At 47.1% G+C, this 110,699-nt stretch overlaps 10 protein-coding genes across 10 annotated transcripts; 7 read left to right on the forward strand and 3 right to left on the reverse strand.

Annotated features, from left to right (window-relative positions):
- Positions 1-1,502: 1,502 nt before the first annotated feature.
- On the forward strand, positions 1,503-1,673 carry PtA15_13A1 (uncharacterized protein; the record flags this gene model as incomplete). Its single annotated transcript, XM_053162374.1, has 1 exon — positions 1,503-1,673. A coding segment is annotated over one exon (171 nt), but the record flags the coding sequence as incomplete, so codon positions are not given.
- Positions 1,674-17,509: 15,836 nt separating this feature from the next.
- PtA15_13A2 (uncharacterized protein) lies at positions 17,510-18,929 on the forward strand (the record flags this gene model as incomplete). Its single annotated transcript, XM_053162484.1, has 4 exons — positions 17,510-17,560; positions 17,659-17,723; positions 17,795-18,537; positions 18,631-18,929. 4 exons carry the CDS (start codon positions 17,510-17,512, stop codon positions 18,927-18,929), a joined length of 1,158 nt encoding a protein of 385 aa, XP_053026159.1.
- A 4,703-nt stretch (positions 18,930-23,632) lies between these two features.
- On the forward strand, positions 23,633-52,147 carry PtA15_13A3 (uncharacterized protein; the record flags this gene model as incomplete). The annotated part of the gene is made up of 6 exons (XM_053162594.1): positions 23,633-23,796; positions 49,447-49,462; positions 49,529-49,612; positions 49,673-49,741; positions 49,805-50,106; positions 50,545-52,147. The coding sequence occupies 6 exons, from the start codon at positions 23,633-23,635 to the stop codon at positions 52,145-52,147; spliced, it is 2,238 nt and encodes a 745-aa protein (XP_053026160.1).
- Positions 52,148-54,166: 2,019 nt separating this feature from the next.
- Positions 54,167-54,796, forward strand: PtA15_13A4 (uncharacterized protein; the record flags this gene model as incomplete). Its single annotated transcript, XM_053162704.1, has 3 exons — positions 54,167-54,398; positions 54,472-54,560; positions 54,641-54,796. 3 exons carry the CDS (start codon positions 54,167-54,169, stop codon positions 54,794-54,796), a joined length of 477 nt encoding a protein of 158 aa, XP_053026161.1.
- Positions 54,797-65,107: 10,311 nt separating this feature from the next.
- PtA15_13A5 (uncharacterized protein) lies at positions 65,108-66,293 on the reverse strand (the record flags this gene model as incomplete). The annotated part of the gene is made up of 4 exons (XM_053162737.1): positions 65,108-65,476; positions 65,548-65,709; positions 65,815-65,927; positions 66,086-66,293. The coding sequence occupies 4 exons, from the start codon at positions 66,291-66,293 to the stop codon at positions 65,108-65,110; spliced, it is 852 nt and encodes a 283-aa protein (XP_053026162.1).
- A 9,319-nt stretch (positions 66,294-75,612) lies between these two features.
- On the forward strand, positions 75,613-79,956 carry PtA15_13A6 (uncharacterized protein; the record flags this gene model as incomplete). Its single annotated transcript, XM_053162748.1, has 22 exons — positions 75,613-75,650; positions 75,759-75,834; positions 75,961-76,143; positions 76,227-76,292; positions 76,373-76,467; positions 76,537-76,689; positions 76,774-77,092; positions 77,176-77,414; positions 77,494-77,635; positions 77,715-77,743; positions 77,815-78,082; positions 78,153-78,244; positions 78,313-78,330; positions 78,416-78,489; positions 78,576-78,730; positions 78,808-78,969; positions 79,035-79,163; positions 79,242-79,370; positions 79,449-79,462; positions 79,545-79,612; positions 79,687-79,832; positions 79,918-79,956. 22 exons carry the CDS (start codon positions 75,613-75,615, stop codon positions 79,954-79,956), a joined length of 2,634 nt encoding a protein of 877 aa, XP_053026163.1.
- Positions 79,957-80,917: 961 nt separating this feature from the next.
- On the reverse strand, positions 80,918-83,194 carry PtA15_13A7 (uncharacterized protein; the record flags this gene model as incomplete). Its single annotated transcript, XM_053162759.1, has 2 exons — positions 80,918-81,581; positions 81,663-83,194. The coding sequence occupies 2 exons, from the start codon at positions 83,192-83,194 to the stop codon at positions 80,918-80,920; spliced, it is 2,196 nt and encodes a 731-aa protein (XP_053026164.1).
- Positions 83,195-95,152: 11,958 nt separating this feature from the next.
- Positions 95,153-96,192, reverse strand: PtA15_13A8 (uncharacterized protein; the record flags this gene model as incomplete). The annotated part of the gene is made up of 2 exons (XM_053162770.1): positions 95,153-95,656; positions 95,761-96,192. 2 exons carry the CDS (start codon positions 96,190-96,192, stop codon positions 95,153-95,155), a joined length of 936 nt encoding a protein of 311 aa, XP_053026165.1.
- A 733-nt stretch (positions 96,193-96,925) lies between these two features.
- Positions 96,926-98,704, forward strand: PtA15_13A9 (uncharacterized protein; the record flags this gene model as incomplete). Its single annotated transcript, XM_053162781.1, has 4 exons — positions 96,926-97,101; positions 97,227-97,336; positions 97,415-97,510; positions 97,605-98,704. 4 exons carry the CDS (start codon positions 96,926-96,928, stop codon positions 98,702-98,704), a joined length of 1,482 nt encoding a protein of 493 aa, XP_053026166.1.
- Positions 98,705-100,182: 1,478 nt separating this feature from the next.
- On the forward strand, positions 100,183-102,434 carry PtA15_13A10 (uncharacterized protein; the record flags this gene model as incomplete). Its single annotated transcript, XM_053162274.1, has 5 exons — positions 100,183-100,201; positions 100,478-100,573; positions 100,648-102,117; positions 102,192-102,253; positions 102,372-102,434. 5 exons carry the CDS (start codon positions 100,183-100,185, stop codon positions 102,432-102,434), a joined length of 1,710 nt encoding a protein of 569 aa, XP_053026167.1.
- Between the last annotated feature and the right edge of the window lie 8,265 nt (positions 102,435-110,699).

Genomic DNA, 110,699 nt, shown 5'->3' on the forward strand with positions numbered 1-110,699 from the left:
CCTAACCCTAACCCTAACCCTAACCCTAACCCTAACCCTAACCCTAACCCTAACCCTAACCCTAACCCTAACCCTAACCCTAACCCTAACCCTAACCCTAACCCTAACCCTAACCCTAACCCTAACCCTAACCCTAACCCTAACCCTAACCCTAACCCTAACCCTAACCCTAACCCTAACCCTAACCCTAACCCTAACCCTAACCCTAACCCTAACCCTAACCCTAACCCTAACCCTAACCCTAACCCTAACCCTAACCCTAACCCTAACCCTAACCCTAACCCTAACCCTAACCCTATTTAAGTATTTAATCTATTTCTTTCCCAACATGATGCAGTACTTCAAAATAGTTTATCAAAACAAGTATTCAAAGGAGGAAGTCGTTGAATCCCTCTTGAAGCTTTCAATCAACGAAGTGGATAACCTGCACACAAAAATCAATCAAACGTTAGGTTCAGCGCGCAACCTCCTTGCTCAACAAGATCGAACTTCAATCGTCTTTCATCAAGAAATTTGCTTTCTTCAAGGAGGGGGATATCATCACGGTCTATTGAAGTTTTGGGGCGATAAGAAGGTCAAAACGGATGCAACCTTGACATTTCTCAATGAACACAGAAGTATGCTTAAGCGGAGTTGGTTTCTATTGGAATGGCAGAGGTGCCAGTTAGTTTTATTCTTGGAAAAGATCACACAAATGCAGGCAAGTTTTTTATCTGATCAAAAACCATCATTTACGTAATCAGTCCTGGCAGCAGCTAATTGTATCTTTCCCAGGGTTATCTTTTGCAAGTAAAAGGCAAAACGACCGGCTTGGAATTAATATTGGAAGACTTCTTGGAAAGTTCTCGGCAGGCCAATCAATCTAATTGAATAGTTTTGCCTCAAATTTCCAGTTCCTGCTTTTTCTGTCTGTGCAAGAATCTTCTGTATCTTTTCCGTTTTGCTTGGCTCCGCTCCTGGCAGAAACTACTCATGCGCTTCTGCTCTTCATCATCAAACCAAAAATATTTGCATGTAGCGCACACATAGCTGGAAAAAAGTGTAGAAAGTGAGTGCTGATAGTTGGCCAAGGGCACTGCGAGCTGGCGGCTCTCGGCGAACTAGCAGCTCTCCGAGGTTGCCCCTTGGCGATCCAGCAGTTCTCCAAAGTTGCCCCTCGGCAAACTACATCAGGCAACGATGGTGATGGCTTTTCCAAGCAGATTCTTGATCCGGCATTGCTGGAGGGTGGGGAACAGGGTTGTCCAGACTGTGAGTGCAACAACTATCCACCCTTGCCTGTGCCTGTCTTCTGTCAGTAGACGTGTGTCGGGCTTGTAGGCGCGGGCCGACGATTCAGGCAGCGCAAGGACCTTGTGGCGGGCGGAGATGATGGGGATGGAGGGCAGCGGGGCCGTGGGCGGAGTGGCGGGTGGCGGGGAAGGGCCAGGGCTGGGTGCAGGAGACGATGGCGCCCTGGCTCTGGGTGAGACGATGGTGGAGACGCGCACTCTTTCCTCCAGGACCACAAACTTGGTCTTCCTGCGGGGATGGTCCGAATCGGCGCGGGCGGGGAAGGGCATCCTGATGCTGGTGGCGCGCGGCCAATGGGCTTGGCCGGGCGAGGGCTGGCCCCGCCGGAGTCCTGGGCGAGCGAGTTCACCACGTTCGCGGCCGTGTTGGGAACGTGGTGAACTCGCTCGCCCAGGACTCCGGCGGGGCCAGCCCCCCGGGCAATCCAGAGCTGGGCGTGCTGGGAGCAGGATTGGAGGAGGACAGCAGCAACGTAATGCGATTTCCTCGGGCTGGCAAGCCGATGATACTAATTCATTGGTAGGCAGCCTCCCGATCTATATTTGCCTCGGGTGGCCTTGGGCCGAGGGTTTTTTCCCTTGGTTGGCATCCACCAAACATATGAATACTCGGTGAAATGTCCAACCAAGGGTCAGTTCATCGGTGGGAAGTGCACGACCTACCCTCGCATCACCCCACCCCGATGAAATGATTTCATCGGTTTGAAGACCAACCGATGGCAGCTCGGCGGTTGAGCAGCCGACTTCAGATCGGGGGGCAAATGCATCGCACAAGCTGGGACCAAGTTCAACTCGGATGCATATTGCATCGGTCGTGCCCAACCAATTTGGAATCAGTTGAGTGCACCCAATGAGGAGGGGCATTGTGCTATGCCAGGCAAATATGCTGGCAGTGACGGTTGGAGGCATTGGCATACCTAGGCCAATAGAGATCGGCTAGTCGTTTAGCTTGAACTTGAAACTGGGACATGGGGGGAGGGGCTCAAGGGTTGGAATTTCCGGGCACGGTCTGTTGAGGCGGTTGGGTGTAGAGAGAACCTACAAATGTGGCTTGTGTTAGCTGTGTTGGGAGGGGAAAAGGCGAGACTCCCGGACCTCTCAGTCTTTTGTTGATTTGATTTGACTTCGCTCGTTGCGGACAGTTGCGAAGATAGTGGTCTGCAGCCCCACACTGCCAACAGCGGTGTGCTGTTGCAGCGTAAAAATCTAACGCATCAGGCCAATTCTCTTCTGGCACATCCGCCAGAAAAGCTTCGAAATCGAAGTCACTTGCTTTGTTTGCCACTAAGAGGACCGAAGGCGCCGCCACAGAGGTGAGAGATGTTTCAGACAAGGTGGAGTCTTCGTGCTGTTTCTTGCAGACGTCAAAAGTATTGACAAGGGTGTCGAACTTTGGGACGCTCTTTGATTTGTTGTTCTGCATGGCGTTCTCGATGCGTTGTTCGAAATCTTTCTTGAAGGGAACCGAGGAACGCATCACGGCTCTTTGAAAGATGAAACCAAAATAGGCGTCCGAGTGAATCCGTACATTGAGATTGTTCCATTCAGTGTACAGATTCCGCATTGCCAATGACATCCCAACACCATCCGAGTCGTTGACCGAAAAGTTGAGGAACCTGTTCCAAACGTTGTACTGCGCCGCACGAGATACCACTGAGAACTTCTTCTTCAGGTAAGACAGCATCTCGAGAGTTGTCTTCAGCCGTTGTAGATTGGGAACCAACGATTGGTGCACACCGTCCAAAACAACCATTTGCGCAATCTTTTTGAAGACAAGGTTCTTGATTGGTTTGAAGAAGAAATCCCCGCTCGACATGTGCGCATTTCCGATTTCTTGCAATTGGTGAAGCAATTGCGTCATGTTGTTTCCGTTGGCCGCCAGACGTTTGTTGTCGTTCCATCTGTCGTTGATAAGCTTCGCCGTTTGACTGACCAGCTTTGCTTGTTCAAGTTGGAGCTTGGCCGCGAGAAAATCTTGTTGTGCTTGGCTCAAATCGCTCCCATTCCCCGGAAGTGGTTGATTGGTCGCACCGGCCGTCTGCGCTTGGCCCAGGTGAGGGGCCGCATTCCTGCCCACATTGATTGCCAAGCCAGGCGTCGGTGGGCCCAAAGGTGGTCGAGGTCCCGATGTCAAGGCCCGAATCGTCTTGTCCGCTCCTCTGTTTCCAGATGTGGAACCAGCAACCGAGTCAAAGAGATTGCTCATCCTAAGGCCGCCGTCGGGAACAAAATCGTCCAAGTCGTGGTCGGATGCAGACATAATCGCGGGTCAAAAAAAAAAAAAAAAAGGATAGGACGTAATCCGCAGAGTAAGTCGAGATCAGGAAGAAAAGAGCTACTCACCGCAACACCGTAAGGTGCTCAAAGTATAAGAGAGAAGGAAAATTAGGAGAGGGAGTAGAACGGCAAAACAAGCTTCGCTTTTCTGCACAGGTTAGTGGGGCCACCACACCCTAATCAGCAGGATGGCTAATCCGCTTAGCGTAATTGGTTAGGCCGATTGTACCGTTCAGAGAGTAGAAAGGGGAAAAGCAAGGTCTACTTATCCCAGAGCACCTCACAGCGTTACGGCAAAGTAACGCAGATCCTCCCGATGGCGGTCGATTACGCTCTAGTCTGAGCTACCGGTCAAGAAGATATAGCCGTCAGGTCGAATTGGCGGCCGGTGAGGTGAATCAAATGAGATTGGAAGATTGTAGATCACGTCTTAAGTTTGAGATAAAAGGCTCATAACCTATTCAGGTATGACCGGCTCACTAACTATATATTCCACACAGTCCGCTCCTCAACCCGGGATTGTCCCGGATGAGGAGTACTGGTCATGCTGCGGCGAGTCCAGGAGATGCATGTGACATCTGTGTCACAACACTTTTTTTTATCTACTTTTGTTATCAACCACAGATTGATGAGGAATATTTCCTCAGAAAATTTCATTGGGAAATTATTCTGCATATAAAACCCAGAAATATTATATTTGGGGTCACATCCCTTATGCAGCAGCTATAATCTGATCAGTTGCCAAATAGCACTACTTTGGTCGTTTCTTGGTGTTTCTGCGACTATATCTCATCCCAGCCTGGTAATTCTTCCAAAATATTGGTACCAAAATGTTGACAAGCACACAAAGTTTCATAATGTACCTTTGCTGACCACAAAACCCCCAAATGTAGCACCTACAGTCTGATCAGTTTCCAAATATCACTACTTTGGTAGTTTCTGGGTGTTTCTGCCATTATATCTCATCCCAGCGTGGGTATTCTTCTGCCATATGGTTACAAAAATGTTAACAAGCGGCCAAAGTTTCATTATGTTCCTTTGCTCACCACAAAACCCCCAAATGTAGCAGCTACAGTCTGATCAGTTTCCAAATATCACTACTTTGGCAGTTTCTGGCTGTTTCTGCCACTGTATCTCATCCCAGCGTGGGAATTCTCCGCCATATGGTTGCCAAAATTTATACAAGCGTCGGAAATTTCATTACGTTCCTTTGTTCACCACAAAACCCCCAAATGTAGCACCTACAGTCTGATCAGTTTCCAAATGTCACTACTTTGGTAGTTTCTTGGTGTTTCTGCCACTATATCTCATCCCAGCTTGAGGATCCTTCTGCCATATGGTTACAAAAACGTTAACAAGCGGCCAAAGTTTCATTATGTACCTTTGCTGACCACAAAAACCCCAAATGTAGCAGCTACAGTCTGATCAGTTTCCAAATATCACTACTTTGGTAGTTTCTGGGTGTTTCTGCCACTATATCTCATCACAGCGTGGGAATTATTCTGCCATGTGGTTACCACAATGTTTAAAAGCCCTTAAAGTTTCATTATGTACCTTTGCTGACCACAAAACCCCCAACCGTTGTGGTAGACAGAAAAGTGAAAAATCAAAAGTTTTTTCTATACTACATATGCACTCACAATACGCCTCAAGATAACATCAAATGGACCCCAGAAATGGATTCTACGGCCAATTTTACCCCTAGTCACCACTGGAAGTGTCACTGGAGCCCCTCTGGATTGGAACCTACACTTCTTTGGACACTGGACACCCATCACACGTTCAACATACCAAATCACCAACCTGTCACAAGCCTCAAGTCAAAGATCACAGCATTATGCTTATACACATCACAGGATACAAGCATACATCTCCCCATCAGACTACAGTCATTACATATTATCGAGTACCCTTCTATTTCCATATTATGATGTCATCACGCACTGACTCTGCAGCCTCAGACACATTTATGCACTCCCTGCATCCACCTGTCAACTCATGCAGTCTACTGTCACTTTAAGCAGCCTTCATGTGGCCCTACTGCATTCTTATGACATCATTTATGTACTCCTGACACATTATGACATCATTTGTATCTACTCCAACCAGCTAAAATCCCTCACACTGTTGTCTAGATTAGTTGAAATCCTAACCCACAAGCCCTCTGGGGCTCCACTTTTGTCTATATAAGGAGCTCTCTCCTCCCCAGTTGTCAGCTCCTCAGCTCAGTACTCACCAGTTATTTACATACCACCCTTCATACTTACCATCACCACCACACATCACTACAACCCTTATATTTGCAAATAACTACTGAACTCACTCTCAAATCTCACATACTTGTCATCAAACAACTTCATCTGGAACTAGACCAGATCTATCATTTGATTAAAACTTGCCAAGCATAGCTTGGTGGGTCTTGTTGACTGATAGTATAGAAGGGCAGAGTTTGCACCTCCATCATCCCCTTCTCAATTCAGCAAAAGGTTCTCAGGAACACTTTTGAGTCTTACACCATAGCAGCTACAGTCTGATCAGTTTCCAAATATCACTACTTTGGCAGTTTCTGGGTGTTTCTGCCACTATATCTCATCCCAGTGTGGGTATTCTTCTGCCATATGGTTAAAAAAATGTTTACAAGCGTCCAAAATTTCACTACATACCTCTTTATGGTTAAAATTGCTATATGGTTAAAAAAATGTTTACAAGTGTCCAAGATTTCACTATGTACCTTTTTTCACCGCAAAATCCCCAAATGTAGCAGCTACAGTCTGATCACTTTCCAAATATCACTACTTTGGCAGTTTCTGGTTGTTTCTGCCACTATATCTCATCCCAGTGTGGGTATTCTTCTGCCATATGGTTAAAAAAATGTTTACAAGCGTCCAAAATTTTACTACATACCTTTTTTCACCACAAAACGCCCAAATGTAGCAGCTACAGTCTGATCAGTTTCCAAATATCACTACTTTGGCAGTTTCTGGATGTTTCTGCCACTATATCTCATCCCAGCGTGGGAATCCTTCGGCCATCACCAGGGGAGATATGTTCCCACTCCCCAGGGAGTGCCAGAGCTGAATTTTATGTGAGTTTTGGTAGGATGTGAGCCTGATGTGGATTAGTGACTCATCCCCAAAATAGTAAATTGGATGGAGAAGTTAGTGAAAAGTCAGTCACAATTGATTTGGAAGTCAACACAATGTTGTGTAGAATTCTTTTGTTTTCTATGTACAACTGTAGGAAGAAATATGATGAAATGATATTTCACCAAAGTCCAACTCATCAATTGCTCCTGTCTACTGATTTTCAAGGATAGCAAAGCAAAATTCCCATTCTCAAAAGTAATTCCTCCAAAAAAATGGGTTTCTTGTAATTCACATTATATGCCCTGATGTACAAAATTAAACCAAAAGTCAACTTGGTATTATTGGGTTTAGATTTTTGGAATGTGGTAATGTTGCAGTCATTGAAATTGAAACCCATTTTCTTGGAAATGCGGGAATTAATTTGAATTTGGCTGATAAAAATGACAAAAAACTGTTTTAATAGGGTGAAAGTCTGAGTTAAGTCAAGGTTGGATTGCGGTGCCAATTCACTTTGGCCATATATCCTGTCCTCCTCACAAAAATGATCTAGTGAATTTTGTATTTTTTTGCTTTTCAAAATTCACATGTGCACATGCAAGTTAATTACCTTTTTGCACTTTGCTAATAGTCACCCTGATGTACGCGCGTACATTGAGGTGGAAATATCACAGGATGGGCCTTTCACAGCCACATGAAAAGTAAAAAATTTGTTTTGAGACACCAATTGTCCCCCTGATGTACGCGAGTACATGAGGGGGAGAAAATCACAGGCTGGGCCTTTCACATCTCCATGGAAAGGACACACTGGTCATGGAGCCAAGAAAGGACTATATTCTGGATGAGTTCTGGATGAATTATAGATGAGTTCTGGATGATTTTTTGGCAAGTTATGGTTTATTTCAGGATGATTTCCAACTAATTTCCACGCTGACTTCAAGTCTTGTTCATACCTATTCACTATTGCTTTACCAAAGGCCTCCAGCACAGTTATGGAAAAAATTTACGGTAAGGCACTCCCTGTGGAGTGGGAACATATCTCCCCTGGTGCATATGGTTACCAAAATGTTGACAAGCCCCCAAAGTTTCATTATGTACCTTTGCTGACCACAAAACCCCCAAATGTAGCAGCTACAGTCTGATCAGTTTCCAAATATCACTACTTTGGTAGTTTCTGGGTGTTTCTGCCACTATATCTCATCCCAGCGTGGGAATTGTTCTACCAGAGTGTTAGTAAAGGTACTTAAAGAAGCTTTGAGGGCTTGTAAACATTTTGGTAACCATATGGCAGTAGAATTCCCACGCTGGGATGAGATATAGTGGCAGAAACACCCAGAAACTACCAAAGTGGTGATATTTGGAAACTGATCATACTGTAGCTGCTACATTTGGGTGTTTTGTGGTGAACAAAGGTACATAATGAAATTTTGACCGCTTTTAAACATTTTGGTAACCACATGGCAGAAGAATTCCCACGCTTTGATGAGATATAGTGGCAGAAACACCCAGAAACTACCAAAGTAGTGATATTTGGAAACTTATCAGACCGTAGCTGCTACCCTTGGGGGTTTTGTGGTCAGCAAAGGTACGTAATGAAATTTTGGACGCTTTTAAACATTTGGAACCATATGGCAGAATAATTCCCACTCAGGGATGAGATATAGCAACAGAAACACCCAGAAACTACCAAAGTAGTGATATTTGGAAACTGATCAGACTGTAGCTGCTACATTTGGGGGGTTTGTGGTCAGCAAAGGTACATAATGAAACTTTGGCCGCTTGTTAACGTTTTTGTAACCATATGGCAGAAGGATCCTCAAGCTGGGATGAGATATAGTGGCAGAAACACCCAGAAACTACCAAAGTAGTGATATTTGGAAACTGATCAGACCGTAGCTGCTACATTTGGGGGTTTTGTGGTCAGCAAAGGTACATAATGAAATTTCGGACGCTTTTAAACATTTTGGTAACCATATGGCAGAAGAATTTCTACTCAGGGATGAGATATAGCAACAGAAACACCCAGAAACTACCAAAGTAGTGATATTTGGAAACTGATCAGACTGTAGCTGCTACATTTGGGGGTTTTGTGGTCAGCAAAGGTACATAATGAAACTTTGGCCGCTTGTAAACATTTTTTTAACCATATGGCAGAAGAATTCACACGCTGGGATGAGATATAGTGGCAGAAACACCCAGAAACTACCAAAGTAGTGATATTTGGAAACTGATCAGACCGTAGCTGCTACATTTGGGGATTTTGTGGTCAGCAAAGGTACATAATGAAACATTGGCCGCTTGTAAACATTTTGGTAACCACATGGCAGAAGAATACCCACACTGGCATGAGATATAGTGGCAGGAACACCCAGAAACTGCCAAAGTAGTGATATTTGGAAACTGATCAGACTGTAGTTGCTACATTTGGGGGTTTTGTGGTCAGCAATGGTACATAATGAAACTTTATGGGCTTGTAAAAATTTTGGTAACCATATGGCAGAAGAATTCCCACGCTGGGATGAGATATAGCAACAGAAACACCCAGAAACTACCAAAGTAGTGATATTTCAAAACTGATCAGACTATAGCTGCTAAATTTGGGGGTTTTGTGGTCAGAAAAGGTAAATAATGAAACTTTTTAAGCTTGTAGATATTTTTTTCACAATATGACAGAAGAATTCCCAAGCTGGGATGAGATATAGTGGCAGAAAAACCAAGAAGCTACCAAAGCAGTGATATTTGGAAACTGATCAGACTGTAGGTGCTACTTTTTGGGGTTTTGTGGTCAGCAAAGGTACATTATGAAACTTTGCGTGCTTGTAAACATTTTGGTACCAATATTTTGGAAGAATTACCAGGCTGGGATGAGATATAGTCGCAGAAACACCAAGAAACAACCAAAGTAGTGCTATTTGGCAACTGATCAGATTATAGCTGCTGCATAAGGGATGTGACCCCAAATATAATATTTCTGGGTTTTATATGCAGAATAATTTCCCAATGAAATTTTCTGAGGAAATATTCCTCATCAATCTGTGGTTGATAACAAAAGTAGATAAAAAAAAGAACCTGACAAAAATATGCTAAACCATGGTAAACTAATTTCAAAAAGGCCTTCTATGCATGTAGTACTCCCAGTATGATATGCAATATCTTCAGGAAGTTCAACCAACCAAGTTAAGAATGAGTTCAGGATGGTATCATGAGAGAGGTCAGGGGTCAATGTTTTTCCCTTTTTGAAAAAAAGTTGATTTGGAGACTTCTGATAACATCAATTGTTGATGTAAAAAAAAGAAAAAAATTGAGACCCCTCAGCTGCCCTGGATTAATCCTAAAACTTGCATTTTCAGGAAGAATTGAATGGTGTATGTAGAAATTCATGAATTTTATCAAAAAAAAAAAAAAAAAGATTCCTGCGGCTTGAAGCTAACACAGGGGGAAGGAGAGAGATTATAGAAGAGTATTAAGGAGACATGGAACACAGACAAAGGTATCAACAGGAATAAAAAAAAATGATCAATATAAATTGATCAATATACGCTATATTGATCAATATACGACATCGCAAATTCATCCACCTTGGTAGTGCCACCACCACCTCCGCCCGCCGCCACCCGCCACCACCACCACTACCGCGACTACAACACGACTACAACCATGATCAGGGATGCAACATTGGTGAGTTTCTCTCTCCTTTTCCCACTCCGCACTCCTCCTCTCCACGCAACCCTGTCAGCCGTCACCCTACAGCAATCTTGCAGGGACAGCTGCTTGCTGTAAGGTGGTCCCCCCCCCCCCCCCCCCAAACATCTTCCATGCACAGTGACGCTGATAACTTTGATTCCCTCCTCCAATAGTTTGCACATCCAGGTAGGCACACCACTGTGACTACAACCGCAATCAGGGATGCAATATTGGTGAGTTTCTCTCTCCTTTTCCCACTCCGCACTCCTCCTCTCCACGGAACCCTTTCAGCTGCCACCTTACAGTAATCTTGGTGGGACAGCTGCTTGCTGTAAGGTGGTCCCCCCCCCCCCCCCCAAACATCTTCCATGCACAGTGACATTGATAACTGTGATTCCCTCCTCTGATAGTTTGCACATCCAGGTAAGCATATTAGTTGTGTCATAGTCTGGTTGTAGCCAGCAGCAACGGAAAAACTGCTGGGCTCCACTTTTAGCACAGCCCAGCAGTCTACTGCTTTCAGCCCAATCAGCGTTAGTGCAGCAGTTGGAGCACTGTGCTCACGCTGAATTCAGCGGTTTGCCACAGACACTGCTGTTGATTTGCATCAGTACAGCATAACTCAAGGGTGCTGCCACTCAAAATCAGTGCAGTGCAGCTGAGTGACCGCAGACAGCTGCTGACCACTTTTTTGTAGTCAGCGCACTCACATGACATGAAAATAGTGAATGTGTCAACTGCGTACAGAATTGCTCCGGAGACTGACAAGCCAACCGTAGCAACTATGTCCAATCAAGAAATTGAAGGCAATGATGAAATCATGATTCAGGACTATCTTTGATGAGGGAGAGCTACACAGCAATTGCAAGTGATTGCTAGGCCATGAATAACATAGGTACCTGAAAATTCTGTGGGCAGCAGTCACTACTGAGACATCTCAGCCCCTTGGATTGCAATGCAATGAGCGGTGATTGAAAAGTCTGTGAGGTGACAAATTGAAACCCAGGTTGGTTTTGGAGATTGATAGAACAGAGGCACATAGAAGGAAAGGCTTAACCCTTCACAGCTGGTGTTCTGTGTTACCAGTATGCTGCAAATGCTCTCAATCTTGAAATGCAATATTTGTTATCAAAACAAGCTTTGCCATACACTCAAGCTCTAGAGTTTGGTGGGGAATATGTCACATGTGTGGGGCTGGAGAGCTCCAGAGACAGGATCAATCTGTAGGACTGGTGTTTCACATGTGGAGCTTAAGATACAGGATAATGTGCTTGGCTTTGGGTGAACCTTCCTCAAACAAGTGGGGAAGATTTCAGGGCTGGGGAGCTCAAGATATGGGATAATTTCATTGTGGGTAATTGTTTCTCCTGTTGAAACAGTTGGGGAAAAACAGAACTGGTGTATTTTGTGTGTGGGATGGGGAGCTTGAGATATGGGATAAGGTTCATGGCATTGGGTCATTGTTTGAGGAACAGAACAGCTGTGTCTTGTGTGTGGGTTAATGTTCCTGGAATTGGGTAATTGTTTCTCAAACAATTGGGGAAGATGTCATGGGCTGGGGAGCTTGAGATACAGGATATTTTGCTTGGCATTGGGTCATTGTCTGAGAAACAGGACATTTCTTGGCATTAAGTATATGTTTCTCAAACGAGTGGGGAAGATGTCATGGGCTAGGGAGCTCGAGATATGGGATTTCATTGCATTGGGTCATTGTTTGAGGAACAGAACAGCTGTGTCTTGTGTGTGGGATAATTTGCTTGGCATTGGGTAATTGTTTCTCAAACAAGTGGGGAAGATGTCGTGGGCTGGGGAGCTTGAGATACAGGATAATTTGCTTGGCAGTGGGTCATTGTTTGAGAAACAGAACATTTCTTGGCATTGGGTACATTTTCTCAAACAAGTGGGGAAGATGTCATTGGCTGGGGAGCTCAAGATATGGGAGTTCATGGCGTTGGGTAATTGTTTGTTGTTTTGAAACAGGTGGGGATGAGGGCTGGAGAGCTCCGGATACAGGATTGATCTGTTTCTAGGGCTGGAAACTTCAGTGTTGTTATGATACCTGTACAAGGCCTGCAAAGACCCAATTGAAACCTGTAACAAGGAGCCAAATGGAGGTATCCATGGCTAAAACACAACATGCCATGACTACCCATGCATCATGTTTCATCTATCACTGGGAGCTGCTCAATAACTGGTTAAAATTGTAACAGGGAGTTCTGGGTAGTCATGAGGTTACCCATGCAACCAGCCATGACAACCCATCCAGACATCTGTTTGAACCCCAGACCATAACCGCTTCAGGTGACCCTCACCAATATATAAACCCCCCCAAGCTCTGGTGCTTTCCCCCACCACTCTCACACCACAATAGCCCACCATGTTGTACTATTTTCCACATGATCCAAACAATACTTCCAACCGGCGCAGATCAGCTTCAAGGCCCAAACAAGGCCCTCCTTCTACACCTAGCTATGACCCCAACACTGCTATTCAATACAGTAACCAATTTTATGGCCGGCCCTCATACAACCCCAATGCTGATATTCTACACAACAGCCAATTTTACGCCCATCCATCAGCAAACATTCATTGCTATCCTACCCGCTCAGAGGTTAGCTATGATCAAAGCCACTACTCACATGAACTGCCTTCAAGGCCCTTAATTATATAACCCCCACCCTACCCACTCAGAGGTGAACTATGATGGACTGACTTTGAGACACTACTCACATGGACTGCCTTCAAGGCCCTACAACCCCCACCCTAACCCATCAGAGATTAACTATGAGGAATTTGGACTGCCTTCAAGACCATTAGTTCAATACTCACATGGACTGCCATCAAGGCCACATGACCTGCCATCAAGGCCACATGACCTGCCATCAAGGCCACATGACCTGCCTTCAAGACCAGGCCCATCACACCAGCTACCCCCCAGGCCTGAACCTGCCCCAGTGGCTGAAGATACCCCACCTGCATACACTTCACGCAACCAGAGAAAGATGGCCATGGGCCAAAGAAACTTGGACTTGGATGAGCCTGTATACCTCTTTGATGTTCATGTGGACCATGTTTGTCCTTCCCTTTTGCAAGGAAAGAACTATGAACCTCTGTGGAATCCAGCCAATGAACGTTTGCATCACCTTCCAGTTGCTGGCCCCACAACACGTCAGGCCTGTGTAGACAGGAGATTTGTTCCCCAGTTCATTCTGGAAAACCACCCTTTCAGTAGACCAACTGAAACATCAGAAAAACTCAGGGAAATCATCCAAATACTCTATAGAATGACCTCACACCGCCTGGTGAACTCAGCAAACAGAAATATCCTTGGAGGACAAATGAGTTTATTGCGGTTTTGTCCAGCATCTGATCAGGGATTTTGGGGAGCTAATGAATCTTTCTCTCTGTGTTTTGCTTCATTTGAATGTTGACCCTAAACCCTCATTCCAGGTACCTATGCCCGTGATTCTATGATTCCAGAAGAAGTTGCAGCAGGCAATGAGCTCTGGGACAATCTAGGACCATATAACGACTTTCTGGGCAGCCAAATGCAGTCCCTCTCCGAAAGTGCATACAAACAGAACCAGGACTTAATGGATCAGTATGGCATCCCCAATTGGCACAAAGCAGAGTGGCGGGATAAGTTGTCAGATTTGTTGGAAATGTTTCCTGCACATTTGATCCATTAAGTCCTGGTTCTGTTTGTATGCACTTGCAGAGAGGGACTTAACTTGGCTGCCCAGAAAGTCGTTATATGGTCCTAGATTGTCCCAGAGCTCATTGTCTGCTGCAACTTCTTCTGGAATCATAGAATCACGGGCATAGGTACCTGGAAAGAGGGTTTAGGGTTAGCATTCAAATGAAGCAAAACACAGAGAGAAAGATTCATTAGCTCCCCAAAATCCCTGATCAGATGCTGGACAAAACCGCAATAAACTCATTTGTCCTCCAAGGATATTTCTATTTGCTGAGTTCACCAGGCGGTGTGAGGTCATTCTATAGAGTATTCAGATGATTTCCCTGAGTTTTTCTGATGTTTCAGTTGGTCTACTGAAAGGGTGGTTTTCCAGAATGAACTGGGGAACAAATCTCCTTTCTACACAGGCCTGACGTGTTGTGGGGCCAGCAACTGGAAGGTGATGCAAACGTTCATTGGCTGGATTCCACAGAGGTTCAAAGTTCTTTCCTTGCAAAAGGGAAGGACAAACATGGTCCACATGAACATCAAAGAGGTATACAGGCTCATCCGAGTCCAAGTTTCTTTGGCCCATGGCCATCTTTCTCTGGTTGCGTGAAGTGTATGTAGGTGGGGTATCTTCAGCCACTGGGGCAGGTTCAGGCCTGGGGGGTAGCTGGTGTGATGGGCCTGGTCTTGGAGGCAGGTCATGTGGCCTTTAAGGTAGGTCATGTGGCCTTGATGGCAGGTCATGTGGCCTTGATGGCAGTCCATGTGAGTATTGGACTGATGGTCTTGAAGGCAGTCCAATTGCCTCATGGTTAACCTCTGACAGGGTAGGGTGGGGGTTGTAGGGCCTTGAAGGCAGTCCATGTGAGTTTTGGGCTGATTGTTGTGAAGGCAGTCCATCATAGTTCATCTCTGAGTGGGTAGGGTGGGGGTTATAGGGTCTTGAAGGCAGTCCATGTGAGTAGTGGACTGATGCTCTTGAAGGCAGTCCATGATAGTTCACCTGTGAGCAGGTAGGATAGCTAGGAAGATTGCAATGCCAACAAAAGTAATATTATAAGACAACAGGAGGATTTAAACAAAGGATCTTACACAAGATCAAGATCAGTCTTAAGGTAGCCTTTAGCCATTGGGTTGCATGACTTGTAATTATCATTGTAGACACATGGACAGTTGTCTCAGTAGCTGACAGCTGCAAACAGCGGTAGCGGCAGCGCAAGCTGCTGCTGCTGCTTCTGTTTGGGATTTCCTCACAGCGGGGGTGCACTTTTTGTGCTGCACTGACCGCTTTTCACAGCGTTTCACCCTTGCTAGTGGACATTTCTACCCACTGACCTATCCTTTATTCTCACATTGGACAAGGTACGCCAAGAGAAGCATCAATTTTGATGGGACCGTTCCAGACAGAAGAGTCAAAGAGATTCCTAAAAGGCAGAGGGAGGCAGGGGGGTTTACAGAAAAAAAAAATCGGGGGGAAATGAGTGTATGTATTGAAAAAATTATGAAAGGGTGCAACAGGCGGAGCACATGGGTCTCATAACCTGTTGAGGGTAATTGGTGACACAAGACTAAGAGAGGTTTGACGGAGTGTTGAGGACAGAGTCTGAGCACGGAGAGTCAAAGCATAATTATCATTCAGTGTAGAAGGATAACAGTAAGAAGAACAACTAAACTATATACATGTATAATATAGGCTAAGTTGCGGGTGTATAGGTTAGAAGCATACTACATAGGGAGATGCTAACACACTATCTCAACATTTTTGACAGGTCATGGCACGCGCAGGTCTGCTATGACTTGTACAGGACTGTGTAACCTGTAACTTAGTCATGACATATTTTTGCACACAGTGATTAAAAAACAATGATGCCCCAAATGTTTTAGCCAGCGTGAGGGCTTTTTTTACATGTGCCTTCTATCTTGAGTTTGGGAGGGAGAAAAATCCACATGAAGCTCACTGCCAGCATAATTGGCTGGGTTGAGGTTATCCCAGTTAAACTGGGATGAACTCAACCAATTTAAACTTAGTTGATCTCAACTGATGAAATATAAATCCAAGGTACCCCCCTTGATTTTGTATTTCATTGGATGAGATCAACCCATTTTTATAAATTGGCTGAGTGCATCCCAGTTAAACTGGGATGACATCATCCCAGCCAAACATGCTGGCAGTGTTAAGGTGGCAGGAGATAGCCAAGTATAAATGTAGAGGGTGATTACCCAAAGACGGCACCGTGCAGGGGCCTTCACATAATAAAGGAAGGATTATCAGCATTTCTCTCAGGCAAATTTCACCAAGAAGGCATAAGTCCCTCCCAGAGGGAGACCTTTGGCCGCCCTTGGGACTTGGGAGGTACTTAGTTAAGTTAGGTGGGAAGTCCTCCAATAGGGGGGTTCACAATTGAAATATGTATGTAAAACTTTAAGCCTATCTTAAGGTGTTTATGAGCAATTTGGTTATAAGTTTTACTCAAAGTGGAAATCATGTATTTTATTAAATTTACCTGCAAAGTTTTGTAAATTTCAATCATAATGGCAACCCCGTGCCACATGACCTGGCAGGGGCAAATCTCCCAATGAACAGCGGCTGGGTAAGTGGCTCTGTTTGTGGTTTTTGAGCAGCTCACCCAGTATAAATCACCTGTGGGTGACTTCCTGTGCGCTCTGGGACCCTCCCAGATGCTGCTTCTCTAGATTTTCGCAGCCAAATCTAGCTTTTCGGGCTCCAAGCTGCCGTTTCTGGGTTGAAGTCCTCGAGTGAGCCAAGTCGTCGCTCTTCCGCCATCCATCCCTCCGGAGACCATCCGATGGCCGCCTCCAGAGTCCTCCTCCTCCTCCTCCTGCCCTCCGCCTTCCTTCTTCAGCAGCCCGCCGCCCTCGCCAACCAACCCCCGCCGCCGCCAGCCTCCATCGCCTCTCCCGAGCAAGCCGCCGCTGCAGCTGGCACCTCCCCCTCCCGCGCCGCACTCAGCTCGCTCCTGTTCTCCGTGCCCACGACGATCCTCGGCCTGATCCTCCTCCTGCTCGGACGCGCCCTCCCGCGTTTTTTCAACTCCTTTGGTTTTGCTGCCGCCTGCGCCTTCCCAACCTGGGCCTTATCCGTCAATCTGGCCGGCCCCGGCGGAATCGCCGGTCGATCATACAGCCAAGCCAGCCAGAATATCATCATCTGGGGTCTAGTCACCGCTACTTTCCTCTTCGGATTCACCCTCAGCCTCTTGATCGGCCACTATGGCTATCCGATCGGCCGATATCTATTATCCATCGAAGCCGGCCTCGCCCTCGGAATCTCGCTCTTGATCTTCTCCGCTCAACTCACCATCCATCACACCAGCATCCAATACATCTTCCTCGCCCTGGCCGCTGCCATCTTTGGCCTGATCGCCATCATCTGCCGGCCTTCGATCGGCATCTCCACTGCCTGCGCCTCCTCGGGCGCCTTCTTGTTTTTCCTCGGAGTCGACCTCCTTGCTAAGGAAAACGATGGGATGAGCCGCGGTATACGGTTCCTCTTCGATCACAACCCTCACCATGCCAAGGTTCCTTCCCATCTTCCTCCTCCCCCCAGCTTGCATCCTCGTCGCGTGCCTCTCACAGCTATATGACTGATCCGGATATCAATCCCCGATATACCCAGGATTTAGCCAATTATAACCCACCCACAGTTACCCGGATCCTCCTGCCGCTTAGCTGGGCCTGTATGTGAGCAATCCTCAACCGACTCTGTTCATGTTCATCATCAATTTTCAACTGAACCCAACTCTCATTAACAGGCTTTTTGGTGCGTGGTATCAGTACACATTCCTAGATAGACCTTACGATACGGCCTGGCTACCAGCTCTGCACCGGAAAAAACCAGCCGAATCCTCAGTCCAATCAACCGTGCTGATCGATCAGGATACTGAGAAGAATGGGTTTGGTGAAAAAGTCCAAGCCGTCACCGGTCTCTCTGCGTCATCACAAGAAGAAGAAGAACAATCATCATCACCATCTAACTACCACTATGAGGATCCGCCCTTCCCAGCCTCCCCTCAACCTCACGAATTCGAATCTCCATCTCAATCCGAACAGCGATACACGACCGACTCGTATGATACTGGACTCAGTGCCATACCTGAACTCACAGAGCATAGCACCAGCGGCCGAGGAGGCAGTCGAAGTGGAAGCGGAAGCGGCCGGGGAATCGGTCTTGCATTCCCTCACTCCCACAGACATCCCTCGAATGCAACCTCCAACTCGATACGTCGCAGTACTCGGTCGTCCGAATTTCAAATTGCTCCCGCTGCACTTCCCTCCACCTCTGAGGGTGCCGATCCATCCCATATATCTGTATCTCCGCCCCGTACTCTCCTGAGCGAGACGACCGTGTTTCCGGATGATTCAATCAGCCAAACTACTCGTCAGAGACTTGGCTTGACGATCTACAACAACTCCGGCTTGATCGAAGAGGAAACTGAAGCAATGCTCACCCTGGCCACAGATGCGATAAGCCCCGTCCGGGAAGATCAATCACCTGGTAGGTGTCAAGCTTATTTCGTTGTTCGTTTTTCTTCTTCTTGAGAAATCGTCTTCCTCTGGGTCTTAACACTTACCCCATCGGATGATGCAGGCAATAGTATTTCTCAAACGAGTCCCAGTCCGCTCATAGCGCATCCACCCACACCGGGCTCGAGCGGTGTCTTGACCCGACTAGCACGTGCCTTTGGAGAAGACTCCACGTCAGGCAGCCGGCCAGATCTACGGCGGACTCCCCAGACTGTCACTCGCGGGGAGGAGGCCAGCGAGGAACAGGCGCTTCAATTCGATGCCGAGCGCTGGGCCAGTCTTTCGGATGGCCAGTCACCTTACGAACACACCGCCCGACTACGCCGAGACCTACATTCCTGGACGAGTGATGAGCCTACTTGAAAATAATCACCACTCATCAGCATCTCAATCATAATATTCAAATTCCTTATCACCCCGTCCCTATCAATCATTTCATACCCGTTTCTTTTTAAAAAGTGAAAAACAATCTTGGTTACAGTATTGTTTGGTGAATTCCGCACGGTCGAGTTTTGGTGCTCAAATAGAAAAACATAGTCGAAGATAACGCCGGCCCATACTCCACTGCCGCCATCACCCCTCGAAACAAACAAAAAGATACAAATTCCTGGATAGCATCAATATCCGCTCAACTCTTAGACAGAGTTTTGGGCCTTGGCAATTCAAATTTCATTCAGATCGTTTAATTGTAAACTGAGCTGCAGACTAGGTTATCCGCGTAATGTATCTGAAGATTCTGATCTTTGCTGCAACATTATTTTTGGTTGGTCCATGTTCCATCGTGCCGACTTCTATACATATATTGATGCTAATCATATTCCATCAGTCCAACCTCACCATCGTAGCATCTTGAATTGTTGTCCATCTATTTGTCTATTCTTTTACTTTTTGTCTACGCAACCCCACTGCCAGTTTATACCCGTTGTCAATCTTAACCCAAGGCCCTTGCTGCTGCGGGCGTGCGTCTTGCGAAGCAAGCCTCCAACAGCCCTCGGCAGGATGACTTGCACCTTATTGCCCCTGTTTGCGGGGGCTAGATTCTAAATTTAGGTGCCAGGAATTTTCAAATGTCTATCCACACCTTGAGCTTCCACGGCACATTGCCTGGAAGATTTCAATCCCTTGAATATGCTCAACTGCAAGGTGTCCTTAAATCCATCCAGTGTGAAGCTGCACTTGTCATAGAGACACAAATTTTCTTAACCAAATGTCTTGTTTGGATGATAAAGTCCTGTATCTTTTGGAATATGTTGGGAAATGCTTTCATCAAACAAGATTTGCAGATGTTACATGTGGGGAAGTTTCTATGGATTGCAGGATATATTGCATCTTGAGATCACAATGTCATAAAGGTTAAGGTTAGGATAAGTAGCACATAAGTGCAGTCTTCTCCCATGTTGCTGTGTCATGTTGATTTGATCATGCAGGTTAAAATTAAAATGTTCACATTGGTGTTTCTAAGGGTCAGCAAAAACCACTTTGAGCATTCAAATTGTCACAGGTCCTCTCAAAGCCAAAGAGGTGAGCATCCAAAAAATAAATCTCTTACACAAGGTTGATCCATATGTCAATTAAGTATGATTCATAGGCATTTCTGATGGAATTAGTGTTTTTGTTATGACCATAAATAAACGCCAGGGTGAAAGCATGCAGTGTGTGGGATTGGTTCTCAGGATTGAGGTTTTTGGCCATGGTCAGTTGTATGTAGGACTTTCTCTCATGTGTGAGATAAAGTACCACTATCTGAAAAATATCAAATGGAGGTTTTAAATGTTGTGAAGAAGGGTTAGTTGCATCTTTTATGCCAATTTCTATAATTATGTGTTGTAGTCTGGACTCTAGTCAATTCATAAAGTGAGGAAAGTGAGACTATGTATTTGCAAAGCCTGTGAAATGGTTGAGATGTAAGACAGTGTCACATGTCTGTCCAACTCCCCCCGGTGATAGCCCAAATTTGATACCCCTCTGGTCTGCTGTATGTATTCTGCCAGCAGGATGTTTGAGTGGCTGATTGATCTTCAGCAGCTGAGCCATCTGGTCCATCTACTCTTGTCAGTCCTCCTGGGTTATTGGCTCTACAGGCTGCTGGCTTTGTTCCAACTAGAGACCAAGGCGGCTGCGCCACTGTGATTTCAAGGGGAGAACCTCCCACAATCTCCAAGATAAATCATTATCTGTCTTTCTTTTTTCAGATGATAAAGAACCTTGGTGTGTTTGATTTGTGTTTATGTTACATCCCAGGTTATTGAAATAACCAATTTGGCCTAACAAAGATCAAGTGTTTCCTCTTACAAGAACCTCTTCCTTTTATTTTTCAAAAAAATCACAGGTTTGCCCAATCAACAAAAAATGAAGCAAAATTGTGGGGTTTGATTAAAGCACAAAGAAGATCTAATTTATAAACCCAACCCAAAAATTAACAGAGCTCTACTTCTCAGAAATCAATTTTCTCTGGGAAAAGGTTGAGATTTAGGCCCCTTTTGGCACCAATACAATTGGTGAAATAATCACAAGCAATATAATCTGTGACATGTTGATTATTACACCTGAAATAAAAATTAAATGAATATATTGCTAGCCTTTTTCAGTACATGCAGAATAATTATTATTTATTTACAATTCACCCAGGTCATGTAGGCTTTGATAGTCTCAAGACAATTTGGATCATCAAGCCAGGAAAAAATGGGTTTTCAAAAGATTACATCATGTTGGGCAACAGAAAGTTCAATCCAATGCTGTTGATGTCATCAACAGAGGAGTTCATCTGATTGGTATGAGAAAACTTTGGGAATTTCATGGGCAGTTGAGGATGAGGTATATGGCGAGTAGACTGGCAAGTGCACCCTTGGTGCTTCTACTTCTAGCCCGGAAGTGGCTGGCGGCTGATCCAGATGGCCTTGGGGGCGAATCTGCCGCCAATGCGCTGTGCCTCTGCAAGGAGGTCGATGTGTGGGCCAAAGTCAAAGCGGGCAAGGAGTGCGTAGGCACGTTTGGGCTGGTTACACCTGAGCAGGTTTCTGATGTATGCCTTGATGATTCTGGTCTGTAGAGGGCTGGGGGAGAGTCTGGCGACTTTGCGCATGTTTCCCATCCCCCGGCCAATCTGTCCGCACACGGCAAAGAGGCAAGGGTAGAAGTCGTGGGTTGGCTGGTCAAGCCGGATGAGATGCGCGAGGGCGTGTCTGTGGTTGTCGCGGCTGTGGGCGTGGAGGAGCAGGGCTTTGGTGCTGTCTGGGGTGGTGTTGCTGAGTGTGCTGAGTGCTGCTCCAGTGATCAATCAAAATGGACCCTCAACACTACTGCGCTCGCCATGCCAAATCAAGAAGACCCGGCCTGAGAGCCCCCTGGAGCCAATTTGTAGCATCCATACCCAGCAGCAGCCGGGGCCACGGCCTGTCTTAAGGAGCTCATTGCAGGCCAATCCAGGAGGTATCAAGTTCCTTACAAAAGAGCGGATCGTTTTGACAAGTTTCATGCTTCTGCTTTTGTAGGGGTGATTGTGGTTTGTGGCAGTGAGGGGGAAGAAGCTAGCCTAACTAAGCCTCTCAAACGGAGGGGGGGGGGACCCCCACGTCCCAAAGGGACTCTCCGTAGGGGAGGCTTATGACTTATGTCATACTTTTTGCCTGAGAGTTTGGGGCTTTTGTGGCTTTCTGTGCCCTTTTTTCCTTTTGTCCTCCACACAGCAAAAACTGACAAGCCTCTGCTGAAGCCCTGAAGGGTCAATATAGCTGACCATCTTGGCTTCATATCCATCTCCTCATAATGAGGATTGGATGCATGAGCTGGATTGGCCAAGGCATATTGACCAGAGCTTGGAGAGCTTGGATCCTGTGGAATTGAATTGAATGAGCATACTGTTTTCCAAGGTCAGTTCAATCAACACATGTCATACAGCCCAGAATACCCCAAAGACCATAAGTTTGGAGGGTCATGGGAGGAGAACACTTGGACTTCCAGAGACTTGTGTAGCGGCAAAAGATAGGGAAGAGTGAGACAAGTTTCATGATCCAAAGGGCATGCCTGGGGCCCTTTGGGAACAGGGTCAAAATTTGAATGGCACAAAACACCCACCAAAAGTCCTCAAACCCTCAGGCCAAAAAGTGGAAAGTAGTCCCAAGTCCTTCCTTCGGAGGTCGCGCTTCGCGCAAGGGCGCTTCGCGCCAGCCCAGGCTGTACCAGGGCCCTCCGAAGTGGGGGACTTGTGTTAAGTTAGGGGAAGAAGTGTCAGCGGGGATGGGGGATGGCTAGCCAAAGAGGAGGAGAGACAGGCAGCATACAGGCCAGAACAACATCGAGTGTTATGGTGATAGGGCATTGAGGCTATGTCAAGGGATTTGACTGGATACAAGGGACCTCGGATGTTTTTTTTGAACAACCACCCCCATATGTCAGCATCCCCCGGAGTCACTTGGGCTCAAGTAACAGTCATGCCTGATCGGAAAGCCACATTCAATGTGTTAAAGGCAATCATTCTTGATTTCAATTCTCAACAAAAAATAAATAAAAATACAATCCCAACCATCCCAGCCATCACTAACCTCCACCTCAACCCAGCGACCATCATCGGCCGGCTGGGTGACCATTTGCTCGGCGCCAAGATGATGAGAGGAAGGAGACCAACGGGGTCCAACAGGCTTGATCTCAACACCCTCACTCCCTCGTCTGACAAACAACCTCCTGGTCATGACCCTTGGCTGATGACCAGCAACGACGCCGGATGGCTGGTTTTGACAGGCAACAAGTGTACTCAATGGTGCTTCATCATCAGAGGCCAAGAACTCAAACACATGCCTGTTTACAATTCGGCCCCAGTCCGACTCTTCCAACTCCCACTCCTCATGGTTCTCCAGCTTGTAGTTGGCATGGTAGGGCCAAACTGTCTGGCGGGGAACACCCGGGCCCGGTGGGACTGTCTTTGACTGGCTTGGAACAAGCTCCAGATTCAGCCACTCTTCCCCATACGTTAACACTCTCCTCTTCAGCTGAGGCGCTCGGCGAGTGAAAAGGTCCCGCGGAGGCGACAAGTACTGCTCCAGCGGATCTGTGAAAATTCCAGCCCTCAAATGAGTCTCTCCAACTCTCATAGTACAAAGAAAAATTGTCTACCTAGCCTCTCGCTGAATCAGTTGGGTATTGGAGATCATCGCCTGACATCCGCTGAGGCAGCCACAATAACAGCAGATTACGACTTAGTACGGCTTGAGAAGGCCGAAAAGGATGTTGAAGGGTATGAGTAGGCCCAGACAGACTGTATTGGTTGACGAGTGGGATCATTATGAAGATCTGTGTATTTGAACGACCACCATGGCATGTGCAAACTGGTGGTTCCATGGCGGTGGTGTTGTTGCCATGGTACATACTGTTGGTCGTGTTGTTGCCATGGCTTTGGGGTTGTGAAAGCTCAAGACCTGCGGGTGGGAATTGGATATATAAGCTGAGCTCTGGCTGGTCTGTTTGTCCCCCAGGCACATCAGTTTTTGCTGTAATTCCAGCTGGTGGTGTGTCTCACGCTTCCCCACTGCTGCATATGCATTTGCACAGTCTGGGGGGTTAAAAATCTGGCCCCCCATTATGCATTCTGCCATTGGCGCTGCAGGGGGCCTTCAACACATACTGTTTGACCCATCCGGTGAGTTGGGCGGCAGTATGGGGGCCTGGGTGCAGCAGCTTTGGCTGGTGTTGGGCTACGTTTCTGGTTGAGATTTTTGCCCATTTTAAATGCAATTTAGCCTGTCACATTATATGTAATTCCTGTATTTAGTTAGTGGGCAAACCCATTCTATTTTTTTGTACTTTATTGCCTTGTGGGGAAAACCCTGTCATTTTTTTGTAAATTTTTTCTATTGTAGGGGGAACCCTTGGATTTTTTTTTCCACAAAACTGTGGTTTTAATAGACTTGGATTTGCTGAGTTGAAGGTGGAGGAGACAGGTGGAAGGGGTGCTGGACTACTAGATGAAGTGAGTGAATACCATAGGAAGCCAAGTAAGTTTCTGGAGAGTGTGGTGTGGAGGAGGTATACGCCCTTGGAACTACAGCAGTTTGATGGGAAGGATGGGAGGAAGATTGTGAGTGATTGTAGTCAAGCAATAATTTGGTGTGGGTTGGTTTGCTGTACTGATCAATTCTCTAATTTATTCGTTGAGGGTAGTTGTTTGCGGTGAATGGAGTGATTTATGATGTGTCATCCGGACAAGACTTCTATGGTCCAGATGGGTTCATCCGCCCAGCAGGCATCATTCAAGAGTCTTGGAGGTGAATTCATTTATATGGGAACTTTGCTGGTAGGGATGGATCTTGTGGGCTGGCTAAGCAATGGTTTGATGAAAGTGTCAGGGAGGGTCTCTAAAGTGGCTACGCTCTGAATGCAGCGGATAGCTATCCACAACTACTCAGTCGGAAGCTCTACTCAACCGCCTCTGCAGGAGGATAAAACCACGCCTCCAGGAGGAGGGGCTGTTGACAAGGGTCAACCGGAGGCTTGCAGCGCTCCTGGGGGGAATAGGAAATGAGGGATACTAGAGCTTGAACTTACCTAATGGGTGAGGTCAAGCGCTTATATCAAAAGAGAATTGGAGAGAGAAAAGAAAAGAGATGTCAAAGGCCCCAATTGCAGTAGTCAAAGTTGTCAAGAACTGCAATGTTGGCGGGCTTGGTAAATCAAATCTGAGGGAAAACTCCAATAAGGATGGTTCCCTCATAATTATACTAGTAGATCTGTTGATCTGTGACAGTCTTACTTGACAAGCGTCTTTCTCTTTTCAAGGATTGCTTTGCTGCGCGCAGTCTCCGCGCGCTCCTTTGCGCTCCTTGGCTTAGGGCCAAGTGACTATAAGCCGCTAGTAGTCGCGGCGTTGTCAGTTGCTGCGCTGTCTAGACTAGCATCTGGCTGACAGAAAGCATGCTTGCTTGGGTGGATTCTGGGATCAATAGGCTGGCTTATCTAAGTGAGGAGGAGCGGGAGAACTTGATTGGCTGGTCAGATCTGTTTAAGGGCCTCTTGTGGGTAAGTGTATTGGTTGTACAGTGCCTCACACAACTTCTCAACTAACCCGTGCCTGAAGAAAAAATGGAACTTTTGTTGAGAGCTGAGACACAATTACACACTATACACTTATCACTTACACACATACATCCATACATATGCATATAGTCAGTAGAACCCTAACCTAGTGATACCAGATCTTCAAACCTATTCTTGTACCTAGTCTATATCTATCCACCCACCCCCGCTCCCCTACTCTCTCTTCATTGAGATAGGAGAATTGGACCTCGGCGTGTGGAGAGCTCACATTGTATCGGACTATCATCATATAGCTTCCTTGAGTTCCTTACACTACAAACATTTATTATTTTGCCCCCAAAAAAAAAAAAAAAGTCAACATGAAAAAAATAAAACCAAATTTTCACTCAGGGGAACAAACTGAGCATGCTGAGCCAAAAAAATAAAATGTCCCAAACTGAGCAAAAATCATTGGACAATGTTTTGGGATGGTTTTTTTTCACAGGCCTGGTGGGCCTGGAGCTGGCTTGAGCGGGCCTTGAGCGGGCCTGCCCCAAAAGCACATTGGGTCAGTATTAAAGGAGTTTTGCCTTGCCCTGGGAGCTTCTGGGGCTTTTGATGGGACCAAAATCTCAACATGGGCTTTTGGTGGTCTAGAAGTATCAACCCGGGCCACTGAATAGCCCATGGGCCTTTAAATTCCCAGAAAGCCCACCAGAGCCCCCACATAGCTAATGGGCTCTTGGTGGCCCATGAAGATCCCTATGGGCCAACAGATACTTTCATCATGGGATCCCATGGGCTTTTTGCTTCCTTTCTGGGCCACAAAAAGCCCATGGGGAGCTTTTTGGACCACCAAAAGCCCATGAGGATATCTGTTGGCCCATGGAGATCTTCATGGGCCACCAAAAGCCCATGAGGGTATCTGTTGGCCCATGGAGATCTTCATGGGCTACCAAGAGCCCATTAGCTATTTGGGGGCTCTGGTTGGCTTTCTGGGAATTCAAAGGCCCATGGGCTATTCAGTGGCCCGGTTTGATACTTCTAGACCACCAAAAGCCAGGCGGTCATCACCAGCTTAACAAAAGCATGGGCAAAAGGTGGATTCCACAAAATTTCCGGCCATTCTTTGTGGGTAGGAGGGGCGTCCTTGCACACGGCCCTTGGCGTCAGCGCAGAAGAGATCTGCTCCCTTGGCTGATGGCAGTCAAATTGCTACAAAAGATACATCAGGCAGTATTCCCCAGTAGAGATGGCCAAACGGGTCCGGGTACCCGCGACGGGTGCGGGTACTTGCTGTGAATTTCTCCAATTTTGGACACCCGGACCCGGACACGGCACCCGCCGACGGGTACCGGCGGTACTTGAGGCGGGTACCGTGGGTACCGCACTGGTGACCGATTGAGTGGGGTATGTACACACCCCTCTTGATGACCGCACATTGAGCGGGGTGCACATCCCACTTGATGACCGGCCATCGAGTGGGATGCGCACTCAACCCGATGACCGGCCATTGAGTGGGGGTGTAGGCCGGTCATCGAGCAGAGTACACACCCCGCTCCGTGGCCGGCCATCGTGATCACCCCACTCGATGTCCGGTCATTGCGTGGGATGTGGAGGTGTGTACTCCGCTCAACGATGGCCGGTCATTGAGGGTGTGTACTCCACTCGATGACCGTTCATCGAGCGGGGTGTGTACTCGGTGACCGGTCAATGGTCATCGAGTGCGCATCCCACTCGATGGCTGGTCATGGAGTGCACCGGCCATCGAGTGAGATGTATATCCCGCTTGATGTCCGGTCATCAAGCGGGGTGTGTACTCCGCTTGATGTCCCATCAAGCGGGGCGTGTACTCCGCTTGATGTCCGGTCATCAAGCGGGGTGTGTACCCCACTCGATGGCCGGCCATCCACTGCTGAAATTGGCGGGTACCTGTTTGGTACCCGGGTACCCGGTGATTTTCCGGCCCAAATTGCATACCCGGACCCGTACACGGCACCCGCGGACGGGTACTCAAAGGGCAGTGGCGGGTACCCGCCAACGGGTGCGGGTACCGCCAAACGGGTACCCACTGGCAATCTCTATTCCCCAGCCCAACTAGATCAATCTCTCTCTTTACTGTCTACATTAGAGGACAGGTGGGTGAACAGAAATTGATGACATGCGGAACTAAGTTAGTCAACTCAGTCAAACTCAACCAAAGTAAGTGGGTGATTGTGCAAGGCTCAGGCTTCTGGTCCTCTTTGCCAGAGTCAATGGGTCTAGCACTGATCCCCCACTCGCGTGCTCTCTTTTTTCTTCTGCTCCGGTGAGCTTTTCCCTCCTCTTGAGCCTCCAAGACCCAGGATGAATTCTGGAGCGTCTCCAGAGACTCGGGGGACACGGGGTGGAAAGCTCCCCCCCCGACCCACACACTGCCGGCTTGAGGCAACCCTAGTGGGCTCCTAGGCCGGCCTAGAGCAAACTTAACACAAGTCCCTCCCTGTGCTTGCAGGGCGCAAGCACCCTCCCGCTTGCGGGAGGGACTTGTGCCTAATGTCCAACATTTGGCCTGAGGCTACCCAGCCAAATGGCCAAAAAATCCTTCTAATCCACATATCCCCGCATACCCCTTGGATTTCTTCACAGCCTCTAGTACCATTAGAATCAGCTCCTTGTTGTACATGTTACCATGTATCCCATCAAAGTTGTATCCTCATCCCTTGGAAGTAATTTTGATGTAAAAAAACTGCCTTGGGAGGTCTGGTGAGCCAAAATCGTGAGAACCTTTCCAATCTTGACCAGCGAGTGGCCCAATGGGTCCATTACATTGCTCAGAAAAAGCCCTGGCAAGAATGGCTGCTGAGCAGCCAATGTTTGTTGAGAATACTTGAAAAAATATGTACAAGATAGCTGAGATCAAGGGCTACAACATGGTCAGCTGGGATTTGGAGTAAAACCGTAGAGCTAATCATAAAATAAATGTAAATACAAAATTGCTCATTTTCTTCAAAAAACCTTGTCAGCCTCAGGCCAAGAATCTGACTTTAGTCCTAAGCCTCTCCTTTGGAGACGCTTTGCGCCTCCTTGGAGAGGCTTAGTTAAGCTCTGGCCTAGAGCGGGCGTGGAAGTCTTAGCGCTAACGCGCTTGCTTGAAAATTTAAGACCATCTGCACCAGGCGCTAAGTTAGCCCGGATTAGGGCACTTAGTTTGACCCCGCACCCGCATCGGGTTGGATCAACCGGGGATCAACTTAGCCCAGAGCTCCGTTTGGAGCTAGTGGGGTCTAAATGTAGACCCCACTAATCCTGGGACTAATCCCAAAATGAATATGCATCATGCTTGTTAGCATGAACTTTATGTGTTTAGGTGCCAAACACATAACATATAGGCACCTAAACACATAACCTTCAACAGCCTCGGACCTGCTCATCCCCACCCATGCGGATGGCCGATTGGATTATCCTATTCCAATTGTAATCCGAGCTAGTTAGCCCAAGAGATGCTCTTAGAGCATCCGCATCTGTGGCTAGATTAGCCTGGGCTAACTAGCTCGGATTACAATCAGAATAGGATAATCCGATCAGCCATCCACATGGGTGGGGATTAGCGGGTCCAAGGCTGTCAGAGGTTATGTGTTTAGGTGCCTATATGTTATGTGTTTGGCACCTAAACACATAAAGTTCATGCTAACAAGCATGATGCATATTCACTTTGGGATTAGTCCCAGGATTAGTGGGGTCTACATTTAGACCCCACTAGCTCCAAACGGAGCTCCGGGCTAAGTTGATCCAACCCGATGCGGGTGCAGGGTCAAACTAAGTGCCCTAATCCGGGCTAACTTAGCGCCCGGTGTGGATGGTCTAAAGAAGAGAATCAAGACTAGGGAGTGTCTCTTAAGAGCATTTGCACACCTTGGGTTAAGTTGATGATTTTGGGCAACTTAATCCAAGCGGCAATTGCATTGGTCCGGGCTAACCCTGGGTCAACAAGCCTCAGGTTTGATTTCAGGCTTGTGAGATTACTAGCCAAGGTGAACAACACCGTCCTCATAAATTGAGGAGGGTGTTGGGAGCTCAACAAGCTGCGGAAAAAGGTAAGCAAAGCAAACCAGAGTCCACAGTCCAAAGCTGTGCTGTGGAGGAATGAAAATACTGATTGCATCTAAATGATGAATACAGTTTCTGCATCCGCGAGCCGCAAAAATCAACACGTGGAGATTCCCGGTCAGATACCTCTAGCAGAGAGAATCTCAGCTAACACCAAAGGTGAGTAGCGAGTTCAATCACTAGATGGTAGAGATGTTCAGCTAAAGGCTTCATCCCCTCCTGCAGTCAAAGACGCACAGGAAAAGACCAAACGAACCACCGAATCCTCTCGAAGAGAAGAAACGGAAAAAGGTGAGTTAGCGAGTGTAAACACTTCGTCCATAAGAAACGAAAGGCCGTAGGAGCTGAACATAAGGTGTTCTTGATTAGACGCCGTTGCGCAACTCCTACGCCGTTTTGCCGAAGCTAAATAAGCTGGACAATAAGAGATAAACTCTTAATCCAAGTAAGAGATTGGATTTATCCTTATCCTTGCGCAGGAAGAGTTAATGCATGATACAGTTTGCCACCAGCAAACAGGAAGATCATTAAGATCATCTTAAGCCTGAATTCCATAAAGGAATCCACTTTTTAGTTCTACAAAAAGTAGACAGCGGCTTCTTGTTCCGCTCTTAGGTAATTTTACTTTCCCATATTTTGTGACACTTGTAATTAGATTGTATACATGAACATCTAATTATAAGCTCTTAGTCCTTTGAGTTCTTTCAAGGCTAAGGTCAGCTAAATTAGCACTGTTCACGTAAGAAATCTATGACCATGTGAGAGATATACATCAGCATACTTTCCCAGCAAAATTGGCTGGCACAATGGGATAAACTTTATTTCAATCTTGCTGATATTTAGCTTACGTGAAGAGTGCTATTTAGCGGGCCTTAACCTGAAATCTAGCCTCAGGCTAAGGCGGTCTGCGGCTCATTTCAGCGCATTTTAGCCTGAAACTAACCAAAAAAATGTGTTTGCCCACTTGAAGGCAACCTTGTCAGCTAACCTGCCCACAAACCCGGGCTTATTTAACTCAAAAACTTAGCAAACGAATGCAAATGCTCTAAGCCCCTTTTCAGGGGCTCAAAAAGCTCCCCTCTTCAACTCACCACTTAGAACCCTGAGGGGTTCAGTCAAGGCAGTTGAAACACCAGGGGGGGATTTGTGGCACTCTCTAGAGAGTGCCAGACTGTATTTTTATCATTCAAATGGTCTGATGTGAGTTCAATGTCAACTGCAACTCTTTGTTCATTTTTTTTGCCAATGCAAGGCTAACTATAGGTGAAGTTGTTGTGGAATAATCTGTGACTCAATTTCAACACATGAACATCTCTGTGTTGAAATCATCCATTTGGTTCATCATGGCCACAATTCTGGATGTGAACTTCAATTTACAACATGTTTTGGAAAAATACAAGTATCCTTGTTCTGAAACATATCCTTGACCAAGTGACAAGGAATTTTTTGCAGAGCTGAGTTTTTTTTTCATTAGATAAACACATAAAATCATATAATGAAGCAGACTATGGAAATGTAACAAACACAAAGGCTAAGCCAAATGGTAGATGAATCATTGTGGCATATTTATTCCATGGCTATTCCAATATTAAATTGGGAGGAGATTGGTTTGAAATCAAATTTTTATTCTTTAAATAGCAAGCAGTGCCAAAGCTGGGAAAACTGGTGTAACCTGCCATTTTCCTCCCTGCAATACAAAATGTGAAAGCTACTGGAGCCAGTTCTGCCTACCATTTTACCAAAGAATGAATTTTGAAACATTTAAGAAGGGTGAAGTTTGAAGTGCCATCTGCTGTTCATTTGGTACCAATCCATGCAGCTGACATACTTGAATAGACATTGCACAATTTTCATCAGTTCACCTCCACCTGACTGAAAAATGCAGAGGCTAGAGGCAAGAATAACCAAGCTTCTATAGGCAATGGCAGCTAGATTGGTAGATATCAACAGGTGCATAAATATTTCAGTGATCCTGCAAGTAGCAAGAGAAAGAACTGAAAACCTGGTCTGAGAAATCTGAGGTGAGAAGTCAATTCTGAAATGCCCATGGACATCCCAGCATAAGTCACACCTTTTTTACTTGTAGTTTTATCATCTTCAAATCTTTTCCCTGACCGTTCCCGTCATTTTTTCCCTACAGCTAGCATTCCTTCATCATATTTATAATTGTGTCCATGTGTATTCTGCAACAACATCATGTTGATTTTTCTTATCAAATCGTACTTAGACCCTGTTTGGACGCACTGGTATACATCATAAATAGTGCAAATTCATGACGCACAAACTAAATTTTACCCCACATTGCCACCAAATTTTTAAAGCCCCCTGGGGGCCGGGCCACATCATAAATTCACCCATTTATGATGTATAATGGTGCATCCAAACAATCCTTAAGCAGCACCAGGTGTTGAATAATGCTGATGCATTATGGACATGCTGTTTCCAAACCAATCAACGTCATTTGCATTGGATTGGCAGGAGTTTCATGCATATGCAATGAAAATAATAATAATAACTTGTGTGCAGGAATTTTCAAGCTGGGCACAAGTCAACTACGGCTGCAGGGGGGAAACAGGGATCAGCTTGGTCTCCCCGTGTGTCCCCAGGGGGGTTTTGTTTTGTTCATGATGTCCACCCCCATGTTTGGCCAAACATGAGGGGAGACATTTGCAAGTGGCTGCACTGCCCAACTTACTACTCGGACAGTCTTGCCCAAGTAGTTTTCGGACCGAGTTCGTCCAAGAATTCCAAAATAAAGACCCAATAGATTGCTAAAGTAGTCGGACGACATCTGTCCAAGAACTGCTCGGACAAGACTGTCCGAGCAGTTGATTGCTGCAGTGATGATCATGTACACAGACTCAACAAACAACATGTGCTTTCGTCGAGCTGCTAAAGCCCCCACCAAAAGAACATTCCAGCACATACTGACCATCCAGATGCTCTTTGCTTTGGCACACTCCTATAACGGAGTGTGCTTTGGCACACTCCTATAACGGAGTGTGCTTTGGCACACTCCTATAACGGAGTGTGCTTTGGCACACTCCTATGACGGAGTGTGCTTTGACCGAGCTCGGAAGGGCTGGCCCAATGACCAGCATGTGCTGGTCATCAGGCTAAGGCTTCTCCAACTCAATGGCCAGCATAAGAGCATCCGCATCGGTGGCTAAGTTAGCTCGAGCTAAGACACTTAGCCACATATCTCATCCGCATCGGGTCCGGCTAAGACCCGGCTATCTTAGCAAAAAACTAGAATCCTGGCTAGCAGCAGCTAAATATAGCCGCCGCTAGCTCGTGGCTAGGGAGCTCTTGATCCCCCCAGGCTAGCAGAAGCCATCCTCCGTATTCCAACAACCTACGTCAAGTATTGACGGTACAACACAACCCAACAGAATATGGCGAAACCAAAACCAAAGAAGACCGCTCCAAACACCCCCTCAGGGCCACCTGAAGAATTGCCAAATGAACAACCAGCGGCGAAAAAAAGAGAGCTCCGAATTGGCTCCCCAAAGAGGACTTGCAACTCTCAAAGAGCTGGATACTCATCTCAACCGATCCAATCAAAGGAAACTCTCAAACTTGCGACTAATTCTGGGAGCGTGTGCTTGCTGACTTCAACCAATATTCACCGGGACCGCCGCGAAGCCCCTGGGATAGTTTAATGCACAGAAACTGAGAGTAAAACATTGAGTAAAGAACAATAAGAACAATAAAAAACAAGCAGATAGCAAGAGCAGAAATCAAGAGAAAAATATAACAACTATTCATCATCATCTGTTCTAGAGCCTTTTTTGCTCCAGAGGTGCTTGATAAGATCTTGTGTGAGTTTTTTGTGTACCGGTGGTGACTCGAGCTCAACCTTTTGCATGCGTTGTTGAAGAAGACTGTATGGCTGAGTTCTTGTTGGAATGAGCCGAGTTGTTGCGGGCAACAAAGGATATTTGACTATGGGGTGGACGTCTTCCACTATCATGTTGTGAAGAATCACACATGTAGCCATGTGTCAGACACTGAGACCCTAAGTCCATGTGTCTACAATGCACAGTTCATGTCTTATAGCCTAATGGTTAAAGACTGCTTTAATGATTGACTCATGTACAGAAAGTCAAGAGTTCAATTCCCCGCTTTACATTAATTGTGTACCTTTTATTTCAATGTACTGTTATTATGTACTTACTACATATTTCACACTCTTTTAAGTATGTAATTAAACTTTTACATATGTGTTTATACAGAGAGAGATAATCTTATCTCTCTATGTATTTGTCCTGATTAAGCCTAATATATGTACAAATAGGGTGATTACATCCATATTTATGTAAATCCCCTTCTGAATTCTGTGTTCATTCCTCTCCTTGGAGTTAAGGATCCCTCAGGTCCTTGACTGGAAGGAGGGAGCTGATCCTGTAATATAAAAGGGGGGATCTTTCCCCTGGAGAGATCTCCCCCCAAAGATTATTACACATAAAAAACCCGCCAACCTTACTGAGTGGGGTTTATAATAATCAAACTAACCTTATTTCTCTCTACAGTCTTCTTCTCCTTCAACTCGTGTATTTTCTAGTTACAGGTGATTGTTATCACACCTGTAACTTAGAAAATAATCCTTCTTTGTTCTAAAGCTACGGCGCCGGCTCGAGTCATTGCCGCGTCCCCTTACTTTTGTAAGGGAGCTAGCCCCTCCGCTACCTAGCGTCAAGGTGTGGTTTATTCCCACTGGCTCTTTGAGCTATAGTGCGGCCCCATCTCCGCTGGCCGCTGCCCAAGCCGCTACAGCGTGAACTTAAAATCCATCAGAGCCACGTCACATAAGAGACAAGCCCTGACACCATGATTGATGCGAGGTCGCCAGGGTACCAATGTTGAGCAGGAATTGAGGGGATCGCAAATTGAATCTGCAGAGCTGCAAAGGCTCGCTTGATGTCTTTTCTGAGGGATTCTTGAGCCTTGGTGAAGTGTTTTGTTGCTGCATCTTGTGCTTCAAGCCCCTTTGAAGCAATCAATGTCGACCACTTTGGATAGATCCCGTCAACGAGATAATAACATTTATTTTACTTATTTCCAGAAACTTCAAATTCCACCAACCATCCTGTCCCACCTAGAACAGATCCAAAGAGTGGGGATTGTTCAACTACATTGATATCGTTCAGAGAGCCGGGTGTACCAAAAAACGTATGCCAGATCCACGTGTTTTTGGTTGCAACTGCCTCCAAGACTATCGTTGGTGAATCTTCTTTACCCTTGAACTGCCCTGCCATGGATTGCGGGCATTTCTCCCAAGCCCAGTGCATACAGTCAAGGCTACCAATCATGCCTGGAAATCCTCTCCGTGTATTTTCTTTGAGAATATATTGCAAGTCTTCTTTGTTTGGTGATTGCAGGTAATAAGGTCCGTAGATCTCTTGGATAGCTCCGCAGAATATCTCTAGGTTTTGGCGAGCTGTTGTTTCTGCTAAGCAACAGTATTTTTCCGTGGAGTCTAGTGGCAGTCCATATGCAAGCTGATGGAGAGCGGCCGTGACTTTCTGATGAGGGCTTAGTCCCAACTTCCCAGTACAATCAGGTTTCCGTACATAGTAGGGGAACCGTTTGGTGAGATCATCAATAATCCTCACAACCAAATGCTGCTCCATTCAATATTGCCGACAGAAGTCTTCATCGTCGTATGCTGTTTCGAGGTTGAAGTAGTCTTCCATGAGCTTTTTGTGAAACAAGACATGGTTTCTTTCCTTGTTGGGACATCAATTGCGTTCGGATTTGATGGGAGTTTCATCTTCAGAATCCGAGTCACAGAAACGCTGGACAATGTCAGCTGGCTCTTCGAGGATATCTTGGATCAGAGCACTTCCACGGTTGATGTGATTTCGGAAGTCCAGCTGGTTGATGTCCAAAGGGTCTTCTTCCATGGTGTCTACCGATGTGGTTGGTTGGTCTAGCTGGCAGCTACCAGCGGCTACCGATGCACTTGCACTGGCTAAGGAAAAGTTTCCCCACTGTAGCCAGCGGATAGCTTCAACTGGTGCGGTTGCGGGGGTCTGGCTAGTGCTAGCCGGGTATTGGGTGACTAAGTTAGCTCAAGCTAACTTAGCCACCAATGCGGATGCTCTAAGCTGGTCATTGAGTTGGAAGAGGCCGCGCTTGACAGCCATAATGCCCTGGTCATCTACCCGCGGCCTCTCCAAACTCAAATACAATGACCAGTGCACACTGGTCATCAAGAAAAGGAAGCCCTAGCCGGATTACCAGCACATGCTGGTCATTGATCTGGCCTTTCCAAGCTTGGGAGGCCATATATGTTGGCCACCCAGCTTGCAAAAGAAGAGCTGAATGGTCAGTATGTAATGTTCATTGCGCCAGTACTTTCCCAGCGCAATGTCCAGTACATACTGGTACTTGAAGCTAGGAAAGGTTGGTCTCAATGAAAAATATGTATTACTAGTCATCAAACTGGCTTTTTCCCAGAAAAGTGACCTGTACTCAAGTGGATGGTGTCCCCACTTGATGGCCTATACACACCAGTTACCAAATGGAGAACCCCTCTGCTCAATGGCAGGTACACACCAGTCACTGATTGGAGAATCCTTCAGCTCAATGACCATAAAACCAGGATCATTTATGGGAGGATGTCTCCACTTGATGGCTGGCAATCTACATATGGCCATGAATTGGACACACCCTCCACTCAATAGTTGTCCAACATTCATCACATGAAGGGTATCTCCACTCAATTGCTGTACAACCAGGTCATTTAGTGGAGAGTGTCTCATCTTGATGGCTGATACACACCAGTAAGTGTAAAACTCCACGGTGTACCAGGCATCAAGTGAAGGTACCCTCCATTGAATTAACAGTTTTCACACCCTTGATTGGATCAAATATCAGTCTTAGTTGCACATAAGATCAAACTCCTTGAAGCCTGCTCCTTGCATGCTCACACATATGACATCAGCTAGTGTTACCAAAGAAACATATGGTTTGGCACTCCCTAGAGAGTGCCACATATTCCTCCCTGGTGAAAGGAATTGTGTGGTTTGTAAATTGTTGATATGTTGTTGAACTTTTTCAAAGCCCAAAACAGTCTCAGAAACGTTTCTAAACCAGAAACGTTTCAAATTGGTTGCAAGAGATGTTTCTTTCAGGAACCCTTCAAACAAAGCACAAAAAAGAACGACATCTTCTCAACCATGTTTTACATAACATTTCTCAAGAAGAAACAAGATGAACTAGGGAGAAAGTTAAACCGCGGCTCCTATATTTGGTCCCTGGCCCGCCGGCTATGGTGAAACCCCAGACACTAAGGCCCCGTTTGGCACCAATATAATTATAGGTGATATAATCGCTGATTAATTCAATAAAAAATACAAAATTCAACATAAAGCCTCCAATTTTTTTTGTAGGCAACCTACAGTGCTGGTCTCTTCAACTGTGAACCCAGAATCAACTTATCCAGCCATCTTCAGCACCATAATACCATTATATCACTTCATATTGGTTAAAAGTGATATAATGGTATTATGGTGCTAAAGATGGCTGAATCAGTTGAATCTGATTTCAAAGTTGAAGAGACCAGCACTGTAGGTTGCCTACAAAAAAAATTTGGAGGCTTTATGTTGAATTTTCCATTTTTTATTGAATTAATCAGCAATTATATCACCTATAATTATATTGGTGCCAAACAGGGCCTAAGGCTGCTTCTGGATCATAAAAATACAAGAGGGCGACAAACTCTTCAATTGCTCCAGGCAGAGACCAAACGGGTTGGATTTCACTTCACGCTTTCTTTGCTTCCCCGTCAATGCACGACATGTTTTCAAAGCGCCGACTATTGGCCTCTCTTGTTTTGTGCTGCTTTCAAGCAGCTCACTACATAGCCCGGCCTACCCCATCATTGCAAATCAGTCGTGAGGCAGATCAAGCAGCAGAAGGTATTTTCCTCCGTTTCCTCTTCTCCCCCATCGTCTGCATGAAATGCGCAAACCATGTGATTCACTGATCCCTCGAAACACGGAAACCACTTTCTTTCTGTGTCTAGTTGCCGTGGATAGTCGAAACCCTTCGAGCTCCGAGATCATTTTGTCGCTCTTAAATGGATCTCCAGACCTCCGACCAGCCACGCTTCCAGTCGCTCATGATAAACGTCAGCTGCCTGCCTCACTGCGTAACCAACTAAGCTAAAATGAAGCCTTTTCGTGATTAAAATCTGTCAGGTATAGGGGTTACGGTCTGGCCGGAGTGGAAAAAAAGTACTTACTACATTCCATGGCATCGCTTTCTTTTCAGCACTTCCACGATTTTGGGAACTAATGCTAGAAAACTTTGAATCATCAATAGGGCAAGAAGCAGTGGATGAGGAATTCAGTCTTTTGGGTACACACTTCTCAATTTTCAAGCAGCAAGTTGCGAGAGACAATACAATCATCGGCTATCATCATAAGTACAGGAGGCCAAAGAGTGAACCCGTAAGCGGCGCGACTCTGCTAACGCGGAATAAGGAGTTACAGAAACCCATCCAAGAGCTACAAGAGATTTTCAAGTTAATAGAAGCTTGTACGCAACATTGGTTGTTCAAGCTTACTGATAGGGAGGAGCAGATGGTTCTTGGTTCTCAATACGGTGCTATGTGGCGATTGGTCAAAAAAATCTTCAAAGGAATGAAGTTTGTATTATATTCAGATTAATTTAAACATTGTTCGGAAGATTGGGATCTCTAATCAATGGCCACCTCCTTCCAGATTAACTGAGCTTAACAAATCCGAGGGCCCAAGCTACACAAATACAATCGAAAAATTATGGATGAAAGCGAAAGAACTAGACGCCGCATCAGATAAATACAAACTTCTCGCGGGGACCGGGACCGCTCCTGAGCCAGAAAAAATGCCGGAGGGGGTTCATTTGGATTTGGTCATGAATACGATTACATGGGCATGGCTCAAAAGATTGAATAATCTGTTACATACAATTGGGCCGATTACACCGTCGAAGTCCAGTCACCCACACAGAGTACTGTATCTTTTTGATCTCCTTTTCCTCCAGCAATTGGTGTTCAGAACCGTTGAATTGCTTTACAACAGAGAAATTATCCCCATAGAACATCTTCAAAAATTCTTTACCTTGAAGCGTACACAAGAAATCGCACAAACAAATTTACGTGCAACTAGAGATATTCCCGTGTCTCAACTGCCAAACGCAGTACAACTTGTGACTCCTAGAATGTATTCCTCCTTGTGGCTCCTTGCACCTCAACTGGGCGGCCTCTGAAATTCAGTTATTCAATTTTTTTTGGTTGATTTGGCTACAAAATGGTTTCCCTGCTTTTCTTCAAAAATGGCCATGTAGTCACAAGTATCCCATCAGTTATACTCTGAATTGCCATTCACACCAATTAAGTTACAAAACGGTACATGGGTTAGTGTTATCAGTCTCAAAGTAGGAGTGCCTGCTTGGAGCTTGTTGTGAAAGACAAAAGTGAAAAACCCTTGATGTGTATTACATGCTTGGAAACTAGAGATATATATATATAATTGGGCAGAAAGTACTACATAGTTCCATAACCTTCTATGCAAGGTTTGCTCAACTAACTCCATACTTCTCCAACACTCCTCAACACCCCCCCTCAAACCTTGCATCCTGCATCCCCTCCACTGATAACAATAAAGAAAGTAAACCAATAAAAAGAATAGACACAAAGTCAAACAGAAAAGAAATGATTTCGAGCCTTTGTCTGATTTACTGGACCCAATCTTTTGGTGAATACATCCGCCAGCTGTTCCGCAGTTTTGACCCAGTTAATTGTGAGATTGTGCCGTCTAATCATATCATTGGAGTAGAAAAATTGTTGGTCCAAATGCTTGAGGAGTCCCCGGGAAGCATTATCCTCCATGACCAGTATCGCGGTTTTGTTATTGCACAGGACAGTACCATCAACCTTCTTCCAACAATTTTCAATCAGATTCTTTAAGAAAATTAGGAATTCAATTCCCATCCCCATTGATATATATTCCGCCGCACAAGTAGACATTGCCACAGTTTTCTGTCTCCTTGAACCCCAAGCTACCACCGCTCCCCCTAACTGAACCACAAACCCAGAAGTTGACTGCAAAAATTCTCCCCCCCAACCCGCATCAACCCAAAGTTTGAGTTCCAATCCTTTTGGAGAAATCAAAAGCCTATTGTTAGCCGTTTGCTTGATGTAACCAATAAGATGTCCCAGTGCCCGCCAATGTGATTTTTGAGGATTCTTTGAGTATTGAGCCAAGTAGTTTACTGCATAGGAAATATCAGGTCGAGTGCCTAGTGCAAGATAATTGGCACAGCCAATAAAATGTTGATATTGAGTAACCTCCACCGGATCATTTGTGAAGCCGGTGAACAAATTTTTGTCAGGCAAAGGTGTTGTAGTCGGTGTGTTAAGCCAATCCTGATCTACCCAGAAATCCAGCAACCATCAATCACAAGGCTGTCACACCTCAAGACTAAATCCCATACCTCTTGCCCCCTTGTCAGCAAAGCCCAAGGCCCTCAACATCCCCACTCAATGGTCATACCCTGGATAATAGTATTCCCTCTTACCACACTCTTCCTCTCTTGGATAAACCCTTTCCCTAGTCTCAAACATCTAACCAGATCACATGTTACCCCCTTCTTCTAGTTTTTCCTTAGAACCATGTGCTCAAATATGTATAAGCACCCTTGAAACCCTTCACCCTCCAAACTCAAAATGATACACATTATACTAGACATAGCCCTAAACCCCACATAGATTATTACTTCCTGAAACACCTTACTCCTCCTATCTTAGATCCCTATATTACTTCTTCCTGAAACACTTCCTGAAACTCCTAACTCCTCCTATCTTAGAGGATCCTTACCGGTCGAGCCATGTTGGCGCAAGTTTTGACTCGCAGCTGTTGCAAACTAACTTAGCGACAGCGATTCAGCCGTATCGGTTTGGCTTTCGCGGGGTGGAGCTGAGTGGTGGGCGCGGGAAATGGCAGTTAGCTTCGAGCTAACCGTCACTGAATGTAGTGACGGTTAGCTGAAATTCAAGCTTCTCACTAATTTAGCTTGGGCTTAGCTACACCCGGTGTGGTTGAGATTGGTGGCTAAACTAGCTAATTTTGAGCTAAACTAGTCACCAGTAAGGATGCTCTTAGATCATAGAATATTCTACCCCTGTTATGTCTCACATATCCCCTCCTCCAACTAGGAAGATTGCACCATAGCCCCCAGAAGATGGCATCATCCCCACCCACTATTACACCATCATGTGACTCCTTGAACCACTACTCTGACCACATGGCTGTCTCATCCTATAGAAGTAGAATGTTCTATTCTTCCCTGCAGGTTATCCTTGTTTCCTCATGTCTCCTCTTTCTTGTGTATATAAACTGGGTTGTTTTCCTCTTCATTTGTTCCCCATCAGATCCCATCAGAAATTACAGAAATTACTGGTCAGCCTTCATTAGCCTAGTTTATGCCAATAAATCAGATTGGACAAACTTGTTACCTGTGAATTAAAGATATTAGATTAGAGAAAATTCCCCAGACATACCTCAAGAAATCTCCATTGCCACACCTTTCCATAAGATTCCACACTCTTATATTCTTTTTCTTGTTCCCCTGAGAGGCAGCCCTTCAAGCACCAATTCCCTCTCAAGCTCTATTCATCCCAAGAGAAGTTCCACATCGGGAGAATAGATTTCTTGAAGTACCGTTCTGTGCCGTCCCCAATTTGTTTTGCAAATTGTGATTGGGAGAGCTGAATTACATTTTTCCTTTCCACATCAATACCAACTACCCTTGAAATTCCATATTCCCATTTTATCTTCAGATGTTCTTCCATACCCTTTTTAACTTCATCCTGCAACTCCTTGCTGTTGGTGAACACAACACCATCATCCACATGCATCCAAACCAACAACAAGCCATCACCTTTTTTACACCAATAGATTGACTGTTCAATTTCCTCTACTACAAACCCCAGTTTCTCCATTACCGACCAAAAGAATTTCCACCAACATTGAGGCGCCTGCTTTGTACCATACAGTGCCTTTTTCAGCTTCAGCACTTTGCCTTTGAGTTCAGGGCACAATTCCACCGGTGGTCTAACATATATTTCCTCATCAATGGGGCTATGAAGATATGCTGTCAACACATCAAATGTATTGATTTCCCAGTTGTTGATTTCTGCCAATGCAAAGAGCACTCGAAGAGACGATAAAGAAGCCGTTGGCGCAAATTTTGCAAAGCAGTCAACACCAATGACTTGAGTAAAACCCTGCACCACAAATCGTGCCTTGAATCGAATAATCAAGTTATCGGGATTTTGTTTCAGAGCAAGAACCCATCAAGAGCCAGCAATCTTCATGTTCGGATCCTCATCCATAACATCCCAGACACCAAACTCATTAAGCACGTTGAGTTCATCTAGACATGCTTTTTTCCACGAGTCCCACAGATCCGATCTTTTTGCATGCTTTAGATTCTTTGGTATTTCCAGATCAGGAATTTGAGGAATTTGGTTGATCATTTGGTCCTGTTCATCACAAATTACATCCACTGGTACCTTGCCAAGCTGAAGTTCCAGCTGGTTCAGCATAAAATCCACGCTTGCCTTGTTTGACGTCTTTGGAGGGATAGGTTTTCCAGCATAGTCCACAAAAACCGCTGCTGACGAGGATATAAGATTTTTTGATTGAGCATCCCAAAAATACCAGCCCTGACCATCTTCTGAGTAACAGACAAGAAAACAGAGCTGTCCCCGATAAGGTTCCAATCCGGTGCCCCGGGTTTGGGTATTGCCTTCCCAAGATCCGAACCCGGCGTATCCGGACCCGACACCGGGTACCCGGCGGATATCCCCAAAAATTGTGATTTCGAGGCTCTGAGGTGTGTTTGGTGGGAATCTGAGCTCTTCTGCGTGAATTAACGCTTGACCATCGCTTCCACGACCCAGAAATGGCCCCCAAACGCGCCGCTAGTGACTCTGCACCCATTGAGATCGATTCAGCCTCGGAAGACGAACCAACAACGCGGCCAGTTGATTCTGAACCCAAAGCTTCCATCAAGAAAAGCTGGGTTTGGCAATATTTCAAGATGACTACCACGAACAATGCGTCTTTCAACGTGTGCCAGGTCAACAAGACTCCCGGAGGTAGAGACTTATGCCTTAAAAAGCTTGCCGTCGACGGGAAGGGATCAACCAAAAGTATGATCAATCACTTGGACCGCTGCCATAAAATACACGAAGGAAAATTGGATACCGGTGCAATCACGAAGTTCTTGAAAAAAGGGAAATTACCAACGAAACTCAACCGCGACTCCTTGACTGCCACAGTTGCCCGCTTTTTCATCAACTGTAACATTCCTTATATTGTTATCAAAGACAAGGAATTTCGCGAGCTCCTTCGACTCTGCAACCCAGAAACAAAAAATCTTATTTGTACTGCAGACACATTGGCTTCGTTCATTCAGCTAACCTTTCAACAGGGACAACAAGTCCTCTGCAAACAGCTCCGCGGAATCAAGTCCCAAATCAGCCTAACCTGCAACACCTGGACGTCCCCTAGCAACCAATCAATCCTAGGAGTAACAGCACACTGGATTGACAAGAATTTTTCTCTTTGGTCGATTGTCTTAGCTGCTCGGATTGCTGATGGAACTCACACTGGAGTTAATCTAGGAAAGCACTTAATAGAGGTGCTGAAGTCTTTCGACATTACCAATAAGGTATTCTGTATCACAGCCGACAATGCAACAAACAACAGCACAATGAGCTCCTATATATTGACTCAAATTCAGTTCAATAGTCAAAATTGTATGCTTGGTTGTATGGCGCATGTGATCAACCTCGCCGCGCAAGCAGGAATAAAATCTCTCTTCCAACCACCGCCACCACCACCCGAAGTTCCGCAGGGACTATCAATCATCCTCAATGATGAACCAGTGGCAGATCCAATAGAATTCAAAAGCGTTGTTTCTCAAATCAGCAGCCTCACAACCTTCTTAAAGCGCTCCCCTCAAAAAAAAGCTGCATTCTTAGACATCACTATTCGCTTGATGGGGAAAAAATTATCAATGATTTATGATGTAGCGACCCAATGGAATTCGACGTTTCACATGCTCAGGAGGGCATATAGTCTTTGAGCTTGTATTGCGGAATTTTGCGAAGCCCACAACTTGAGTGAGAAGTACGACCTTACACCAGGGGAATGGGATAAAGTCAAGCTACTCTGTAATTTCTTGGAGCCTCTTGAAGAAGCAACAGATACGATCTCGCCCGAAAAAACTCCGACTTTGGTCCTTGCAGCACCGGTATACATTTGTTTGATGGAAAAGCTTACAGAGGTACAAATCTTTTCAATCTCGTCTAAGCTTGTATCAGTATTAATAATCATTGTACTTGTCAAACTTTTCCTAACGTATAGGCTTCTAAGAAATATGGCGCTCAGGGACTGATTCCGGCCGCACAAGATATGCTCAACAAGCTGAAGGGATATTTCAATTCAGCAATCAACAAACCTGTTTATCTATGCTCAACTTTGCTTGACCCACGCATCAAGATTGACATCCTTTCTCCAGAAGTCCTTGCAATGATGACTCGCAGCAGGAAATCAATTATCGACGACTTTCGGAGTGAAGCCAAGAAGTACATGAATAACAGATACAACAAAGACCACATAACAGACGAACCTTCCGAAACAGCGCCTAAGAACACATTGAAGTCTAGCCTTTTCAAAAAAAAGAAACAAAAGATGTCGTTGCTGGATGAAGAGGTCAATTACTATCTGAGCTCTGAATGCAAAGAGGAATCTTGTGATCCTCTAGTCTTCTGGAAAACGCACTCCGAACAGTTTCCAACCCTTGCGACAATGGCTCGAACATACCTCTTGGTACCTGCATCCAGTGCTCCAACCGAGAGAGCTTTCTCTGCCGGTCGATACATCCAGGACTATACACAAAATCGGATGAAAGTCGAAACTCTTGAGTCCCTGATCTGTCTAAAAGACTGGCTAGCTGAAGCCATCATCAATGTCAATAACATCAAATTACCAACTTTGTAGCTTTTTTTCTTTCATATATCAGTTGTCTTTGCAAACAAAGTAGTCAAAAAGTCCTCTCTTTTGAGAGGTTCCGCTGCCATGTTGCAGCAGAGGATTGAAGGTGAAAAATGTCTCTCCTCTGCCCCTCTCCTATACAGAAATACCCGACCGGATACCGGGTATCTCTGGACCCATCCCGTGACCCGACCCGACCCGGTATCCGGTCGGGTATCACCGGATCATCGGGGTCCGGATCGGAACCTTAGTCCCCAATCATCCAGCTTGACTCGGTTGTCCTGAGGAATGTGCACATATGCCTTCGCGCCAAAAGGGTACATGTTCTCCACCTGCGGGGTCACTCCAGCCCAGAGTTCTAATGGTGTTTCACCCTTTGTACGGGAATTTGGTAGTCAATTGTGTAGAAATACCACAGCTCGATAGGCAAAAGTCCACATTGTTTTTGGAAGTCCCGACTGTTTCAGCATTGCACGTGCCATGTTGCCCAGGGCTCTATTCAAACGTTCCGCTTCACCATTTTGTTCAGGAGTATACGCAGCCGTCAAAGCCATGGTAGTTCCTAATGAGTTGAGATACACAACAAAGGATTTTTTTGTGTATTCCTTGGCATTGTCGCATCTAAAGTATTTTGGAGATTTTTGTTGAACCAATATAATCTTCAGAGCATGTTGCAATTTAGATTCCACCTCTGACCATGACTTAATGACAAAGCAGTAGGAAAAGGTAGTTGCATGGTCCTGCAGCGTAAGAATATATTTGTTACCAAAAATATCAGGAGGGTTCACCGGCCCAAGAACATTGGATACAACAACATCTAGTTTCTTGTTCGAAGGTATTTCACTTGACAAGTTGACTTGCCGTCTCTCACTCTTAACCGCAGCACAAGTTTCGCAGAAGAAAGGTACCCATGATCAAAGATTAAACAATGGTACATAATTTTTTAGAAAGAGCTTAATGACGTTGTCCGAGACATGTCCCAAGCAACAGTGCCACTCCAGGGAAGACCCCCAGTCACTCAAAAGTTGCATTACATGATGAGGAGTGACAGAAAAAGTGGAGACAGGATGATAATTAATCTGTAAAGGGATCCGCCAAGCCCTGCTGCTGAATGATCCAACCACCGTGTCCCCAGATACCCAATCCAAGATGGTCAAAGAGTGGTTTGTTAAGTCCACCTGAAAGCCTTTGTCCACTAGTTGTCCAAGCGAGATAAGAGTTCCACGGACCGCCGGCAAGTATAAGACGTTATCAAGCTTTATTGTTGAGAGTTTTGAGCGCAGTCTGGTACCAACATGCGTTGCAGTAACCGATATGGACTCCTGTCAGGGCTGAGCTGAGGCAGTCGGGTGAGGGGGAGTTGCTTGAGTGCTGCCCTTGGTGGTGGTCCGGCAAAAAGTATTGGGAAAAGTCGAACAAAAGTGATAGCGGTTGGGGGGGGGGGGGGGATTTGTTGAGAAGGAACAAGGGGATGGAATACCCTTGGCGGTTTGGTTGGATGGAAGAGCTCAGAAAGCAGTACCTCAGAGGGAAACCGGCGCGGTCGTCAGAAAAGGCGGGACGTGATCAAAAAGAAAGAAAACTCAGGAAGCTCGGGTACTCAGAACTCAAAACAGATGCGGGGATGAATCAACACGATCCAGATCAATAAGCTCAGAACTCAAAAAAAAAACTGATGATATTCCTCGTGGTTCGGAGGTGGATACCATGCGGATCCCTCCTCCAAGTTCGGCTGAACTTGGAGTCAGGCCCGCGACATGCCGCGCAACAAGCCCTCGTGCCCGCCGCGCCTCTACAACTAAGATGAGAAGATGAAACAAAAGAACAACCAAAGAGAAACAACCTCCACACCAAAACCAAAGAGACAAACAAACAAACATCACAAAACAAAAACCAACCCTCCTCTGTCTCATCCTCTCCAAAGCGCGCCAAGAAGAAACAGAAAAGAAAAGACATGTATAAAAAGAAAAATCAATGGGGGAATCAAAACAAAACCAAACAAACAAAAGAAAAGAAAGAAAGAAGAGAAAGGGAATGAAAGGAAAAGAAAGGAAAGAGGGGAGAAATGAGAGCAGGAGCCTGAAAAAAAAGTCTTGAGAGTGTCGTGCGCGCCGCGCCGTCAAGATTGAAGGTCTTGATGGTCTTGAGGCCTTTTTCCTAGTGTCTTGACCCTGAGTACGCGCCAGAACTCCACACCAACCCATCAAACAAAGCCAGATTCAGCAGTATATTCTGCTGTAGAGGACAAAGATTTGTGAGAAGCTCAATGTTGCCACTCACATGATTAGTGGCGCCGGTGTCAACAATGCCTTGCGCATCTGCTGCAGCAACCCGTATTGCTGGTGCATAAGGGCCTACAGGGTTCTTCTGCAAACCAGGACCCCCGCTGGTCTGCCCCTGCTGAGACTGACGCACAGGACACTCATTCTTCCAGTGACCACACTCCTTACAGTATCCACACTGGTCGTTTGCCAAAACAGGAAAGGGAGGTCATCTTGAGGCATTGGGCCGATTTGGCAAGTTACTCACCACTGAGTTCGGACGTGTCATTGGTCGTCGGCCATGAGCCAACTGATTGATTTGAAAGGGGTTCTTCTCGGATCCAGTTCCCTCCATCGATTTGGTCTTGAGAGAGTTATAGACAATCTGAACATCTCGTGGGCCCATTTGTTCAGTCTTCTCCGCCGCGGCCAAGATCATGTTGTTGAGAGTTGTACGGGTCGTCCCAGTCGGTGGATCAGTTAACACCTGAAGAAGTAGACCTTGAAACTCAAGTGGAAGATCAAGACCAAGTCCGCCAAGCTCTCTGAAGATGAAAAAGAACTTATTGATATCTCCAGGCGTAGGATCCGCATCCAGTTTGACCAACGAGTCAACAAGCTCCAACTCCCGAGACCAAACAGACTTATGAAAGTTCTTCTTGATAGTTTCAATTGAATCCCACGCAGACGCCGAATCCTTGATGATTGGTTTGAGTTCCACAGCCATTGAATTCTTCACCACATGTTCTAAGGATTGATCCATCGTCGGGGTAAGTAGGCCAAAATTAGATTTTTCCAAGCAGAATTTCTGAATACCAAAAACCAACAGCGCCAAGTCCTCCAGCAAGTCGAGCCATTGCGAGATGTTGGAACCATCTGAGAGCAGTTGAGGATTGACATACAAGACATAGGAATTTGGGTTTGCCAGAAATTTGGAAAGCGCCGGGGATTCTTCATCAATTTTGACCGCAGACACTTGATCCTCAGTTTTTGTTTTCTTTGGTGGCATCGTTGAATTTGTATTGAGAGGAGGATCCAGACCAGAACCAGGAGTTATAACCAGGCCAGACGCAATCTCAGTGTTTCCGGAATCAGATGATATGTTTGAATCAGACAGAGCACCAGGTAGATTTTCAGAACCAGACATATAACAGAGCCTTGCACAAAGGCTAGACCAGGGAGTTAGAGTTATTCGACTCTTAATCTGTTGTGAAAGACAAAAGTGAAAAACCCTTGATGTGTATTACATGCTCGGAAACTAGAGATATATATATACAATTGGGCAGAAAGTACTACAGTGACCCCGCCATGTAAGCATAAGGATGGTGGACAAAAATCCTATGCTTACATTGCGGTATGCTTCTTATCAAGGTAAAATCCCAGCAAAACCAAGAGAATGGTTGCGGGAAATCTACATTTATGCTATGCTTACATTGTGAATGCTTACATGGCGGGGTCACTGCACATAGTTCCATAAGCTTCTATGCAAGTTTTGCTCAACTAACTCCATACTTCTCCGACACTCCTCAACAGAGCTCTACACGCTTTCAAGCTGCCCAATAGGAACCACGTTTGAGATGGAATGGCCCCCTTGTTCAAATTGTGCCAACAACTTACAAGTTATTAATCTCCCGGGTGAGGTTGAGTGGATTCTAGGGTGCTTGTTTCCCTGCCAGTTATAAGCCATGCTGGGGTACCTTGTCCTTAGATGGATCAACCAAATCGGTAGCCGCCACATAGGACAACAACTTCAAAAATGATCCTCTTTAACATCTGACATCACATCAATGGGAAATTATAACTTTGAATGATGTGTTCAAAGTCACCAGACATGTATCACATGTAAACTATAAGGAGAACTCGAAAATATAACTTTGAAGTCTGTGTAATGCCTCCAAAAGAAGTCTCATTTTTTTCAGATGCCAAATTTGGACTAGACCATAGTATGTGGATACAGGTGTGTACTATGGACTTGTAGACTATCTATTATGTGTTTAGAGACTAGATGATCTATTTATTTACATAGGTACTGTAAATATGGATGAACCTCCTTATAATTAAGTTATTGATGAGCGGACTGTTTGGAATGTGTTGCTCTCTGGGCGGTCAGTGAGTTTTCAATAACTTTGGACCCAAGAAGTGGACTTTGTTTTTTGTTCATATGACATACATACTTACATACTATGGTTGGTGAAATGGGACATTTGCATCAACAAAAGCTCAGCATTGGCCCACTCCGAATTTTTTGTCAGAATCTCCATTTGGGTGTTGTTTTTCCAGCGGGTTGATCTGTTGGTCTTGATGATTGGCAGCTGTTAAGGATGGGAGCAGTGCACTAGTGTGTACATACATAGTTGGGTGTGAGTGGCTGTGCAGCTGCCCGCCTGCTCTCCATCACCCAAAAACACAGACCAGCCAGAACCAACTAGCCATGGCCACCACCACCACCGACAGCAACACCGAATTCAGCCAGCTCAACCTCAAGGTCAGTACATAGCACCCCCATCCCAGAACGAACGAAAGAAAGAAACAAACTGACTCCTTCACACAGCTCGTCAGATCATTCGAACGCATCTCGACCCTCGAAGACGAACTGCACGCAGCCAGAGAAGCAAACAGCAAACTCACAAAACGGGTCAGTCCCCCTCTCTGCATCACAGCACAGCAAGCAAAACAACTGACCATCCCCCTCCAGAACGCTCTGCTCGAACTCGAAGCCGCTCAGCACAAAGAAGCACTCAAGGGCGGCATCCTAGTCGAACGCGTGCGTATATCCATCCCACCACCCAAACAACCGAACTCACTCACTCAATGGCCCATACCCCAGGCAAACGTCCAGCTCGAACTCCAGAGACTCACCCAGCGGGTCACCCTCGAATCCGAGCGCCGCTCCCAATCAGAAGCATCCCTGAGCACGATCAACCAAGAACTCGATGACCTGTCCGCCAGTCTGTTCACCGAGGCCAACAGGCTCGTCGCCGCCGAGAAGCTCCAGCGGATCCAAGCAGAGCGCAAAGTGAGCCAGGTCGAAGAGGCCATGAAACGCGTCGAAGAACTCATCCAAGCACGCAGAGACCAGACCAACCAGCTCAGGCTATCCCTCGAAGCCGCCGAAGCAGAACGCGACCAGTACAGGAACGAATGCGAAGCCCTCAGAAGAAACTCAAAACCATCCGCCTCAGAGACCAGCACAGGCTCGATCATCAATCACTCCGGAGACTCCCTCCCCAGCCATCCCTCCTCAACCATCATCAACCACCACCACCACCACCACCCCTCCACCCCTCTACTCAAACTATCCCAAGAGATCATACCCTTCACCGAATTCCTCCAGTTCATCCACCACCTGCGCCGCATCCGCCAGGATGCCCTGCCTCGCCCCTTTACCCCAGCCCACACCCTCTCCGAATCATACTTCTCTCCAGCCACCCCCACCACCACACCCACACCCACACCCCACTCTCATCCCATCTCATCATCCTCATCCTCAGCATCCTCATTTCCATCATCCAAAGATCCACCCCCTCTCGATCCCAAAGATTCAATCACACCCTTCCTGCCCCTAAGCCAGCACCTCTCTCAGCCCTTCCTCAAACGATGCTTGGAAGAAGACTCAGATCCAGCCCTCAGGCTAGACCTCGCCCCCGGACTCAACTTCCTATCCCGCAGGGCCACGCTCACCGCCTTGCTCGAGGGCAACCTGGTCATCGAGCCCGTCTGGTCCGAGTCCGGCCAGGCCTCGGAATTCCAGAGCTGTACCCTATGTGGCTGCTCACTCGACCCCTGGCTGTCTGCTCGTGCTTCCTCGACCGGATCAACCCACCACACCCCTAGCAACTCGGCCTCAACCACCGCCTCCGCCATGCGCAAGATGCTGCGAGGCGGAGCCTGGAGCTTTGGCGCCGCTATCGGCAAGCCCAAACGTTCTTCCCATCCCGTTCATTCCACCCAACCCGCTCCCGAAAAGTCCGCACTCGCGCCCTCTGTCAGCCTCAAACTCCCGAGCAGCGGCCGTAATACTCCCAACAGCGATCACAGCGACTCCCTGCATATTCACACCTTCAAGACCGTTGACGGCTCATCTACGAGATATCCGATCTGTCCCACCTACTGTTTGGCCCGGCTGAGGGCAGTATGCCACTTTTGGACCTTTGTCCGCTCACTCGAACGTGGCCTCCTACTCGACGAAACCTTCTGGTTCACACATTACATCAACCAGCCTCCTCCAAGCAGTCGGTTCACCGAAACACACTCTCTGGGCCTTGCCTACGACCATGCACTCAAAAGGATCCGAGGGCAAAACCATCAGAGTATTGACTCCTTCGAAGGCTCGCCCCCCTTGACTCATTCCCTCCAATCCGCCGTCTTCAACACAGCCGGCAATACTCCCGAGCCTCCTCCAGAAAACGCCTTCCTCGACACCACTGACAAAACTCCAAATCTTGAGCAAAGCAGCACGTCATCGGCCAAAGAATCTGTGGACGATCACGCTCCCTGCGAGGAAGCCTTACAACCCAATCCTGAGTTACACCCCCCTCAAACCCCAGACCCGATCCGGCCCCCACAGCCGTCCCCATCGCCCAGCCCCACTTCGACCACCGCACACGACCTCACCCCAGAGGCCATTCAGGTCGGCCATCCAGATCAACCAGAGCCAGCTGGAATATCCCTGGCCATCCGACCAGCCATCCTCAGCACCGAGGTGCCGATCTTGTCGCCTGCCCCCTCGCCTGCCGTCCTCAGACGCTCCCCCGGCCGCTCTCTCTCCCAAACCATCAGCACTTTTCCATCCTTGATATCCAAAGCTCGCGGCACCACCGACGACTCATCGCCATCATCCAACCTCAAGCCATCCGATGGAGCCACTGATGCTACCGAGCAGCTGGAGGAAGCCCGCGACACGCTCGATCTCGCCCGATCGGTGCACACCCACCCGGGAGGAGACTCGCACGGAGCCCCCTCGACGCGTCTCCCCCACCCACTCCGCTCCGCGCCCATGCCGAGCCTCCAGCACTCCCTCCACCATCATCTCCACAACCCTTCATCCTCCCAGTCCAGTAGCATCGAGATGATGGAGCCCGGCTGGGAAGAGAAATGCTGGCACCAAGTCATCAAATTGAAAGAGGAAATGTTCTTCAAACGCGTCGGACTTACTCTTGTTTCTAATTAATCGATCATCATCATCCATACTCCCCTAGTGCTCCTTTCTGTGCTTTTGTTATTTTCCCCCAGATCTCCATCATCCATAATGTTTCCAGTCTTTGTTGTTGTACAATAATTCAACCCCATTTGTGCCCCCAAGGACTTACATATCATCACTCCCAATAAGTCATCCCCTGTTTTTTTTCTTCTTTTTTTGAAACATCAACAACGCTCATCTTGTCCTTTCCTCATCCCTTTGCATTTACACATATTTAATTGTGGTTGTCAAAAATTTGAGTCAGGGGATCCTATTACACTAGAGAACAAAAACTGGTACCTGTTGGGGGGTATCCTACCCCGCCCCGCTGGGCGGATACTGCTCGGACCCGCCGGGCACCCCTGCGGCAGTGCCGGGTGCGGTGTGAGCTATGTACCAGCTTTCGGCCAAAAAGCGGTGCGGTACTACCAGCTTGTGGCCAAAAGGCGGAGGGGTACTATGCACCAGCTTTTCACCGGGTATATACGAAGTATGTACTGCCCCGGCCATCAAGAATGCACAGTCTCAACGGCTGGAACCTCTTGGCCATGAGGAGTCAACAGCCTCAATGGCCAAGGGGATTCCTCGCCGGCCATCGAGATGGGGCAGTCTCGATCGTGGGAAGATCGTGGCCATCAAGACAACCGGGGAGGAATCATCTCGGCCATGATCAAGACTATCTAGTCTTGATGGCGGAGAATGTTTTTCCTGTTCATCCATCCCCAAGCTCATCACGCTCTGGCCATCAAGACTGCGCAGTCTCAATGACTGGAACCTCTTGGCCATGGAAAATTTACGTCAGTCTCAATGGCTGACAGAATGTCTTCCCGGCCATTGAGACCGTACTGCAGTCTTGGTGGCCCAGAAGATTTGAAGATTGAGATGGCCAAGAAGGAGTCATCCTGGCCGCATAATCCCTTGGATGACCGCTTGAGTCATGCGGCATGCTTTGATTCATGAAAAGGCATGTCACGTCTATTCAAGTGCTATACATTTGTGATGACAGTCCGGTTTTGTAACGGAAAGATTGCTGAAAGTGCGCTGAGGCTTCATTCCAGGTGGGGGATGGAGCCTCAGTTTATAGGCGAGGGCCTCTAGCTACAAGATGGGCTAGGCCCGAGTGAAACCAAGGAGATACAAGAGAACGGACTCTGTGGAGTCCGCGAATGGAAAGAAAGATGATAGTGGGAGAGGACAACTAGGCGAGTCTTTTAGAAGACCGCGTATGGTAAGAGATTACCCTAACCGATAAACAAAAAGAAGAGTGCCGGGTCGGCGCCGGGACATCACAATTGATGCCCTTGATTTGAACTTTCCAAGATTTACTTTCATCAGTAAAAGAGGCCTTAATTTGATCGGGTTTGACACTTGTTGGTACATTCACAGTCCGACCAAAGGACCCAAAAGTACGCTCAGAGAGCTGAAAACCAGCTCACACTCAAATACCGTCGAATTCCTGGTGATAAACTGCGATCCCAGACCAAGGGTCGGCTTACTCTCACTTTGCCTGAAGTATGTTCAATGGACACATTTGTTTTTCCAGACAGAGTCAAGCTTCCACAACAAAGATTAAGCAAGAGATCCTCTGCAACAAGACCAATGGTCAGCTAGTGAGTGACAATATAGTTTGAAAAAGTGTCTCATATGTTGTAGCTGCCGTAATATGTAATCAAAAAAACTGTTATTTTCCACAACGTCGAGGAGAGTTAGGAATGTCGCGGAATGTTCGAGAGGCAGCCGGGTTGCATCTCGAGACATCCATTGCCCGGGCCGGGGCGAGGCACGCAAGTTCGTCGATGCCCTCATGACTTGACTTGAGCACACTCGAGAGTGTTCCAGCATGTCTCCATGGCTGCGACTTCATCTCAGGTGGGCAGAGGGCGTAGGGAATCCTTCTGAGACCCAGCAGCATAAAAGGACTGCCCCTCTGACGACGAAGGCCTCTCCCAAGCCCAATACCACACACCGCAAATCGGCTCGCCTACAAACATCCGAAAAAGAAGAACCAACATGTCCTACTCACTCGTCTTTCCCAGCCAATCGGAGGATCTCGAAGCTCTCCTTGAGAAAGTGTTAACCGAGCGCTACGGGTTACCTTCGAGCGGCCCATCACAAGGCCGAAAGCGTCACCTATCCACATCCGGCACCAGCCCGGTCACCAAAGTCATGCGTCCCAAGATGGATGTGGTTGAAAAAGACGATGCCTTCATCGTCTCGGCTGAACTTCCAGGTGTCCGCAAAGGTTTGTAGCTTCTCTCGAACTCCCCATGTAGCCTGAGCGAAAAATCATCTAATGGCGAATGAACCTTTTCTAGAGGACATCTCCCTTGAGCTGCACAAAGGCCGATTATCGATCTCCGGGCAAGCCAAGTCTTCTGCCGATCATTCCAGCGGTAGTGTTCGAGTAAGTGTAAAGCTATCTCCAGGCAGCTTTAACTATCAGAAATTCAGAGGGAATGACTGCAATTGTATCGACCAACCCAGGTATCTGAACGCACATTTGGAAGTTTCACTCGAACCATTGCTGTTCCCGCCTCGGTCAGCCACGACCAAATCAACGCATCCTTCAAGGAGGGCGTACTTGAAGTCACTGTCCCCAAGGTCAAGAACACAGAGGCCAAGAGCATCTCAATCAACTAAACCGGCGACTACTTCTAGATCTCAAATACCTGTCTTGCATTGTGTTTCTATTCATTATAAAATTCCACCATTGTGGTTGTATAACTTCACTGTAGCTGGAAATTTGTCATAATTTCCAATTTGTACTTGAAGTAAAAATTCTATCATGTTTTAATCCAAATTATATTTTGCAATTATGTTGGTACCAAACAAGGCTTCATTTGTGTCCACCATAGTTCAAGTTGGCCAAATGTGCAATTTTTGATGAAAACCCACATAAATGTTTGGGCAAAAAGAGGAAATGTTGCCTGCCGTTTGGATACACTGTTATGTGTAATAATTAGGGTTCTCAAAATTGAAAACATACAAATGTGACATACTGCCATACACAACTTTTTTTGCAAAGAAGCATTTGATAGTCCCTGCAAATAAGGTTGTATGTTTTCATGGCATATGCCCCTGTGTCACAACTTTGAGAACCCCAAATTTTAGAGGCTTGGAAAAATGACTCCCAAAAATTGGGAAACAACTACCAAAAAACTTTACGTCCCACAGACCCGCAGCCAACCCCTCTCCAATGTCCAACCGGACCCCTTTTTGGGTTGCAGGTATTTTGGGAATTGTTGACTAGAATGAGTGGACTTTTGGGAGTTTTCCACCTATTTTTTTTTAAAAAAAGCCCCTATGTTTTTTGAGAGGTGTCAACACCCTGAATAACTTAGGGTAGTGTGAAAAATTGTGGTGTAATTTAGTGTAGCATAATCCGGTGTAGAGGCAGTTGTGTAGCAGAATGCAGCATAGAGGAGGCAGTGTTGTGTAACACAGAGTAGAGGTGGTAGTGTAGTCCATAATTCACAGGGAAATCTGGGTTCAATTGTGCCAAATCTGAGATCTGCCTAGATAATGGAGGACTTCCCGCCAATCTGGAAACCCAGATTTTCCCAGATTTTGCAGGGAAATCTAGGCAGATCTAGGATTTGGGACGATTGAGCCCAGATTTCCTCGCAAAATCTGGAAAAATCTGAGTTCCCAGATTGACAGGAAGTCCTCCAATGATTTCCCTGCAAAATCTGGGTTTCCAGATTGACAGGAAGTCCTCCAATTCTGAAATTTCAGTATTGGTCTAATACATCTTAGACCAGACAACAGAATCAGGCACTAACAATGGGACCATGGCCACTGAGGCCAACCAATTAATTCTTGAGAAAACAGACACCAATCTGGACTTATCATGGAACCACATCAAATTTTTGTGCCACAAGGTGGCTTTAATCCTCAATGCCAGCATAAACGTGATTGCCAAGACCAACAAAGGCCTGGTCAAATAGAAGAAAGCAAATCTTTGTTGTGTGCCTGGGCTTGGCCCCATTGTCAAAGAATGTGAGTTGATCACTGATCCAGAAATTTTTGAAGAAGACTGTGCACAGGATGAACACAAGAATACTTTGGCAACTTGTGAGAGTGACAGTGGGGCAAAAGATGTTCTGGCTGAAACTGAGGTTAGGTTCAACTTTTTCAGATGTAGGACCCTGAAACAGTGTCTATATTTAATTGATTCTCAAGAAGGTAGATTTAGTGATCCACAAGATCACTTCCTCTGTGGCCAAAAGATCTGAATTTGATACCTGGGCAAAGAAGCTTGACTACTACATCAGTCTCATTGCCAGCTAAGGAATTGAATGTAGTATCAAATTTAAAAATCAAGATCAAGCCTATCAGGCACAGAAAATCATCAAAAAACTGATCAATTTGGTGCTCAGACAAGTATAAGTTGCATAATTCAATTTACAGAGTGGACCTAGCAAACAAACCTTCACAATGCTTTAGCACCAGTATATAATTTCCAACTCAGCCTCCACCAGGATATTCAAGTTTTATACTAGTCTGCCTCTGCCAATTCAGTTTTCCATTTCATTCCACTTTTGTAGCAATGTGTCCCTCTCTCTCAGACTCAAGCTCGTTCTATGTTCTATTGTTTTGGTTCTTCCTCCTCTCTTTTCTGTCTTTTCTGTGGTTTCTGTGTAATTTTGCCTCATTGGGATGTTTGTGCACTTTGTTTTGCGGTTGTGGAGTGTTTCACGGTGTGATGCGCAATACCACACTCACTGTGGTGACATGCAGTTATAGGGGTTCTGCAAGCTTTCAAAATTTCTGTTCCGCTTAGGGATGGAATTTGGGAAGGAACACAATTTAGGGTACCTGGTAACGCCTGGCGGGTACAGTGGGTGCCTGGTTTTTGGGAGAAAAATAGTGGGCACCCAGGTACCGCCTGCCCGCACCTTCCCTGAGCCCCCTATTTTTCCCAGGGTTCAGAGGAATTGATTGGGTCTAAGAAGGGTTGATGGCGCCCCCTGGAGCATGCAATCGCGCTGTTAACCCTATTTACACCCAATATGAGACGGCCACCATACACCCCTGTCATCAACTCCCTGCCCAAACCATCAATCATGGCTTCCAACCGCAAGCAAGGATTTGAGAGCAAGTATCATGGGTAAACCACCCCAGGTACCGCCAGTAACCGCCTGGATGGTACCAGGTGCCTACTTTTGGTAAAAAAACAACCCAGTACTTGTACCCATGGCGGGTTCCCAAACACCATCCCTAGCTCCACTCCGCCTCCACCTCCGCCTTGGGATTCATGATGTGCATGTTGGACCTCAAGGCAGTTCAGGTTTTGCAAGATCAAAATGGTGGACTCCCGGATAGTCAAGGTTGCAGTGTTTTTCTGTGCTCTGCATGTTTCTTTTCCTTTTTGTCATGGTGTTTTTTTTTGTTATTTTCTCATGTATGATATAATTTCCTGCAAGATGTCACAACTCCAGAGTCTGAGTTCCACACAAAATCAGATGATCATCAAGCAGCATGGACCTCATCTGAACCATACTTCTTTTTCAGATCTTCCATAATTCTTGATCCTAATCCTAATCCTGTTGTTGTCAATAATCTAAGTTTGTTGTCTGAGTGCTCCAAAACTCTCTGCCTTTCCAATCCTGTGCTAGATTAAATTCTCAGCCCTTTGTTGGTGGACTTCCTTATGATCTTCAATCCACCAAACCCTGCCAACTGGAATCCTGCCCCATTGTCTCAACTCAACAAATCTCCCCCCCCCCCCCCCTCCACATGCTATCTTTCCAATTCCCTGATTCTTGATTCTTTTCTGGACCATCCCAAAGGCAGCCCACAGGGAAATTTTCCCTTCCTCTGACTTCCTCCAACTGGGATGGAAAGATTCCCATAACGTTGTGGTGTGCAGACCAGTACATGTGGTGTAATGCACGTTTCAGCGCAGAGGTAGCGGACCAACCCTCAAGATTTTTCAGGATCAGGATCTCAAGCTCTGCCTGCACCAGGATATTCAAGGTTTAGGCTCCGCCTCTGCCAACTCAGTGTCCACCCAATTTATTCAACAACTCCTAAAAAGAGGGAACTTGGGGAGGTTTTGGCCACCGGGGTCTGCAGAATGTAAACCAAAGTTTGGGAGTTGTTTCCCAATTTTTGAGAGTTGCTTTTTCAAGCCTTTAATTTTAAATGGGTGATCATCATAAATTTTCCCCATTTATGACATACAAAAGTGCATCAAAGCGGGCTTCAGTATATTTGGATCAGGAATCAATCTTTGGCCAAAAATTCTCCAACATGATGTTTGTGGAATCTTTTGATTGCTTGTTGGAGCTATGGTTATGAAAAGCAACCCCCCTTTGATTCCTTTTTTTGATGGTGGAAATAAAATTTATTTACCCAACCTGCCCCAGCAACCAATCAGACCAACAATGGGTAGTTACGTTACCAACAATGCTAACGTAACGGTAACATAGCAATTTTCCTGCCGTTACAGTTACTATTACGCGTAACGGCGGTGTGTTACGTTATCACGTTGATGTAATAGCATTTTTTCAATTCTAGTTACCTTATTGGAGGGCCCAGAGCGCCGGATAAAGGTTGAATTCCAGGCTAAAAGCAGCCACCTTTTGCCGGTTACGTTACGCTTGAGGCCCAAAAAAACTACGTTACTAACAACGTAATGCGCCGCAGCGCGTCATGAGGAAAGTTACGTTACCCAAATTACGTGGATAACTTAAAGTAACATAACTACCCATTGTGATTCAGACTTGCAAGAAATGCAACAAAAAATTAGAAGAATTTTTCATTCATAGACCCAATTGAAGCAAACTTCTACTAAAAGAAAAACTCTAGAAACTGCTAGCAGTTGAGATGAAGAATCTAAAACAAAGATTGAGGTGATACTCAGGCCTTTCCATGTGAGAACACATGCCTGGGTGAACGGCATCAATCTCACAAATTGAGAAAGATGCCGGGATCTAAATTAGCTGCGGGAACTGGTAAGCAAAGCAAACCATCTTCACAGTCTAAATCAGCGCCGTGTGGGTGTGAAACTGAAAAACTCTTCTTGATGCTCACAGGTCTGAAATCCACACGCAGCAAGATTAGGTTCAAGGGAAATCCCAGCCCAAGAACATTATTATTAATTTATTGAAGAGAATTTTGACCAGCACCAAAGGTGAGCAGTCTCAATATCTCAAAGAGAACGGATAAGATAGCCAACACTTTATCTAATCTTTCCTAGACAAAGTCAAAGAAAAACAGACCACTCAAAGAGTTGGAGATTCAACCGGTGTGGTACTCGAAAATGTGAAAAATCAAAAGTTTTTCTCATGTACATATAGAAGGCCTCAAGATACCATCCATCAGACACCATAAATGGACTCCACGGCTAAAGTAACCCCTATTTCCCACTGGAAGCATCACTGGAGCCCCACTAAACTGGAAGTCAAACCCTTTGGACAACATGTAACACCCAGTCAACCACCTGTCAGGCGCCTCAAGTCACATTTCCCTGCACCATTCTATCCCCACTACATATATTGGTTTGGATTTGTTTGTTATGTATATGACATCATGCAGCACTGCCCCTGCAGGCTGTGCCCCTTCAACTGAATGGTTCCCCACATTCTAGTTCCTTCTAACTCCACTATGTTTGGTCTTATTACATCACATGATCATTCCCTGCACAGCTTATGCACCCCTTGCATGAACTATGACATCATCTGGCACACCCCTCCTCATGTATGCACCCCTTGCATAAATTGTACCCAGCCACTCCCTCTTAACTCCCTCATGTTGTACAGCTCAGGCCAGCTAAAATACCTCACTCAGGGGCTGCCCTGGAGCCAAAATCCCTCACATTTGTCTATATAAGGAGCTCTCTCCCCCCCCCATTTGTAGTTCCTCAGTTTATTACTCATCAAGTTGTATACTCACCCATCACCCAAAACACTTACGTACCCACTCAACCCTCTTACCTACATATAACAACTCTTACATACTAAATAACAACATTTTTATACTGTGTCACAAGAAACTTATCTTGAGCTAACCACTCCTATCACTTATTATAACTTGCCAAGCTTACCTTGGTGGGTCTTGTAGCTGGTAGTATAGAAGGGCAGAGCTTGCACCTCCTTCATCCCCTTCTCCATTCAGCAAAAGGGTTTCACAACCACTTTTGAGTCTTACACCGGTAAGTGTTTGTGTTACAAAAAAGATGAAGTGAGATGAAAGGCAAGTGCTAAGACAATTTTAAAATCAATACAGACAATGTTGTGAAGCTACTCAGCCATCTCACTGATTCAAAGTAAGAAAATGAGAAAGAGGGCTTCAACCCTATCCAAGTAGGGAAGAAAAAACGTCCTCAGTAAAATAGGAAAAAAGACCTTGTGTCTGACTCTAGGCTAACCTCATTATATTCAATCATCACAAACGTAGAACCAAATTGGTTTAATCTTATTTTCCATTATCTCAACAAGTAGCGGCCCAGTTTCTGCTCTTAGCTAAAAAAACCTTTGTCAGCCACCAAGTACATGTCACAGTACCTTACATGTACCAAGTACCTGCTGGTTCATATTACACACAGTACATTCCTTTTACACCTTTATTACATATATAAATCATTAGATACAAGCTTAAGAATTTAATCTTGTTATACATTACAACACAGACAGCCATAGTTAAATATAGTTACTCCAATGTACTGTTGTTATAAGATTTAATTTAAGTGCAAAAAGTAAGATTACAATATAACTTAACATTACTGTACACTTGAAATACCCCCAAGTCAGGTATCACTCATTTATCCCCTGTTACGCCTCATTCCCTACATACATAAACTATTGATTATGATATAAATACATAAAACAATACATGATGTAATCTAATTCAAATAGCACTGAATGGAATCATTGATTCCAATGATCAACTAGTGTACACAGCTACTGATCTGTGATCAGTACTGATCATTTCCAATGTTGATCCTCATGAGGATCTGCTTCCATTGAGTTCTTCCGGTTCCCCCCTGGTTCTGAAGCGCCTCCAAGCGTCCCAATCCCCTCCTGCTCTCTCTCTATATAAACACGCCCCCCAGGACTGTTTATCCCCCAGAATATTATTACAGCAAAGTTTAACCCATACAATATTTAAACAGTGCTTTCATTCTCACCCATCTTTCAATTCAGGAATAACATCAACTCTTGATTACCCTTACCTTTCTGCAGGTAAAACCACGAACCCAAGTTGAGTTATTCCTTGGATGCCTATTAAAACCTTCTGTTGATCTGAATGTGCCTTCATTGAGCAAGCCTCCCAGTCAAGATTACTGATAGATTGAAACCTTTTACAGGTCTTACCACAAACCCATTGGCCCATCCTTGGCACTTTACACTATTGTCTTGCTAGTAACAAACCTCTCAGACACGGTTAGTTGCCAACAGGGTGACAACCTTAATCAGTCTCAATCCTCAAAAGCGCTTTGTAAATACAACATAAATAGCTTAATATGACTAGAGAAAACAGTACACAGCGGGTCAAACCCGATGCCCCGGGGGCGGCTCCTGGGGCGTCGCCAGGACCCTGCGGGCATGGAACGCCCTCAGGGCGCTTTGTAACTTGCTGCCCCCCAGACGCCCTGATGGGGCGCATTGGGGGCAAGTCTAATGATCCCAGGAGTTCCCCGCCGGGTCGCCCATGATGCGTTTCTCACTTTGAGGGGCGCAACTGTGACGCCACCCAGAGCCAGCTCCGCTGGGCCGAGAGGGAGCCCTAAGGCCAGCGAAGCCAAAAATATGGCTACTGCGGGGCTCAAACCGCCTAGTCTGTGGTGCAAACTAATCAAGAGGCCGCTCCTGACAGCTGCACTACATCTTCAAGAGGCCGCTCCTGACAGCTGCACTACACAGCTACTTCAATGGAGGTCAACAGTAGTTTGAGGTTTGATAGCGGACTTCCCTGTGTTTTGCAACACTTTTGGGAGAAAATCATGACAAGTCAAAAAAAAAAGTTGTTTTCTTGGGCTCTCACGTGGCAGAGCATCTTTTGAGGTGGTTGTGAGAAGAAAAAAAAATGAAAAAAATGATGCGAGAGGCCTCGGCAACCTGCATCGAGGCCGTGTTGTTGACTCGCAGTGGTCACAAGGTGATTGTTAGGCCGTACCTGAGGCTGTGGGGGGTGGAAATCCCTTGGGGGTCAGGAACGCCCTTGGGGCGCTTCGGCGTTTTGCAGGGCCCCGAGGGCACAACAGCCCGACCGCCGCCGGGGCAGCGACCAGGTCGCCTCCAGGCCGGCACCGGGCTTTGAGGCGTACCGAGGGCACACCAGTGTTGCCACCGGCCCCGGGGGCGAGCCTGGGTAGCCCTGGGTGCATTCAGGGAGCGCTGACTGTAGGGCCCCGAGGGCGCAACAGCCCGACCGTTGCCGGGGCAGCGACCAGGTCGCCCCCAGGCCGGCACCAGTCTCCGAGGCGTACCAAGGGTGTACCGGTGTCGCCACCGGCCCCAGGGGCGACCCTGGGTAGCCCTGGGTGCGTTCAGGGAGCGCTCACTGTTGGGGCGCGAGTGTGGCGTTTTGGGGGTGCGCAAGTGGCGCTTTGAGGCTGTGACACCCGCAGGGCGCGCCACCAATTCTCAATTCGCCCCGCTGTGTATTAACTCTCTGAATTCTTTCATCTTAAAGTTTATTTCAACCAAGGTTGAATGCACAGTCACTGTCACTGCCAGCATAATTGGCTGAGTTGAGGTTATCTCAGTTAAACTGGGATGAACTCAACCAATTTAAACTTGGTTTATCTCAACTGATGAAATATAAATCCAAGGTACCCCCCATGGTTTTATATTTCATCGGATGAGATCAACCCATTTTAAATTGGTTGAGTGCATCCCAGTCAAACTTGGATGAATTCATCCCAGCCAAATATACACAGTGACTGTACATGAAAGGGCATGATGTAATTATGTGGAGTTAAAATGGCAGTTACACATGCTGTGTGTCAACTACTGCCAGTGTTATGGTCTGTTCTATGGAGAGGAAGATGGAGTCTGGAGTCTGGGGTTCTGGGGTTTCTGGATCCAAGATGGTAGATTGCAGGATGAAGGAGAGACTTGGATCTCCAGCCTCTCAAACCTTGAGTATGGTCCGTGACATGTACGTGTAGTCTATGTACATGTGAGTCTGCGCTGCGGAGCCCGCGCTACGGCTCATAACAGCCAGTTTCTAGAGTTTTTCTTGTAGTGCTTTAACTTCCTACAATGGCTAAATACAAGCAGAAACCAAATTTCATCCAGTCATAGCTCAAAAGCAGCATATGAATCACAGCCTTCTCTGGGATTCTCTTTCTCAAAAACATAGAAACAAATTACCTATTAAACCACATGCTTGCACCAGGAAAAAAAATAGTCACTTGATGACAAGTGACATGATGCCAGCTCCAACGGGCTACCCACCATCTACCCACCATCTAACCACATCTCCCCCAATCTACTTACCTTTAAGAATTTCCACAGGAGATCCTCAGTTTTGGCTGGGCACCACTAATCCTCATTTCTGGTCAGCTGATTCTCATCCCAGCTCCTGCTCAGCTTTGGTGCCCAGCTCATGCTCAGCTTTGAACCAGTCCTGGCCCAGCTTATTCTCAGCTTTAGTACATTCATGGCTCAGATTAGACTCAGGTTATCATTGGCCCAAGCTTTGCATCAGTTTTGGATCAGCTGACTTTCAGCTTTGGATCAATCTTGGCCCAGCCAATGCTCAGATTCTGACCACTCCTGTAACAGCTGATGCTCATCTGTACCAGCCTTGGCTCAGCTGATGCTCAGCTGTGGACCCGCCTTGGCTCAGCTGATGCTCAGCTGTGGACAAGCCATGGCTCAGCTGATGCTAAGCTGTGGAACAGCCTTGGCTCAGCTGATGCTCAGCTTGGACCAGCCTTCGCTCCAACAATGCTCAGCTGTGGACCGGCCTTGGCTAGCCTCAGACAATTCTCAGCTGTGGACCAGCCTTGGCTCAGCTGATGCTCAGATTTGGAATAGCCTTGGCTCAGGTGATAATCATTTTTTGAATAGTCTTAAAACATCTGATTCTCAGCTTTGGAACGGCCTTGGCTCAGCCAAGCTCAGCTTTGGAACAGTATTGGCTCAGCTGATGCTCAGCTTTTGAAAATTCTTGGCCCAGCTGGTGTTAATCTTTGGAACAGTATTGTCCCAGCTGATCCTCAGCTCTGCACAAGCCTTTTCCAAGATGATGCTCAGCTTTGGACCATTGTTGGCTAAGCTGATGCTCAGATTTGGAATATTCTTGGTCCAGCTGACACTTGGCTTTGTATCAGGCTTGGAATAGCCAATGCTCAGCTGTGGCCCAGGCTCATTCAATGCTCAGCTTTGGCCCAGGCTCAGTCAATGCCTACTGCTCAGCTTTTGATGAGCATCAGCTGTTCCTGGGAAAAATTTAGGATCAGCTGAATGTCCTGGTGCGGTCCTGAAAGCTCTACAAGTGCTAGTGGAGCAGACTTGGAGCAGCGCTGGAGCAGCGCTGGAGCAGCTCTGCATGTCACTTGCTATCAAGTGAGTATATTTTTTCCTGGTCTTTGTGGTTTGACAGGCTTTCTAAAGGCATTTGAGACTGTATGCTAAGACAGAAAAACCTCTAGCACCACCTAACCCCTGAGGCTCTACATGAAGAATAATTTCCACTGAGGCATATGTGGTTGGAGAGGTTTGACCATAGCCTTTAAACACCGGAGTGAGTAGAAGAGGTATGTGTGCATTGGAATTTACCTGCCTACATAGAGGCATACCAAAACATGCCGTTAGACCATCACAGAGCTCTTCTTTTTTCCCATCAAAGCATGCACTCAGACAAGGTTGGCGACAAATACCTCACATCGACACGGTGAACAGTACGTTTTCAGTGTTGCTACAATCTACAGTTGCATAATTAATTGGCCAGTTTTCAGAGAGTTTACTTATCATTAATTGAAGAGGGGCTTCCTCAGATAATACTGCCAAGCTGTTGAATAGATACTTCATAGACTCCCAAAAACACAGCACCACCCAATCCGATCCAGATTGTACGGGGTAGGATCCCTTTCCAAAATGCTGAACATCCTTCTTCCCGATAGACCCGGGCAAAGCTCTCGGGAATCCCTATCCGTGCTTCGTCGCGTTGTTTTGTTAGCATGATTCGAGTCTTGACTACGTCCAGGGGAGTGGTCAGCGCAGCTGCAGTGGAACCAGCGATACTCCCACAAATCGCAGAGACATGCGGGGGTAATTGATCGGATGACGGTAGAGAGCGTCTTTCAGCAGCTTGAGATTTCAATTTTTCGTAAAGTGGGAATTGTAGTAGTGAAAATGGAACCTGGGCAAAGGACATATCAAACATCAATTCTGCAAAGACGAAATGATGTGAAATTCATTGGTTCAACTAACCTCTCGTGAGATGGTGATCCCAAAGCCTTGGTAAAGTGATTTGAATCCACCTTGTTGAATCACCAACTGCAGCGCTTTAACCGAACCGGTACTCGAGCCGTATGCCGCAGTTTGTTGCCGTTGCTTGACGACTTCGGTAGGGACCCTAACCAAACAGGCGGCCTGAAGAGCGAGCAGATGAGATCACAGAGACATGATCTGTAAAGTAAGGATGGGTTCACAAAGTTCAACCCAAATTAATGTTGATTGCCAAGAATTGGAACGTACCACCTCACCTAGTGAAGCTGAGATCATGTGGACCATTGGACTCGAAAGGGATGGGAATACACTGGGGATAATCGATCGCTTGCAATATTCATAAGTTGTGAAGAAGAGTGCGGCTGTATCGGTTTTGTGTTGGCAGGCGAGTAAATTGTTGCGGATAATGGCTCAGAGATATAGCCAATTCAGAAGTTATCAGCAAATGTGCACACCATGATGTTACGGCCTAAATACTCTCGACTCTCGTCTTGAATTGCAAATCGGACATGAAACTGACCACCTGGTGCGCTTCCAACGGCAACACTTCCCAGACCTTTGTAGACAACTTTGAAGCCGCCCGAGGCGATGAAACCCTCGCGAGATTGTAATCTGGTTTTGAGGGTATCGATCGGATAAAAGAACAGATCGACGGTCGTACCGGCCATCGCACCAGCCACCATTGGTTTGAGCAGAACGGTGAACTGCACACTGGATTCAGTCGACATTGTCGTGCGGACCAGTGGTCGGGTATATGGCTCGAGCTTAAGTTTTAACTAAGCTTTGTTGCGTCGCAAATTGTTTACCCGAAAATCTTTTGGACCCTACCAGTAAGACTCAGTTCGCCCTAACAGTATGACTCATTTCGCCCAAAAAGTATTACTCATTTCGCCCCACACCCCACGGCGACATGGCCGAGTGGTCTAAGGCGCCGTCTTAAGGTGGAGTTCGCATGCCTCGATGTCGGGTCAACGAACAGGGCCGGCGGTCTTCGGGCGTGGGTTCGAATCCCACTGTCGTCAGGCTATTTTTGAGTACTTCGCCACTTTTGAACTTAAACACAATAGCATGAGCCTTTTTGGACACCAAGAAAGTTGTTGCACTCAAGCATTTCTTAGGCCCCGTTTGGCGCCGATATAATTGGTGAAATAATCCCAGGTGAAATAATCTGTGACATTTTGATTATTTCACCCAAAATAAAATGTAATTGAATATATCGCTGGTGTTTGTCAGTACATCGGTATAAACCCAGCCAGCCAACCACCCACCTCTCAATCAACCAAGAAAGCGAATGGACAAACTTGCCCTCCACTCAATGACCACCCATCCGGTCATCGAGTGGCTATAGCCATGTCCCACTTCACCCACTCGATGACCCAGTCGGTCATCGAGTGGAAGTATTGTAGTCCACCCAATGAACAAACTTGCCCTTCACTCGATCATCCAGTCATCAAGTGGCTATAGCCTATGACCCACTTCACCCAATGACCCAGTTGGTCATTGAGTGGATGTATTGTAGTCCACCCGATGAACAGGACGGTTTGAGTGGACTTATATCCACTCGATGGCCCGGTCGGTCATTGAGTGGAGTGTGTTCCACGCAACAACCAACCGGTCACTGTGTGGATACCTACTCCACTTGATGACCAACAGGGCCATTGAGTGGAGAATACTCCACTTGATGCTCCACTCAATGACCAACCAGGCTATCAAGTGGATAAGTCCATTCAATGACCCGGTTGGTCATCAAGGGTCATCAAGCAAGTGAAGTGTTACATAATCCACTTGATGACCAACCGGGCCATCAGGTGGATATATGAGTCCACTCATTGAGTGGATACATTGAGCTAGTGGAGTGTTGTATGATGTATCCACTGGATGAGGTCAATAATCGAGGTTGGGAGCTGCAAGGGTGGGTCAGGACCCCGGAGAGCCCCTACCAAGCCGACATATGTCGCACGTATCTGGGGGACATTTTTTTGCAAAATGCTCCTGATGTAATTCAGCGGATATGTATCCAAATTAAATTTTTGTCCCAAGATGATCCTGATGTGGTCGGTATCTTTTTGGCATTTCCTGGAAACCAAAACCAAATATTTGGGTCTTGGGTTCAATTCCCACCCAAAAAAGCGTTTTTTCTGCCCAATTGTTCCCTTTAGGCATTTATTGTCGAAAATCCACCTTATGTACACCGTATCTAAACCGGGTCTAATTGGCAAAAACCCAATTTGCCCACGTGTCCAAAACCCGGAATTCCAGGAATTTACATATGCCGGCTTGGTCGGGGCTTTCCGGGGTCCTGGTGGGTCTGATTTTGCTGCCAATGTATTGGCATGTAGGAACTGTAATTACAAATTATTTCATGTTTTGAATATGTCGGTTTGCCAAACACCATTGGCATTTTACCGACATAATGGAGGACTTCCCGTCACTTTTGAACAGATCTGGAATTTCAGATTTTGCAGGGAAATCTGGAATCTGGAACTCTGGATCACTTCAGGGATCTTCAGGGACCCAGATTTCCCTGCAAAATTTCATATCTGGTGGCTCAGATCTGACTTTCCAGATTGACAGGAAGTCCTCCAATGAGGACTTCCTGTCAATCTGGAAAGTCAGATCTGAGCCGCCAGATTTCAGATTTCGCGGGGAAATCTAGGTCCCCGAAGATCCCCAAAGCAATCCAGAGTCCCAAATTCCAGATTTCCCTGCAAAATCTGAAATTCCAGATTTATTCAAAAATGACGGGAAGTCTTCCAATCGTGAAACATTTGTGAAATATATCACTGATTATATCGGTGCCAAACGGGGCCTTAGAGTGAAAGTATGTAGTCCACCTCAAAAAGATGTGGTTTTTGGAGTGTGAGATATGGTGTTCAAAATTGCATAAGATTTTTTTACATAAAATCATAAACTGCAATTTTGGCTGGGAGACTTTAAGTTTTATGCATTCTGACATCTCCCAGCCAAAATTGGCTTTATGATTTTATGTAAACCGTGACATATGCAATTTTGGACGCCATAGGAGTACCTCTGGCAAAGTCACTATTTCCAAGATTACATAAACTAGATTGTTGCATGAACATGTACTTAGAAGCCATACCTAACTGGTGTTTAGTCATCATCAACTGGTTAGGTTTAGACTATATAACCTGGTTGGACCTACACCCAGTTTCAATCCTTTTCCTCACCAAGATTAGGAATTTGTCAGTGCCAAAACTAACTGCAACAGGACTGTTCTTCCCAGGTTAGTACATGTTTTCCTTATGCTATTCATACCAAGATCAGGAGACAGATTTGTCAGTTCCAAGACTGACCGCAATGGCACTGTTCCGCCCAGATCCCATTTGCCTTATCCCATAGAGGCATCTTATATGGAGGAAATACATATTTTCACTCCAAAAAAACCTTGGAGTGCACCCTGCAATGGCCCGCGCAGACCTGCCATTAAGGGTGGAACAGTCATTGGGAGGAAACAACCCTCTCAATGACCTTGCTGCATTGGGAGGACTGGGGTTGCCTCCTCCCAAGCACCAGTCTGTTGGAATTTCACTTGATTCTGCTCTACTTCTTTTTTTCTCCCTGTCACAAACATGTCATTCACCCATTTATGCATGTAGAATTTTTTCTTATTCATTGCGTTTCTTCAATCTTGCACCCACATGCTGAACACTTTGTTGTTAGTTCTTTTAAGCCCTGAGACTCCTAAGTAAACAAACATCAGTCCTGACCAACTTGATCCCTCATGCACACTTGACCCCGCACATTGCTGTTATCTACAAAGGCACTTAACCCTCTTTGAAGTAAGTGTCAGGTCCTTTTCAGACTTTTTGTCTGCTATTGGCCAAGCCAATCTTTTTCCCTCCACCCACTCCACTTGCCTCTGGCTATAAGTTAAACACTCCAAATGACCAGCACCAGTCATTGAGAGGGTTGCTTCCTCCCAATGACTGGTCTGTACCAGTCATCAAGAGAGATGAGTCATCCCAATGACCAACATCAACTGGTAATTGATCAGAACTACAGGAAAGTGTGGTCTTTGGAGTACCTGACCTATATGGAACTGGCAGTGCACAGACATGCACACCAAGTAATGTGGTGTGCACAGACTTGCACACCTTTTTGATGTGGACAGGGGAATTTTTTGGTGTGCAAAAAGGCTGAACCTAAGTATAACACATTAAATTGAAAACTTATCTCTCCAGTCCTCTGGTTTTCTCTTATTAAGCTGGCTCAAATATCCAATCAATTGGTTCCCTCATTTTGACCAGATTCTTTCTTTAACATAATTGGATATGGAAAAGAACAATAAAACAGCCGCTGGAGGTACCAACCCAGCTCATCAACCCGCTCTTCAACACCTTGCAGACACTCCTGACTAGATTAGAAAGGATTGAAGCTCTCAGCAAAGACAACAGCCCTAGCGCAGAAGTACCAAAACAATTTAATGGAACTACTGTTTTCACGAGTAGAAAGTTTAGCCAAACAATTAAAACAATTGGAAAAAGCCTTAGATTCTGATTCTGTGCATAGCCTTGAGATACAAACCAAGCCTAGAATTTCACTACATCAACAAGGGAATAAGTCATACACATCTGCAGCTGTATTTTAATTATTCAAAGGAAACACCTGATCAAGCTCCCTAAACAACAGGAACAACCAAAACTTCCACTCCCCACAATTCCTCCAAACAGCTAAATTAACCACTTTAAAAGAGGCCACACTATTATTTGATCTTGGCCGGGAACAGAAACCCCTTTTTTGTTACCAACGTCAACCAAGCGCTTAGCTCCATCAATGCCAAAATTGATCATAGCTCAGTTCAAGTTTAAGCTTTCACAAAATATCCCACAGGTGAAATCAAATTTATTACTAAGAGCCAAACAATTCCAAGATGGCTACATCTGGACCCATTTGGTGGACCCAAATTTCAAGACACTAAATATGGCTACTTTTAAAGTGATTATGATTCACTCTGTCCCAACCAAATTCAATACAAATTACAATAATCACATAGAAACACTTTGCACTCCGACCAATATCTCATGTGATATTATAGAAAAAAACCTTTGGCTAGGGCAACCTCAAAAGAATGGCAAGAAACATGGTACTCTCTTAATAAATGTGAAAGATAAATATTGTCCAATCATCAATGGCATTCCACTCAAAGCAGCAAAATACACTCCCAGACCTCCTCAGTGTTCCAAATTTTTAGAATTTGGGCACCCAGCTTATTAGTTTAAGACACCTCCGCTTTGTGCCAGATGTGGAGGTAAACAGAACTCCAAAGATTGCCACATTGATAACCCCAGTGGTGCTTGTTTCTGATGCATCAAAGCAGACCAATCTAAGAAAAAAAATTACAAGTTTGAAAAATACAAAGTATAATCACTCTCCCTTTACTATTAGTATCTTATGCCCTATGAAGAAGACTAAATTCAATAGAAATACACAAGCCATTTTATCCTGCCCCATCAATCATTTATTCCAATTGTCAGAATTATGATAATTTTTCCTTTTTTCCTTTTCTCTCTCATCAAATTCTGTGTGGATATCCACTCGCCAACATGTATCAGCTAGTTGCACAAGGTTTGGTTATACCTATGGAGTGATGTGATATTAGACAGCTATTTTGGATGGTGAGAGATTCAAAAGGCTTGTAGTAGGTGTCATTAGATTATAGTGTGACCTGTGAAATCAAAAACTCTTAAAAAAATGGACATATTGTGATTTGCTTACATAAAGCTTGGGCTTTTCAAAACCTTGCACGGGGGTGGGTGCCAGAGCCGCACAGTTTGCTATATGGGAAACATGAGTTGCCATCCTGGGTTTTTAGCAACACAATTTTACCTCCCTGGGTAGAGATGCTCTTAGGGTTAGGGATATCTTGGTTGCCAAGGTTGTATGACCTCTGTGATCAGTATGATTTCCTTCTTGTCGCCAAGTTGTTATAATCTCTGTGACCAGGGGGTATGTTCCTTCTCTTCACCAAGATACATACTGTCCCGGCGACCCCGTGCCCAGGGCTTTACAGCCTTGGTAACTGGCAGGGATCTAGTGTGGTGGTTGAGTTTGGGACAGGGCGCCAAAGTGAGCAACAAGTTTTGGGCGCGCGGGTGCTGCAGGTCACAAGGGCTCCGCAGGCAGCTGGGACGGTGCACGATCTTCAAACAGCAGAGGCGGGGCGCATAAGCTAAGCGCGGAGCGTGCGATCAAAGGCGGCGGAGCAGCAACGTGAGGAGCAGAGTGGACTTTCTGATTCCAGGCAGTCCAGCGCGTACTATCTAGAGCGGCGCGGTGATTGGGGGAAGCTGTGGCAGCTGAAGCGGGCTACGACAGCGGACGTAGCTGGGGCGGAGGCAGCGAGTGGGATCTCAACACCAGAGGCTAGACAGGGGTGTGGATGATGGATGATCAGGAGTTTGGCTGCTGTCTACGGCAAGCGGTGGAGGCGCAGATGACAATGTGGGAGGGGAGGGGAGGCAGGCGGTGTGTGTGGGAATGGATGGGAGGAGGATTTCCATTTGTTGTTTCTTTTTTTTGGGTTATGAAATGCAGAGGAGCTTTCTCTTGGTTCATTATCTACAGCGGAGCAGTGGAGATTTGTCTATATAGAGTGGTGTTTCTCCCTGCGGAGGAGATTGGATCATGCTATCTTTTACAGAATTTTATTTATTATTACAGATTCTTACTCTATACTGGGGATTGTGTTGGCGGAGGGTTTTTTACCATTGCTTCTTATGGCTATCATTCTTTATTCTTTCTCTATGGTTTATTTCCTTCTGTGGATTTTATTTTACTCTTTTGCTACGCTGAGTTTGGAATTCCCTTGACTACTTGGGATTATCTTGCGTAGAAGAAGGTTCACTCCGGTCATTTCATACTGGAGGTCCTTTATCTTCTACCACACCAGCCTTCTGGTTGAAGAGGTGGAAGCGTGTGGGCAGGTGTGCATTTAATTACCTGGGTACCCCGCTGGCGGATAGTCTACCAGAGAGAATGTGTTGGCGGAGAAAATTAATGTGAACTAGAAATAAGAGAAGCTGCTTACCTCAAGGCTGGGAATCAGCTCTGCTTGCGTTTTGGGATGAAAAATTTTCCTTGGAGAGTTATCTCAAATGTCTTAATTAAAGGCATCCCAAAACTCTTTGTGATGATTTGAGGGTGGAACTTTTGAATAAGAGTTTTCACCCTCTGACTTCAGATTGTTAGCACACTTGTTATTGTGAAAAAGTTTGTGTTAATTTCAGTAGGCCTTCAGCTTCTGTGCCAAGATTTTAGAATAATGTGAAATTCTTATTTGCAAGTGTCTGAGTGCTTTTTCAGAAGTGTGGCCATTTCTTTGTCTTGGAAAGGCTAGGAAGGATTTGTAATACATTCCTCCTAGATACATCAACTCAGCAGAAAAATATTGCTTGCCCTGGTACTTCCTGGGCTTGGAGCTCTGGTCCACTGCCCCCTGAAACAAGGGAATAATTTTAAGCCAGCTCAATACCCTTGTGTGTGGCTGGGTTTTTGATTGTTCATAAGCCCTGTAGCTATATGGTGGCAAACAGTGTAGCTGCCCTTGTCTTGAAGAACTACTGGACAGTGTACTGTATTTAAATCCTCAAACTTCACAATTTTTCATTGAAATCACATCTACCTCTGCTTGTACACATTGTTGAACCTGCTATAATCTAGCTTAACAAAGCCACTCAGACAGAGGTCCGGGGGACTCGCACAGAGTACTCTCTGTAGGATAGGCTTACTTGCTATCCCTCAGGCCCTGTTTGGCTGCCACGTTATATGTCATAAATGGCCAAATTTACAATGTGCGACCCAAAGTTTGCCCCCCATTGCCACCAAAACTTTGAAACCCCCAGGGGTTGCGCATCATAAATTCAACCATTCATGATGTATAACGTGGCAGCCAAATGGGGCCTCAATTTCAGCAGGAGCAGAAGTGATAGTCAGTGCAAAAAATACAAAAACAGCCCAATAAAGTGTAATAAAAACAACAACATAAAACTTAATTGACAGTCTTGTAGCCTTGATAAATGCACAAATTTTGACACCTGCTCCAGCCTCTCAATCCAAAGACTGCAATCCCCAGTGGCAAAAGCGTCCAGGAATCTAGGTCAAGGGGGCAAAACAAAATTCCAATTATGTTTGGAAGATGTGTGGATCCTCATTTGGCCAGAGGGCCCACTGCCAGCATAATTAGCTGGGTTAAGGTTATCCCAGTTAAACTGGGATGAACTCAACCAATTTAAACTTGGTTGATCTCAACTGATGAAATATAAATTCAAGATAACCCCCTTGGATTTATATTTCATTGGTCAAGATCAACTCATTTTAAATTGGTTGATTGCATCCCAGTTAAACTGGGATGACTTTATCCCAGCCAAATATGCTGGCAGTGGGGAAGCGCGGTGGTGATCTTAGCTTATGTACATACAATGTGTCAAGAATTTACATACAAGCTCAAAAGCATGCAGATTTGTTGGTCCACAGGATCTACAAGCAATACAGCCTTGTGAATTCTTGTGCAGATCCATTTCTTGAGAATTCACTTTTCAAAAATTTATAAAAAATACATTGATGGCAATACAAAAATTCTGAGGAGACAGAATTGTAGAGGAGATGTCAAAGGGTCAGAAAGGTGTGGCTCAGACCTTTGGAGGTGCTGGGGGCAGAGCTATTAAAAATTCAAAAAACCTTACAGCCATTTGGTACTTTCTGCTTGCCTATAAAATTGCAGGGGATAATATGCAAGTCCCTCCCTGCAGGAGGGGCCGCTTTGCGGCCAGCCACAGCAAGCCTCCCACCAGGGGGACTTGTGTTAAGTTAGGCTTTAATTGGTGATCCAATCCACACGTATTGAATCTTATTGGTTACCCAATTGGACTCCAATCCACTACTTTGATAAATACCAATACATGTACCAGATTGGTTTCAAGTATCCATTCCTATGATTGGTACTCAATGTGAGTGGGTCTACCTATGTTGTTGCAACACAGCTCCTCATGAGGTGGAGGAAAGTACAAATATGGTGTTCAAAATTGCATATGTCACAGTTTACATAAAATCATAAAGCCAATTTTGGCTGGGAGATGTCAGCGTGCATAAAACTTAAAGTGACATCTCCCAGCCAAAATTGCAGTTTATGATTTTATGTAAAAAAATCTTATGCAATTTTGAACACCATAAAAGATGAATGCTGAAGCAAGATATTTGTATGCACAAGTTTCCCATTATTTACCAGTCCATTTGGTTTTGGTCTCTACAGAATATATACATATCCATGACTCATTTGTTTGGATGTGTGTGTACATATTGATCAGAGATCCATGGCCCATTTGTTATCATTCTTCGAAAGAATCTTCTTCACAAGCCACGAGTATGTAAAGAAGCAAACAATCTACATTTTGATTGCGTATGAAAAGGGTTTTAACGTGTAAATATGTGCAAAGCCATGCAAGACTTGTTTGCCCACCAGAATCAGATTTGTGTTTTTTGCACAGCTATGCATCGTCCGCCCAGCTTGAGCACAACAACTAGCTAGTCCTAGTCTTGCTGGTGGTCCCGATGGGTGGTGGGTTGTTTCATTTGTGAACTCACTGGACCGGTCAGCCGTCGGATGAATGAAGTTTGCTGGATGTACCGTAGTTTCATTGAGCCCGGTGATGGATGAATAAGCATATGCAACCCCCCGCTACTAGGATACGAATGCCCTTTGCCCAGTTGGAATGGCTTCCTTTTGTTTGCCCGCCCTTCCTTTTTGTGGCTGCTTCCGATTCCGGTCGAACGATCTGCCTGATTCTGTACAGCCTGCCGAGTGAGCAGGGCAAAGGAAACCGAGGAAAACAGACTCCTGATTCCCCACAGGAAGATCCTCTTGAGCCATTGTGACTGTCAGATACCCTTCTCCGATTCCGGCGATATAACTATTTGCTCACCGCCTCTCCGTCTTCCCACCCATCCCCCCATCTCCACTATCCAGAACCCACCCCATATACACCCATCAATACCTCCCCCGCCACCTGCAAACCTCCAGCCAATCAAGCCATGGCCGAAAAGCAGATGGTCAGACCTGCCGCCGGCACGTCAGTCATTTCGAGCCTTTCTATCCTTCGGACACGAGTAGCATGCTGACTTGACCCCCATTCCCCATTGGCTGCCCCCACCCCCTCCCGCGCATTCGACCCGGCTAGCGTTGGCCAGAAGATCCGAGTGACCGTTAATGCCTACAAGGTCGCTCTGCCCAGTCTTGTCGTCCATCACTATGATGTACGCACGCTGCTTGGTTTCTGCTCAACTCCCTCATCCACATCATCCTGCCGACTTGCGCTCGCTCTCAGCCAAACACCCCCGGCCGCTTGCTGACCGTCTCGTCCCGTCTTGATGATCGATTAGGTTGCCGTCGAGGGCTTAGTGAACAAGCACGGCACCGTCGGCGACGTCCCACCAACACTCGGCCGTGAGATCTTCTCCGCCTTGAAGGCCATGGACGCTTTCGACAAACTCCCAGTAGTCTACGATGGCAGAAAGAACTTGTTCTCGCCCAAACTACTCAAGTTTCCCAATGACAAACAGACCGTAAGAAACCACCCTCCCAGAGCACCTCGGATATCACATAACACTGAACCTTCATCCACTACTACTTATTTTAAACCCTTCAGTTCGACGTCAACATAGCCACCACAGCCGAACGCGCCGCCAAACGTGACCGTTCGTTCAAGGTCGTTGTAAGTAGTTGCTCTATCCGCTTCCCTTTGGTGTCTTCTGTCATCACAAGCTTACACTATTCATCCACCTGGCATCACAGATCACCAAAGTTAACGAGGTCAAACTCGACAATTTACTCAAATATGTCAAGAAGCAAGTCGGATCCACTCCGGATGAGGGTGTTTACGTTGCCATGTGAGTTGTTCATTCGATGAACCACTTGGCTACTCCCCTCGACTGATTGTGCCTTGTTCACCTTGTCAGAACCGCATTGAATGTCTTGTGCAACCATGATATGATGATGAATCACGTCAACTCAAAGAACAAGTTCTTCCCTCGCCCTGCCACGACCCATGCAGAGACGGACATGTTCTACCGGCTCAAAGGCGCTGTCGACATGTGGCGTGGTTACTTTAGGCAAGTTCTTCCTGACTCCCCCCCCCACCGCTAAGCCTCTAACTAATCAGCCCTTCCCTCCACTTGCGACTTACCTGACATCAGCTCGATCCGTATGGCTCCTGGTGGCGTCATCTTGAATTTCGATTTGACTTCTCAGCCCATGTTGAAAAGTGGTAACCTCGTCGACGTGGCTTGTGCTATGAATGGAACCCCAGGCGAACCTAACTCCCTCAGGGGCCTCCGACCTGCCCAATTGACCATCCTTGCCCGCTCTCTGAAATTGCTGAAAGTCTCTGTCAGTCGAGTCGACAAGACCATCTTGAGGACCAAAATCAAAGATGTTGCACCCTCAGCTAGAGCTATGACTTTTGAGGCTCCTGTCTCGCCGGATTCGAATGTGATGAAGAAGTGGAACGTCGCTGTAAGTGCTCGCTCATCAGTTCTTAGATCATCGTATTGTTCCCCTGACATTTGTTCCCCTGCTGCCGTTTTCCACCGGGTCAGGACTATATCGAATTCACTTACAACATGAAACTTAGGGGTGCCGATCTCCCCGTTGTCAAATTAACTGCCAAGGGATGGTACCCTCTCGAAATTTGCAACGTTGAACCCGGCCAAAAGTACAATAAGAAGTTGGCTCCAGAGGAACTCTCTAACTGTATTAAGTGGTTGACAGTTAAACCCCAAGAGCGAACCCGAATGCTCACCGATGGAATCCGCAATCACGTCAAGACTGCTCCCACGTAAGCATTTGACCACCGGACAATTCCTCCATTGCTATCTTCAACCTGATCCCGGACATTTATATGCTCCCTCAATTAGTCTTGCTCAATGGGGTGTCCGCATGGACGCATCTCCGCTCGTCATCCCCGCTCGCCGATTAGCCCCGCCCAACCTGCTCTATCAACCATCCAAGAACTCTACCAAAGCTATAGACGGTGCTTGGAACATGGCAAACAGGCTGGTGCGTGCCATCTTGTACTCTCATTCATCATACCTCTTTCCGTCATTGTAGTTTCTCACTCGCCTCGTATTTTTCGCAGTTCCTCAAACCTGCGACTATAACTAGTTGGTAAGTCTCTTCCCCCACCACCGATTACTTTTGACCATGCTGAATAATTTTCTCCTACAAAACCTTTGTAGGGTTGCCGTAGTCCTTGGCCAACCTTCAGGAAGACCTTTCCTTCCTCAGCATGCTGCCCAACATCTAGCCGGACTTGAACACGCCATGAAGGCCGCAGGCATGCAAGTAAGTGGACTTCAAGGGCCGACCATTTTTCCTAGGCAAGGAGACCCTCTCTCGCCCTCGAACGAGAACTCGGTGGGCCAATGGATCATGTCCAAGGTTAAAAGTAAACCTCAGTTGATTGTCGTCTTCCTGAGAGACAAAAATGCGTGGGAATACCGCCAGGTATGATAGCCGTTTCCTGCCTTTGATCACTCACCACTGTTGACGAACCTGATTTCTCTGTCGGCCACAGATCAAACTTTTCGGTGATTCGGTTCAAGGAATTGCCACTCAATGCATGGATGCTAATAAAGTCACCTCGAAGGGCAATGCTCAATACTTTGCGTGAGTCGGTGAATCTTTTCCCTTAGCCGTATCATAACCAACACTGATCCAATCTGTTTCTCGGACAGAAATGTTGCGCTCAAGATGTAAGCGCATATCTCTCCCTCGTTCAGCAAGCCCTAGTATGCGCGAGTGACTGACATCTGCTTCTTGCTTGGTTTTTGTTCTCAGCAACCTCAAGCTTGGAGGTGTCAATCATAGCGTTGGTAACGGCCGATTTTTCCAAACTCGCACCATGGTATTGGGTAAGTCAGCTTAAGAATCCATTCACTAGGAAATCAACGCAAGTTGATTCTTCCCCCCCCCCCCTTTCGTCTTTGGCACGCGTTAGGCGCGGATGTAACTCATCCCGGAGGAGATAGCTTAGAGCCTTCCATCGCCGGGGTCGTCGGTTCTACCAACGAATATGGCGGTGGCTATGGCGCTGAATTTTCTGTGCAACCGGGTCGTCAAGAAATTATTTCTGACCTCCACCACATGGTCAAAGTAAGAAGCATTTTTCTATTGGAACATTTGCTTCTTGGTCCCAAGAATCTGAGTGATTGACCCGTGCACGTTTTCAGGAACTCTTGATCAAATTTGCTCAGCGCAACAACGCTTTGCCGGATAAATTGATCTTCTACCGTGACGGTGTTAGTGAAGGGCAATTCCCGGATGTGGTTGCGAAGGAAATCCCCTTGGTCCGACAGGCCATGCGAGCAGTTGGGGAAAACGCCAAATACACAGTTAGTACCTTCTAACACTTTCGTTATGCTTGAGCTGACGAGCTAACCTGACTGTTGACCCCAAGGCCCAGGCAGCCGCCATGAAGTTAACATACATCATCTGTGGAAAGAGACACCACTTCAAATTTGGGCCCACATCGTCTGACGAAACCGACCGATCTGGTAACTTGCGCCCGGGGGTGATTGTTGACACGGTCCGTAATCCCTAACCCAACTCCAGTCTGTCGATGTTCTTTTCACTAAATCTCTTGGTTGAATTTGATTCTTTCCAGGAAATCGTTCACCCGTTCGACTTCGATTGGTACGGACTCAGTCATGGTGGACTCCTTGGAACCTCCCGGGCTTCCCATTACACTGTCTTGGTCGATGATGCCAAACACAAGCCTGATGAGATTCAGACTGTGAGCTTCCACCTCTCCTAAAGCAAATGCTTGCAGGCTGACTGATCGAGAAATCCATTTTTTTTGTGTTACATCTAGCTTACTTATCATTTGTGAGTTACAACCTTATTGAACTATTGGTGCGAAAGCCCAGTAGACTAACGATGTCCTGCTGTCTGTTAAAAAAATACGCAGGTGTTACACTTATGGTCGAGCTACTCGCTCTGTATCCATCGCCACGCCGGCGTACTATGCCCATCATGGTAAGCTCATCCAAAGACTCACTCTTTGTTTTCCAAAGCTGCACGGCGTTGACATGGTTTTCACGTGATGACAGTTTGCACCAGGATCAAACAGTTGCTAGCTGGCGTTGACCCTCGTCAAAGCAGCACCAGTCCTACTGATATCGACTTGGACAACGCGTTGAGAGAGTACAAGACTAGGGCCGGTGAAATCCGAGCCGCCTTCCGCGCCAACTACGTGGTACGTCATTTTTTTTTTCTTCCCGTTGGTTTTTACTTCTTGGCAGTTCCTGATCGTTCAGTTCCCGATTCTTCCACCCCTGCAGAAGGCCGGTAACTTCCCGGTCCCCGAGTACTGGATGTAGGCCTCTCCATCCTTGAGTCCACCCATCCCGTCGGATGTCGTCGCGGCCACCTGTCCCCGAGTGTTTGTGGTTGGTTCTCAGTAGCAACATATATTGCTTACTCATCCCCAATTCTGCAGCCCTACCGGGCCAGAAGTGTGAAATGCTTTTCCCGCGGTTTGTGCCAGAAAAACACGTGCCCGTGTGTTATTGAGCGACAGTTTCCCCATGTCGTGTCGTGTCTTGTGTCCTTTTTTTTACTATACACTGCTTCAGCTACTACTTTGTTTTGACTCGCGATGATCGAGAGACTTGGAAATGACGGCTATGATCCTTGTTATACACGAGATTGCCTCGATTAAATGAATGTTATACCTCCCCTCTTAACGTCCTGGGTAGTAAATCCCATTGATCGCTGCAATGTCAACATGTCTGCTCTCCCATATTACGCGTGTTTATGGTTCACACATCTTTGAGCTTCGCTTGCGCAACGCTTGGCAATTGGGCGGCCATGAGTGTCTTGATTTGGTCAAGCTTGAACCCCGTTATCAAGGAGGCCCGGTGTCGCCTGGCGAGCCCTAGGCATCATTTTGGCTACTGCCTCCTTCCCCCTGAGCTCAACAAAAACTCTCAGTGAGAGCGCCGACCCGCTGTCTAACAGACAACTAACTGGAGGTGGTACTTTCGAGCCGCTCATTGTGGATCAGGTCGCAGTCCAATCAAGTCCTCCCAAGATGAAGGAACGCTCCGAGCACGTGTGTTTTCAGGCGCGGTCTCTTTGATCCATCACACATGACTTCAGGTATTGATTGAGCAGAAGGAAGACATACACAATAATGAGATGGGTGTTTTTTTTCTTATATACAAGGAGACTCAAATCTGTGAGATGGTTTGGCAACTTTTGGGGTGGGGACTGAAAAGAAGCTGGTTTTCAAGAGAGAGAGAGAGAGGGTTTCAAGAAGAAGAGCAGGAGTGAGGGGGATTAGCGACAAGAATCGGCTTCAATAATAAAGCGATCTAATAAACGACCGTCACTCGACCGAGTCGACCAGATCAGACGATCGGTAGCCGAGTAATGGCCCGCCTCCCAGACCTGGGACTTCTTTTGGCCATCATGAGTGTCGACATCGATTGGACCTTGACAGACGAGCTGACTGCCGATGAGTTTATAGACCCGGAGTTTCTTCTCCTTGAAGTGGATCCGTTTATTTTTCGAGTCTTCCCAGTCCTGGTTCCATTCCTCTTTCGATGAGAGGGTGCGGGACATGTCGAGCAAGAGGTGGTTGAAGTGGAATTCCTTGGTGACCGTGCGTTCGTAGAAGCCCCACTCCTCGACCCTCTCCTCGTCCAGGACGCCCCCCGCCCCACCGCTGACCACATAGACCACCCCGTGGTCGGTCTGGGGATTCAGTGGGTCATACACCTGTCTGTTCTGCGTCCGGGCCATCTTCTTCAGCTCTACTGGGATCCCCGCCGAGCTCTCGGGCTCGAAGTATTGCCCTGCGACGTAGTTGCTCAACATCCCTCGGCCGTACATGTGCGAATGGCCTGAGATGACCATCGATGCCGGGGGGATGTCGTATCTTGAGGTTAGCGGTGACAAAGCATGGAAATGTGGCGCAAATCGAGTGCGGACGTATGACCCCCTTTTATCAAATATGAAAAGGAGCATTGCTTAGATTCGCGTGGTTTTTTTTTTTTAGTTTCAGCAGAGAAGAGATTCTTACCAGGCGGATTCGTGGCCTTGAGTCCACATCTGTTTCTCCCAGAACTCGACAAACGGAGGGACGTGGATGATGATGATCCGGATGCTCGCCTCCTTCCATTCCGGGCGGGCCATTTCCCAGAGCAGCCAGCGTTCGTGTTCGTCGACCTCGGTGAGCGTTGAATGGGGGGAGACTTTGCGGGTGGGTTCGAGGTTGGAGTCGCAGACGATGACCCGGACCCTCGGATGGGGTGAGTAGGCAAAGTAAGTGCCCCTGGCCTGTGGGTCGCGTTCGTGGATATCGAAGGTCGTATAGCTCTTGTCCGCCTCCGCGATCCCAGGGATCTCCAAGGCCGCGTTCGAGTTGAGCTTGGCCGTCTGTGTCCGGTTCATCTCTCCTACTTGCACCTTGGGGAGTCCGCCGGAGTAGAGGTTGTGCCCGGTGGGGTCGAAGTCGTGGTTCCCCCTGGCATAGACGATCGGGATCTCTGAGGCCACCTTATTCTTGAACGTCAGCGGGTCCCAGAAGTCGGTCTGCCATTGCTTGAGGTTGTGGACATCCTGGACGGCGTCGCCGAGGTGGAAGATCATGTTTGGCTTGGCGGGGGTCGGGATGTGGTGGTTGGCGATCTGGCGGGGGGCGAAGAGTGATTTGAGGGGGGGCGCATAGGCTTTGATGTCCATGAAGCGGTTGACGATCTTGCGGAAGGGCCGGACGCCGAACTGGTTGTCGCCGATGACGACGATGTGCAGGACGTCGCTTGGCGAGCTCGAGGTGACGGAGGTCTCTGAGATGCGGTGGAGGCCGTGGCTGAGATGGATGGGGTCGACGCCGTGCCAGGTGAATCGGTGTTTGGAGTAGGTCTTCCTGACCATCTCGAACTGGTTGGCCGGGTGGGGGTCGTGGTTGCTGAAGTGGCTGCTGAGCAGGACGATCTCGTAGGCGTAGGTGGTGCCCGGCTGGAGGTCTTCGAGGAGCGCGGAGTGCACCCATCGCCGCCAGCCGTTGTCGCCCTCGGGCCTGGTCCGTCCGACGGCTGCGATCTTCCCGGTGGCGCGTTTGAGCAGGCGTTCCTGGGTGGGGCTGAGTGGGGCGGTCTGGTTGGTGTAGCCGGGGCCGATGGTCCAGTAGCGGAGGCCGAGCTGGTGGCCGGAGGAGCTGGCCATCTTGTTGGACTCCCAGAGGACGGCGGCGGCCTGGGAGGAGTGGACGAAGATGAGCGGGGGCTTGCGGATCTTGAGGCCGACGCCGACCCAGCCGGCGGAGAGCAGGCCGTCGGCGATCTTGAAGCGGAAGAGGATGAGGGCGGTGTTGAAGAGCCAGTAGCCGAGCAGGAGGAGGAGGAGGAGGGCGGCGAGGGCGAGCGCATGGGCGGAGAGGAGTCTGGCGAGCCGGGCGGGCAGGCGGAGCTGGCCGAGGAGCGGTCGTCGGGCCGGCTTCCTCAGCCTGGCTGAGCCGGCGCTGTACCCGGGCAGAGTGGGGGGCGAGTCCGCGCGGGAGCCGGCGAAGGGCAGATACGGGTTGCGCCTGCTGCTCGGCGAGGTCCGGAGCATTCTGTCGCTGTTTCTGGGCGGAGTGGGGCTGGGGGTGGGGGTGGGGGTAGAGAGAGAGTGTGTGTGTGTCTCTGGCGCATTTCAAATCCACCGTCTTCCAATTAATTCAACCAACCCACCACGGCATTACTTAAATACATATGCAGAAGAGGGTCAACACGAAGTAGGATATGTAGTCAACACACAGAAAGAAAACAAACAAGAAAGCGGAGAAGAGAGTCATGGCAAACGCGTCTTCTCGAGAACTGCAGGCAAAAAAAACCAAGCGGCAACCAGCTCAAGCCAACCGAAAGCCGAACCAAGAGATCGGAACACGGCGACCAAGAAAAAGAAAAAGGGAAATGTGCTTCCTTCTCAGGAAATATCTTCAACCATTCACGAGGATCGTCACTCCAGAGGGACTGGTCGGTCAACAAACACATTCCCAGTCCATAGTGCGATCACTCAACAGGAAGATCATCGTCGGAAACAAGACCAACCAGAAAACTATGTACAAAGAACTAGGCAGGCAGAGCCGCATTTATGACGACAACTAGGCAGGCAGAGCCGCATTCACCCAACACAGCTGCTGTTCGTTGCAGATGCATTCGGCTTTCCGGAGAGCTAATACCGCACAGCTAATTGCAGCCCTACAAAAAACAAATCAAAGCACTCGAATAGCCGAACTTAATATCTATGCGGGCTGAAGGGAAGATCGAGTATAGAATTGGTAAAAGGCGGGGTATGGGGAATCGCAAAAGCAACAGTTTGTGGGTTTATATTCTTTCGAATATTTCGCATGTGGAATTGCCAAAAGGCTCTTCGCGTCGTTGAACTCCTTTGGAGTCTACAGTATGATCTCTCTGCACAAGATATGCTCGGCAAGAAGGTGAGAGGTGGCAGGAGTGATCTGGAAGTGTATAGAATATATACTCAGTCATGGGCTGGCTGCTTGTCAAGTCGAGTGAGGCCAAGACGTTGGGAATCCGACGGAAAGCTTGTCCAGCGCTGGTCCACAAACTGCCCATATGTTGGCAGGATAAGCCAAAAAAAAGGAAAGAAAAAGCCGCCAGCAAGCTAGACCTTTGCGACCCAGTGCAAGCACCAAATCAGGAGAGCCTGCATAACAAGGATTTGATGCAGCGCATGATTTCCTGATATCTTGAATCGTCATTAATAGTGCGGGGACGGGGATCGGTTGGCCACAACTTAAGGACAAATTCATTACAAAGGACTCAACAACCTAGTGCTGAAAATCCACCAAATGAATGTTGCTTGGAATCTTTCTGATTTATCAAGGCTACGCAAACAAGTCAGAACCCACCACCAATCAGAAAACAGAAAAGGTGTGATGACATGCCGCATCAAATGATTGAGCAAATGGCGAATTCTAAGGGGCCGTTAAACCACCTGGACGAGGTGCAGGAGCCTGGAACGACGAGAAGAGACCGCCAGATGAAGTATATTAAGCAGGATTCCATCCGGAATCTAGTTCTATTCTTGTGCTTTGGGGTGCAGGGTGGGTTTGGGTGTCTGAGGAAGCGTGGAAGGTACAACTATCGCGACCTTTATTCACTGATGCATATTGCCTTGAGTATGTCATCGAGAGGTTCCAACATACTTTTGGCGCAGACTGAAGAAGGAGTATCAAAACCCTGGCAAAAGCTGAACACCTTCATTGTTGATCTAATTTTGGCCACAGAAAATGGCCGCCGGAAAATTGATTGGTACACAGAAATGTACATTTGGGAGGGGGGGGGGGTCCTTCAAACAAGGGACCATTGCGCATATATTCCGCACAGACCTATTTAAGGAGATGAGAAGTCCGGGTGCAAGTCTCTCTTCTAGCGGCAGGATAAAGAATAAGAGTGACAAAACAACAGACCCAAAGATGAAGGAATGGTCCAAATCTTGGAGGACAACACTCAGCCAGGTGTACATGACCAACGTGTATTCCACGGAGCATGCACAGTATGACATCAAAAGCGACGGATCAGAAGAGAACACAGTGTTTGTGACAACACCAACCTTGCCATCCAAGATGTTCCAGGGGGTGAATAATTTGAGTGTTCTGACAGCTGGACGGTGGAGGCAGATGAGGCGGATGCCTGGACAGGCTTTTAATCAACTGATTGAAAATCCACCAGTCAATAAGAAGACAAGGACAAACTCGGATTTGCTGCACAGGCAGACAAAACAAGCCAATTTGGACAAGGTCAATGAGGAAAAAAGCTGTTGGGCCTGCTTGAGGCGTGTCATGAGGAAATGAAGTCTTTGGGCCAGCTCAAGGCATCTCATGATCTTGATGGGTAAGCAATTGAGGAAACAGAAGCGGACAAACACCTTGAGGAGGAATATCCTATGTCTGGAGTTGTAACAGGGTGGTTACAGGGAAAGACTGTGGAGCTGGGGCAGAGCAATATGTAGCTACTAGCCGAGATGATAATACACGTAAAGTGTTGCGTCCAAATTCCTTCTAGAGATAGATGGATGAAGAGAAGGAGGGAAACAACTTGAATAGAGCAAGAGAGGCCCTTTTATTAGCGCTGATAAAAAAATTGAAGCACAATGGAAAAACTGTTTAGCCAACATGGCTCAACAATACAGGTTTTGAATGAGTGTACAGAATTTGTATCTTATGTATGTGACGGAAATGGAAACACTACTACTACTAGCCTCCCACACGTGATGTGTATGGGGCTTTGGCTTTCCTAACACATGGTCTGAATGGGGTTGGAGCCAATGGCAAATGCCATGCCACTAGTGTGGTTGCCTGTTGTGTTGCATTGTAGCCCTGCTACAGAGAGGATACTAATGAGCTTGAGTGAGGGGTATCAACATAAAGCCAAGCAAACACATGTTTAATATTTCAAAATTTTCCGCACAGGTTGTTCTCTATGCTGCACTTTGTTTATAATGAATGAATGAATACATACCCTATAACAGTTTTTGATTGGGGGCCAGGGTGTAAATGGGTTGGGCCGACCCAAAACTGACCCAAGAACCGTTGGGTTTGGGCACGTTCTTAAAGAAAATGGCATGACCCAAACCCAACCCAACCTGTCTTGTAAAATCGTTGGGTTGGGTCCAGGCAGCCTATTTCCTAATCAGGTCAGCCTGCGACCCGACTATAGCGCCTCCAACAGTCAAGTTGGGGGGTTTTGGCACCTAATAGGTCAGCTTGACCCAAGACCTGAACCAACCCAACCCAAAAAAGTATGACATTGGGTTGGGTTCGGGCAGCATATTTTAAAATCTGCCCTGACCCAACCCGTTTACACCCTGAGGGTTGGGTCAGTGTTTGCCTGTGGGGCTTGACTGTCTGTACAGTGAAGATGTACATGCCTATGGCAGAAATACGGAAAAAGCTTCAGCCACATAAGCCCGCGAGTTCTGTCCGCAACCACGTCGAATTTTTAAAATTCTACCCCCCTCACACCCCCAAATCCCAAATACACCCCTCACCCCTGACAGAACTTCCTCTCCCCATGCCCACTGGCGATCCCCCCCCCCTCGACCCCCCTCCCGGTATCCGCTCTGAATCGGTTCAGGTCCTCTCGGACTCGATTCACAACTCCCGAGACGCGTATGTCGCCAACGACGCGTCGCCGGACATCGTCATGACCTCTGCCTCCGAACCTCGACGACTCCTCGAAGCCCGTCTACCAGCGCCCCCCGCGACTCCAGCGACCGAGGCCACGCCGGCTTCTTTTCTCCGATCCCTCCTGGCCCGCCCGGAAAACCAAACCCATGATGGGAAAGTGGTTATGGACACGACGCTCATGTCCTTACTACTCCAACTTCTAGAAAGCGAAGCCGAGCAGAAGCGCATTATCCTCCGTACAATGGACGAAATGCGTCAAACCATGCAGGAGATGAAACTCGCGATGGCGGACCTTCGCGAGCTACCGGGACGCGTCACAACCATCGAGGCAGGGCAATTGCCGCGAAAACAACCCGCACCGGTCAAATCCTACGCGTCGACTGCAGCCAAGCCGAAAGCCCCGCCCCCCCCTCCGACCAAGACTGAGATGACAGCGGCTCGACCGGGCCTGACGATCATTCACGCCCGAGCGGGTACCACACCACTGAAGGAAGTCGATGCCGAAATCGTTGTCCGGAAAGCGAACGAGGTCCTCGACAAGATGAATGCCACCGTCCAAGGCGAGAAGGTTACGGTTAAGGCAGTCCGGGTCCTGCCATCAGGTGATGTGTCCTTTTACTCGAAGAACCGCCAACACAAAGAATGGCTGATGCGCAACAAACACGAGTGGAGTAAACAGGTTCACCCCGACCTGGAGGCGTCGCCTAGCACATATTCTGTCCTGGCCCACGGAATTCCTCGGACGTTCAACGTCGACGCGGCAGCGAGCAAGATCGCCATCGCTGCGGACAACAACAACTTTGGATCAGAAAAAATCTTCAGGATCCGATGGCTGGGAGGCTCCAGGGACCCGGCGGACCCTCGACAGGCCGGTACTATTGTTATATCCTTCACTGATCCTGCAACCGCTGACCTGTTAGTCAAACAGAGAGGGTTATTTTTGAGTGGGTGCTTTCATAGGGCCGAACGATTCAAAAAATTGCCGCCGCAATGCTTCAAATGCTTGCAAATGGGTCACTTTGGCAAATGGTGCCGGGCGGACCCGAAGTGCGGTAGATGCGGTGCAAAGCACGAAACTCGGGACTGCCAGGAGGCCGCTAACTCGGGCGGAAAGCTGTGTGTGATCTGCAAGGACGCTGGCAAGGGGAAGGGAGTTTGGGAAACCCACACGCCTTTTGATAAGGCGTGTGAGGTCAAACGGGCATGGCTACTTTCTAAAAATCACCTCCGCAATGAATAATATAGGCCCTTTACTAACCCCTGTTGTCCCTAGTTCCTCAGTTGTAGATACTCCTTTTTTAGTTCCTAGCAATAAAGACTTCGTGCCCTCTTCTATCGTGCAGTTGAACTGCCATAATAGCCGAGCGACAACTCTTAGTATTCTCAACACTGAGCCGAGCTCAGTATTTTCTCTTATCATCCAAGAACCCTGGGTGAATCCGCTGACTCTTTTTCCTCCCGACCACGAGGCTTGGTGGACCTTTTGTAGCCCGGAACATCAACCAACAGACCTCAAAAACAAACACCGGACGGTGACTTACGTTCGGAAATCAATTGCCTCTCAGGACATTAAGGTCCTGGGAGGCAGTGGTAAGTTTTTCATTGCATTAGAGCTGACCTTGCTGACGGGGACCCGGATACGGGTCCTGAACGCTTATAACCCACCAGGCACTACCGAGGGAGTCGACCGGATCAGGAGCTGGCTGGAGGCCGCCAACGACCGGAGCGTGGCATCGGTCATTGGAGTGGACTCGAACCTTCACCACCGGTCTTGGAATCCACCGGGCTACACGCACATCCATAAAGAGGCTAAGTCTCTAGTTCAGATGTGCGGAAGGCATGGGTTCAGACTGACTTCTGAAAAGGATGCCCCCACATTTGTTTCCAGTCGGGGATCAAGGACCACCATCGACCTCACGTGGGCGAACTTCCGCGCCTCCCAGTTGATCCTCCGGACGTCGACCTCCTCGGACAACCACGGTTCAGATCACCAGAAGCTCATCACGGAGCTACGGGACTCCCCACCGGCACCGGTTTACCGGGTGACGGCCCCCAGGCCGGCGGAGCTGGACCGCGAGAGATTGCGGGAGACGACTCGGACCACGCTCAATCGGCTGAGTGCTCTCTCTCCTCAACTGAGCATTGATGAGACAGAGGAAAGATTGACTTCAGGGATACTCGACGCCTGGCAGGCTCAGGGAAAACGAACGCGAGTCAACCACGCCAAGATCAAGAAGTGGTGGGACAAGGAAATCCTCGGCCCCTTGGTTAAGATAAGAAATAAGTGCCGGCGCCTCTTAGTCATGGCCCCTACGCAGGCCAATACTGACCGTTTCAACTATTGGAACGACAGGTTCCGCGGGGAGGTTAACCGGCTCAAACAACAGCACTGGCGCGACTTCTTAGCTTCGACCGATGCGACAACGGTGTTTCAGGCCTTGCATTTCACCAAGCCGAGGAGCGGGGGAGGCGTTCTCCCGCTGCGTGACCCTAGTGGCAACATCACCTCGAACAAGGAGGAGCAGGCGGCACTCCTCTTTGCCGGCACTTCGGTGGTCGAGAGCACTTGTGATCTGTCGGACGTTCCCCCGGCAGAGCCCTCCTCTTTTGTGGTGTACCCCCCCGTCACGGGCAAGGAGGTAGCAGGGGTACTTAGCAGACTGGCAAAAAGAAAGGCCGCAGGCCCGGATCGCATCCCGAATGAAGTCCTCACAATTTTGGCACCCGAGATAGCTGACCCCCTTGCTTCCCTCTTTAACAGATGCATCAGGGAGGATTGCTTCCCCACCGGGTGGCGCACTGCCACTACTGTCATCATCCGGAAATTCGGAAAACCTGATTACACTGTTCCAGGGGCTTATCGGCCAATCGCCCTCCTCAGTACTGTCAGTAAGGTGTTTGAGACCGTCCTTGCTGACCGTCTCACTTTTTGGGCAGAAACCAATTCCATTCTTCCCGACGGGCACTCCGGAGGCCGTCGAGGAAAGGGGTGTGACGATGCGCTGATGGCGCTTACAATGTGGGTGAAGAGGAAGTGGAGGGAAGGGAAAACGGTCTCGGCCCTCTTCCTCGACGTGAAGTCGGCCTACCCATCGGTTGACCCCCGACGCCTTGTACACTCTCTTCGGCGGAAAGGATGTCCGACGTACCTTTGGAAGATCATCGCGCGCTTCTTGGAGGGTCGCCGCACTAAGCTGCGATTGGCGGACTTTGAATCAGCTGAGTTTAAAATTGATAAGGGACTCCCGCAGGGTTCTCCCTTATCTGTCATCTTATACATACTTTACAATTCCGATTTATTGATCAAGGATTTTGGTTTCGACAGGGACGAAGTCTCTCTAGGCTTCATTGATGACGTGGTCCATCTCGCGGCGGGGAAAACTGCCGAGGTGGCCAAGACGGGTCTCACGAAGCTAGCGGAGGCGTCACTTCGTTGGGGCAGAAGTCATGGGGCGATCTTCGACAGCCGGAAGGCGCAATACGTGGCTTTTACCCATGCTAGATCAGCTAAGTTGCCTTTTGTTTTTGATGGTCAAGTCTTGGAGCCCCAGCGGGACGTCAAATGGCTAGGCCTCTGGCTAGATGAGAAATTGACTTTCGGTAGGCAGCTAGCGCAAGTGAAAAAGAAAGCTGACGACACGATGGGGCAACTTCTGAAAATAGGCAGTTCGTCCTGGGGGGTGAGAGAACAGGAGCGAGGGCTTCTGATCTCGGCTGTGCTTGTCCCCAGGGCTCTCTACGGGGTACAAGTCTGGTTCACCTCCTGCAACAAGAAGAAGGTGACGGCACTACTTGGACTGATCGAGCACTCGGCGGCCCGGTTTGCTTTGGGGGCGTTGAAATCCACGCCGATCAAATATCTCGATAAGTACCGGCCTTTTAGGAGCATCGTGCAAACGGCCACGAATAGGATTAATAACTTCTTCCTCTCGAAGCTGACCAGATGTGCGCACAGGCCTTCGGCTATCGAGCAACAGATCAGAACGGAACTGGCGTGGCAGGCTAGGGCTTTCCCCAGTCCGGTGCATGCGGTCATCACACGCGATGCTTTGGCGCCTTTGGCGACGAAGAATCTCGAGGAAATCAGCTTCTTCCTTGAAACCCATCCCCCTTGGAGACTGGGAAGAAATTTGGAACTAGTGATCGACAGGGTCAACAAGCAAGAGGCTAAAAGAATGGTTTCCTCTCTGCTCAACTCACTGGACTCAGAATCTGATTTGGTTGTCTTTACAGATGGATCAGCCCACCCGGAGGAAGGTTTGGGGGCGGCAGCGGTGACAGGAGATGGATTGTCATACAAGCTCGCTTTCTTGGGTCCACAGTGCACTGCTTCCAACTTCGAGTGCGAGTTGGTGGGCATCAGGCTTGGACTGGAGCTGGGCCTCTCGACACGACTCCCGCTCTCAGGCGCTAGGATTATCATATTAACGGACAGTCAAGCCGCGATAGAAAGGCTAAAGTATCCTAGGGCCCCCAAACCGGGCCAATACATTGCTTCCCAGATTCAGGAGATTGCTGACACCATTCCCTCTTCGACGCAGGTGATGATCCGGTGGTGCCCGGGTCACGTAGGGATTGAAGGGAACGAGATGGCGGACAGAAAGGCGGCGGTGGCCCGAAACCCCGTCTTTCTCGACAAAACCATCAAGAGCAGCGTGACAGCGGAGCGATCGTCGCTGATCCGAAAAGAGAAGATATGGCGGGGGTCACCACGCATGGCCTTCGCGTTTCAGGCTGCTTTACACCAATTACGATCAGGTCACGTCCCACTAAACTTTTTCCAGTTCAAATGCAAGAAGGCTCCATACCCGATATGCTCGACGTGTGGGGTTGTAGAATCAGTTGAGCATTATCTTGTTTCATGTTCTAGGTTCTGCGAGGCACGGGCCACAGCAAGAAGACTTCTCTATACGGAGCGGGTCAAGGAACTTTCGACCAGAACCCTCCTTCACGACGCGAGGGCATTTAAGGCTACAGAAGCTTTCCTCCGAATCTCGGCCAGGCTACCCCAGTTCCGCAGGATGGAGGACGCCGAGGGAACTCATCAATGATCTCCACAAGACTACAACCGCACCGACCCTCTGGATCTCTTCCCCCCCTTCCTTTTTCTTTCTCCCCTTTCCCTTTTTCTCATTTCTCAATAACAAACATTTCCATAATAATAATAGCAAAACACTCCACAGAAACTCAGATATTTTTCTCCTTTCTATTTACATATATACTGTTGTAACCCCCGACAGTTCCTTGTCAACCAGATGAATATGCATAGTGCGCAATGTCAAACCAAATCTGCACTTAAAAAAAAAAAAAAAAAAAAAAAAAAAAAAAAACATAAGCCCGCTGTACATACAAAGATTGGAAAGGATGGATCAACCTTTAAAGGCCTGTAGAAGCTGCTTTAGGCCACCTCACAAGAATATGAGACATGTAGATACAACACGCATGGCCGTTAGAAGTTATGTGCTGTACAGGTATTCTCAGGTGCATGTGTTGTTGAAGGGGTCTTGATGAAACACTCTCTTCTATACTGTTTCACATTCTTGGGTTTGGTGGGATTCACATGATTACGTCCAGGCTAATCTTTCTGGGGCCCTACGTATGAGCATGCTGCATCAATATTCAATATACCTGGTGAGGATTTTGTTTCAAGGTGAGATGTTCCTTTTTTTCTCTTTTTTTGTGTCAACCCTTGTCCACTGGAATACATTATAAGTTTTGCTTGTTACTTGGTAGCCCTTGGTGCCTTGTTGCCTCATAGATCAATAATCATCATTGACAATGCACTGATCCACCAAGGCAAGGCAACTGCTTTGAGGATGTCAAAGAATCACTAGGCACTTCAAAATCAATCAAAATCAAGTTTCTACCTCTGTAATTGCTGTTCCTTAATCCAATTGAGTACAGTTTCCACTCAATCAAATCCTACACATGTCCAATCCAAGGATCCTCACAATCAAGCAACATTGGTTTTGGAGATTAAGAAAGGAAGAAATCACAAAACTCATTTTCTCACTGTCAGTGCCTTTGCCTGGAAGTCCAAGTGATCAATGGGCAAATCTTGACTGCCCCATTTGCATTGTTTTTTGACAAACCTTTAAAGCTCTTCATCTTGATTTTGCAGTGGTTTCAAAAAGCTTAAAGAAGTGTGAAAACATCTCAAAAACCAAAAAAAAAAAAAAAGAATGATCACAACAGTGTTTGGAATTTCATAGATATGTAGCAAGCAATAACCTTAAACCAGACTTTGGGAAAAATAAATGAGCAGAAAGGCAAGCAAAATACACCCCTGAAGCCATGGGGTGCATTAGAGACTGGCCCCCTAATATCCTCCGGGGGGGGGGGGGGGGCTACTAGGGGACGCAGTATGATCTAACTTGACACAACTCACAAGTCCCCCCTGGTGGGAGGCTTGCTGTGGCTGGCCGCAAAGCGGTCCCGCCGACGGAGAGCCCTCCGCGGGGTCCCCCGGACCCTCCGTTTGAGAGGCTTAGTTAAGCTAATGATTGAGTCCCGGGACCCAGTGAGGCTGTTAGAGTCGCGGGACCCAGTGAGGCTGATTGAGTGCCGGGACCCAGTGAGGCTGCCTGGCTGTATGTCTACCCAATCTCATCATTCACATCCGATCGTACTTACCACTTCAGATTGACCCAGAATGGCACCCAACAGCACCCAACCACACGCGAAACAAGAACCCGGGTATACCAATCATCATCTCTACTTAGCTGCAAAAATAACTCCACACCCGGGGGTACCTGCCTGGGCGGGTGCGGGTGTCCAGATTTTGAATGTAAATATGTGTAGTTATTTGTGCTCAAGTGGTCTGGTAAGACCCCGAGCACGGCTGCAGCTGGTAAAGTTTATTGGGTCGCGGGACTCAGTGGCTAGCTCAAGTTGAAGACATTGGGTCGCGGGACTCACAGTGGCTACATAGCTCAAGTTGATGACATTGGGTCTCATGATCCAATGGTGACACCGCGTGCTGCGGGCCTGCCCTTTACACCATTTCTTTGATATGAATAAATCAAAAGCAAAACCCTTCTAGTTTACTCAAGTCGAGTATAACAATGAAGATTTGCGCGGAATAAGGTATACACCTATTTAGTTTTCTTTTAATCCCGATTGTACTCTCAACAAGTATTTGTCTTGCTAGATCCTCATGAACCGGACCAAGCTACTTCCGCTCAGACCGGGACGTCCAAAACCACACCAGCCACACCACGGCTGGATGGACACACAGTGGTGTGTCCCGGCCTTGGTATGCTGGAAAGCAACCCAGCTGTCAAAAGGGTGTGGGTACATTACATGTAGACCGGCCAAATGGTTGTGCCAAAATCTATATTTCTAGAGTAAATCATGTGTTTTCTATAACAAAGACAAGCACAACTTGGGAATGAGTTTTGAGTTGTGGTAAAGTGAAAGAAAAGTTTCACCCTACCAGAGTTAGGTTGCCGGGGACTGCCTCACACCTTTGATGGCTTTGAATCGTATATCTGTTGTGTTTGAAATGGAGAGCTTTGAGTACAAGGTGGGGAATATTGGGAATAACTAAGGCCCCGTTTGGCAGCAATCATGTTATGTGATGTTGTGCACTTACCTAATGTGATGCACATCACTCTTGAATTTCATATCTTTCAACATAACACGAGTGTTTGGCTGCCACTCGCGTCATACAGCTTGCCTACATAACAAGCTCCATGGCCGGTAAATACCGGCCATCAAGCGTACATACCGGCAAGGCCAATCGAGTGTTTAACTCCTCTCGACGATGGCTGGTACACAGTCATCAAAGGGAATACAGAGTCCCTTTTGGGGAACACATAGTCCCATTGATGACCATCGGTCATCAATGGGAATACATGGTCCCTTGGATGACCAATGGTCATCGAGGAGAATATGTACACAGTCCCTTTGATGACCGATGGTCATTGAGGAGAGTACATAGTCCCTTCAATGACCGATGGTCATTGATGGCCGATTGTGTTGGATCGGTCATCAATCTCGATGACCGTTTCCATTGATTGGAGTGTGTACTCCGCTCGGTGACCGGTACAAAGTCTGTACCAGCCATCGAGGTGAGTAACAGAGGTGGAGTTGGGGGTGTGTCATGTAAGGGTGCCGATATCACCCCAAATACACCCCCAGGGGTACTATATCGGAAATGGCGGGGATGATGAGGAGTGATGAGGAAACTCGTGATGACCCTCATAACTCCTCAAATCTGCCAAACATGCGAGTGATACAATATGGGCCTCGGTGAGGCCCGGTTATAGAAAAGCAGTGGTTATTACATAACATCACTGCTGCCAAACGGGGCCTAAATGATGTGAAAGGCCTTTTTTCCTAGACGTGGGGGACAGAGGAGATCGGATACAAGTCTACTTATGTGTGCTCATGAGCTTGGTGTTGGGTGATTTTTTCTGAGAATGGATAAATTTGTCGACTAGTTGGTATCCGATTGGATCTAACTCTCGACAGTCTTGGTTCATCTCTTTCATCACTTTCCCACTCAGCTTCCCAAATAGATCAACAGTCGGTTTGACGAGATCGGTAACGTTGATCAGAGTTTGGCTAGATGACCGAGCGAGGACGGATTGGATGCTGGTTAGCTTAGTGCTTTGGAGACCACAGGCTACGATGTCTTTGAATCCACGTTCGCACTCTTGTTCGATATTCAATGCAAACCCGTGACTCGTGATCCTTCGTCGAACTTGGATGCCAACGCTGGCAATCTTACACCATTGAGTGCCGATGAAGATTCCAACTGGCAAGTCTGGATTTTCGGATGGATCTAGACTTATGATTGGTCGTGGCAAGGTCGGATGGACCAGGATTGATCTTAACAGATTCATCAAAAAGTCCACGTACATCCTCGTATTCAACTGAACAAAACAAAACAAAAAGTCACGTGTAAATAATCGTAATCTATATGTGGTGTTTATCAATGGTACACATTAAATCAGGGGTGATAGCCATTCCACTCAACATCCATCAGGCTTAGATTCAGGATAGGGTAAGCAACTAGTTGTCCTGGTCCATGGAAAGTGGTTTGTCCACCACGGAGGGTGGGGTAGAAATCCGCGGTTGGATTGACGATAGACAATCTGTCCCGTTCCAGCTCGAGTTGATTGTCAGATTGTTGTCTCCTGCCGGTGGTATAGACCGGATGGTGCTGGAGGAGAATCAGCCAATCTGGTGCAGATGGATTATCGATCTTGTGCCGAACGAGTGAGTTCTGAAACTCGAGTCCATCCTGATACCTGACGAAATCTTTGAGGTACGTCCAGATGATCGGTGGTCTTGGTGTTGGGTCTAATTGGCAGAGATGACTGCTGATCGATCGGATCTCGTATTTGTTTGGATGAGTTGGTGGTGGTAGTCGTCGCAGGCTTGGTAGACCGTTCCTGATGGTTCTCATCTCCACCCGTGGTAAAAGAAGCTGGGCATGCCGGCCGCCGGGGAGAACTCCGGTCTGCCGAAAGGAAAAAGGTTTATTCCTTTATGCCCGAGTTTCTGCCCACGCAGGTATGGCATTCGGGCGGGTCGACAGGCGGGCTGCCACTTTCAATGTTGGCCCGGCCCGATGAGCCTGCGAGTGAAGCCGGGCGGGCTCGGGGCCGCCGGCCGGGCGCCCGTAGGTTAATGCCGATCTGGCCCGGCAGCACCCGGTCAGGGGTCGCTGCCGGTTCGGGTTGACCCTGTAGCATCATCCACGATTCGACTTAATACACGTCTTTGGCGGCCTGCCGGCAGGAGGTACTTCAAATGCTTAGATGCCCCCCTGCCGTCTGAAATCCAAACTACTTCACTTTTTTTTGGTTATTTGACCAAGGCCCGCAAGCGAAACGGGTTCGGGGCGGGCGATTTGAGACAGATTGGCCCGGCCCACCCGCTCATTTATTTTGCGGCCCAAACCCGCCCGATTGCATTGATCAACTCGAGTGAAAGTGGAAATAAACCTCTTGGGTACGTTTGCTCAAGTCTTCTCTCGCATAACAAGTATGCACAACAACATCCAGGCTAATCTTTCTCTTCATCTGCAGGTCTTTTTGGTTTAACCAAGCGTCTGATCCGTTTCTTTCGGTCGATCAACTGAGATCAACTGCCATCAACCAAATCCATTACATAAATACACTTGATCGAATCCAACCATGACCGAACGTACTAAGCTCGTGGTTCGCCATCTACCACCCAGCCTACCCGAGGAAGTTTTTTGGAAAACCGTTTCGCGTTGGTTGGAACCGACCCCTCGAGAGGATGGTACAATCGACCCTCCTAAGTGCACCGCTACTTTCAAATCATACGTACCCGGTAAGGTCAGGCGAAAGTGAGCTTGATCGAGATTATACGCCTCATCCACCTTCCCCTTGTAATCATAATCAAACATCCAATAATTTCGACTCATTGCTCTCTATTTTCGATTCTCTGGGTCGAATTCTTTACGTGTAAAAGTAAAACGAAAGTCGAGATTCCTTCTCGAGCTTATATTCAATTCGCAACTCCTGACCAAGTCGTCGAATTCCACCAGGGCTACGCCAACCAAGCTTTTCGGGATAGTCATGGTGAGCTGCATATACATCTGTGTCAGGACTCCCGCATGCGTCAATTAACCATGTGTTCGTCTCTGTTGTTACACGTAGGCAATTTAACTTTCCCCAAGGTGGAATTCGCTCCCTACCAAAAGGTCGCAGGTCCGCCCAAGAAGATTGACAACAGGATTGGGACGATAGATACAGGTTTGCCCCAAAGCCACCTTATGTTAACAATCGGTTCCACTCACACGTGTGTACTGACGATGATGACTATTTCGTGCGCGCCTGACGTTTTTAGATCATGAATATCAAGCATTCCTCGAGGGGCTTAATGCGACAGGCGCCCCTGAGCCTAGCACTAGTGCTAACAATCCTGATCCAGCAGTGGAAAAAGTCGAGCGGCCCGAAATTACCCCGTTGATCGAGCATCTTCGCACTGCCCGTAAGGCTGCACAAGAGGCCGCAGCGACTGCTAAACAACAAAGGAATGCAGCCAATTCTAGCAAGTCCACATCTGGCCGTCCCTTTGCCGCTCCACCTCAAATTATGAAAAGGGAGACGGCCAACAGTGGAAACAAGACCGCAGCCGACTTGCCATCACGGAAATCAGATAATCCCGCACCCCATGATACACCTCCTCATATGTCCAATTCGGCGCCCCCGCCTTCCAAAGGAGCTAAGCAAACGGGCAAGTCTTCGTCTACAGTGCCCCCACCAACTACTCAAGCTGCGTCTGCCGGTCCCAATGCGAAGTCTCGTCCAAATAAGCCGCCCAAATCCAAACGGGCTGGACGCGGAGCGGAAGATCAATCCACCCATTCGCCGGCAACCGAAGCTCAAGGTAAAAGCTTAGCGCCTACGCAACCGAAGATGATTCTGCAACCTCCCAAACCAAGCGAGTCCAAAGCCGAGAAACCGAGTGCAACGTCTACAAGCAAAAACCCAAGCCAAAGCCCGTCCAAAGCAGGCAACTCCAGTGGAAAGAAGCAGGGATCGTCTCTAGCTGAGCAAGCTCCGAGTGCTCAGAATGGTCAGGCCAAAACTCCCAACTCGGCCCGTGAAGGCTCAGGTGGATCCAAAAAGCCCGCGCGAGGAGGAGGGGCGGCCGGTCGAGGAGGCAAGGGGAAGAAGGCAAGCAGCGCAGCCGGCAACCCGACTTCTCAACCGACCGAGCCATCGGCACCACCCCCATCCTCATCAGCTACCCCTGCAACCCAGAAAGGCAAGAATCATGAACCTGCCAAGACTGAACCTAGTAGTAGCGAGACAGCCGCTGCCCGTAGGAGATTGGGAAACGCCTTGGCTGGGATCACTTCTAAACCAGACCGAGCTCCTAGGAAAAAGCAAAACTCTAAGCCCGCTCCTTCCTCCTCCTCCAACCCTCCGCCTGCAGAGTGATGTTTAAAACCCGAGTAGCTTTACTTGGTTCTGTAAACTTTAGAGATCAACACGTTGTTGCAATGAAAACCAAAAGCTAGTAGTAGTCAAGTAACTGACATGAGAAATAAAACAAAGAAGTGTAAGCAGGGAAACACATGGAAAAGAGCAATGATCTTTTGCGCTAAAAGAGTGAAATCAAAATATACCTTTTAGTTGTTTCTTGTCCTAACTATGACTCGGTATTTCTGAAATTGATTCCCATGTGCCTTCACTTCTCATTACGATTTTGGCTTCTGACTCATATAATATATAGGTTTCAAACAGGCCTGAGGCTGCAGTTGAATGAACCATCAAAGAAGCAGTTAAGAAAAGCTGTTAACATTCATGTATTTATTAATCACCAGTATTTGATTAGTCCTGTTGCCCTTCCAGTGCGTCCCAAATCCAGGGCACATTTCTAGTCTGCAAAACATAAAAGCAACGGAACTGCGTGATATTTTTTCAAGCGGGTACGGAGTCAAAAAGGAATTGTGGGCGGCCGGAATCGAACCGACATTTTCACGGGGTTGACGGGCGTCGAAAACTGCTACCACAACGAGATTTCCTAACCATTAGAAGACGCCCACGATTGATGATTGCCGTAGCCAAATTCAAGACTATATCCCTAACTCTTACTAGCAACTAGCGATCGGGATTGAGCTCGAGCGGCTTTTTGAGTGAACGGCTCTGTGACAGGCTGAAGTCCGATCGACGGGGAAAAGAAAGCACATTTTAAGGAAGTGGTTCTGAAAAGCCCAGGACGAACGGAGGCAAGCAAGAAAGCCAAGAAAAGAAAAGAGAAGCAACGAAACGATGGGGGAGACGAGCAACGAACTGGGGCAGCTGGATGAACTGATTGGACAACTGACATCCGAAACAACGCAACCGGCGGAGGACGAGGAAGCAGAAAAAGTGATACAAGAACCAGCAGAGGCGAAACAGGAAGATGGAAAAGCAGCGGACAGCCTGGAAGAGAGAAAGGAAGAAGAAGAAGAAGAAGAAGAAGAAGAAGAAGAAGAAAAAGAAGAATCGCCAGTCCGAAGGCAAGCAGAACAAGAAGAACACGAACACGAACCATCTCATTCTCAGCTCGACAGTCTCCTCGAAGAATTCAACCAGTCCGCCCAGTGGAAACAGCCATCCTCATTCTACAAACTCACCAACCGATCCACACCCACACTCTCCAAGACGGCAATCCAGCTACCCCCACCCCCACTGCCCACGGCAGACGACCTCGGCTTGGAGAAACTCAGACTAGTCGACCAAGCATTCACCCCACCAACAACCACAGAAACAACCAAACCACTGCTCATCAACCACCACCACCACCACCACCAGCCAGCTAAGCTCGAGCAGGAGAGATCAAGCTCACTCCTCCTGCCAGCTCACCAGATCCACCTCACCGAACAAGGTTAGTCTATCCCCTTCTCCAAGTGATCTCAGCTGACGGTGCTCTTATGTACTCAGCCGCCGGCAGTCGCAGCTCAATCGAATCCAAGCCAGACTCAGATGGGATCGGACATGCCTACCAGCCCAACGACCACGAGCAACAGCAGCAGCAGCAGCAGCCACACCACCAGATCCACTACCACCATCCAACCCACCACCCTCACCACCCCCACCCACACCACCACTCCTACCCTCTCACCAACCAACAGCAGCACTACCCCACTCACCATCTCATCCAACGCCAGAATCACCCTTCCATCTCCTCACTCAACTCGGCCTACAGCAACTATCCATCCTCATCAGCACCAACAACCCTCTCACCCTCACCCGGCCCGGTCACCCCAACCAACCAACCACATCCCGTCAGGCACTACTATTCAGATCATCACCCCGGATTAGGTAAGCTCGCATACACCGCCCCTAGCAACGGTTGTCTACCCGATAGGGATCTTACCATTCATTCTATCGCCTAGCTACCACCTCCAACATCCAACAACCGCAACAACAGCCAGGATATGGCCCACTGAACTACAGCATCGGCCCTCCGGGTTACCGAGATAACAACAACTACAACAATCATATTCTCTCTCAATCCCAAGGTCGGCCTGGACTAGCCGCACCGAACCCTCCCAACTTGGCCCAAGCCGGATTCGGACCTTCACTTCAACCAACCGCTTCCTCACCCGCACCAAGCCTCCACCAGGTCGGCCTCACCCGCTCCGGAACCTCGCTCTCCAACACCTCCTCGCGCTCCAACATGCTCATCGCCCCCGCCACCAACAGCCTCCACCACCCCCACAGCCGTCCACCGGCCCTCATGCCCCCAAAGACCGGGCCGACGATCTCCAAGGCATCAATCGACGAGTATCGAAACAGGATCAAGTCTGATCCAGATCCCGAGGCACACTTCAACTATGCCAAGTTTCTGATCGAGGCTGCCCGGAAGCTGGCCTCCGGGGGTGCGGCCGGCGACGACAAGGCGATCAAGAAGTACCGGGATGCACTGCTACAGGAGAGTCTCAAGCTCATCAAGAAACTGGCCACTCAGGGCGTCGGACTGGGCAAGCCTCCTTACAGCGATGCCCAATTTTTCCTGGCAAACTGTCTAGGGAACGGGAGCTTGGGCCTCCAGGTGGACCACGAAAAGGCCTACAACCTCTACGTCCAAGCCTCCAAGCAAAATCATCCAGCGGCGACCTACCGGACGGCGGTATGTAACGAGCTCGGGGCAGGGACCCGGAAGGACGCCCAGCGGGCGATGCTCTTCTACCGTAAAGCCTCCGCGCTCGGCGATACGGCGGGGATGTACAAGCTGGGTATGATCCTCTTGGGTGGCTTACTAGGCCAACCGAAGAACCCGCAGGAAGCGCTTCTGTGGCTCAAGCGGGCCGCCCAACAGGCCGATGAAGACAATCCGCACGCCCTGCACGAGCTCGCGCAGATCTACGAGAAGCCGCCGCTGGTGACCATCGGCCCTGCTGGTACGGCGCCGACGCCTGGGGGGAAACATGGAAGCTCGGGAAGCAGTGGTGCCGCAGGCAGCCCACAGATCTCCTATCTAGTCCAGCGCGACGAGCCATACGCACGAGAGCTGTACACTCAGGCAGCCCAACTAGGCTACCCCGCCTCCCAGAACCGACTGGGCGCATGTTACGAATACGGGGCACTGAGCTGTCCGGTGGACCCCCGCCGGTCGATTGGATGGTACACCAAGGCGGCCGAGCGCGGTGACGCCGAGTCCGAACTGGCGCTCTCCGGCTGGTACCTCACCGGCTCCGAGGGCGTCCTCAAACAGTCCGACTCCGAGGCCTATCTCTGGGCCCGAAGGGCCGCGTCTAAAGGTCTTCCTAAGGCGGAATACGCCGTCGGATATTACGCTGAAGTCGGGATCGGCGTCAAGCAAGATATTGAAGAGGCTAAACGATGGTATATGAGGGCCGCTAGTTCGTCCTTTTTCTACTTCTCCTTTCTTCTGCTCAAACTCATGTTGATTTGCGTGCACTGTTTTTTTCCGTAGCTAATAAAAATAAGAGGGCTATGCAAAGGTTAACTGAGCTAAAGAAGATGGGTTCTCAGAAGGTAGGCTATGGCTAATTCTTATTCCACACCCACGAATCCCTTGTCTTCCGTGAATTGCCGCTGATGCACCGAAACGGAATTGATCGAACGCCTTGTTTTTGTGGAAAATCTAATCCAGCCTGCGAAACGACAAGCCAGACCGACGCGAGACCAAGCAGCCTCCGAATGCACGATCGTCTAGACTCCAATCCTGTTCTCCCCACGTTGATCCACTCGTAGAAAGAAGAGCAGGAGGGAGACGTGTCGGAAAGAGATACACGCATCTGGGAGATGGGGAAGCGATGAAGCAATTTTGGTTTGGTCTTTCTTTAATATATAATATAAATATACACACATATATACATATGTATCTTTCTTATTTCGTCGACGATCATCATGTCACTTTGTCTTCTTTTGTTTTTCATGTTTGCTATGTGATCCTCTTGTGTTGATATATATTACCTTCCAACTATCCATCTTTTTTTCTGTCTAAGAACACATATTTTTCCTGGCATTGATGGTCTCAATGAGAATGAAGAAAAGATATGTGTTTTATTATATATATATACGGACTTACGTTGCGCACTGCGAAAAGCTCTTCGCGCACTGTGCAGTGCGCGAAGTTTGCAAACACTTCGCGCACTGCGCGTGAAGGGCGCAACTTTTTCAAATTATTTTTTGACCAATCAATAGAAAAGCTTATTGTTGTCCTCTGTGAATTTATTTGGAGTTTTTTGAAGCTTCTCTGTATGCTTAAAAATTCCACCAATAAAATAAACAAGTACAGTCACTTGGGGACCTGGAATCCATATTCCCACCAGTCAAAAAATCCAAATAATTTATTGAATCATGATACATATAAATTCAAACTTTTTAGAGTTTTTTGGCCACTTTGTGCAAGAATAAGGCTTTCAAAAATTAGGAAAGTTAACCACTTACTGGCGCATTTTGGCATATCTTGAGAAAAAGTTACTGGTTTTTGAAAGCCTTGTCCTTGTACAAAGTGGCCAAAAAGTTCTCAAACTTTTAAATACATATTTAATATGATTCACTAAATTATTTGGATTTTTTGGCCTGTGGGAATATGAATTCCAGGTCCCCAAATGGCTGTACTTGTTTTATTTATTGGTGGGATTTTTAAGCATACAAGGAAGCTTCAAAAAACTCCAAATAAATTCACAGAGGACAATAATAAGCTCTTCTATTGATTGGTCAAAAAATAATTTGAAAAAGTTGCGCCCTTCACGCGCAGTGCGCGAAGTGTTTGCAAACTTCGCGCACTGCACAGTGCGCGAAGTGTTTGCAAACTTCGCGCACTGCACAGTGCGCGAAGTGTTTGCAAACTTCGCGCACTGCACAGTGCGCGAAGAGCTTTTTGCAGTGCGCGAAGTAAGTCCGTATATATATATATATATATTATGATCATTGTTGTTCATATATTGCCCTGGATTTCTTTTCTTTGTTTTTGGAAGAGGGTTGGATGTTTTTAGAGTGCTCAGTTTTTTTTTCTGGCTGGTGTTTAGAATCCATGTCTGTTTTCCCCAAGATATGAGGGGGTACAGTTGCAAGGGGCATATTACTGTACGGCCTCGCCCGTAAAATCAGATCTGAGACGCGGGCCAAATTAAGCCCATGCATATGGGCTTAATATAACATGTAAATGATAGTTTTGGGCCTTTTGGAGGCTGTAGATTTTAGTTCTATCCTAAGGTTTCTGACCAGCCAGTTTTTTTTTTTTTTTGGCCCCTACTTTACAAACCCGCTGCTAAGTACATGCCATAAACCCATTATAATTATGGATTTATAACCTGTAATTCCATGACTATGGATCTCATAAACCCATAGATTAGCCATGGGGTCCGAGCCTGTCCGAGCACTCATCAGCCCATAGCTACAGAGTCTGAGTGCCCTCTTCATCTCTCAGTACCCTTCACACAATGTGAACATAGGAGAGGTATGTAACAAGCTTCATGGTATGAGGCAACAGCGTTCACAGATCAATCATCAGTGGATGGGTTGTCCAACCTGTAGCTGACCCAACTCTTGCCACCACTGTTGCTCTTGGCACAGTCGGTGCTGTTCTTGTCCGGGTACATATTATGTCTTCGCCAGGGTTCTGTTTGATCCACACGTGGCCGTTGCCGGCTGCTTGTCCTTGGGACTCAAGACCATCCAAGAGGTTGTTCATTCAGAAAATCAGCGTCAGATCCTGCCAAATTAGGCTGAATCTCCTGTTTTTTTTCCTCCCAGATCCCAAAATTCCAAACCGGGGACCCCCGGGGGTTTACTCTGTACAGTAATATGCCCCTCGCAACTGTAGCATAGCAAAATGTATCTGTGATAGTAGCATTAGGTGTTTGAGTTAATCAAGTAGACAAGTCAAATTACATAAGCAGTATGTAATTGCATCAATTCACTGTAAAGAATATGAAATTGATGGAGTTACAACTCTGATTGCAGCTCAGATAGAAGAGTTGAGGATGAGAAAAAATAGCAGCAAGCTGGAGAAAGCAGGGGCCATCCCAGAAATGAAAATTAGAGCAAGAGAGGTGCAGAAACTCATGCGGGAGACTGGTTCCAAAAACATCACCACCAAAAGGCCTACAGTTGCGAGGGGCATATTACTGTACAGAGTAAACCCCCGGGGGTCCCCAGTCCGGAATTTTTGGATCTGGGAGGGAAAAAAACCCGGGAGATTCAGTCTAATTTGGCAGGATCTGACAATGAATTTCTGAATGAACAACCTCTGGGATGGTTTTGAGTTCCAAGGAGAAGCAGCCGGTGATGCCCATGTGTGGATCAAACAGAACCTTGGCAGATCATCCTTGAAGACATATGTACCCGGGCAAGAACAGCAGCGACTGTGCCAAGAGTAAAAGTGGCGGGCTGCAGGTTGGAAAACCCATCCGCTGATGATTGATAAAAAAAAAAACTGGCTGGTCAGAAACCTTAGCCTGGATAGAACTAGAATCTACAGCCTCCAAAAGGCCCAAATCTATCATTTACATGTCGTAGTAAGCCCATATGCATGGGCTTAATTTGGCCCGCGTCTCAGATTTGATTTTGCAGGCGAGGTCGTACAGTAATATGCCCCTTGAAACTGTAATTCTCTCCTGTTTCAGGGTCAACATAGCCTAAGTCCCTCCTTTGGAGGGAGGAAATTAGCTAAGTTAGGGGGATTTGGGGGTTGGCAAAAAAGTAAAATGACCAGGGCTTGAACCCACAATAGAGATGCCCCCGGCGAACCCGTTGCGGCTACCTGCAGCTATCCGCTGGCCAGTAGCCACCGGCTGGGAGGGGGTATCTGCCAGCGGGTGTGGGTGCGGATGCGGCTGATATTCTATGAAAATTTTCCAGGTACCCGGGTACTTTAGCAGGTACCCGCTAACATATTTATGTGTCAGCTCCTGGGAAGCTTCATGTGACATCTAATCCACCTCAAACTTGTTACAAACCCGGCCAGTCTCCATCTCCACTCCCATTGGCCCTGCAAACAACCAGACAATGGCTCAAACGTGGAAGAGGCGCAAACTGGATGACACCAATATCCCCAATTTAGATTCTTGTGATGAACAAGAGGATGGAAACCCGACTGGCCCAAGTAACCAGACACTAAGTGCCGCTTTGCACATATCCTCAATCTTATAGTCAAGGCAATACTTTGAGCCTTTGGACCTTGGAAAAAATTGGCCAGTTGCGCACTTGATCCTGATGATTCTGATGATGAAGAGGAACCATCAAATCTGATTGCAAAGTAAGTTTCTCACTTGAAAACCCTCCCCCCATCACTTCAATAACTTTCTCTGGCTTGGAAGGGTGTGCTGTGCGGTGGGTGGTGTGGTTTATAGTCCACCATTGCCTACATTGTGGTGCCTTTGGGAATTGAGGTGTAGTATGTACAGTCAGAGGCCCATTGGTAACTTCACCATTTGGCCCTGTAATAGTATTGCAACTGAATTTGATGTATGTTTATTTCAAGTTTTGATCAATTGGAAGCCAGCAACTCAGAAGATGAAGATGAGTTTGCCAATCAAACCAAGGAGCCAGACAGCAAAATGGAATCCAATGAGGAGCTCACTCTTGCCAATATTAATTGCCTAGAAGATGAGGATGAAGAGAATGATGTGTATACCACATCCTCATGTTGTCAGACCCTTGCAAAGGTATTTTTTTCTATTGCATCTTGCTCCATCTCCGTTTGCACTGACTGCACATCTTCCTTTTCCCCCAGTTTTGCACAATTTCTACCAAACTGAAGAAGTTGCCCAACTCAAAGGTTTTGTTCCTTGAGTTATGTGAATAAACCAAATGTGAGAGACCTCAAAACATTGAGCCAGATGTTCCAACTTGCTGGAATTCAACCTACAAGCAGATTGCGGGCATTGTGAGATGTGAGAAGGCACTGTAAGTCCATTCTCATCCCATAGGTGCATCAAGTCAATAATTCTGACATTTTTTGCCTTCCAGTCTTGTGTGGCAGCAAAATAAGCAGTATGGAACTCCACACAAGTACCACATAAACAAGGCTGATATCAAATTGGCTCAAGATCTTGTCCAGGTTCTTGAGCCATTCTACAAATTCAACCTTCAGCTATCTACCAAGGCCTCTGCTTGAGTTGCTGAGGTGATTGTGGTTATTGATCAAATAAGCACCAGCCTATCCTCTGTTATTGCAGATGAGAACAGTTGTTACCTTCCTGCTTTAGAGAACAATTGCTGTGCTGGAGTGCTGATCACCAACAAGTATTACTTGCTCACCAACTGTTCACCAATTTATAGGATAGTAATGGGCATGTATTTCATCTGAAACTTATCTCATTCTACAAGTGTACTAACTACAACCTCTCCACTCAAAATGAAGTTCTCCATCCATATTTTAAAGATGGATACTTCAAGCTGGCCAAATGGCCCAATTCATGGATTGATGAGGCGGTTGAACTCACCCGCGAGATGGAAGATACATGTTATAGGCCAAATGAGCCCACTTCAGCTACAATAACAGTGAACAAAGGTCCTCCAAAGGTAATTCACCACATTCTTGTATCTACATTTACTGCCAAAATTGATGAAATATTCCTTGCAGAAACCAACCGGTGTTTTAGCAGGACTTGAGGCAGCAGCAGTAGCAAGTTTGGTTGATTCATTATCAGACCCAATAAATATATGGCTCTCTGGTGGTCTTGTCTTGGAAAACAGGGCCCCAGTAAATGGACTTAATTGGTGGTCTGACCAGAAACACAGGGGAAATACTCACCATGGCCTTTTGCAGATGGCCATTGATGTCATGTCCTGCCCAGGTGAGTCAATATAGCTTGTGATTTTTGTTTAGAAAAGGATTCAACCCAATAATAGTGGTCTCTGTACATACAGCCACCACATTTGATGTTGAACAGACCTTCAACTTTGGCCAAGACTATGTTTCAGCCAGGAGACACAACCTTGATCCAAAGTTGGTAAGCAGAGGCATGGCACTGGTGCTCTTTTCAAAGAACAAAATCAATGAACTGCTTGCTCTCCATAATCACATGATTAAGAAGAAGGACAAATTGAAGTCTTGGGTGAAGCAAAGGTCCAAAGGAAGGACTGTAATCACTGTGGAATGATTATTTATATATATATAAATATGAAATAAATGTTAAACAACCTCTAGCCAAAGTGTGGGGTCCAACTTGGAGCATTTTGGGTGGCAGGTACCTGCCATGACTGCCACAGGCGGTGCGGGTGCGGGTGCGGGTGTGGGTGTCCAATTTTTGGCAAGAAAAGCTTGCAGGTACCCGGGTTCACAGACTAACTTAGCACAAGTCCCTTCCTTCCAAGGAAGCACAAAGCGCCTCCAAAGGAGGGACTTGAATGTAATGTCCCAAATCTCGCGTGAGGGCAACCAGACATTTGGCTGGGGAGGGCATTACAACCCCCAAATCACCCACAAGCACTCTGATTCTGGTCACGCCTCCCAGACCATTGAAAGCTTGTGATTTTTTGATATATGTACAGCCCTCAAAGCTCCACATTTCCATAGCATTAGGAAACTATGGGGATGGATAAATATTGGAAATTGGAGCAATCCGCCCAATGCAGGCCTAGATAAAAACTCAGATCAATACGGTGCTTATTGAATAAATAGCATAAGGTTACGCCACCAATTACAAACATGTACTTATTTCATTAAAGATACAATTTTATACTTCAAGAGGTGTGGGAATCTCCCTGATCCAACAAGAGCAGAATCCGGCGGGTCAGAAAAGTCTAATTTCCCAAACCTGCAAGTGCCCTTGCCAAAAAAGGTGCTGAGCAGGCTATTTATGGCCAAATTTTCCCCAAAAAAATCCAGCAGATGCCCAAGATGGGCAGCTAAAACTGTGCCAAATGGCATTAAAGTGTTTTTTATTCATTTTTAACTTTGTGTTGAGTTTATTTTTTATCTTTTCCCTGCCAAAATTTGGCTGTCCTCAGGCCACAGGTCCAACTTTACAAGTAAGCCTCTCTTTTGGAGAGCGTCCCTTTGGGACACGGATTTGCCCCCCCCCCCCCCAACCCTCTGATTGAGAGGCTTAGTTAAGCTCAGTTCACAGGGGCCATCTCTAACCCACAACCCTCACTCATTCCAGAGGTCAACCTGAGCACATATAAACTCATGCAGAAACCACTATATAGTGCTAAATACCATTTATTGACTTTCCCTGCCACAAGTCAATCCAAGTCCACATTATTCCAAGTATCCTCAGTGTTTCAGACCTTGCAAATTTGTCGAGTCTTCATGGAAAGAAGCACAAAAGGGTTTTTTCTGGATTGGCCCAATGTGGGCCCAACCAGAGAATGATGTGGGCCTGCCAGCTTTTATTGTCTGGGGTGGGTTACCCAATGTGCCAAACTGGGTTCCAACTTTGGGGTCATGCCAACATAGCAAGTCGGTTAAGTTTTCCTGCCTGCTGAGTTGGATAGGTCACTATCTTGACTAAGCCTCTCAAATGGAGGGTCCCAAAGGGACCCCGTGTCCCCGTGGGACACTCTCTGTAGGAGAGCCTATGGGTCATATCTGAATCTTTGTGGTAGCAGTTGGAGTTCTCACTGCCAGCATACTTGGCTGGGATGCACTCAACCAATTAAAAATGGGTTGATCTCATCCAATGAAATATAAACCCAAGGGGGGTACCTTGCAGGATTTATATTTCATTGGATGAGATCAACCAAGTTTAAATTGTTTGAGTTCATCTCAGTTTAACTGGGATAACCTCAACCCAGCCAATTATGCTGGCAGTGGATCTCAGGTGCCATTTTTTTCAAAATAAATATTAAAAATTGTGAGAATATCAGCTCAGGCAAACATTGCAGTGCTCATGAATTGAGAGAGCGGCTGGGAGCTACAACAGCTGCGGAATCTGGTAAGCACACTTCCGCAGTCCAAAAAATACGCGCGGGGTCGTAAAACTGACACATCAAATTTAATGTATGCAGGTCCGACACCAGCAAGCAACAAAATTAGACTTGAGGAAAATCCCAAGCGTCAGTCACTTGCAGACAGAATAAACAAAGCTAGCACCAAAGGTAAGCACCTGGCTAATCTTTCTGACAAGTTGATCCAGATGTTGTGCTAACGCTGAATCACAAAATAATTCCTACAGGCACTGCCAAGCAGGAAAAGACAGACCCAACCAATTCCACTCAAAGAGCTGGAGAGACAATTGGTGAGCAGTCTCATTAATAGACAGGAGAAATGAAGAAACAAAAGAAAGAAACATTCCCTTCCTGTCATAAATACAGACAAAGTGGCAATCTTATTAAGTCTTTTTGCTCACGCTCAGAAAACTGGACAAAGCACCCAATAGGGCAATCCAAGTAAGGACCAACGGTCCTCTGACTCTGAGACAAAGAAGATCTTAGGCTAACAATAAATCAATTTTTGTAGCCTGAACTCAAAAGCTGAAGAGAAAGAAATCCATTCTTCTCTCTTCCTTAATTCTTTTCTCTAGACATCTTAAGCCAGTGTGGTCTACTTGCCTGCTTTTAGGTAAAATCCCATCCAGATTTTATTCCTACATGATGTACATCGTTTGAAGTAGAGTTCTGTTGAAACTTGCACTCCTTTATGTTGAAAATTGCGCTCCTTGCAAATCAGCTTGCGCCGCAGGCGCTCTTGTGCTCTGATTGATTGAACTCAATTTCATCAAGTAAACCCTAGCAACCACTCCATCACTACTATCCTCCAATCTCTGTAACCATTTCTTCCCTTGACAAACTTTCCTCATCTCTGTCCAACACTTCAATTCAGTATCAACTGCTTCTGCCAAGACTCTCCTTGGTGTTATATTCAATCTCCCCCAGTCTCAAGATTCACTCTTGATGGCAATATCAACTTCTCATCAAGTATTCAACTTGGTGAGAAATGCACCAAAGCATTCCACTGGTCTCACATCTTGTTTGACAATCACTAACCTCCTTTTCATTCCTCACAGCCCCCTTATCCCTT

The sequence above is a fragment of the Puccinia triticina genome, chromosome 13A (genome assembly GCF_026914185.1).
Source record: "Puccinia triticina chromosome 13A, complete sequence".
NCBI classification, from domain to species: Eukaryota; Fungi; Basidiomycota; class Pucciniomycetes; order Pucciniales; family Pucciniaceae; genus Puccinia; species Puccinia triticina.